This window comes from Danio rerio, chromosome 7, assembly GCF_052040795.2.
Source record: "Danio rerio strain M-AB ecotype USA chromosome 7, GRCz13ab, whole genome shotgun sequence".
Taxonomy (NCBI): domain Eukaryota; kingdom Metazoa; phylum Chordata; class Actinopteri; order Cypriniformes; family Danionidae; genus Danio; species Danio rerio.
This window is the reverse complement of record NC_141027.1, coordinates 34,976,908-35,094,895: the sequence shown is the minus strand read 5'-3', so window position 1 is coordinate 35,094,895 and position 117,988 is coordinate 34,976,908. Positions and strand designations below refer to the sequence as shown.

The 117,988-nt window shown below is 36.5% G+C and overlaps 1 protein-coding gene and 2 long non-coding RNA genes across 5 annotated transcripts; 1 reads left to right on the top strand and 2 right to left on the bottom strand.

The window, feature by feature from the left end:
• Positions 1-822: 822 nt before the first annotated feature.
• On the bottom strand, positions 823-2,337 carry LOC147836037 (uncharacterized). The gene is made up of 2 exons (XR_015495870.1): positions 2,288-2,337; positions 823-1,594 (listed from the first exon to the last, which is right to left on the bottom strand). It is a non-coding gene; the product is annotated as an uncharacterized LOC147836037 (long non-coding RNA).
• Positions 2,338-17,224: 14,887 nt separating this feature from the next.
• Positions 17,225-117,214, top strand: nfatc3a (nuclear factor of activated T cells 3a). Of its 3 annotated transcripts, none has more exons than XM_087261460.1 (10): positions 17,225-17,622; positions 44,238-45,414; positions 53,848-54,010; positions 76,277-76,476; positions 78,615-78,787; positions 78,893-79,033; positions 90,063-90,118; positions 90,380-90,506; positions 93,902-94,918; positions 116,091-117,214. In XM_087261460.1, the coding sequence occupies exons 1-10, from the start codon at positions 17,532-17,534 to the stop codon at positions 116,168-116,170; spliced, it is 3,225 nt and encodes a 1,074-aa protein (XP_087117586.1). In that variant the 5' UTR covers positions 17,225-17,531; the 3' UTR covers positions 116,171-117,214. The 3 variants fall into 3 exon arrangements, 2 of the variants coding, with proteins under 2 accessions (XP_087117586.1, XP_087117587.1); XM_087261461.1 differs by lacking the exon at positions 17,225-17,622 and adding an exon at positions 23,309-23,442; XR_015495863.1 differs by lacking the exons at positions 90,063-90,118; positions 90,380-90,506; positions 93,902-94,918; positions 116,091-117,214 and adding an exon at positions 82,261-83,665 and having other exon boundaries at positions 78,893-81,788.
• LOC147836035 (uncharacterized) lies at positions 101,555-103,479 on the bottom strand. The gene is made up of 3 exons (XR_015495872.1): positions 103,117-103,479; positions 102,974-103,065; positions 101,555-101,963 (listed from the first exon to the last, which is right to left on the bottom strand). It is a non-coding gene; the product is annotated as an uncharacterized LOC147836035 (long non-coding RNA).
• Positions 117,215-117,988: the final 774 nt, after the last annotated feature.

Below are 117,988 nucleotides of genomic sequence, written 5' to 3'. Positions count from 1 at the left end.
CAGGGTTCAATGCAAATTAAAACAGGCTCGCATCTTTACTGCTGTTGCACAGGGGGGCTAACTGTTGCATTTCAGTAAATGTATAGCTGATGCTTTATAGAAAAATCTAGTAATTTGGTCTTCAATCAATAAAAACTGCTGCTGTAGTTTACTCTGTTCTTAGTGTTCAAGTATACACTAGTATGTTAAAGTTCAGCTTCTTCCCTCTTTGTTCCCTGTAGTTAAAGGGTAAATACAGTATTTGTTCCCTCCTTGTTCCCTGTACTTACAGGGTAAATACCACATTTGAGGGTTGTAAATTAAAGTGAAGCTTTGTTCCTCTCTTGTTCCCTGTACTTACAGGGTAAATACCACATTTGAGGGTTGTAAATTAAAGTGAAGCTTTGTTCCTCCCTTGTTACCTCCTTGTTACCTGTACTTACAGGGTAAATACCACATTTGAGGGTTGTAAATTAAAGTGAAGCTTTGTTCCTCTCTTGTTCCCTGTACTTACAGGGTAAATACCACATTTGAGGGTTGTAAATTAAAGTGAAGCTTTGTTCCTCCCTTGTTCCCTCCTTGTTACCTGTACTTACAGGGTAAATACCACATTTGAGGGTTGTAAATTAAAGTGAAGCTTTGTTCCTCCCTTGTTCCCTCCTTGTTACCTGTACTTACAGGGTAAATACCACATTTGAGGGTTGTAAATTAAAGTGAAGCTTTGTTCCTCTCTTGTTACCTGTAGTTAAAGGGTAAATACAACATTTGTTCCCCCCTTGTTCCCTTTAGTTTACAATGTAAAATCTTGAAGGCAGTGAAATAAATATACAAACACACAATATATTTCTTCTTTACTTTGTAACCTTTATTTTAATAAATAAGCATTTTAAAAGACTTCATATTAATCAAACATTGTCTTGTCTATCATTGCCTATACTCATTCATTTTCTCTTCGGCTTTGTCCTTTTGTTAATCTGGGGTCGCCACAGTGGAATGAACCACCATCTTATCCAGCATATGTTTTACGCAGTGGATGCCCTTCCAGCTGCAACCCATCTCTGGGAAACATCCATACACACCCACTCACACGCATTCACTACGGACAATTTAGTCTACCAATTCACCTGTACCGCATGTCTTTGGACTGTGAGGGAAACCGGAGCACCCGGAGGAAACCCACGCGAACGCAGGGAGAACTCCATGCAGAAACCTTCTTGATGTGAGGAAACAGCACTACCTACTGTGCCACCGTGTTGCCACCCAGCTGCAACCCATCACTGGGAAACATCTATACATACTCATTCACACACATACACTACGGACAATTTTACCTTACCCAATGTCACCACATATTTTTGGACTTGTGGGAGCACCCGGAGGAAACCCACGCTAACATGGGGAGAACATGCAAACTCCACACAGAAATGCCAACTGACCCAGCCGAGGCTCGAACCAGCGACCTTCTTGCTGCCTATACTCAAACAGCAAAATAACACATTATTTCCTTCCCCCTTTTTTCTGGCATCTCTTGCTTGGCTTCCTCTTCTGCTCTTCTCATCTTCCACTGAGGACTCTGATGGTGAGTGGCTGATGAAATCCCATGGGTCTTGCTGCTCTGCATTTATATAAAATATATGAACAGACAGAAAGGCTTTTAGTAAGCTTTAGACATGTTTATTTTCCTGTTTAATGTGTGTGTAGTGGTTGTCCAACAATTTCACACACTAAACATTTACAGATACCATACAGACACTATACATTACTATCAAACAAAAGTACTATGATCAGATCATATGGGAGATTGTGATCATTTATAGTGATAATAATTAAAGCGCAGAGGGGAAAAGGCTTAAATAGTAGGCTACTGTGCTAAAGTCCTAGGCAAACCTTAATAGTAATTGGGTGGGGGGGGTATTGATATATCAAACTGGCATGCTACAGAATATATCAATTTACATTTCCAAACATTAATTTTGTCATTAACTTTGCTGTAATTAACGTATAAAGGGAGAAAATCGTCTGCACAGTCAGTATGACAACAGCCACAGAGATCTGACCTGCTCATCATCCAGTCTTTCTGGAATGACATGAACAAACTAAATCCAGAGGAACTTTGGCAACATTTCTAAGATGTGCAAAGTAAACGACAGTAAACATTGGTAAATATTCGCTGCTGGCCGTTTAGATTCGGCCATGAACTAACGTTAATGTTACGCTAAAAACAAATGAAACAAAATAAATATAATCTGGTTAATGCACAATTTCTAATCGTAACAATAGCCTTATTTACTGACAACGATTTACTCACATGTGTTACATGGTGACAAGACGGAGCAATTCCAAACGTCCCAAAAGTCTGAGCAAAACCTCGTGGCGTGCTGCTGCAGTTTGATTCGGATCTTTAGAGGCTTCTTGATTCACAACTCGTTTGAATCAACGAATCAGTAGGCGCGTACCTGAAGTGATACAATATCGCGAGATGGATTCAAATGCACACGGAGCTGTCTGTTGTTCTCGCGATGTTTTGATGTCACACTGATCGGTTTGTTGAAGACGAATCGATTCAACTCTCCGTCCTCCATTCCCAGAATTTCCTGTTCACGGCGGTACAAGGACGGCAGCGCGAGGTAAATAAAACAAGTATTTTTATGACGTTATGTACATAGAAGTGTTTGTTTAGGTTTTTGTTTATATCTGATGTTTGTACCTATTTTTAACAACTACACCCTTTTCACAACACTGTTATGACGCGTTTAACGATCATCAGGATCTAAAATCCTTGAATTTTTTATATGATTTTTTTATAAAATAACATTTATTTGTGTTTACGTATGCATTATATAATATGATTGCATGTGCGAGGTGTTTCAAACAGTGTCTATGGTCATGAGTAAATTAGAAGTTATTCTCTCTTCTTGCTGGCGTTATCAGTTTCACACTATTTTTTTATTTTTCTAATTGTCGAGACAACACCACCGTAAAGTTTTCATTTTATTTGAGCAAAGAAGATTGTAAAAAAAATGTGTTGTACTTTCCCATTCACTGTGCTGAAATGTAAAAAGGGTCCATAACAGTACATCAACCATATTATGTTATCTTTCACTTTATTTAGGACTAATGATGGGTTAAGACATGTACTTTAATCAAAAACTAACCTTAGGGGTAGTTAACCCAAACGTTACATTTACTTACCATTTAATGAGTAACACAGAATTTAAATATGTACACTGAACTGCAAATAATCTTTACTTCAAAGTCTATACTGCCTGCACATATATTTAAGCCTTTTCCCCTCTGCGCTTTAATTATTATCACTATAAATGATCACAATCTCCCATATGATCTGATCATAGTACTTTTGTTTGATAGTAATGTATAGTGTCTGTATGGTATCTGTAAATGTTTAGAGTGTAAAATTGTTGGACAACCACTACACACACATTAAACAGGAAAATAAACATGTCTATAGCTTACTAAAAGCCTTTCTGTCTGTTCATATATTTTATATAAATGCAGAGCAGCAAGACCCATGGGATTTCATCAGCCACTCACCATCAGAGTCCTCAGTGGAAGATGAGAAGAGCAGAAGAGGAAGCCAAGCAAGAGATGCCAGAAAAAAAGGGGGAAGGAAATAATGTGTTATTTTGCTGTTTGAGTATAGGCAGGCGCAGTGGGTAGCACAATCGCCTCACAGCAAGAAGGTCGCTGGTTCGAGCCTCGGCTGGGTCAGTTGACATTTCTGTGTGGAGTTTGCATGTTCTCCCCATGTTAGCGTGGGTTTCCTCCGGGTGCTCCCACAAGTCCAAAAATATGTGGTGACATTGGGTAAGGTAAAATTGTCCGTAGTGTATGTGTGTGAATGAGTATGTATGGATGTTTCCCAGTGATGGGTTGCAGCTGGGTGGCAACACGGTGGCACAGTAGGTAGTGCTGTTTCCTCACATCAAGAAGGTTTCTGCATGGAGTTCTCCCTGCGTTCGCGTGGGTTTCCTCCGGGTGCTCCGGTTTCCCTCACAGTCCAAAGACATGCGGTACAGGTGAATTGGGTAGACTAAATTGTCCGTAGTGAATGCGTGTGAGTGGGTGTGTATGGATGTTTCCCAGAGATGGGTTGCAGCTGGAAGGGCATCCACTGCGTAAAACATATGCTGGATAAGATGGTGGTTCATTCCACTGTGGCGACCCCAGATTAACAAAAGGACAAAGCCGAAGAGAAAATGAATGAGTATAGGCAATGATAGACAAGACAATGTTTGATTAATATGAAGTCTTTTAAAATGCTTATTTATTAAAATAAAGGTTACAAAGTAAAGAAGAAATATATTGTGTGTTTGTATATTTATTTCACTGCCTTCAAGATTTTACATTGTAAACTAAAGGGAACAAGGGGGGAACAAATGTTGTATTTACCCTTTAACTACAGGTAACAAGAGAGGAACAAAGCTTCACTTTAATTTACAACCCTCAAATGTGGTATTTACCCTGTAAGTACAGGGAACAAGGAGGTAACAAGGGAGGAACAAAGCTTCACTTTAATTTACAACCCTCAAATGTGGTATTTACCCTGTAAGTACAGGTAACAAGGAGGGAACAAGAGAGGAACAAAGCTTCACTTTAATTTACAACCCTCAAATGTGGTATTTACCCTGTAAGTACAGGGAACAAGAGAGGAACAAAGCTTCACTTTAATTTACAACCCTCAAATGTGGTATTTACCCTGTAAGTACAGGGAACAAGGAGGTAACAAGGGAGGAACAAAGCTTCACTTTAATTTACAACCCTCAAATGTGGTATTTACCCTGTAAGTACAGGGAACAAGGAGGGAACAAATACTGTATTTACCCTTTAACTACAGGGAACAAAGAGGGAAGAAGCTGAACTTTAACATACTAGTGTATACTTGAACACTAAGAACAGAGTAAACTACAGCAGCAGTTTTTATTGATTGAAGACCAAATTACTAGATTTTTCTATAAAGCATCAGCTATACATTTACTGAAATGCAACAGTTAGCCCCCCTGTGCAACAGCAGTAAAGATGCGAGCCTGTTTTAATTTGCATTGAACCCTGACGGTAGGCCTATGTCATGCAAAGTTATTTGTTGATAGTGAGTTATGGAGACATTGATGGCTTTGGTGAGATCGACGAGTAAACATAAGGTAAGTAGTGTATGGAAATATATTTTATATTGAATTGCAGATTTAAAATACATACAGTATACAATAAGGGTTCATAATTTCACAGGTTGTAAACCTTTTGTTCATTAAACACCCCATATAAAACCCAAGCACTGAATAAGAGTACTAATGTACTCACGCAGGTGCATATACAGTACATTTGCAGATAGCAATATGTTGTCACCATCCTTGCATAATTCTTTATATGTATACAATACTTGAAGAAATGTACATCGTAAACTTAATATACTTCTTTGCGTGATGGATATCTTATTGTTACTCCCCTTTTACGCAAACATTATGGTTTGTTCTTTTGCAATTTAAAGAAAAGTACACCGTTATTTCACTGTACTTACGCGGTACCTTTTATGCTAAATATCTGGTTGTTATCCCCTTATTACCCGAGCATTACAGTTTGTTCCCTTATACTTACGTAAACGTTATTTATACTTACACTATAGGTACAGAAAAGTACACCGTTATTTCACTGTACTTACGCGGTAATTTTCGTGATGAACATCTGGTTGTTACCCCCTTTTTACCCAAGCATTACGGTTTGTTCCCTCATACCTACACATACGTTCATTATACTTACACAGTACGTACAGAAAAGTACACTGTAATTTCACTGTACTTACGCGGTACTTTGCGGGTTGTAAAAGAAAGCGTTACCGAAGATCTTGCTGAGATGTTGCTTAGACTCACAAAGGCAGTTTTGGCGTGGCTAACATATCTCAGAAAGGGGGAACTCTGAGATTATGGGGTCCCAGAACTGGAGCTTTATTCACATTGCAGATGTTGTGACAAATTCTGACCCTCGCCAGATTAATACCCCCTTTTTTCTGCAAGGTTTAAGGTTAGATGTGGGAGAGAGGTTAGGATTAGGAGTGAGGTTTTGGATAAGGCAATCAGGTAGCATACATTTACATGGCCACCAATACTCCAATTTGACTACAATTAAGACAACTTTGATTAAAAGTCATTTTGATTACCTTAATCCGATTAAACTGATGGAATGCCTATTTTAGTCGCATTATTGAAGTGCAGTATAAACGTAAACATTTTGGTCCATATTAACATGATAGCATCATGCAGTTGCTGCAGATTTGTTGGCTGCACATTCATGATACATCAGAAAATGGGTACATTATGGTCATAAGGGATGGACATGGCCCAAAATGTTCCAATAAAATATGCCCTACACCATTACACCTACATCCCAAGCTTAAACCTTTGATATAAGGCAGGATGGATCTATGCATTCCTGTTGTTGATGCCAAATTCTGACCCTATACCATCTGAATGTTGCAGCAAAAATGGAAACTCATCAGATCAGGCCACGTTTTTTCCAATCATCAATTGTCCAATGTTGGTGAGCCTGTGCGAATTGTAGCCTCGGTTTCCGGTTCTTAGCTGAAAGGAGAGCACCCGGTGTGGTCTTCTGCTGCTGTAGTCCATCTGCCTCAAGGTTGTGTGTTCAGAGATGCTCTTCTGTCATACCTTGGTTGTAATGAGTGGTTAATTGAGTTACATTTGTCTTTCTATGAGCTTGAACTAGTCTGACTATTCTCCTCTGACATCGACAAGGCATTTGCGCCCACAGAAATACCCCTCACTGGATATTTTGTTTTTTTGGCAATTCTCTGTAAACCCTAGAGATGGTTGTGTGTGACAATCCCAGTAGATCAGCAGTTTCTGAAATACACTGAACATCCCATCTGGCATCAAAAATTTGCGTTAACAAGCAGTTGGACAGGTGTACCTAATAAAGTGGCCGGTGAGTGTATGTTATAGTGACTACTTGAGAGGGATATTTGTCTTTGTGCTTTGTTTTAATACATTTAAACGTGACATTCGTTCCACAATCATATCTAAGGGTAATTCTGTGTTTTGTCCCTCCAAATTATTTTCTTTCCAGATTATTCCCTAGTACAGTAATATTCAATATAATGTACATCTAGAATATAGGAAACCTTGTTTTTAGTGGTTTGTTTTAGAAAGTATTCATGATCTACTGAAAGTAATGTCATAATGTGTCCTTTTAATATTGAATAGATGGAACTGTAAAGATAATAATGGCATCTCATTTTTGAAAGTTTAATACAGATTTATACAGTTTAACATAAGTTATGTACTTAGTTCGTGCATTCAAGCATCATAGGGATAGCACAAGGGTGGATATAAACACAACTTCCTATGCTCATGAAGTAAGTTCAAGCTCACATGTATCCTAGTTTCTAGTATGTTATTTCATACACACCATTAATGGTAGAAAAAGTGCAAGTTTGAGTATGAGGTAAGATAGATGGCAAGTTATGTACTGCATAAATAATCTTGTCTCTTAGAATTACACATTTAATAATGATTTAACTACTAACTCTTTCCATTTATGTCTACATAAACTACTAAAATATATACATATTTAAAAACATCATGCAAATGTCTGTGAACATGTTTGTTTTATAAAAATGCGTGGAGAACAAATTAACATTTTAGTACAGGGGACTCAGTGTAACACATGTGCATGTATTACTGAATTAATTTGCCAGAAAACGAGGAGTCATTAATCAAGCAAATGAAGAAATGTGTCATTAATAGCAGGTAATATATTAATTTATTGAATGCATCGAGCCTATTTACAAGTAAAATACATACCAAAACCAACAAAATGTGTAGGATTTGCCATAGAGAAGAACCTAATGTAAGAATAAGCTCTAGCCACAGTGTGAAATGTCCAGCTGAAGCCTGGATTCAATCAAATCCAATGTAATCTAAAGGAATATAATAATCCATGTTTGTTTGTTCTGCGAGTAACATGTGACATAGTCATTAGTGCTTGTGCTGCACTGCTCTGAGAGAACATCAATCAGATGGCTGATCGATGCAACATTTGGGAGTGATGTCAGAGGATCAATACTAATCTCCCATGACACACACACACACAGATATACACACAGATATACACACTTGCACACTTACCCATTCTCTGCAGGCTCACAGTGTCACACAGGCTTGCAGAGACACTCACTTTCAGTTTGCTTCATCTGACCCCTGTCTTCTCAAAGGATTGCCAGCTCTTGTCTAATATAATGACAGCAGGAACACAGATCTCAGCAAAAGAGGACTATACAAAGAGCACATAACATCAACTGAAAGGAAAAACAAGCCTTAAGTCATGGTGCATTCAGAACAAACACTGAAACACAGAAATATTCAATAAGTTCCTGCCCTGACTGTCAGTGTTTATTGTGTTAATGTTCTTAACTCTATTTTGTGTTCTGTTCTTAGTCCAATTTCAGCCCTTGTAATACATTTCCTCCACTATCCTGTCTTGTTTGAATCCTCTATTTTTTATTTTTGATAATTTAATTTCTATTTTGGTTTATGATTGTAGATTAATAGTAGTCTTTGTTCTTTTGGTTTCTATTTTTATCTCTTTCCTTAATTTTTCCCAAGCCTATAGCTAATTTTATTTGGTACTAATATTTGTATTTGATTGATTTATTCTACATTATTTTAAGTAGTTAGTTTTAGTATTTTCCTTGGATAATAATCACTCTCTGTTTTCTGTATTATGTCTTTACTCATGACAAAAGCATGCTTGCTTGGTTGTTGACATCACTGGCCTGCCAGTTTGGTGTACATGCTGCTGCTAGATCCATCTAGTACTGTATATATCAAGCCCTGGCTCTGCCCACTGCTGCTCTGACTCCTGACTGGCCTTTGATTCTGGTGCTGTCTTGTCCTTGCCACTAGTTTCTCTGCATGTTACTGCCCCTACTGTTTGGACTGATGAAAGGTTTGCCTGTATTTTTCCCGTTAATATACAACATTACTGCAACTCGGCCCTCTTTTCTGCAAACCACTGAGACAAATAATATCCAATAATAATAATAATAATACTCAAACCTGAAATGATTCATACCCATGGCAAATTCTGACCTAAAGTTACCTTCATTCAACCAGCATTTGATTACATTCAAGTTTGTTTTTGACCAGATATAACACAGGCTTGATGCAGGCATATGAACTGTCACACTCTATAGAATAATCCATAGTTCAAAGTTCCAAATAGTCAAAGCTGTTCTAAAGCATACAGATTACCCAGAATCAATGTGAATGACTAATTTAATCAACTCAACATGTGATAAACAGAAGCTCTCTGCTGTCGGTTTGTGGACTGTCATGGCTAAGACAAAGGAGCTCAGTGAGGACCTGTGGCTGCGCTTTGTGACTGCTCACAAGTCAGGAAAGGGCTATATGACCTAGGCTAAATGTTTTGGAGTTCCAGTGGCTACAGTGCAAAGTATTGTTTAAAAACATAAGATGTTCTGCTCTTTGAAAAATCTCAGCGGATATGGTTTCAAGCCAAAAGTGACACATGTGCTGAGCAGGAGGATAGTGAGAGAGGAAAAAGAAGAATCCAAGGATCACCACTAAGGCTTTTCTGATTAATCTGGGCTCTGCTGGTGGCAACATCTCAAGGCAGACAGTCTCTCTGACACTACACACCGAGGGGTTACATGGGCTAGATCAAGAAGGACACTGCTTCTCCAGTAAAGGCACATAAAAACGGCTTGCCCTTTGCAAATGTTCATCATTCTGGACAAGATTACTGGTCTTCTGTTCTATGGTCAAATGAAAAAAAATGTTTAAAAGGGGTCTGGCTTCAGTCCAATGCTTTTTAATGTGCTCAACTAACCCTGCCCCAAACCCTAACCCTCACAGTGATGTCACTAGAACCATTGAGTGCATTATGTCTGACATTGCATCTCTAAGCGATGCAATCTTAGATTGCATCAAAAAGGCTACATCCAGATACTGTGGGATTGTTTGGCCACAATGATTTAGCCTTCATTTAGTGAAAAATGAGAAGCCTTCAACGCTAAGAATACCATCCACACTGTCAAACATGGTAATGGGGGGAGGGGGGATCAGTCGGTGTACCAGGGATTCACAGTAAAAGGCATAAAGGAGCTCCTTGAATAACGTGCAATACAGTACATCAAAATTCTCAACAACATCAGGCAGTCTACAGAGAAACTTGGCTTTGAACATTTCAACACAACAATAACCCAAAACACACAGCACAACGGTTAAGAAATGGTTAGCAGATAAAAACATTAACAACTTGCAGGGACCAGTCAGAGTCCTGACTTAAATCCAATTAAGAATCAGTTGAAAGAGCTAACAATCAGGGTGTTTTCAAGGAGACCCTCTAACCTGAAAGTGTTGGAGCTCATTGCTAAGATGAATGGGCAAAATACCAATGGAGACATGCTAAAAGCTGGTCAGCAATTATATGAAGCATTTGATTGCTGTAATAGCCAAATAAAGCCTTTTTTTGATTACTGAGAAGAGTGTGAATAATTTTAAACATGCCACTTTTTGTTCAAATGTAAATAAAAGATGAAAAATATTTTTCCCACAATGATGTTTAATAAGTTGGGGGGAAATCCTATATAATTTCCAGGAAAAAAATTATAAACATATTTTTATGGCCAATTGTCTATTTTAATATATATTTTACTGCTTTTAGCACAAGAAAATAAACGATAATAACATAAAATAACTAGAACAGAAAGAGTAAATTTCACAAAATGTCAAACCCCTCCAGGTAAAGTGATGAAATGAAGATGCATTAACAGAGGTCATGAGTTCATGTTAGTTACTTAAACTAAAGAGTTCATAAATGCATTATTTACCAAACATGTACGAACAAGTAATTAAGGGTGCCATTATTCACACATGAACTCATGTGACCCATGCTAATTAAATTTAGTTCTTGATTAGTGTATGCATTAACTTGTCATAAGTTCATAATAAAGTAACATTTCATTTACATATAAGTACATCATTATTCATGTAGTGTTATCAAATAATTCAAATCAACTGTAATACCAGTTTAACCACACAACAGCAGCTTAGCCTGGTTTGTATACATATTGGGTTGCATAAACTCATGATTCGGACTTCAGAACAGGGGGGGAGGGGGCAAGAAGATATGTGAACTCACAAAATTTTGAGTTGAAAATAAAAACTGTCAATTAATTTTTTTATTTTACCTATTCAGTGGTGAAAACAAGCTTCCAATGTACAATAGCTGAGAAAATAGTTTTCCGACATAGTTACAACATTTTTTTAGATGTATTTTGTCTGTATATTTGAACATGATGAAGGACCATGATTTAGATTTTTTTAAATGCTGTTGAGTCAACTGTTAAATTATCCCAAACACAGCCTTTGATCACATTCTGTTTAACAAACGTTATTAGCTTTGATTTTTTTAAAGAGACCAATCAACTGATTTAATAACTCACTGTGGCAGTTTAGTTGCAGAGTCCCATTACAAAATGTGGTTTGAGTGACTTCTTTTCTGAACCTTGGTCAAAAACCTCATTATCTGCCTAATTAGTTTTAACACAAGGTTTAATTGTTTTGGTAATGCATTAAAACTGGTGACCTTTAACGGTGACTAGAAATTTATATTAATCACAATTGCTAAAGCTGATCGTTGAAGTGCTGGCTTCATCTACTCCATTATGCCCAGTGTGTCAGTAAATTAAGCCTGTGGTTCTTTAATTACATTTCCAACATAGTATCAGAATGCTTGTTGTAGATTTCATGATTTACGTTGAAAAAAAACAAAAAAAACATGTATTGTTACAGCAAGAGATGTCCGTCCTGTATAGTAAGAGTACTCTGTTGTAATGTACCGTATCACTGACTTGTGCTCAAGTTTGTTTTTCCCTTGACTCATTACCCCCTCTGTTGGTAGAACTTGTGAACAACAGAAAATACGCTTTGTTTTTACTGTGGTTAAAGGGACAGTTCAACCAAAAACAAAAGTACCCAATGGTTTATTCTACCTCATGTGTTTTTTTATGAGATTCCTTCTTCTATCTCAACAACATCTTCTAATGTTGTACATTATTTGATTCAAGGCTTGTTTTATTTCTTGAATAAGTTATATAGCACATAAGTATATAAGTAGCATATAAGTAGCACGGTTATATAAGCAGCACGGTGGCTCAGTGGTTTGCACTTTTGTCTCACAGCAAGAAGGTCACTGGTTTGAGTACCAACTGAATCTTTTGTGTGGAGTTTGCATGTTCACGTGGGATTCCTTTGGGTGCTCTGGTTTCCCATCACAGCACAAAGACATGCGATATAGGTGAAATGGGTTAACTAAATTTGCGTGAGTGTGTGAAAAGTATGGGTGTTTCCCAGAACTAGGTTGCAGCTAGAAGGACATCCGCTGTTGTAAAACATGATGGATAAGTTGGCAGTTCGTTTCACTGTGGCGACCCCTGATGAAAAAAGGGACAAAGCCGAAAAAAAATTATGAATGCACCCCTGCAATCAAACTCAACAGCTGTTTGACCATTTCAAGTTGTGCAAGTAAGTGTATTTAGCAGTCAGGCCTTGATGCCTTTTCAGGTTAGCTCATGAAGTTCACGGTCAAAGCTAAAGACAATCAGCAGCTCAATCTGACGCCGCTCATAGTCTCCCTGTAGCATCCTTAATTACCTGTGCTAGGCCTGATGCATTTCAACCAGGACACACTGCAAAGACAACCTTGTTCTTTTTACAAGCTGAAGTGAAGTCAATGAGGATTCTGTTCATGTCGGAACACGAACATCGCTTCTGGACAGCGAGTGTGATCTGAATGTGCAATTAAATTTACACCATTAGAGATATTCTTAGAAGGATGGGACTCTAGCAGTGTTACAGTCAGCTCTAAATATTCAGAGCCTCAAAAAACGTGAATGCTGTTGTTGAGTCCAGATGACCACAGAACAAACCAACTCCTGTTAAGAATATAAAACAACTTATTATAGTCAGTCTACTGAAAAAGAATAGCACATGCTGACTGTGTTGCAGTCAAACAATTAATCATTAATCATTCATGGTTTCCAGGAGAGAGAACAGGATACTCACTATTGATGTTTTCTTATTCCTTTTATCAACAGAAATAGTCCAGCAGAGGGCAGCATGCATTAGTGGAAAATGAGAGAGAGAGAGAGAGAGAGAGAGAGAGAGAGAGAGAGAGAGAGAGAGAGAGAGAGAGAGAGAGAGAGAGAACATCGAAAGGACCGGCAGAGTTTGATAACAGCTATTAAAAATATATTTTCCTTTAAAAACCTGTTGCAGAGCAGCTTTGCCCATAATGTGTTCCCATGTGTCAAATACTTTATTTACTTTAACTGATATAGTTGTAATTTCTGTTTTACAACCGTAAAAATAAAATTAACCAGAATATAAAATACAGTTCTATAATCTAAGCAACACAAATACTCACAAACATACACTCATATTTATTTCATAAATTGGCCAATTCTGAAAGTTCTGTAAATGCATGACAATAACATTAAACAGAACAATAAAAGGAAACCAAATATTGTGTTTTTGTAATAATGAGAAAGGGAGAGAGAGAGAGAGAGAGAGAGTGCTCATGCACGTCGTCATTCTTTGAAGTCTGAATTCAACACTATGCTTTTGATCAATTCTGGGTGGCATATGATTTATTATTACTATTTTAACTAAACTATTGTGATCTTTGTTAACGATTAATCAGATACAACAAAATATGTCTACCTGGAATAGGAGATTATTAAACTAAACTTTTTTCAGAAAATTTAAATGTTTGTGTATATTTATTTTTACTTGGTCTATAAAAAAATCTGTATGTGCAAAATTATTAAAAAAAAAATATTTAGTTTACATTTTTGTAAGTGCTACTTGTTCTTACAGCAGGTTCACACTTGTTGACATTATTTATAAATTATATTTTCCACTGGAGAATTTGTGCACATAAATGAAACAAATCAGAATGTATATATATTTATATATATTATTTATTTATTTATTTTTTTTTCAGTCTTTTTGTTTATCCCATGAATATCACTTTGAAACAGTGCGTGTTACATCTAACAAACATTACCAAAACAACAATCCTCGAAAAGAAAACTAGTTTTGAACCGGATTTGTGTGAGAGTAAAAAAATCTTTCTTTCTTTTTAACAGTCTTTACGAGAACACAGTATCAAAAACCACATCGTCCCCCTCCTACACAATCCACGGATACCGTGTTCTCTATCTTCCTCCCACAAAGGTCATCAGCGACGAACAGAAACACAGGTATTCTGAATAGTAAACAATGAGTTTGGCAGGATCATTTCAACAATGTGAAAATGTGTTCGAGCCATTACCCTTTATAATACCATAATTTGATGCTTGTGCCTCTTTGTATGCATCTCAGATATTTGAACAATGAAATGATTCAGTCAGATGATTCATGATTACGCAGCATTATTCATTCTCTTATGTGATCATAAAACAATGATATTTGGTTCCTTTTATTGTTCTGTTTTCTGTATTGTCATGCATTGCAGGCAATTTATAAAGATGTGTGGGTATTGTTTATAAGTATTTTTGTTGCATAAAGAATTTAGCATATATATATATATATATATATATATATATATATATATATATATATATATATATATATATATATATATATATATATATATGTAATGCATAATCTGGTTAATTTATTTTTTTTATGTGCTACCTGAGACCAGGTTATGAGTAAAGTTGCTCTGCAAATGATTGCATAAGAAAAAAAAAACTGTTCATAGCTGTTATCAAACTCTGTCTTTGTTTAGAGTGTTCAGCGAGCTTTAGTGTGTTTAAAAGCATAGATTAGTTGACATCTAAGTAAATAAAGACCACAGGAAATGTGATTCTGGCGTTTTTACGCCCACGTTCGTTAAAAGAAAACATTGTTGTGAGGTGGTGTGAATTGCCTGAGTTGCTGATATAAAGTTGCATGATCCACATATATATTTTTTTACTTTTCTCTGGTATTGTCTGATATTGGGTTTTACTGTTAAACCCGTACCTCAGCATCTTGCTGACTAGTGAAGAAAGGAAACATATAAGTCATGAAGGAAATAAATGATCATAGAGGTGTATATTTATATCAGACAAGAAAACTGAGGATACGTAAAAAGATTTATATTTAGACTGTGGTGTCTTTTTCTCAAGAATGCTCTTCCTGAATGAACTTTAACAACATCACCAAGTCACTTTAGTGCAGGTTTTTTTTTCTTTCTTTTTTATGGCTGCCCATGTGTTATGGACCTCCATTCTATAATCTAAAAGCTTGCATAAACTGAATGACTGAATAAAGAAACAATTCTGCAAAGAAACAAATATTATCAATGGGACTAAATAAGAATATTATTTGAAAAACTATTTAGTTAAATAAGTTCATTTTATTATTGTAGTACTGAATTTTGTAATTAGCTATATATAATTTGATAAAGAATATTATTCATTTTATGTCAATTCATACTAAAGATGGTTTATTATTTAATTATTTTATACTGTGTTAGCATGCTTACATGTTTGTTAATTTAATCTAAAATTAACTTCAATATTATAAATATAAGGGGCGTCAAGGTGGCGCAGTGGGTAGTACAATCGCCTAACAGCAACTCACAGCAGGTCACTGGTCCGATCCTCGGCTGGGTCAGTTGACATTTCTATGTGGAGTTTGCATGTTCTCCCTGTGTTCACGTGGGTTTCCACCACAAGTTCAAAGACAAGCGGTATAAGTGAATTGGGTAAGCTAAATTGCCCATGATGTATGTGCGTAAATAAGTGTAATGGATGTTTCCCAGTGAAGGGTTACAGCTGGAAGGGCATCCACTGCGTAAAACATATGCTGGATGAGTTGGCGGTTCATTCTGCTGTGGCAACCCCAGATTAATAAAGGGACTAAGCCCAAAACAAAATGAATGAATGATTATAAATATATATTTATTACCCTATGTATATAGGTAACTATTCTGAGTGTTACCAAGTATCCTACACTCTCAGAATTAAAGGTTTGTGAGCTGTCTCTGGTGTGGTACCTTTTCAAAAGGTACAAACTTGTACCTAAAAGGTCCATATGAATACCTCAAAGGTACATATTAGTACCTAAAAAGTTTCCTCTTAAAATTTTAGGTACTAATAAATACTTTTAAGGTACCAATATGAACCCTTTAAGTACAAAAGTGTGCTTTTTGAAAATGACAGCTCGTATACCTTTATTTCTGAGAGTGTAGAGTCCCCCTGAACTGTTTATGGCCCCTAGGTGTCCCAAGATCATTGATTGACACCCCCTGCTTTAGAGCACTTCAATGATTCATCATAGGTTAATGAGCTAAACAAGCACTGCACATGGTTGAGTAATTTGATGAAGAAATATTATTATTAGTATTTTAACTCTGTTTCTTGTGCTATACTTCGTGGAACAACGATTATGTATTCAATTAGAGAGTGTGTTTTCATGCTAGAGAAATGTGCACAAAAATACATGTTTGGGTGAGTGTGATGACGAATTAAAGAAAGTTCAGTATGTTTACTTCAAAGCATTTAACCCTAACTAACCTCATGAGTAAATGGCCAGACACTCAAGCTTTCAGTGAGGCACACAATGTTGATGTACTATTATTTTATTTAACAGTTCATGCGGACTGCTACTGTCATTAAGCAAATAGATACACATTAATATTGTAATGCTAATAATGAAACATAATCTATAAAATTGATGAATGCAAAGCTGTTTATTTCTGTATTTATTAATCTACTTACCATATGGAACAAATGACCCCACAATGTAACGTGTAGTAATAAATAGATACAAAATAAGTTATTTTAATGATCCAATTTAAATTAGTTAAATTAGTTTACTTTAATATTTAAATAAATGTCCAATGCATAATTTATAGCATTATTAATAGCATAGTAAACTACACCGAAACACGTGCTTTCGAAAGCGCACGACTGATTCAACTGTAGTTCTGTCTTCACAGAAACTACAACACCCATAAACCCACTGCGCTTCTGTGTGTGTATGTGTGCATCTGTGTGTGTGTGCGCGCGCGCGAGTGACTGAGTGCGTGTGTGTGCGCGCGCGCGCGCTTGTGTTGTCTGCCGACTTGGCTGACGTCACCGCTGGAACTGCCCTGTCACGCGCTGTTAGTAAAAGTTGGGATAGGAGCTAGAGACGGAGAGCAGCAGCGAAATTACGGACGAACTCGATCAACGGTCGCGCTGACGCACAACCCTCACCCCCCCTTCACGCCACGGGCTAAAAAAAAAAAAAGTTCCGACCGTCGCTGCGAGTTCGCTGAATCCCTGCAGAAGGTCGAGCAGTTTGGATTATTCTGAGGGACAAGCAATAATATTTTCTGCTCGGACTTAGAGAAGTACAGCACGGAGGAAAAGTTTAAAAGTTTTGCCTTCATTATTAGTCAATGTAGTGAGTTTATTAAAGAGTCGGTGTACATAGACGGGTGAGCCCGAGCTGTCAAACCCGATGACTACTGCAAACTGCCCCGGGAATGAAGAGCTGGACTTCAGACTGATCTTCGGGGAGGACGGGCAGCAGCCGCCGCTAGGCCCCGCAGGTCAGTGCCTCTACTTCGGGATACTCTCGCACAGTCTGTCGGTATAGATTAACTCATGAATCTTTCATGGATCGCAAAGGCGAAACACGTTATTAAAAGCAGCAGCAGCGCGCGCCGCTGAAACCACCTCGCTCGCCGGCTTCTCTTCATACCAGCAGCTGCAGTTTTGTTTAGTTTTTGTGCGGTTGTAAATTCAGCCAATGAAAACGAGAAGGGGCAAGTTTAGGCGGCCGAGTCAACTAATGTCTAACCAAGAAGCACCTGGACACCCTGTCCTGAAGACGGTCATAGCGGCTCCAAACCTTGTTAGCTGCCTGCCTTGACAGCCTTTTTGAGCAACATTGGCGCCTTTAAGTGGTTTGAGACAGATCCACCATCAGTCTGACAGCTGCTGCACAGTCGAATGCTATAAAAGTTTCTGTTATCACTCGCCCCTGCCTTCAACTTGAGCACATGGAAAAAGTTTCAAACCAAAAGTTTCCACTAATACTAAACTCAACACTGTTTCGTTTCTCCATTTATTATTTGCGGCGGTACACAGACAGTAGTTACTGTAGCTCTGTCACTTTGCAAGTTACACAGATATAATATCAAATGTATGAATATTCAAATGAGGGAGGTCTTTTCTTAATAGTAGTTTTCACCTGCCCATTTTGGGGTAAATATTATCTAGTAAGAATAAATAGATTTGTTGTGTAGACGTTTATAATTAGTCTATTATTTTTAAAATATACATTACAATGCTATAATTAATTATTGTAAGCATTAAACCTCTCTGCAGAAGTGTTCTTGTCTATGCCATTTACCTCAGCTATGCTTAACTATTTAATTAACTGTTATTACAGCCACAATACAAGCTTTCTGCTGCATAGTAAACACCTGAATAACAACTTTCTTTGAGAGTGATAACTGTATTTTTAACAATACTGACTCATTAAACAGCTCTGCATGTGTACCCACACTAAATGACAGGAGGAGTTTGATGATTTCTAAACACATTTGCAACGTCTGCAGTGCAGATTATCTCCAGTTTGCTACCACCAGACATAGCCTGTGTGTGTGTGTGTTTGTGTAAATTGCCTAATGAAAAAACAGTGTGTGAGAAGCAGCAACCCTATCAGCGTCTGTCAGTGTGCTGGAGTGTGTCGTGAAGGAAAGAGATTTGGCTATAGTGAAAGCAGAATGCCTGTTTGTGGGTGGACCCCTGTGTGTTTTTGCTGAAGTTTTGCATGTTTTTTTTTTTTTTGAAAAAACATTGCATGATCTGTGAATTGCGTGTAGGGATTTCATGCATTACCTACCTAGGCAAAATAGGACTGATGGTTTTGTGTCATTTTAAAAGAATAATCGCTGTGCTTTGCTTATAATGTAAAATACAGCACTATTTAGTTTTGAGCCGTTTTTCAGTGTAATTAATAGATGAGGCTTTGGTACTTTATAAAATGCATGAAAGTTCACTGCTGATGTTGATAGGAAAAAATATATGAAAATTGACAGGGGAAAGTGAGAAATCTAACAAGTTGGGAGGATGTATTTGGACTGAATGTTGGAAATGAAGTGTCCAAGTGGTGTTTAGTCTGCATAATTTGGACACATAAATGCAAGTGTTATGAGAGAATTGTGAATAACAATTGGATATATAGTTTTATCTTATTATTTAAGCTATATGTAGTTCAACTTTATCTTAAATAATTATAGAGTATTAAGGGAAAAAAGAAAATAAACTGACATGTTATATGTAGAAAATATGTATTTTTTTACCGAGTTTTCTTATGACTCATTGTTTTGAAACATAAGACTATATGCAGAAAAAATGCATTGGTTAAATCTGAAAAATACTAACTCTTTTATGATGTTGTTTTAATTTAACAGACTTTCTGAAAGGTAAATAGAAGCAAATTAGTTGTTAAACAGGTTTTATCCTGAGTTTTGCGGCTGTCCGTTCATGCATGTCGAAAAGTCATCAGGATTTCAATGCGGCTGAAGGGCAGGGCTGTTGATACTATACACACTCATCAGTGTTTTCTGTGCCTCTGGCTGTTTTTAGACAAAAGATAACTGATCAGCTTTTGTCTTGTGTTTGTTAATAAAGCTGAGACCGTTTAATTTTGATTGGCACTGTCTTTTCAGAATGTCAAAATATCACAAGATCCTATTTAATTTGAATAACTCTGTGTTTGTTTGTATGTGTATTTATGTTACATTATTTTATTATCTCATTTAATGATCAAAAATGCAGCTTTTATCTATTTAAAAGGGAACTTTCATGACTTTATGTTGATTATTGTACACATTCGGAGCAGCTATTGGTTTAGTTCATACTAATTAAATGTTTATGAATTGTAGCATGCATGCACCTTTTCAAGAGTAATTACAGTAATTTTTCTAAAATGTTGTTCATAGAAAAAAATAAACTTTATTATGGTTAAAAAGTTCAAAAAATGATTCAAGTAAAAAAATACTAATAAGACTGATTCAACAGCAGTGTGAAAAGGTGTGTGTGCACGTCTCACACAGAATTATCAAAGCACGAGTCTGTAACACCTCATTTATTATTTGTTTGATTCTACACTGAGAAAAGTCAGTGTACAACATAATAAGCAACTAATTTGGATCTCATAGTACCTTAATTCTGATTATATCTGCAACCCTGTTACTGAGTAAGTTTTACTCACTCACTTTCAGATTATTTCCTTCTTTTTGAAAAAAGACATGACCATAATGCAAAAGTAAGTTGAAGATGTTTGGAAGGTGGCAAAATCCTCTTTACACTGAATTGTGTAAATGTGGATGGTAGTTTATGTTTTAATGATCCATGACACCAGTGAAATTCATAACTACACTCTATAAAGCTCTGTTAGGTTTCAGTGTTGTTTAGTCCAGAGTGAAATCTGACAGAAGGACTGTCTGCTCGTTTGGTTAATCTGTGAATATTTGCATTGTGTCTATCGTCACCTTAAATGACCCACCACAGATGAACGTGAGCACATGTGAGGCAGCTTTCAAATGTAACATTTTCTGTGCATTTTCTCTCACAGAGTGACAATAGTTTTGGGAGCAGAATATTAGAAACTGTAAACATGTACTTGAAAAAACACAATTTGTTATTTACCTAATTTATTTATTTGCATTTTTAATCAATAAAAAATTCTAAAAGATTTAACTTAAATGACCGTGTTTTTTCTGTCGCAGGTAATTTGTGTCAAATTAAAAAAATTTAACACCATTTTATTATTAGTGAATCTGTTGTTTGTAGATTATAATATTTCTGAAGATAACCCAGGATGTTTCTGAAAACAAAAAGTCATTTCTTTTTTCATGAAACAATAAAACCTTTTGTATATAATAATAAAAATAATAACAACAACAACAACAATAAAAACTACAGCTTTTACCAAAATATATGGTATTATCACAATATTAAGAAACTTTTTTATTGCTATAATAACAAAAGGAACAATTTTTAATGTATTTTTTTCATGTGTTATTGTTTATAAATGCTCAGAAGAACTTTCAAGCAAATTAAAACATGTTTAAAGGTGCAGTAGGTGATCTGCCAAAATGCTAATCAGAAAGCATAATATCTACGCCTCCTGATATCATGAACGCGCACCGTAAAAATGACTGTAGACAACCCACTAGATCATGTCATTCGCCAGTTAGATAACTTGATAGAACTTTATAATACTACAATTCTGAACAAAAAGCTGTACTGTACTGTACTAAGCTAAATTTGTCATAATATGCGATATTTCATGCAAGGATTGTTGGTCTCACTCTCCCACGTGCTTTGTCCTTAAGCGACAACTGTATACTTAGTGTTTGGCTGGCGGGGTGCAAGAATTATACTTATTACTAAGCCATACATGCATGCTATTTCAGACCGAATATTCAGAGTAGCATGGTAAACAATATCGGGAGCGCATCACAGGTTGTCATTGTTCAAAAATTAACAAATGTGAAAAATAAAACTAACTTCACCTCAGTAAAGCAGGCTAGGTGGAATAGCGCTATTTATTTATGTTTTGTTGTTAAACTAAATAAAATTCTACATTATTGATGCTGTATAAGGTCTCTTATGAAATTGAAAATAGTCACATCAAGCGTTTGCTGGATGATTTCAGTGGCTGAACAACACTTCTGTGCATATAACCCATTCGAAAAACAACAGGATCTACATGAGCTTTGCGTGAATAAAATAGTTTTAAAACAGAACATTACCTGTCCAACAGAAATACTTCAGCCATGGTGTCCTCCTTCCTCTGGCGTGCAAAAGTAGCTCCAATATTGATTCAGGATTCTAAAGTTTTTATCCAGCATTTGTTTTTACCAAATGGCAGATCTGCATGAACGGGTGCGCAGATATACAAATCTACTTTTGTTGACAAAGAGTTTGGGCAACTTATCAGAATTATGGGAATTGTCGGCACGACAATTTTTAACTGGATGGCCATTTTTTAATCTTATGCCTTACCCAGAATATAAAAATACAAATAAATACCTTTAGATCATTTACTTGAATCATTACTATTGGAATGTAAAGAGACTTTTAACCAGCACAACAAAAAATGTTTCTGAAGACAATCACCTACTGCACCTTTAAGGTTATTATGTTAGTCTAAAAAAAGTTTTCATTAACTTTTAGTTATTAGCTATGTTAAATAATGTGGTTACATTGTTTGAAAAGTGAGATCATTTAAACATTAACTTATAAACTTAATTACCATTACCTAAGATTAATGCATTTTTTAAAGATATTTTTCCTGCAGTTTCTGTCATCAATTGTAACTTTATTGTAAATTGTTAATGATCAGTTGGTCTATAAATAATCAGAACATTTTCAATTAATATCTCTGGCATACTGTAGGCCATATTAACATGTTATTTAAAGTTTAAAAATTAAAAGCCTTATAAATGGTTCTGTGATGAGCCACTGCAAATACAGCAAACTGAATAGTTTTAAAATAATCACTCCTAAAAACATTTAAATAATTAATAAATAATATATAAAGAGGTGCCCATGATAACAAAACCCTACATGCTCGTTATCTCATTATATTGTCTTGTTGTTGAATATCAGCACATGTTCCCACCAGAATAAAGGTTTTGTCTTTTGTTTGTAAGGCAGAGGTTGAGTGAGTGCAGTAAAAGTGGCCGCTATCATTGTAGAGGTGGCAGTAGTAGGGCCAGAAGGTGCTCTCTCAGGGCTGAGTAAAGTCAGATAGTGTGGAGCTGTCTGGCGTAGTGCCCGGGCACAGCATGTGGTCTTCAGATGGCAGTGGAATTCAAGGGGAGGGGCACGAGACTGAAAAAGGAAAGAGGGTTGAGTCTTTTTCTTTTCTTCACTTTCTCTGTCTCCCATTTCCATCAGTGATTGACGTAATGTGATGTAAATGTAATTTTATTTTTATTAAACTTTTTTCAAATGTGGTCATCTTTCGAGAGTCTGCAGGGTCTGAAAAACCAGGTCGACTGCGTGCATGACAGCACCAGTTTTGAGGTAGTTTTTGAGTGGGTTGCTGAAAAAGGCAGAGCGTGCAGGGTTTACTGTCTGTGCATGCATCTGCTCATCTGGCTGGCTGGCTGTCTAAGTCGTGGGAAAGACTGAAATTACATCGCTCTCTGGGTGGGTTATTTTAAGCCACAGCAAAAGTGGCAGAGGGCAGACTGCAGGTTTGCTAGTCTCGTCAGAGGAAAACTGCTCCCTCGGCTAGCAAGTGCCACTGGACTAATCGCCGCACATTTTCGGCCCCGCACCGCCTTGGGTTGTATGTCCAGAGCAGCAGAGAAGTGTTAAAATGCTGTGTGCTACTTCCCCAGGTGAGGCCACAGACTCAGGTGCAGTGTAGACGCTTGTTGAACAGGGAGAGAGTATAACGGGCGCTATAGCTCATCCAGCCAGCTTTATTTAGACATACAGCATGACTGCGAGTCACTAGTTAGACGTTATCAAGCCTACATATTTTGACAAAATGAAAGTGAAGGGGGGATTTAAATGAAAATTGTTGCTGCTGCCTTCAATGGCAAACATCACTGTTTGGTTTTTCAAACTTGAAGGAATGGTTCACCCAAAAATTTTAGAAATCACCTACCCTCCATGTTTCAAACTAGGCATGCGCTGGTATAAGATTCTGGTGGTATGATAACCTTGGATAAAAATATCACGGTTTCCCGGTATTGTTGTTACTGCTCTAAAGTATATTATTTTTTAATGTCTGGGTAAAAATCTAAAACTTTTCCCCCCTTTAAACACAATATCTTTTATTTTGAGAAACATTTAAGATATTTTGGAGCAGTAAACATGTCACGCTAAATAATAAAAATGAATTATGGATTTCTGCTGTCGTCATTAATTTCTAAAACACAGATTTTTTTTATAGTTTAAAAAGGCATCTTTGGTTATCTTTTCTGCAGGAGATACTGTTGTCCTAACTGCAAAGCAAAACAAAAAAAAGTAAAAGTAATCTTACATATACCATCTAATAAAGGCAAAAAAGCCAAAAATAAATCTTTTTTTTTAATTGTATAATTATATTATTGTGGTATGCGACAACAGTCTTGTATAGTTATGTTATATTAAAAGGAACTTCTGCCATAATTTTGAAATTTTTAATCATAATATTGTCAGTATTGTCACCAGCCAAATAATGTAATAATGTTAATAATTTTGTATAATTATGAAGGAAACTATTTAAGCATAACAACATTTAATAAGCCTCAGTAATTTTTTAAAAAGGCAAGGCAAGTTTATTTATATTGCACATTTCATACACCATGGTATTTTGTATAAAAAGTTAAAAAAGAAAATTTAGTTTTACAAATGTAACAGTGAAACATATTAAAGTAAATTCATTTGTGTTGAACTAAATTCTCAACCCAATTTAATGGAGCTATCCGGATATTTAATAAATGTAGAATTTTATAATATTAATGTTTTCATATGTCTAATACAACTCCAAACTTTTAAACAGTAATATATATAAATTATGCCGTTTTTAAAACCTTGACCTTTCCAAACCGCGATTTACCTTGAAAACTGTTATCGTCCCATGCCTATTTTAAACCAGTAAGAAAAAAAAGATTTTTCTTACTTCTGTTGAACAAAAGTCTTCTTTTGATGAATGTTGATAACTAGTCAAATGTTTTTCTACAATAGAAGTCAGTTGCAACTGGTTACCAACATTTTTAAAAATAGCTTTTTTTGTCTTCAATGGACCAAAGGGAACATTTTTAGACAGCTTGTGAACCCTGTTTTGTTTTTAGACGGTTTATTATAAATAAATAAAAAGTTACTGGAGCTTTTGGTGTCAATGCCATCAGCTTTAAGCATTCAAAAGTTTACTTTATTTATGTAACAAAGGATATATTTAAATATTTTTTATACCTGTATAAATATGTTGGAATGTGCCCAGGATTTTAAGCAGGCTAGTGTAGACACCTTTTAGCATCTGCAGCACCGTTTTTACATGCAACCTAAAGATGTAAATGATCTGTTTGCAGAAAGAGAAAGATTTTATTCTACAAGGAATAAAGAAGTCTTAAGTAGCTATTTCGGTCACACTTTATTTTGATGGTTAAATGTTGAATATAAGTCACATTGCATCTATATTCCAACTAATTCTCATTAGATTATAAGTAGACCGTTAGGGTTAGTGTAAGTTGACATGTACTTCCAAAGTTTCTCATAGTCAGTTAAATGTCTGTTGAAGGAGCAGTATCAACAGATAATAAGCAGACAATCTGCTAATACTCAAATGCACCATCAAAATAAAGTGTTACCGCTATTTCTTTACCAAACTGGTGTGTGTGTGTGAGAGAGAGACTTAATTATGAGAGAGAGACCATATTTATCTGCAAGTGAACCTCAACAGCCATACCTTTTCTGGGTTAAAGGGGTACTTCAACCACAACAGAAAGTTATTTTGCATAATATTGATAACCAAACAGTTTGTTGCCATTGACTTAAATACCTAAACAAAACAACAACAACAACAACAAAAACTGACATCTCAGAATATCTTTAAAAAATAAGTTAAACAATATGAGGATGAGTGAGTGATGATCGACTGTTTACCACGGACCAATCAGCCTTTATCAGTTTTGTTATATTTTTCACAGTCCAGCAAAAGTGATTTGGTTATAAAGCTTCCTCCTCTTTCTGTTGTCAGGCCTGTATTGCTAAAGCCACAGTCGGCTGCTGATCATTGTCCACGGTGGTTACATTCATGTGGTGCTGCTGTTCTTATTTTGGCGAGCTTCATGTTGATTTCTTGCCAGTAGGCAGTGTTGTAATACATGACAGTGAATCAGTGTTACATTCATTCAAGGCACTTGATACTAATGGTAATGGCCATCAACATTACAAGCTCATGTCCCACAAGTTGTTTCAAGAGCTTTGTTTGGCCCAGCTTAGCCATTAGCTTAGCTCCAGCAAAGAGGACCATGTGTACCAGCCAATCGCCTGACTCACTGGGTCTCCAAGAAGGTGTGTTTTCTTGCTGTGCGAGAGAGGGTCTAAAAAGTGGTGGGTGCAAGGGGCTTGTTTCCTGGGGTGAGGCACGAGCAGATATGCTTGGCATTTGTCTAGTTTAAATTTAGTGTAACTGAAACCACCAACATTCATTGGATGCTAATGCAAAGGGAATGTTGAGGTCTCAGAGATAGGCGTTTATAAGAGATAGTGAGATGACAGCATGTAGGGTAAGACGGAGATGCTGGCTGATTCATACAGAGACTTTTGGTAACATCCTTTTGTTTTTACGCCATGAATAATAAGGTGACTACTAAAAGTTCACAGAGTTACTTAAGTTTGACTTTTGTTCAGCAAGATATATTCAGTTGACCAAACGTGTCAGTAGGCTTTGACATTGTTACAGCAGGATTGTAAATGCTTGCATTCCTTTTAAAATTTCCTTTTAATACAGATTTCTATAAAATTGTTACCCGAAGTTTAGGTTTGTTGCCTCCTGTTTAGTTAAATTCATTAAAACGAGCTAAAGTAATACAGATTCTAAACAGTTACTCAACTTAATTTCATTTTCCATTTAGAATTGGGCTTATATTTTTGTTAAAACAACTAAGTTGTATGTATCTTTGCAAGATGCTTCATTAGAAAAGAAAAAATGTAGGGAATTATATGTTTTTTTATTAAAAAAATATTTTTATTGTTTAATTATGTTACATTAAAAGGAATTTCTGTCATAATTTTACATTTTATGGTTGTTTTTGTGCTGGTGGTTCGTAATATTGTCAGTATTGTCACCAGTAAAATAAAGTTCATTAAATATTGTGTATAGTTATGAAGGAAACCATTAGTTTAAGCAGAAGAACATTAAAAAAAAAAAAAGTTAAATAATAATATTTAGTTTGAAAAATGTAACAGTGACACATACTAAAGTAAATTAATTTGTCTAGAACAGGAGTGTCCAAACTCGGTCCTGGAGGGCCGATGTCCCGGAGAGTTTAGCTCCAACCCTAATGAAACACACCTGAAGCAGCTAATCAAACTCTTAGTGGATATACTGGAAACTTTCAGCAGGAAGTTTCCAGTATATGTTTAATATGTTTGACATATTTAAAAAAAAAAAAGTAAGAAAAAATTACCAACACTAAACTTTTAAACATATTCTGTATATTTTAAACATTTTTTCAAACATTCACCTAAATTGATTATTTCAATCTGAAAACATTTGTATCAAAATGTATCAAAACATATGTATGTAAATATAAAATTGCTATTATTGCAAATTTTAAATTATGAGCAGTTAATAGAATCTTTAATGCATTCCCTTTCTTAGTCAGCTAAGTGATTTCTTCCTGTTATTATTGTAGTATTGTTTGGAATTAGAAGTAGTAAAGAATGATCAAAAGTGAACTTGAAAGTGCAATAAATATCTCTTATCTGTTTTGGTTATATAAGGCGATATAATGAAGTTGTTTGCTTTTATGTACTAATCACTGAATTAACTTCTCAAAAAATGACTTTATTGACCTTCGGCAGTGTTTAACTGAAGGGCAGTTTTGATTTCAGACCTTGTGTTTGGCATATTATGTACAGTATATGGTTTTGTTAAAATAAAACCTAAAACCTCATTACCCCTAGTCAAACATCTGCCAAATAGATGTATTGAACTCACATTTGACGGAGCCCATCTCTGTAATAAAGCATTTATTTAGAATTTCACATTTGACAAATTTTGTAACGGCACAAATTTAGCAAAGGCCTGTTTCATTTTTCTGTCGGTTACACAACGATTTTCTTGAGCAAACTGCATCAAGATATGTCGCATTCAGTCTGAGGCAGCTCTCAAAACTTGAAGATTACAGGCATTCAGAAGAGAAATGGGTTTTTGTAAAGGAAATCTTTTTAATAAGTTCTCAAATATATCAAATGATTTAAAACGCATACTTTGATTTAAGCTTTATGGGATTCTGTTTGATCTTTCAGCCTGTCCTTCCTTTACACTTGTTTGTCGTGTTGTACCTAAGGTCCCTCGCTCTCCTCAGAGTCCCCGCTTCACTTCCTTCCCCTTCTTTTAGTCCCCAAGGCCCTGTTGCACAATTTACCCTCGGGCCGTTGTGTAATTAAAAGTGTGTCTGACAGCTGGATGGTTGTACATGTGTGTGCGTCTTAGTTGTGGCGAATCACAGATGAGGCTCTGAGAATATCAGTGGCTAAGATGATGAGCGTATTTTGATTCACCACAGCAATTATACTTTCAGTCATGTAAACGATGGCTTCCTCTGCTTCAAAGATGCAGTTTTGCCCAAAAACAGTTGAATTAAAAAATGCCAAGTTATATACAGTTAAAGTCAGAATTATTAGCTATCCTAAGTTATTAGCCCCCCTGTATATTTTCCCTAAATTCCTAAACATAATAGTTTAGATACCTAATTGATTTCTTTTATTTTTGCCCTGAATTAAGCTGAATACCAGTTTCTTGAAAAATATCTATTAAAATGTACTGTACATTTTACTAGATATTTTTCAACATACTGATATTCAGCTTAATTTGCAATTTAATGGCGCATAAAAGACATGCAAATAAAGCAGTGTTTTCATCCAATGAGTCAAAGAGAACAAAATCACTTCCTGATTAACTGGCGGCAAATATTAAAAGTAAAAAACGGACTTTGCAGCAGTAGGAGAAGCTACGTCAATGTTTTCTTTATTTAATAAATGACTTGCGCCTCAGAGGGCAATGCAGATATGCAATAACAGTTGGTGGTGTTTGAAGATGTGAGACCCATAGCACAGACGCTCTTGACTATTCTGGAAATAATTAATAATGTAATAACACTAATACCTAAATGGTTAAGGCGTTTTTGAATGACCAAAACAACATTTTAGGGTGTTGTAGGGTGCACACTTGGTTCAATTGCCTGGACTGAACACAAGTTTAATTGCCTGACACAACCCCTGGTTTGTGTTCAAATTGTGTCTTTTCCATTTGAACCCCGGTACGCTTGCATCATCAAGCTGCTGTTTTGTGTACAGCTATTGCTGTAGGTGACGGCCACGAAAGCAAATTGTCAAATTGGAGACGTCCACATATCACGGTCATTCTGCTTTTACTAAATGTTTGAATTTTTACTAAAACCAAAACACAGAGAGCCAGTTGCGTTTATCTGCCGCAAAAAAAACAAAAAAAAAAACATTCAAAATGTTAAGAACATCACATAAAGTCTGCAGAAGTCATTTTTGACAAGCCACCGCAATCTCAAGGCAATTCGTAACTTTTTAATTTAGTGGCTTATTCGTGTTAATTCGTACAATCTAATTCGTACAATTTAGGACAATTTGCTCATTAGCCAATGACGGTTGGAGTTAGTGGTAAGGTTGGGTGCCACGCCTCCTTTTTGAAATCGTACATTTTTGTATGACTGAACTCGTACGAATTAGCCACTAAACTGACAAACCACCTTTTTCAGGCAGACGCGAGTACAGTTCACGGGTGCGCACCTGAGTTCAGAATACTTGCATTTTCAAAATTTATTTGCATCTTGCTCTTTCCATCAATCGTTTTTATGTGCATGTCCAAAATGTGCATAAAAAATAGGCGGATAGAAACATGGCTATTGTATTACAGGGGTTTGTCATGTAGACAATCGAAAAAAATGTTGCTTAAGATGACTAATAATATTGACTTAAAATGTTTTTAAAAATTGTTAAAAAAATTAAAACTGCCTTTATTCCAGCTGAAATAAAACAAATAAGACTTTTTAAAAAGAAAAAAATATTCTAGGAAATGCTGTGAAATACTCATTGCTTTGTTAAACATCTTTTGGGAAATATTCGATTAAAAAAAAGTCACAGGAGGGCTAATCATTTTTACTTTAACTGTACAAATACATTTTCATTTCTTTATTTATTGATAGATTTTTTGTTTTTTTGCTGTAATAAAACCAATGGTTCCGCGACTAGGGTAGCATAATGATCCAGCAAGAGAAATATTCACAGACATGGTCCTATAATGATGCCAAGGTCACCCTTTTAGTGTCGCTCATCAAAAAGTTCTTCGGTTTCTGTCTGCTCTGTGGCTCACTTTGATCTCAGGTTCAGATACGGTACCTACTGGCAAAAAGTGCTGTTTGTGCTTGATTTATAAAGCGAGGCATGAGGTCTGTATTTACATTTCTGCCAATCATAAGCTACTTTGTAATGTAAACTGCAGTTGGTCAGGTGTAAGATGCGAAAGCAACTGTATTGCTCTGTCTATTTCAGCTGTGATTGACAAGGTTGCGGCTAAATGAACCTGAGGCGTTCCCTCTGCCGGCTGAGCTTTGTTTATCCTGTAATGTTATCACAGCATGGGATGGTTTAATTAGGGAGCTTTATTTAGAAAGCAAACATACGTTCATGTTGGCTTAGGCTGCCATCACCTAGCACAGCGGACATCCGCAGCTTGTTGGTGATGTAACTGGCTGCAGAAGCGGGCCCACAGCAGTGACTCCACGGCATTGGTGAAATAGCAGGCAGAAAGCTGTGAATAAGACCAGGAATAATTAAACACTTTGAAAACAAGGAATCTAATGTTTCTTTAGAGTGGATGATCTTGAAAAGTGCGCAAATGTTTTTTTTATATGAGAGTAGGTTTTCTTTTTGAAGACCAAACATTATTAAAGACAGAAAACGCTGCAGATTGAATTCAAATATTGCCTAATATCATAAGTGCGTTATGTTATTATGCCTGTTAGGGAGCCAGAAAAAGGCATTTGTTTTTCTCAGATGGCTTCTTTTTGAAGACATGCATAGATTCCATCATGAGACATGTCACAGCTTTTGTTCTAACTTAACTTGTTCTATCTTACTTTCCCTATAAGATAATCTGCATTGATGATCAGCATTTCACAATTTATTGCCCCCTTTTTATCTGTTTTTGGAAACCTAAAGCAATTTCTAAAAAAATTACTGTCCAGTCTTTAGATTATTTATGCAATGATGTTGAATGGTGGATGTTTTTAAAAACCATTCTATTCACTTTAAAACATTATGTAAGAATGATAATTATGAATTGTAAAAATATGATTTTTTCACATAATATGTGTGTGTGCTGTGTATATTTATTTTGTATATAAATATACACAAAGGCATGCACATATTTGAAAAAAGTGCTCAATTGTGTGTGTGTGTGTGTGTGTGTGTATATATATATATATGTGTGTGTGTGTGTGTGTGTGTGTGTGTGTGTATGTATGTATACACACACACACAATTTAGCACTTTTTTACAGTACAGTAAAAATGTAAAAATTGTGAAATGTTCAAAACTGTTTAAAAGTAGTTTATCATTTCATTTAATCATTTATTCCAGTAATTTAAGGATGAATTTTTAGCTTCATTATTATTATTATTATTATTAATATTATTATTTAATAATTTTCTTATTGTTGTTGTTGTTTTTGTTGTTATTTTTATCATTATAATTATTAATGGTAATCGTACCAAAAGCTATACTGACTAGTGTAATAATTTCATTTAAAACTACAATAAGAAAGCAGTTGATTAAAATTTTTATAAATATTTACTAAAATAAAAAAAAAAATACATTTAATAAATGCTGGCTTGATCAACAGAATAAGTTTCTTTAAAAAAAAGGGTTGAAAATGACCCATACTATTGTTCAGTAATGTAAATGATGCAAATGATATATCAGTTTAAATATACAGTATGTACCAAAAAATGTTTTGCATAGGTTTGTATTTTATGCTCAGCGCTAAAATTTTTTACTAAATAATAAGCAAAACAGAATTGTTTTATTTTTTCTGTATCTTCGTTGTTTTTAAGTCTTAGCAACTCATGTGTTTTGCAGTATGCAGAATGATTCATCAGTTCTGGGTCTGTTACAACTGAGCAATGTTTTCTTGTTTCTTGGAAGGATGACTAGTCATCTTTTTTCACTTCCTAAAGCAACAGTTTAGCTTGTTTAAAAAACTGTGCTACTGTAGAAATCATTTTGGAAAATAATGTATCTATTGTCAGCCGGATATGCCTAGTGGTTTGATGCAGCTGCACTCACAGCAACCAGAGTTTAATTCCTTGGCCGAACTCACTCCCACTTTTACTGTCCTATCAACAAAAACATGCACATATTTACCCCAAGAAATCATCTATTTATAGGCAAAATAACAACAAAAAGCAATGTAAAGCTGCAACAAACAGTTATTAATTATTCCACTGAATATTTTGAACAAACCAATAAAATAAATAAACAAATCTAATTATTCAATTCATGGCCACAATCAAACTGACTCAAAACAAAACGCACAGCCTATTTATGGAGCGTATTTAATTATCGTCTCCCCTTACTCTAAACAGTAAGCTAATGTTTTGTTCTTCTACTGCTACTCGATATAAAAATGCTTGTTGCTAAACTGTTTTGAAAGCAGCAAAGTATGCCTAATAAAAGAAAACTGCAAATCAACATTTGCTCCGTGTGCGAGGGAAATGACCACAGAAAGCCCAGCTGTCCTCTTTCAACTCAGTCCGATTGACTGAGCATTCAGCATCGACTAATGAGACACACATACTGTATGCGCACACACTCCTATGCACTCCCAGCTTAGACAAAGGCAGAAACACACAGCCACAAACATTCAGTCATGCACACACACACACACACACAAACACACACACACACACACACACACATAGACTCGCTGTGTTCCTCTTTGTGTTCTTAAGTAGCTGGCTACAGTTGTGCGCTACAGAGATGTTGGTGCTACAGGTGTGGGCTGCTCTGTGCGGCTTGCGTCAGAGACTCAGTGTTTAGAAGTGACGGCTCTGTGCCAACAGTTCTTAGAAACCGGCAGTGTTAGGAGGCAGCTTGTTTGGCCAAGCGGGAACTCTTATTTTCAGTCTTCATCTGTCAGTTTTGATTTATAGTGATTTTTTTTTTTTTTGTTGAACTGATTGTAATTTTTTTTTGGCCCGGATGTTTTGGAGAGACTGTTCAATGTTTGATCTGTTGAGGAAACATTACGTTTCTGTGAGTGTGTTCTACATAGGGAACTCCGGATTAGGTTACACTCAATACTATAGGCTCGATACGCACACAGAAGCACTCAGGTCAGGATGTTGTGTAAGCAATTTCAGGAATTGACCCTCTTTAAGGCAGGTGTATCGTATGGCCTGAAGTTCACGCAAGCTGCCTGTACAGTGGACAAAATGTAAATGATGTCCGATGTCACCGTGTATTTGGGTCAATGACAGGATGTCCCATTTTGGCTTTGACAATAGATTTGTAAATGTGTTATTTTTCATACATATAAAGTATAGTATATAGGTTGTAACTTGTATTTCTTTCTCGTTTGTGTACATAAAATGTTTCAATATTGATGATATTCTTTTAAAGGACTTGTTTCTGAATCTATGCCTTATTAGTTTACTTTGATTCCTCAGTTTATGATTCTTTGGAACTGCTATGGGAACTGGACCTAGGAGTTCTGTTTAATTCTGACGATAGGTCCAAGATCTGTGATGGTATTTTTCCAAAATGCACCTCAATTTCCGACATGAACAACATTTAAAATTTTTCCAAAGAATTTATTTTACACCTGTTTGTCTGCATAAAATGTAGCATCCAACCATTTTGGAGAAGGGTTCATTCTGCAATCCGGGAGATGATTGAAAAATGTTTCATTTTCTCCCCCTCACTTTTTTGCTGAATGACATTCCTGAAGACCTTTTTGACTTAGAGCTCAAACCTCTGTTTACAACTCTTACATTTCTGCCTATGAAATGTATATTATTAAAATGATCTACTTCTCAAATTCCAACTATTCCTATGTGGAGTTCTCAGTTGCAGTTTCCTTTAGAGAAACTAACTTATGACCACAAACGGGACAAATTTAGGAGACTTTGGGAACCTCTCCAATCGTTTCTATACAAACTCTGTATTTTTTATTTATTTAAATTTTTTTAAAGATAGTTCTGGCTTCTTTTGTTTTGATTATTATTATTTTTTGTTAAACAAACACATTTGTAGATTTTATTTAATTGGCAGTGCTTCAGGTTTGTTTGTTTGTTTGTTTGTTTGTCTGATTGTTTTACTATTTGAAAATACTTTACAAAAATATTGATATAATGTGATCAAGTGTAACTTAATATTTGTGAAAAAATTAAATTTCATACTCTAAGTTGTACCAAAGACTATAGAATACACAAGACGTGTCACTCGTACCTTTTTGAGTGGGGAAAAATTTAACTGTCAATATGGTGAATAAAGCCCCACCTACTAGTACAGGGGTCAATCATCGATCGCTATATGGTAAATAAAGCCCACCTTCTAGTACAGTAGCCAATCAGTGATCACTATAGACTGACAGTACTCCAGAGGAGGGGCTCAGACCAGACGTGAGTTTCTGCAGAATTTGTCTGATTTAGATGTTAAACCATTTAAATTGAAGCATTACTAATTAAACATTCTGACATATGTAAAAATATAAAGCTGTGTTACACACTTTTTTGCTGCTATTTCTTTTTTCTCTGAGCCATTTGCATGTTTGACATTCTCACAATGTCTTTAATATCAAATTTTGAGTTGTCAAATGATTTTCACAAAGCATCAGCAAAACAAATGACTTCGGAGAGAAGCTGGGGAAAGCAAAACATCACGTGCAAATACAGTAGGAAAATGATGTGGCGCAAGACTAGAAAATGCCAAAATGGAAGAAAAGAAGATGCTGTTTATTTAAGCTGGAGTCATTAAATGTTGTCACATCCTCAAGTGAGCATTTGTCTTACAGCAAGTTCTCAATAAACTGAAATGGGTACCTGAAATAAATAAGTGAGTGAGTCTTTGTAGTACATTGTACAAGTGCATTCCTCAGCCAATAAATTACTCAGATGTCATTGCTAAATCACACAGCACAGATGATTACAACCTGATGTTGATCCATCTACCGCAAGCATCCCTTAAATAATATTAAAGCATCTGCCTTCATCTTTCCTCTGTGGTGGTGGACAATTTCAAATAGTTGCATTGTAGGTTTCAGGTAGGTTAGGAGAACCATTCGGCTTTAGAGAACTCCATGTTTCATATTTGCTTACCTGAATTATTTATGTCTACATCATTATTACCAGTGTAATAAAGGGGTTGAGTACTTTTAATAAATTTACTTTCCTGTGATTGGTTCCCATCTCATATCTGTTCAGGGAATCATTTATTCATTCATTCAATTTCCTTTGGCTTGGTCCCATATTTAGTTGATCATAGGTGACCCCATGAAATTGAACTGCCTATTCCCGTACACGTATTATATAGTGGATGCCCTTCCAGCTGCAATCCAGTATTGGGAAGCACCCATAAACTCTCACATTCTCACACGCACACACTTATACACTGCAGTTTTGTTTACTTTAGGGCACTGTAAAATGCTATGAAGTAAAAGTAAAAAGTGGCTTAAAAATGAACTAAATAAACAATCTGTGCAAAATTACAAGTTGATTAAAAAAGGTTAAGTGAACTAAACAGTTCCTTTCATTTTTTTTTTAAGTAACTAATCGCTCTTGCATTTGTGTGCTGGCACAGTTTCTGTCACAGATTTCTCTGTGCCGCCTGATCCAATATTGACTTCTTTAAGCACCTCAACGTGCACACAAACACACAAACACACTGCACCAGGTAAGGACGGTGGATCTCACCTCTGGGTGACTTTACTGGTGAAAGCCTGTGTATTAGTAGTGTCACGGACTGGGCAAGACATTGAGTGCTTCTCAGCGCACTGCAGCGATTTCCCACTATTATTAGCTTAGGAACAGCAAAGCCTCTTAGGGCTCTTTATTTAACCAGATAGCCAGTCTGAAGTGAAGCTGAACCATGTCTGTTAGCAGCGAGACACTGGGTCTCCACTCCTCATAAGATTGCTTTTGCTTTTCTCATCATAGATTATTACTGAGGCAGGTTTTGTGACCCCACTCTGAGGAGGTTTGGAGCTGGATGAAAAGGTTTCTATGAAGGTCAATCAGCCGGCACATTGTTTAAGTGCTAAATTAGGGTTTGTTGTTGTAAGTAATCTCAAACCGTATTAGTCACGACTCACGATACTACACTTTTGCAGTTTCCCTCATTTCCTTTCAGCAGATGTTTTCTTGGTTGATCTGGGTCAGGTTTACTTTTATTGACATGTTCAACAGGCATAAGGTAGCAGAAACTAATTTTGTGTGTGTGTATGCTAATGCTGCACGATATTGGAAAAAAAACTGACATTGCTATATTTAACTTGTCTAAAATACTTGTATGATATTGAATATAATTTCAAAAGATGAAATTAAACAGGTCTTTTCAAATTCAACATTTTAGATATGATTTTGTAGGGGAGAGCATCCACAAAAAAAAGTTAAATAAATCACTCACAAACATTGATAAACACAAAAGAGCAATGATACTGTACAAATAAAATGGACAATGCTTTATGATTTTCAATTTAAAAAATTATGTTTAATGTAATTTTTTATATATTTTAAATAAAATTATTACTTTTAATAATCAAATGTAACATTGTCTTTATCATATACATACCAAATGTCCCCACAAGTAAAACAATGGCAGTACATTTTTACCTTGTCGATCGTCAGTCTGTATGTTTATGGAAAGTCCCAATAAAGATGTGTGTGAGTTTAAAAGGCAACAATCATTTCTCAAACCTTTTGAATACACATTACCTGAAAGAAATCGTTATTTTAGCATGCTGGATTAAAATTGACCAAAAGTGAAAGATATTTGTACTGAGGTCCTATTTTTGTTAAATAAATGCTGTTTTTTTTTTCATTTTTCTATTCAACAAGGAATTCTGTAACAAAAATGTTGTTCACACAATAATATTAAACTACAGAAGAGAACCCTTTTCAATGTACTGTAGATAATAATACAAAAAAAATAAAAACATTTCATGATCTCCAATCAGCATGATGTGTAATTGGTGTAATGGATTCTGATAAAACTTTGCCGTCCCATTAATTAGTTGCATTTTAAAACATAAAAATGGAAAGCGATTGTCAGAAATTGCATCATTATTTAGCAAAATTACAATTTTTTTGCTCTTTTTGATCAAATAAATACAGTCTTACCTTTTTTTCATACAAATTAGTGCTGAGCAAAGATTAATTGCGATTAATTGCCTTCAAAATAACATTTTGTTTTGACATATCTGTTTTATGTATTTATTATATATAAGTGATACACAAACTATTTAAAACTATTCTGTTACAGAAATATTTAAATGTATATATATTTTGTTTATAAATTTCTTTATAACTAAATATAAATATGTTCTCAATTATATATGCATAGATACAGTATATGTATTTTTATAAACGCCAGAAACACACATATTTTGTCAAAACAAAATCATTTGGATGCGATTAATCTTTTCTCAGCAGTAATAAAAATATATAAATACTTACCAACCACAAACCATAAAACATTTGTTTAGAACCATGTAAACATTTGTGAAAAATGAATGTCAATATTAAAAATTGCTTGACTGTTTTTATTATAGGCAGAGTGAAACAGCAGAACATGCTTCAGTGTGAGAATTAAGCACCGTGCCACTGAAGCCTCAGTGCTTTTTCTGCTTTTTCTGAGGGATGATGCAGATGTCACAGCACAAAATTTATCTCCATCATTTGAGCTGATGGCCAGTGGACGGTCACACTGCTTTCATCATCGCATTCGTTAGCTCTGCAAGGGAGTCTGGGAGGTCTTTTAGGGGAACAAGCTGTTCCTGGAGAGATAGTTTTGGTGCTCATCATTTCTTTTCTCTTAGTCTCTTCTCTGTTTCACATTATGTGCTATCATTATGTTTTTTTTTTTAAATATATATTTCTTTTTCCATTCATTTATTCAAGTTTTAACATTATTAGTGTTTTTTTTTATTTTATTTATTTTTTTGCTTTTTTTCTTCTCTCAGGAGCTTTTTTTCTTCTCTCATGATCGCCCATTGCAGGGTACATTTGTTTCCTGTCCAGAACATAGACTAACAAGAGCAGGAACTGGTGTCATCAGACTTTATATAGCTTTTTTTTTCAAATTCATGTTGAGCAATCTGAAAATTCAAAGGATGTGTCAATAGCATATTTACTGTGACAGATCCCTGTTAAAACTATCACTCCCCACTTAGGAACCTGACATTTTTATAAAACTGCTCTTCATTGTATTGTTTACCTTTCTTATCTTTACTGTGATAGCCAGTGATGTTTTTATGGCATATTGCAATGCTATACTATATATATTATATGTATATTAGTTTGTATTATGCTATGACTATTGTTTAATATAATATATAGTTTAAATTTAAAATAGTTTTTGTATTAGTTAAATTGCTTTGTTCACCCAAAACAAGCGAAAATTGTCATCATTTACTCACCCTCCACTTTTTCCAAAAAATATTTTCAAGAGTTTTGTTCTTCTGTTGAACACAGGGTTTGGAATCCACTTGAGGGTGAGTAAATGGTGAGTATATTTTCATTTTTGGGTGAACTATATGCATACTTATTAAGCTATTATACCTGTTAACACACCAGTGCTTCCATGCAGTTGTCCAATAAGCAAATAAGCATCACAGCAGATGGCTTTTGTAGGTTGGTCCTGATAATGATGATGAATTGATTACTTTTAAAAAATATACTGTATATTAAAATGATACAAATACATCTGACAAACAAATGATCACAAACCTTCTCCAACAATTATTGGGCATTACTTGATTTTAGTTTATGTTTTCAGTTTTTGCGTTAGACAATAATATTAGGAGTATGATTTGAGAACTAGGTAAATTCTTTCCCAGATTATCTCATCCTACCAAAACTACTGGAAGTGTCCAAACTGAGCCTTATGAAACACTCAACCTATTTATGACCCTGCTTTTCTGCTGTTCACAGCACCCTTCATCTGTCTCTATTAGTGTCTTTTTCTCCCTTATTTCATCTCTCCGTCATTGTATTTATTCATGGTACTATGCTAATGAACTGGCTGCCATTGTTTGCTGGATTAATCGAGACCTCTTCAGCCTCATAAATGAAATTCAGACGGAAATTCTGGGGTAAAAACAATCGCTTTGCTTTTGCTTTTTGATGATTTTTTTTTTTTTGGTCTGAAGAATAAGTGTTAGTGAAATTTTTAACCTCGATACAATACCTTAAAAATATTGATATTCGATACCATTTTCAAACTACAAATGTAAAAAAAAACACAACAGTATACATTACAAATTTTGGTCTCACTTTACAATAAGGTTCATTAGTTAATGTTAATTGATGCATTTACTAACATGAACAAACAATGAACAATACATTTACTACTGTATTTGTTCATGTTAGTTAACGTTATATTTAAAATATTTAAAAGTAAACCAAAATCAGTGGAGTCCTATATAATCATATCTTATTTATTAATTAAATTAGTAAATTGGAAATTAGTTTATTATTAACTCATAATAACAAAGATTTATAAATACTTTTTATTTCTATTGCATAATTCTCATTAATTGTAGATAATGTGGTCACTTATGCAATAAACATATATATATTTTTGCATTTATTTTACATCTATGCACATACAAGCTATGCTAAACACTTGCATTTCCCTGTTTACCATAATGCTGTTTGTGTGCGTTGACCTGCTCGCTGAAACATTCATTTTCCTTCAGCTTGGTTCGTTATTTATTAGGGGTCGCCAAAGTGGAATGAGCTGCTAACTATTCTGGCTAGTTGGCTACCACCAACTCTGTTTTACACAGCGGATGCCCTTCCAGCTGCAACCCAGTACTGGGAAACACCCATACACTCTGACATTCACACACATACACTAAAAACTATTTTATTTACCCAATTCACCTATACCACATGTCTTTGAACTGTGGGGTAAACCGGAGCCCTCAGAGGAAACCCATGCGAACATAGGGAGAACATGCAAACTCAACACAGAAATGTCAACTGGCCCAACCGGGATTCATACCAGGGATCTTTTTGCTGTAAGGTGACAGTGCTAACTACTGAGCCACCATGCCGCTTCACCGAAACATATTGAGAGTATGTTACTGAACTTTCAGTGTTTTAAACTACCATTTAGCACAACCATACTCAAGTCAATGTATGTTTTTACCTGTTTTTGGCATTTCGTTTGTTTGTTGTTTGTCTAAAACTCTGATTACCCTGAGGGAGATTACAAAACTCATATCAACACTTTACTTGGTTGTCTTGTTTAATGCATCATTGATCCTGTAATGTGAGCAGTTACCAATCTTTCAAAACTGGTCTACGTGTCAGTCTTTCAGGTGCTTTCGCTAAACCTGTTGCATCAACGCATTTAGTTAACAATGAACTGTAGCAACGCCTGCATTTTGGCCTCTCTGTGGCCCTAGGCTTTCCTTGTTAAGTTTTCCTTGACCAAATCTGGTCGTATAGGGGTTCTGCACTTGTCATTGGATGCCAGGGAGATGGGGCTGTGCAGGAAGTGACCTAACATGAGAAGAGAGAAAGAGTGAGAGAACAATGTCTGTATTACTAATCAAAAGAAAAATCATATTTTTAAATATTTCAGTATCAATAAACACTCACTGGACACTTTATTAGGCACACCTTACTAGTACCGGGTTGCAGGTCTTGACATTAACTTTTTTGTTAATCAGCCACTGTGGCTAGTAGTTTTCCAACATTGCTATCCACTTGCCATTTCACTTGCCACAATTTTATTGTTGGGAAATTATATTTTATACACATAAATATGACTTTGACATGCTAAAATTACCAGATTTAGATTTTGCGTTATCTCCACATGCCTCCTTATTTTACTTTTTGTGTGTCGTGTATGAGCTTGCTCAATAATCATGAGCTAATAGGTCATGGTTTCATAGTATTACAATTAGTTGATTATAATAATTTAACTAGTTTATTATTAAAATAGTCACGAAGCTCAAAATGAAGGATTTACCAAATTTATCTCTGACCACATCAAACATAAACAATTAGTTATTTCTTAGCAACAAATTTTAAATGTGTCAAAACAAGCTAAATATAGTACACTATACCTTTTATTTAACAAAACATATGCACAGTAATCTGTCCTGGCTAAAAGTCCCAGATCACCACCAGTTAGCCTAACTACACATAAATGAGAAGTTACTCTCCCATTAAAGCAATGTTATTGTAAAAAATGATAATTAAATCATCTTAACGCAAAAGAAAGCAGGTAAAAAAACATACCGTGTAATAATGAAAGGATGATCACACACACACGGTTAACATTAGACCCATAAATAATCTGTTCATAAAATAGTTAAAGCAACTAGTGCTGCTTACAAAAAGACAAATCTGGAATTCTTGAAAGCAGCAAGACTGTGGGTGAATGTTCATCACTTTTTGTCTAGTCTATTTAAAATAGAACCGATCACGTTAGTTATGTTTCTAGACACAGTTGCTTCACGCAAGGAAACAGGAGCGCGCGCGCGTTTTAAACAGCCACAGTCTCATTCGGTGATCACCTGCTTTCTATTGCTCGCGCAAACACAATTATTTTTTGTCAGTTGTGCTGCTTGTCAATTCTAAGATCGCCTTGGACCATCCTTATTGTCGAACCCTTCTTTTAAGAATTATTATCCAGGAAAATTATTTTGAACCAGCCAAAGCGGCTTGTGGGAGTGTCTGTCTTACCGCTGAAACTTACCCGCATTTGTTGGGTTGGCGGATGTTAATGTCAAGCCCTGCCGGGTTGGACCTCCTTTTGTCTTCAGAACTGCCTTAATCCTTCGTGGCATAGATTCAACAAGTTACTGGAAATATTCCTGAGATTTTGGTCCATATTGACATGATAGCATCACACAGTTTCTGCAGATTTGTGAGCTGCACATCCATAATGCGAATCTCCCATTCCACCACATCCCAAAGGTGCTCTATTGGATTGAGACTGGTGACTGTGGAGGCCATTTGAGTACAGTGTCATGTTCAAGAAACAGGTCTGAGATGATTCACGCTCAATTGGTACCAATGAGTCCAAAGTGTGCCAAGAATATATCCCCCACACCATTACACCACCATCAATCTGAACCATTGATACAAGGCTGGATGGATCCATGCTTTCATGTTGTTGATGCCAAATTCTTACCTTACCATCCGAATGTCGCAGCAGAAAGCGAGACTCATCAGACCAGGCCATGTTTTTCTGATCTTCTATTGTCCAATTTTGGTGAGCCTGTGCGAATTGTAGCCTCAGTTTCCTGCTCTTAACTGACAGGAGTGGTACCCGGTCTGATTAAACATTTGCTTTAACAAACAGTTGGACAGGTGTACCTAATAAAGTGGTCGGTGAGTATGTATATCGAAACATTAATATTTTTGACCGCACTATGAAAAAAATTGTTACAGGATCTTTGAAGTCCATCACAGCAGTGTGCGTCAGATTCCCCAATGCCCAATGCTCCGTTTCCCTTCAGGTCAGAGTTCACCACTGGATTGACATGTCGAGTCTTGTGCGACACACAAGTTTGTCCCCTTTTCTGTCTGTCTGGCTCTGTCATCACAAATAGGCACGTCTTATGACAGAGGGGAGTGCGGAGCATCTATAAATAAATCGATCAGATGGAGAGCGAGGGGTAAAAATAGAGAAACGAGAAATGGGGTAGAGAAGCATAATTTAATGAGAATCCGAAAGAAGAAATGGTACCAAGCGAGCCAGCAAATAGACAGTGCTGTAAGTCAGAGAAAGGTCAGGATCTATTTACATAACCTTATGCTTTCATTCAGAATGGTTAAGCAGTGGAGAATCAAGAATATGTTGAATAAAACTCAATCGTGTTTAATTGTGAAAACATCATCTTGTTTGGTATTCAGCTTGTAGAAAGCCATCTGACTGAGTGCTGTTCGCTGCTGTCTGGCCCTGTCAGGCTCCTCTGCCCAGTCACTGGGAGCTCATCAATAACCTTTAATAGACCACAGGCACAAAATGCTCTGTGGGTGTGTGTCTGTACAGTATTAGTACATAATAGCCATCTCTGTGTGCGTGTGTGTGTGTGTGTTTGAGCTGGCGTTATTAATAGGGTCGGTCTCTATGTGGTGACAGGCTAAAGCATGCGCCTATGTGCAAATTTGTTTCCCGTGCGTTTTTTTGTGCACGTCCTGAGATGGATGACATGTGCACGGGTTATTCCTCTCTGGATTTGAGCCCATCTGTCGCCCCACCCTAAACATTTTCCCCATTGACTAACCCACCGGCGCTCTGTCTCATTATGTTGGCTTTGAAATAGATCTGGCTCTATGGATCTTGCCGTCTCACTCTCTATCTGTGCTTCTCACCTCTGCGTCCCCTCGCGCCGATGCTGAGATATCAGTACTGTTTGTTCTATAATGCCCGTATTGTTAACCTGTTGCCAGTGTTGTAGCGTCTGCAGATTCCCCAGTGGCTTGTTTGCAGCTATAGCCCAAGTCTTTCCTTTTCAAGGCTATCAGAACAGCAGTCCAATAAAGGAAAGGGAGAGAGAGGAGAGAAAATAGCCTGTTCTCTTTCATCTCGCTTATCAGCAGACAGAGACGGAGACCTTGAAGTGCCTCAATAGGCAGTAATTATTTATGTGTATTAGTTATACAAGCTATTACACTCAACCTCGGTAAACGTCATGCAGTTTCTATAAGGGACTTATTTAATACACATCCTGTCTGTGTTTGTATTGAACAGCTAAATGGGAGTGTTGGTTTTTGTGGCTGTGTGTTCCTAGAAATGTAGGATTTGTTTCTCCAGAGTGTTCATGCTTTGCAAGAGCACACACACATGGTGAAAATGTAATAAATGTTTGAATTTCGTCCATATTTAACAATATCACATAATTTTTTCTCTAAAAAAAATATTTGAAGCAATGCTTGTATTATGAAATAACCTCATTTGAAGAGAACACCAAATCAAAATCCCATCTTTGGCTAATACCATGCATACACTAAAAATAAAATTGATCTAAATATCAATAATGTAATGGCAGAGCTGTACTTTGTTTTGTTATGTTAGTGTTTACATTATGAAGAAAGATTGAACTGGCTAGTGGCTACACTTTGCTGATGTTTGTTTTTTTATCCTTTGTTTCCTGTCTCTTTCACATGTTCTGATTTTTTATTTCTCATTATCATTGTAGATTTGGAAACGGATGACAACACATCATTTTACATCCTCAACGTGGGCCAACCCCCTTCACTGGTGAACCAATCGCATGGTATCCAGCGTCATGGAGGCCCGCCCCCGTCTCAGTTCATCAGCTCCTCCCCTTCACTGCAGGCCCTCCACAAAATCTACGAGCCCAGCTATGAGCCTCAGGACTCTAAATACACACCCACAGGAGTGGGCGGAGGAGGGAACGGGCCACCAAAAGCCTTTGAATGTCCCAGCATCCAGATCACCTCCATCTCTCCAAGCTGCCAGCAGGAGATGGAGGCCAGCGAGGATGAGATGCGATCGAAGGGTCCGGATGGAGATTACCATGACAGACCTCTGTCTCGGGACCATCTGTACCTCCCACTAGATCACTCTTATCGAGATTCGTCCCTGAGCCCGAGCCCATGTAGCAGCCTTTCCTCTCGTAGCTGGTTTTCAGATGCCTCGTCCTGTGAATCCATCTCTCATGTGTATGATGACGTGGATTCAGAACTGAATGAAGCAGCAGCACGTTTCACCCTGGGCTCACCGCTCACCTCACCCGGCTGCTCTCCACAAACTGGCACACAGGAGGAAGTTTGGCAGCAGCAGCACCATCATCATCACCCAGCCTTCGCTCACTCCCTTTCTCATTCGCACGGTCATTCTTTGTCACCTCGTCAGTCGCCCTGCCACTCGCCCCGCACCAGCGTCACCGATGAGAACTGGCTGAGCCCTCGCTCCCCTTCACGGCCCTCTTCTCGCCCAACATCGCCCTGTGGGAAGAGACGCCACTCCAGTGCTGATATTTGCTACCTGGGCTCTTTATCACCCCATCACTCCCCAACAGCCACTCCAGGCCCTTCACCCAGGGGCAGCGTGACTGAGGACACGTGGATAGGTAGCCCGTCCATGGGCGTATCTCCTTTCCAATGTTGCCCCTCTGAAGCTGACATCCCCTCCAAAACAAGGAAGACGTCCCAGGACTGTACAGCAGCAATTCAGCCTGGGAAAGGTGACCTGAGCATGGATGATTCTGGGAATGGGTCTCCTTTGCTTGACTCGCCTGCTGAGGACTCCATGCATGGATTAAAGAAAGATGGTTCTGGAGAGCAGTTTCTTTCTGTCCCATCTCACTTCACATGGAACAAACCCAAACCAGGACACACTCCTATTTTCAGGTAAGCCCCTGCTCTGATTTGAAGAAACACAAGAGTAAAGGTTATTGAGTTTGAGTTAAGCTCTTCTTTTGTTACAGTTGCTCATGTTTGTAGAGCACAGGGCTTCCTATAGGTTTGATGTATACTTTCCTTGGTTGCCGAATTGAAACACCATTTAACCACATCACATAAAAAGTTATCTATATGTGACAAACAAAACCTAATTAAATTTAAACAATATGTTTATTTATTATGTAATAAAATAAAATCAACAAATTAATAAAATAATTAGCAAATGAAAAATAAATGACAGAAAAGGGAATAAAAACAGACAATATCTCTAAAAGTTATAATAATTATAAGATTAAAACATGCCGAATATTTTAGGCAAACCAACTGATTGACTAATGGTGTACATATATTTTGCAGCCAGATTAGACAAGTCATTTTATTTGGTGCGGTTGATGGCTAAGGGGTGTCGTGGACAAGCGGGGTGAGGGTATTGCTGATGATAGTGAAGAGGGTTGGGGAGTCGCTGAAGAAAGTGAAAGTAGACAGTGGATAGGGCAGGGGGGCGGTTGCCGAGATGGATCGGTAAAATGAGCTGCCGGATCAGATTTCAAAAGTTCCAGATCCGGCGTGTTCCGGCACAAATTAAGCCCTGGGTCTCGCACACACAGAATGAAATGGGTAAACGAGAATTTCCACTACTTTATCGTTTGCAGATGTTTGATTATATTGAGCGGATACAAAAAAGTATAAAAGAATGTTGATAATTGTAAAAAAAAAATAATAATAAAATTGTGAAGCTAAATATACTTGGGAGGCCGTTAATATACCTGGGCGGCCCGCCCAATTAAAGTCTATGTTTGGGAAACACTGGAACAGCGACTCTTAATCCTGGCCCTCGCAACCTCTAGAACTGCTTGTTTTGCATGTCTCTTGTTTAACCTGCCTGATTTAGATGACAAACTTACACAAACACTGCAAAAAATGTTTCTCTTACTTAGATTGTTTGTCTTGTTTCTAGTCCAATTTAGGGATGCTCTGTTTAGGATTTCTGCAGCCGATACTGAGTAACGATTTTTTTGTCATGGTGATCGACTGATACCGAATAACTATTCTGATGCTTCAAGCTTTGTAATGCCTTGAGCACATTTTCCCTCTAAATATGAACCTTACGGGAAGATCTCGCCTTACCTAAGAGAATAAATTAAAATATCTGCATATAATTCCTTAAACACATCCCTTATGACTATTTAGACGTGAACATGTTGGCCAGAAACAGCTTTACAGAAAACAATTCTTTTTTTTTTGTTTAGGCAATGTATAATATACACGAGTGCTTGTGTGTCTTCCTCTGCTTGTAAACTCAGAAACAAACACCTGCGATCGGGTCATGAGATCGGTCATATTGGCGAGTACCGATGAAGACATGAAATGTTATTATCGACCGATACCAATTTTCAGCCGATCGATTGGAGCATCCCTGGTCTAAATATTTAAACATTCTTAATTCAATAAACTTTTCAGGACAAGCAAAAATATGGTCTCGTTTTAAGAAACAATATGTCAAAATAGAGTGAGTTTTTCCTTAAAACAAGCTAAATAATCTGCTAGTAGGGTAAGCAAGTTAATCTTGTTATTCGTTTTGACATTAGATTAATTTGTTTACCCCACTGGCAGATTATTTTGCTTGTTTTGGATATTTGGACTAGAAACAAGACAAATAAGTAAGAAAAGCATTTTTTGCAGGGCAGAGAAATTCAAGAAGGCAATGCGTTGAGATTGACGTTCCCCAGATTGTGTTTACTTCTCTCTACTCCCTTCACATGGGAATTTGGCTGATCTTGAATTTTTTTCTTTCATTTTTTTGTGCTGTTACAGTAGTGTTTAGGATTATTTAACCATATTAATGTGATTGGCATCATGTCTACCACACCTTACTTTGCTTTCAAACAGAAATCATGGAAATATGTCCTATGATGTCCACTTCGCAGGGCACTTAAGATCAAAATGGAACAACCTCTGAAGCAGTAAGAGAAACATACAAAATATGCATAGCAGGGGGCCACAAAACCAGAATTGAGAACCGCTGGTGTAGAAAATAGCTTCCTTCCAAAGACCTAGTGAACTTGCTACTTCATTGTCAGTAGCCTTCTAAGGCAGCATCCTTACTGACAGAGAATCTCATGTAACTGATTTGGCAGGGACTTTTTTGATGGTCACTCACCACATAAATAGTGCTCAAAGCATAAGAGGCTAGGCATTCCAACTGGCATGAACAAGTGTTGAAATCCTGGCCAATATCACTAAATATATACATATATATATTTTGCAAATGAAAAGTCTATACTTTTAATACAATTTTATACTTTTTTGTCTTTTGCTCTGAATTGGTTATAATTATGATAAGGTTTGGTAATGATCATGTTTTTACAATATAATTATTCATCCTTTAAACAGGACATTAATATATAATGAATTCTACAGTATTGTGTGAATGTATGGGAGCATTCCTTGTTAATAATGTTTAGTAAATAAAACTTAAAGAGTTTTTTTAATTTAAAAGTAAATTGTGCTTAATTTGTTTTCAGAGAAACAGACAAGTTTTTTTATTTGTTGCATCCAAAGGTATGGAGCTAGATTAGACTCATTAATTTATGCAACAACAGCCAAATTCACATTAATGAAACCAAATTCTAATTTTCCACAGGAACCTGTTGAAATTGGTGAAGCAATGGTCAGAATGGTCTATGTATTGCAAAAAATACTTTTCTTACTTTTTTGTCTTGTTTTCTAGTCCAAATATCTAACAATTCTTAAATCAAGAAGCAAAAAATCTTCCAATGGGTTAAGCAAAATAACCTTGTTTTTTTGTTTTGACACATGATTTTTTTGTAGATGTGTGAACTTATACTGCTCTTGCGGTTCGGTTTAGTTACGATTATCATGCCATCAATTCGGTTCAATACAATATCAGTGCATCACGGTGCATTGATGATGCTTTCCATACACAGCTTTAAATTTTACATCACAGCACAATTCTTGTATTCAAATGTCAGATATATGTACTATTTGTAATTCTGCTCAAAGAAAACACTCTTGTTGGTGCCAATGGCGTAGTGGAAAGTGCAAACTCTCTTCTGGAATGTTAAAAACAAAACTCAAGTACATGCACAGAACAACATGAGCATTTAAAGCAAATAATCAAACGTAAATATTAATTTTTGAGCATTGTCAAGCAAGTTGTTAAACGCCTATGATTATTCAGAAAGGGCTGAAATTTGCTTAATGCATTGGCACTGCTCAGTGATGAGTAAAACTGATGTTAAACGGACATGGTGATTACACCTGATCCCTGATAGACATGGTGGAGAAAACCCGCTCTGCAGACATGCTCATGTCTAGACCCACAAGTATTGCTGTAACAGACAAGAGGACTGGAACGTCATGTCAGCAGGTCAGAGGGGCCACAGTGAGAGAGAGTTTACTTTAATTTTCTCCATAAATAGGGGCTTCTGCTGTAAGCTCAGAGTCAGTGAAAGACTGTCCAGCAAACACATGCAGTGAGTTTCTGCATTGTAATTATTCGCAGTCTCCTCCCTCGCCATAGTATTCTACCACGACACAGCGCATAGAAGATAATTGACTTCAGTATGTGATAACCAGTTTTGATCTATTACTAAACCAATAACAAATTGTCCGCCTCTGCATCGCAGTGCACTGAAGAAACAATTCATTTTGACACCCCTAATTTTTTGCTTACACCATTGGCAGGTTATTTTGCTTGTTTTAAGAGAAAAACTCACTTAATTTTGGCATATTATTTCTTAAAAGAAGACATTATGTTTTGCTTGTCCAAAATTGCTTCTTAATTTAAGAATATTTAGAAATTGGGACTAGAAGCAAAACACAAAATCAGTAAGAAAAGTATTTTTTGCAGTGTGTATACAAAGTTGCTCTGTTCTATTCATTTTATTCATCGTTTTCTATTACCTCAAATCAATTGAATTCATGCTAACTTGCTCAGAGGTAATATGCAATTAGCATGTAGCATAAGGCAGTTGAGTGAGCTGATGAGCAGAAAGAGTTATAATGTATCTGCTAACCGTATAAGATAGTGTGCGTGTGTGTGCCCATATTAGTCAGATGAAGACGGCCTACAGTATGTGTGTGCTCTGGCCTCTGTCACCATAAATCAGTAGAGCGTGTGGCTGTTGGTCGCAAACGTTTCCCTACCCACAATGATTCTTTTATCGACCACACCATCACAACACTCTTTTTAACTTCGTCAGCTCCCTTCATTAATAATCCACAAAATATAGTAAACACACTTGATTCCACCAGCAGTTACATAGTCCATGAAAAAAGCAAACAACCTGCTCTCACTCCTCAAAAACATGTCAAGAAGGTTCCAGCAAAGCAACACGTAGGAACAGTGTTGACTAACATCTTTATGAGCGTACCTTCATACAACAGAGACATGATACCTGATCCCTGATATATGAGCCTACTGCTCCTTGCCATAGGACCTGTACGTGTTTGTGTGTGTGTGTGTGTGTGTGTGTGCTGACTTCACTATCAATCAGCAGCAATAGAAAAATCTAGAAGCTTGTCTGGTTTAACAGATGAGTGCAAAATAAGGGTCTAGTTTTGACAGCCATCTTAAGTTAACACTTTCAGACTAACACACACATTCACCTGCCTGTTCTTACGTCTGGCTAATCTATCAAGTGTAGGTGATATTTTCATTTTAGTTTTTGCCTGTTACATTTTTTTCAATACGTTGATGTGTAATTAGCTGTCCTTGCTTGTAAAAGATAACACTGCTTCCAAATAAAGTCTCTTTAAGGCAAGTCATATTACTCTGCGGCCATCTTTGAAACTCCTCTGAATGGGGAAACACAGTCTGAATGGGGAAACATCAAATTCTGCAAGACTACTTGCAAGCTTATGATTACATTTCATGTTATGAATAACCAATAAAATTATCTGTCTAACTGTCTATTTAGTTTCATTTCTCACAAAATCTGCAGAAACTCACGTCTGGTCCAAGCCCCTTTTCTGGAGAATTGTCATTCTATAGTGATTGCTGATTGGCTCCTGTACTAGAATTCAAGGCTTCATTCACCATATTGACAGTTACACAAAAGTAAACGAGTGACATGTCTTCTATTTTCTGTAGTAGAGCTTAGAATGACCAAGAGGTGACACGCAATATAACTTTTTTTTTTCAACAGCAGCGCCCAGCAACAGCCCCAGATTCTGCCATTTTGGAGTTGCAGAATCTAGTCGGCTGTCCATTGGATCTTATTGCTGCCGCGATTGCAAGCAGCTGCTTTGTTTTTTATTTATTTATTTTAAAAGCTGAGATACAACCTGAAAGACGACAATGCAACACTTACTGTGACAATCATCAGCACTTTTAATAGTTTTTTTACAGACTTATAATATGTTGTAGTTCTATTGGAGTTTTTATTCCAAAATGGCCCCCGCACCATCTAGTGGCTGTTTCCCAAATTGCATTAGAGTTTCGCCTCTTGGCGATTCTATGCTCTTTGTATAGTCTTTGTTCCAGATTTCCAACATTTTGAAAGTAAACAAACTGCATTTTGTCACATGCAAAATAAAAACAGCTTACATTAATATTTTTGTCATTATATTATGCCGTATAAACACCATAGAACATTGATTTAGGGGATTTATTCTACTTTTACAATTTTGAAAGTAGTCTTATACTCAGAAAGTCAGTATTTTAAGGGATGCACTGGAATTAAAACTGTAGACCGAAAAAAAATTATGGATGCACTTTGGCTGAAAATAAATAATATATTTTTAAAGACTTTTTCAAATTTAACCTGTATGGCTTTAATTATACTGAATTCAAAAAACACGAGCCAATAAAAAACACATTTTGTTAGGAGTTTTATTATTTCAATGGATCCACAGCTCAAATCAGATCCGAATTTTCTACACTGAAATGAACGAAACTCCACGCAGCTCCCGGATTAATCTCCATTGGAAATGAATGACTTCCGGTCTGTCACTAGTCATTTGTCGTGTGCAGTGGAAAGGGGGCTTAACACTAATACTGAAACGGTTAAGGCATTTTTGTAATGACCAAAACAACAGTTCAAATGTTTTATCTCTTATAACAAAATCACAGGATCCTTTTTTAATGTGTATGCAGAAATTTGTTCGGTAAAAGTGTTTCCATCGTAGTTCATGCCCATCTTTTCCTATTAAATAAAAAGTTTATCCTACTCATCTAGGCACGTACGTTTTTATACGCACATTCAAAATGTGCAAACAGTAGGTAGATTCAAATATAGCTAATAAACGCACCATGAGGCGTCTTTTCACCAGTGTTGCCATGACAGCACTGTATCACTAATTCAAGCAGCAGGAATAATTACTAAATATAAATGTCTTGTCAATCCATTATTTAAATTTTTTTCTCTTTTGGACAAAACCAAAAAAGTACTCTACTGTATATACAGGTAAAGTCAGAATTATTAGCCCCCTTCAAATTTATTTCAAATTTTTAAATATTTTCCAAATGATGTTTAACAGAGCAAGGAGTTTTTTACATTATGTCTGATAATATTTTTTTCTTCTGGAAAAAGTCTTATTTTTTTATTTTGGCTAGAATAAAAGCAGTTTTTATTTATTTTTAAACACCATTTTAGGGACAAAATTATTAGCTCTTTTAATGCATTTTACCATTAAGATTTGTTTATTTTGACCATTGGAGTCACTCTGACTAGTATTTGATCAGTAGTTGTCAATGCAGAATAAAATTGAAATGGTTTAAATTGCAGATTTACAAACTCTGTGTGTGTGTGTGTGTGTGTGTGTGTGTGTGTGTGTGTGTGTGTGTGTGTGTGTGTGTGTGTGTGTGTGTGTGTGTGTGTGTGTGTGTGTGTGTGTGTGTGTGTGTGTGTTTATTTGTTATTTCTCTGTGTAGTCATAATAAAGTATATGAAATATAATTATGAAAAAAAAATTTTTTGTATATGCAAGAGTGTGAATGACAGGTGTTTTCTCCAAGTGAAGCTGTTTTGATGTCCACAGGCCACTAGGCCACTGTCATTAGGCCACTACCATCACACACATTCAGCCTTCTCATGTTTCCCCTGTCGATCCATCTCACGTTACCATGACAGCAGGGCATGTATGTCACCTTACAGGAGAGCAGTGATCAGTTAAGAGGATGTGGTAGAGAGAGCTAAACTGCGACAAAATAAAAAACAGTCCTTATTTTTCCATAGCATTTCCACATTCTTAATGGATATGGTATGGATACTTCACCCTAAAATGTTTTGAAATTTTCTCCCATTAATATCAATCCAATCTTGTTTTACTTTGTTTTTGTTTTGTTTTCTTCTCTCAGATGTCTCAAATGTATTGTTTTATAATGCTTTAGCTGTCAGCATACAGTATGTGTTCTGAAGCAAGTCAAACAGAGGTCTAGAATGGCATTAGGGTTAGTAAATGATAATAATAATAAAAAAAAAACATTCTGTCTAAAATGTCTTTTAAAAGACTTTGCACTGGACTTTTATGTTTTGATTGATTTTATTTGATAATCTGAACAAAAAATATACAAACAAGTCCAGTTAGACTAATTGATACATATTTTAAAAACTGTCAAAAAAAATACACAAAACAGCCACAGGCTTATTTTCATTGTGGTCCGCGATATTCTTAAGAAATGAATGAGCAAATCATAAATGAAGTGCAAACATCATCAGCTCAGCAACTCGGCACAACAAAATCCTCAACTTCAACTGTAAAACAACCACTTTTTAATTTCCCTTCTAAAAACACTCAATTTAAATCGCTTTAAAAATCGTGGGCAAAACATTCCAAGCAGCAGAGCTAGTACACAAAAAAGAATTTCTACCTGATTCACTCTTAAATCCACATGGATAAATATCCCTCCTACGCGCTCTTGTAGAATGACAGTGTACCTCACTAACTAAAACATAATAATTAAGAAAATATTTTGGGACCATTTTAATTTAAATCCTAAACACCATCCCTGATTTTTTTAATGCTTTTCTCAACTTTATTCTTTTCATCAAAGTAATGTAATACAATTCACATTTTAATAGAGGTAAAAAGATTTTATTTTAATTTAGTTTAGTTGAACTTTGAGCTGCGGATGACAATATCACAAGATGTCTGTTGGTTTTCTCTCATTACTTTGGTGTGATGTTATGTACATGCTACCTGTGCAAGCCAGTTGTTCTGGCTCCAAATTACGTTGTCTTATGTTTCACAGCAAAATGTTTCAAATATATGCATGCATCCTGAAGTGTTGCATACTTACTCACTGACAAGTATGTCTGGTTTTATATGTTGCTTTCATTTTTGTGGTCAACCTACGACCTGTACACTTTGCATTGTCTAACTAAACTCCTCGTACTGCTCTTGGTTTGTTCACAGAGCATCGAATCTGCCTCCCCTGGACTGGCCGTTGCCAAATCAGTATGGGCAGTATGAGCTAAAGATCGAGGTTCAACCTAAAGCACATCACAGAGCTCATTACGAGACCGAAGGCAGCCGAGGGGCCATCAAAGCCACGTCCGGGGGACACCCTATCATCAAGGTGAGTCTCCATGACGCCACTTTCTCTGGCTTCCTGTTTCCTGGCCAAATACAGTTGTTTTGCCACCAACTGTATGAGGGCTAAACTTGGTTTTGGATTGTCGAAACGAAGCCTCGTGGCCTTGATTTCTTAGTGCTCATTACGCTGGCCACAAAAGTGGGAACAGAGCACGATGCCATCCGTTCCCTCACAGGAAGCACAACTTGAGAGGCGAGACCACACAGAAAGCGTCTGCTGTGTGGCCTAGTAACCTCATTGCTGGTCATAAAATTCCTTTTACTGGATAGCAGCTAGTGAGCAAGTGTCTTTGTGTCATTTAGATAGAACAGCCATCTGACTTAATTTCCCTTTGCCTGCTTCTGTGCTACTTGTGCTAACGGTTCACCGGAGGGATCATGGGAGCGTGCTTCAGTACAGGTGATTGCATCATTTATGTAAAATGAAGCCCAATTAGTATCTCGCTGTATCATGTGGTAGTCCTGATCGGATAGGTAAACTTACCTGGCAATCTCCTGAGACTAGCTCTCCTAGAGAGAAGAAGAGAGAGAGAGAGAGCTTGTTGGTAAATATTTTATGGACTTGGAGGCAGTGGCCTCTTTTGTGGCATTCATAATGACGTACACACACACACACACACACACAACTCAGAAACTGAGATCATTGAATGTGTGAGGAAGGGAAGAAGGCCTTTACTCTGAATCATAACCTCTGGCTTTGAATGGTCCATTAAACAACCACAAATACAGGCCCGCATTTCTGCCACATCACACCTCAGTCTTGTGTCTTGGGGGCCTTTAATTGGCTGTCATTGCTTGTTTATGACCTTCGTTAGGTTACCTGCATGATCATCTTTCATTATCAGACCTCTCATCTCTTTTATACTGCAGGACTGCCTTTACTGTGTCCTTTGTTAGAGTTCTTCTCGGTTTGCTGGTGCCATTTTTACATTTCTTTGGGCTTTTTTTGGACAGTGCTGTGTTGAATTCATGGATGTCAAATGCAAAAACATCAAAACAAGTTTGTTTAATTGATAGTGATCCATCAATTATTATTTTCCATGGCTGGTTCAGTTTTTTTTTTGGGGTTTTTTTGCTAGAAATTTGGCCATTTTGATACTGATTTCCTATTTCTTTTCCTTGAAACTGGAAAAAGTTAGTATGTGAGCCAAATGTTTATTTGATTCGTCACAGACGAAATCTGCAGTGATTTCAGATTAGATCTCAAATAACTGCAACTGCACTTTAATCATGATCTACACAAAGGAGCAACATACATTAGTTTGTTAAGTGTATATGCATTAAATTGTATCATTTCAAAATAAGAAGTGAAAAATCAAAACAATCTGATTTTGTGAAAACATGCAACATTTGGGCTGCATGATTCTGCATAAGATGAGAATGAGATTTTATTTGCTTAAAATCAAGATCATGATTTTCTCATGATTCTGTAGATGTAAAATAAATTAATAAATTAATATGAGTAGGCTGTTATTATTGTTATTTCTCAAACGTATGATAAAACAACACTAATAATATTTGGCCTACAGTATGTGTAGGTCCACTGTTAAAATGCTCAGATTTGTATAGACTTGGAATGGTGGACTTGAACTAACTTTAAATTTGTCCTGGTCATTAATTCACAGTAAAGTGATTGCATCAGAATATAACTAGTCATAATTCTAATGTTGAATTATTATGTTTGAGACATGTGACGTTGCTTGTCATTTGTCATTGACAACATTATTAGACCATTTTTTTCACTGGTAAAATAAGACATAAAATAAATAATTTTCAGATTCCTTCTTGCATTATATTCATCGTAACAGTATATAGGCTAGAGTAGTTATACTGACACTATAAAACATTTATTTTCATGCACTCTGAGTTCACTACGAAAGAAAAACATTTCAAATTCTATGTTGCTGAGCAATGTATATAAAACAATGTGAAGACTTGTGCGCTCGCCTTTACGCTTCTCTCTTGACCTTGAAAATATAATTGGCTGAATCATAGAAAAGCTTAATTAGGATTGTGTGTAGGGTCAAATCGAGATTGCAATCTTTTTTCGATTAATCGTACAGCCCCATGCAACAAACAATACACAAACCTAAAACAGTAGACATGCTTGTTAAAAATGTAAGCTCATTCTCTTCCAGTGAGTAGAACTGCAGGAGTAACATTTTCATGGTTAAGGCAGTTAGCAAAACAGCTTCTTTCGCTGTGTTTAACATGCATAATACATAGATAAACTGAAAAGAAAATTTATGTTTAAATTAAGTTTAAATGTTTAAACTTTTATTATGACTGAATATATCACTCATAAATGTCTTAATAAATCACCACACAACAATATTTAGGATCTACCTACAATATTTCATACATCATTACAAAATGTGTGAGTTTTTCAAACAGCCTACTAACTTGAGCTGACTATACACATAAAATGAGATGAACAGATGCATGATTGTATTGAATGAAATTCATGTACATAAAGTTAGCTGTTTACTTTTACTTTAGCTTTAGACTTTGATATATAAACCTAAAGTGATCACTTGAATGAGCTGAAATGAAACCCGACCAAACACACAAATATGATCCTAAAATTCCATAATGAAGATAGTTAAAAAAAATAATTATTTTATAAAAATAATATATTAATCAAATATAAATAAAAAGACCTTTTTGAAGTACTTTCTTAATTATATAATTTAATGCATTATTTGGCAATATTTATATTGTATTTGACAATAATTTGATCAGTTTTCAAACGTGGCTGTTAAGATCTAAACAACTAAAACCTTAAGATTATTATGAAAGGCTTTATGATTAAATAAACAATTAATTCAAATTTTAATTCTTCTGTAAGCATTAGATTTAAAAAAATAATAATTCAATGTTTTTTGACATTTTGGCACATTTGTGGTGCAGACGTGAAACACATTATGAAGATCAGATAAGGACATCAGACAATCATGGGAAGCTTTACTTTGTAGTTTTTTCATTTTTTATTTATTTTAGTAGTGTTGTTCTTAATAATTATCGTTTGATACTTGTTTATACCTGTAAAAGTTGGAAATTACTTATTTTAATGACACTTTAAGTTATTGAAAGATGTTCAAGCGACAGATGTTTCAACATATGAGCATCATATACTAATGATTTACTTTTTAATCAGTCTGATTTCACAAAATTAATTACTAGCAATTAGCTTGCAGGTGTTTGTTTCAGCATTTTAAGACTAAAAAAGTGTATATTTGATATTCAGCCTGGAAAAAAAATTTACAAACAAAAGTTGAATTACAAACAATTCAGTTCTAACTTCAGTTCTAATGACTTTTATTGTATGCTGGGATTTATTTCCCAACCTTTCATGCTTAAACATCAACCACCTGTATATACATGATAAACTGTGATGTGCGAGTGAGCGTGCCTTTCTGACTATTTCGGAGTATTAATGACTAACTCTATAACATCAAAACCTCACTTCCCCTCACACTATGGCTGAGGATGCATAATTAGCTTGCATTAATGAAGTCTCTCAGTGGTAGATACACACACTGGTCCTACCACATGGAAGGGCAATGCTAGACAGAAACATCTTAGTATCTTCTGGAAATACTTCAATAAATTCAAGCCACTGGTATCTATACAGATATGCATCTGTAAACTCCGTAACCTCTCTGAAAACTGCTGCAGACATTTGATCTGAATGGCAGCAGGGAGATCAGCTGACCAGCCTATGCATCTGCTTGCGTTTGTGTTTTTGTGTGCTCACTAAAAAGTGCTGTGTCATTGTTTTTCTTTTTCCATTTTTTTAAATCATGGGTTAAAACAATTGCTATAGTTATTCAGAATTAAACTGTTGTATTCCTAATTATAGTATTTATTCATTTATTTATTTATTTATTTATTTTGTCAAAGGGATAGTTCACACAAAAATGATGGTTACAGGTTTCCAGCAGCAAAGTCTAGATGGGATACAGCTGAGGATATTCACATCAATGTAGCCAAGTTTTTGTGACACTATACATCAATAATTTTAATTTTACATTACTTTGAGGGTTGGGTTTACAGTTGGCATTAATAAAGTACAATTTAATGAGAAATTTTATGAATAATATGAATAATACTAAAATATGTATAATTACTGTTTTCATGTTACTGTGATGGTTGGGTTCAGGGTGAGGTTAAACGTTAACAAAATACAATGAACGGGTAATTTCCGCAGCTCTATCCCTTCTAGCAACAACCATTTTTAGCATTCAGTATAACTACTTTTGGGTTAACAGAACAAGAAAATTCTCAAAATAGTTTAAAATAATTTGAGGGCGAGTAAATGATGGCAGAATTCATTTTTTACTGTTAGATATCCTGTTAAGGTATTCTGTTGGTTTAATTAGTGCATTCTTTCATAACCTGGCACATATTAGTATATTTTGTTAAGGTTGCTATTTGTTTGTATAAGTGAAAACAGCAGTCTGTCTGAGACTGGCTGAATGATGAGGCAGTCTTGGCCTGCCTGATAATGAGCTCTGAAGTAGTTCTCTTGTGGTGAGAAAGCTTAACAACCCAACAGATCAATGAATCTGGGTTTATCATGGTGTATATTGAGATATTTTCTACCTTTCTTAAAAATATCTGTGTTAATTTTGCTAAAGCATCTCAGAAGAAATCCTAGGTTAATCATGAGCAAAAAAGGAAGTGAAATGTGGAAGTACAACTGTCCAAAACATAAAAATTTCAGGAAATGCCTTGATTGTTTAGAATTCAATAATAATATAACTACTGCTCAAGAAGCTTCATAATTGCTGCCTATATTGTATTGCTTCTGGGCTCAATTTCATTTTAACTCATTAACATTAGCTTACTTGATAAATATTCAATTGCTTCCAGCGACACAGTGGCTTAGTGGTTAGCACAATTGTCTCACAGCAAGAAGGTCGCTGGTTCAAGTCCTGGCTGGGTCAGTTGACATTTCTATGTGGAGTTTGCATGTTCTCCCCGTGTTGGCATGAGTTTTCTCTCGGTGCTCCAATTTCCCCCAAAATCCGAAGACATGCGCTATAGGTGAATTGAATAAACTAAATTGCCCGTAGTGTATGTGTGTTTGAAGGAGTGTGCCTGGATTTTTCCCACTAATGGGTTGCAGCTGGGAGGTCATCCGCTGTGTAAAACATATACTGGATAAGTTGGTGGTTCATTCCACTGTGGTGACCCCAGATAAATAAAGGGACTAAGCCGAAGGAAAATTGTTTAATGAATAAATTGCCTCATTATGCTAATTTAACCTTCGCTTTTTTGTCTTTTACATGATGTTTACATCCATTCAAAGTTGATCAACACTTATTTTCATTTTGTTTCTTAATTATATACATTTCACATCAATTTTCTCAAACATTTAAAAAAAAAGCCACACTCTGGATGAAATCTTATAATTGAGAAAGCATTACTTGTGTGCGAATTACAGGGGTTTTTACAGGGGATTGATCTTGTTAATTAACGCTTGATCCCCTGAAGCACATCAGAACAAGATGTATGGGGGTTGTTAGCCCTTTGATGCTGAGAAATAGTTCACTCTGATTGGTATTTTAAATCATAATACTATTAATTAAAATAATAGATAATATAAATAAACATTTGACCACCCCTATAACGGTTCATACCATTGTTAATGCATAATTGTGCCAATCGGTCTATGCAAAAAAAAAATCATTCTGAAACCTGCAGATCTAGAGCACCGATGGACATCGTATGTGTGAGTGCACAAGACATTTTTCATGTAAAAGAGCTTTGTTTGTATCAACATATAGCTTAAAGTCAAATCAGATGTATATTTTGTACTTTGACCTATACAGTAACATCTGGAATAGCTAATCTGAGCATATACTGGAGGTCAGAATACGGTAAATATCCCTCAAAACACTGAAAACTTAAATAGGTTTTATTCCTAGACTAGATGTGATTAAAAAGTAAATATATAAATGACTGAATTATGTATTGCACAAAGTATGTATAGCATTACCGGAAAAAAAAAACCCTGCTAATTGTCAATGTATATTTTGCACCCTGATTGCAGGGCATTTTAAAGAATTAGACTTTAGCACTTAATAATCTAGTTTAATGTAAATTCTCCAGTAGAATCATTAGTTCATGATGCCTTGACTAAAGTCAACAAATGAAACATTACTTTTTACATGTTGTTAGCATTTTATTTTCTCACTTGGTTTTGGTTCATTTTATTTTATATGCTCTTTGATTTGGTTTCGACACCCCCTGCTTCAATTTGGGAAAATGTGCACATGGAAAACGTCCCATACCTTCAGATATTTCAGCGAGCAACTGTTAACGGTAATGTTTCCCATGATGCTTTCTGGGGCCTGCGCTGCTGGAGTCTTAGGCTGCTACTGTGGAGTATCTGTTGTTGTGACGTCAGCAGGTGACACCGCAGACTCCATCTGTCTCGAGAGTAAGCTTCTCTGCGGTGACTGGATCTTAGAGACGGTGAACAGACTCACTGAGCCATATTGCCTTCAGCAGAGCTTACTATGCCAATTAGCCAGGAGGACAGACCCGTGCACCTGTATGCCAGGTGTGAACCAGCACAGGCACTGCATTTGTGTTTTCATGTATGCATCAGGCTGCTTGACTGAAGGAAAAGCTGGAATTATGTACAAAATAAAAAGATGACAAATTAATTATTATATAAAGAGCAATTATTGTGATCTATGATATGAAATGTGTAAATAAACTTGAAATTAGCTTAAAAATATGGATTTTAAAAAGATAGTTCATCCAAAATTAAAAATGTAATCACCATCAAGTGGTTTCAAACCAGTTTCTGTCTGCCGTTGAACACAAAAGTAGATATTTTGAAAGTGAAAACCTGTAACTATCAACTTCCATAGTTGGAAAACAAATCCTGTGAATCCAGTGGTTATAGGTTGACAGCAGTTTTCAGAGTATCTGTTTAAAAGAAACTCAAATGTTTGAAACAAGTAAAGGGTGACTTGACAGAATTTTCAAATCAAGGGTGAACTTTCCTTTGAAATTGTTAAATTAAAAAGGCACACCTCTGTGAATTTGACCTTCTCACTTGCTGTGGTTACAGAGCATTTGTTGAATAATGCACTAAAAATAAGGTTACTATATTAAAACCAAGCTAACAAACTGACAGATAAGTTTGAACTACACAAAATATGTCAGTAATTGAATTGAAGTAGTTGTTGTTATTAATTAATAAATGTTCCACACCATATGAACAAATTAAAAAAGTTAAATTAGACTGCCATAAGACAAAATACAGTGATAAAGTCATAAAAAAATGAAAACATTTTTTCTGAACTAAATTAAAATGTAATTCTGAAAAAAACCTTTCATGAAAACTAAATGAAATAAATAACCTGTAATTATCTAATTGTATATTAAATAACATTAAAAACATAAAACAAAATGACTCAAAAACTGAAATGAAATTAAAATAATTTAAAGCTCATTTAAAGCATTAACACATACTTTAAGATTCTTTTTCATTCCTGTTTACATAATCATTATCATTCTAATAAATTCATTATTTAAACTCTAATATTTTGTCTTATTGATGCTCACACAGAGTTATGTACTCTGAATTTGAATTTACTCTGAACATATTTTCAAAATTACCTTACTTCAACAAACTGAATAGATGCATTGTCCAATGCTAATCTGCTCAACTGAAGTGGAGAACAGATACCATGAGGGGTTATCTGTGCATAATAACTTTATAAATATAATATAGCTGATATTATAATTCTGCCCAACAAAGGTGACTGACAAAGATGTACTGTATGTTGCATTTTGTGGGTTAAATGAAAACACATGCGGGAACTAATATCAACTTTTTATAAACAGATGATAGAGAGGAGAGAGTGTGTCCATTTGATGTCTCATTACAAACACATACATTTTACAATATTCATGTTAAAGTAGCAAAATATACAGTTAAACAGACTTTATGAATATTTGGAGGACACTAAATATTTTTATAATCCATTTAAACAAAACAGTTTACTGAACCGATATATTTATTAAAATAGTATTTTAGTCACCAAACATTTTGGAAGTTATCGTTAGTTATTTTGTCAGATGAGCTCCTGATTTGGCTTCAGTACTGACTAATCTAATGTATATGCACAAATATAAGAATGAATAGCTTCCTAATAATATGAAATATGAGTTTAAAATATATGTTTGTGAGGGGTATACTTAAACATGCTTAGCACTGTATGTTAGGTACAGTATATAAAGAGTTTTATTCTATGCAGCTTTAGAGTAGAGTTTGATGTATCTATGGGGTTTTTATGCTTTGATTTATCATGGTCAAATAGACAAGAAGAAATGACAGAAGATGACAAAAAGAGCATCAGACGTTTATTATGCTTTTTTTTTCATCTTCAAAGCAGACTTGAGATTTCAGACAGCAAGGTAAAAATCTTGTCTGGCTAGCGTGCTTAAACACATCCTACATGTTTAAGAATTAGGTCAGTAGGTGGTCTTTTATGGCTCCTTGAACAAGTTTAACCACAAGAGTGTCTACACTAAAAAAGTGAATTTGTAGACAAACACAAAGTTTCAGACGTTGTTTACACCTGTATTTAATGCGATCAGATTGACAAAACTGACTGCATCCCAATGGCAGGTGTTAACAGGGCTTTGTTAACAGATTCTTTGTTTTCTGTTGCTGCGCTCAGTCCCATATGTAACCTGCTTGGTCCTAATCCATCATATCTGCCCTGTGCACAATGGTGTGCAGGTACAAACAATTAGACGTTATGTGTATGGTAGACCTTACACAGGTCATAAGGTTAAAAGAAGCTTGTGAAATTTGCATTACAGCATCATGAGCCATCTAACGTTACATCCAGAACACTTTACCACTTCAGTTCTTGTGTGAGAAATCAGAAACCCGATTTGTGGTGAAGCAGAGAAACCTTGGTGAGTGTGTCTATCAGTGATGTGTAAGTCAAGCTGCCATAACAGCAGGCTGTGAATTACAGCGTACAGTAGCCAGACAAACACCAGCAAAACAAAGTGACAGTGTTTACTGCTAGTGTTTGGACTGGGCTAATTCACAGTTCAGAGATCTACGAGGAATGCGGTGTAATACCCTACAAACCTTCGCGCCCGACTTACTCTCTCTAGGTTCACCAAAATCAGCTCACCTGTTGCTAGGAGACACAGAACTTCTGAGCCCATCTGTTATAGACTTTCCCAAATGTAAGTGTGTGTGAGAGAGCGAGATCACAATTGAACTCTCTAAACACAAAGGGCAGCGGAGTTTACATTTGCCGTAGGATCTGTTCACATGTTTTATTCTCAGCGAAAGTCACTTGTACCTTTCACCCAAGGCTTTTATGTGGATAAAAAAGTTTGGTGGAATCAACAAACATGGTGGAAAGCAGGTTTATGAAAAATAAATTACCCTGCCTTTTTAAAAGCAAGAGGGAAACAACTGTACTGTCATCATCTACCAGCTATCACAGAGAAGGACAGCCTAATGGCAGTTGTGCTAAAAGGTTAAAAGCAGAAATGCAAAGACTGTATTTTTGTCAAGATGATGCTTTTGAGTTTGGATTATGCCATTATAAGCATGCTCATTTTAGAAAATTACACACGTCATACTGTACCTGACAGGCTGAAGAGGCTCTAACCTTGCCCTTATAAGCCTGTAGGGGATGATCAGCCGGTCAAGCACTATGCTGGGAACTTTCCTCCATTCTGGTTAGCAGGCTAATTTCTGTGGTGAGGTTTTGCACTTTAGGTAATTCACTCTGGCTCATTCTATATGCATAATGCTGTGATGGTAAAACATTGCCGCAGTCACGTTTAACATGTTTCTGAGAAAATAAAACATGCCATTCTGGACCAGTTGCCCCACAAGTTAACCAGTAAAGCATCGATTTGCCGCCATTTTGTGCCTTAAAGGGTCATGAAACACCAAAACACATTTTTTTGAGATGTTGACAGTCATATATGTGTTCCACGCTGCTAAAAACACTATTAGGACACATATATATTTCTCCCATTCACCATATGGTATCAAACATTCCATTAAAACAACACTCTTCCAGCAGTTCCTTGCATCTAATATCTCGTTTGTCACGGGGGCATGCATGAAATGTTCCTGAATGAAAGTGAAAGTGGCAAACTGCATTTAAAGTCGACAAATTAATAATTTGACAAATAATTCCTTTACTGATGTCCCTGTAAACACAGTCGCTGTCTTTCTCCCCTGTGTCTATATGTTGTTTTGCCAGCACGAGCCCAAACTGAAACTTCCATTTTTATGCAAACCCTTCCCTCTTTCTGCTGGAATTAAAGAAACAACATACATTTAACAAAATAAAAACAAAGAATAAAAATGCTTAAAAATGTCTTAAAATGTGTTAAAACAGAAAAAATAAAGAGAATAAAAACAAAATAAAGACATAATAGCACAGGCAAAGACGTAGCACAGTGCTTGCTCAGTAAAGGCAGAGCTAAACAGCCTAATGTTGGAGCACATCTGATCATTTCTGGAAGCTGATTCCAGCAGCGAGGCGCAGTAGCTGAAGGCGGATTCACCCTGCTTTGACTGAACTCTTAGATTTTCTAATTTGCTTGATCCTAATAATCTGAGTGATCTGTTAGGTTTGCAAGACACTGTGCTGTTCAATAACTTACATCTTGAATAAAAGCATGATATCATAGTGCCTCTTATGGATATTCATTCATTAATTTATTCATTTTCTTTTTGTCTGAGTCCCTTTATCAATCAGGGGTCGCCACAGATGAATGAACCGCTAACTTATCCAGTATATGTTTTACAGTGCATGCTCTTCCAGCTGCAACCTAACACTGGGAAACACCCATACACTCTTGCATTCACACAAATACTGTACACTACGGTCTTATTCAATTCACCTATAGCGCATGTCTTTGGACTGTGGATGAAACCGGAGCACCTGGAGGAAACCCACAAGAACAAGGGGAGAACATGCTAACTTACTAACACACAGAAATGTCAACTGACCCAGCGAGGGGTCGAACCAGCAACCTTCTTTACTGTGAGGCAATTAAGCTACCCATTGTGCCACAGTGATACCCACTTATTGATATATCATCTGAAAAGTTTAGTAAAATGTACCCTGAGCAATCATATGTCAAGTTTTACAGAAATTAAATCGTTTTCATTGAGTTCAGATTTTTTTGAATCATTGATTTAAACATTCTATGGAAATCAAATTCATGTAAACGTCAGGTACAGTCATGTTTTTTATTTATTTATTTTATTTCATTTTAATGTTTATAAAAAACATAATGATGTTTATAGTAATGTTTTTTAGAGGTTTCCTCTGGGTACTCCGATTCCCCCCACAGTCCAAATGCAGTATAGGTGAATTGAATAAACTAAATAGGATGCAGTGTATAAGTGTGTGCATTAATGTGGGAATATATGGGTGTTTCCCAGTGCTGGGTTGCAGCTGGAAGGGCATCCGCTGTGTAAAGCATATGCTGTATAAGTTGCCGATTCATTCCGCTGTGGCAACCTTTGATGAATAAAGAGACTAAGCAAAAGGAAAATGAATCTTTGAATTTTCCCAAGACAAGTACACTTGTTTCTTGTTCAAACTACTTATTCAAGATAAGCTGAAACAACACAATTCTTGGGTGTTTTTTTAGATAACTTAATTGTTTTATGTACTATCCACTTAAATTGGTTAATATAATCGATTTGTGTTGTGACTACTTGGTTGCATTATGTGGAACCCTGCATTTTTTACAGTGTACAAATGTGTTACTGGATAGTCAGGAGTCAAGTTTTGTGTGATATCTGTACACAAGTGTATTACGTTTACACCTTACATTACACAGGTGCATTATAATTTACTTGCTTACTGCTTAATTCTTACTTTCTTTACAAACAAAAAAAACTCCAAATCTTGGCTAAAATCTATGGTAAACCAGAAAGCTTTAAATCGAAATATTCCTTCACTGAATCCTTTCACAGATGTATTAGCGTTTGTGTTTTGTGCGGCACGGCTTAGTATCCGATAACATCATTGTGAAAAACGAAATGGCTGACCCTGGTGACCCTCAGACCTCACGGTGGGTGATTTTTCTGTGCTGATCAGAGATATTTGTGCCCTATGTTAAAGTTTAGCTTTCAGATTGTTTTTCTGGGGAGTAGCCCTGTTGCCTGTATACCCTCATGAGTGCGCTGGTGTGTGTGTGTGGCTTTTGTTGTACAGTAGCCTAAGGCTGTATCTGATGTGGACTGAAAAGTGAAGAGTAGGACAAAGCACAGTGATAACAGAGGGGGTTAAAGAGGTAAACACAACAGTAAATGCTGTACTCACTACTTGTGTGTTTAGGTTTTGATGTGTTTGTGTGGGAGTCTTGGCGCAGGTGTGTGTGTGTGTGTGTGTGTGTGTGTGTGTGTGTGTGTGTGTGTGTGTGTGTGTGTGTGTGTGTGTGTGTGTGTGTGTGAGAGAGAGAGAAAGGTATGTGTGTTGACCTTATTTAAACAACTGGTTGCCCAGCCTCCTGAGTGCGCTGTGTGTGTTTGTGTGTGTGTGTGTGTGTGTGTGTGTGTGTGTGTGTGTGTGTGTGTGTGTGTGTGTGTGTGTGTGTGTGTGTGTGTGTGTACACCTCTATTTATCCCTTTCTCTCACACACACACTCAAGCACACACACACACACACACACACACACACACACACACACACAGGCATATGTTGTGTAAATACTGCATTGGTGAACAGACCTCTCACTGTGTCCAATAAGCACAGAGTATGTCAGCACAAGTCCATGCTTCGGGGCCAGAGGCCAGTGTGTGTGTGCGCAATTGTTTTTTGTGTGACCTTGAGTCTCCTCCCCACCCCCTCGGGCTTGGGTTTATACACACACACACACACACGAGCACACACATACACACACATTCATACTCATGCATGCACACACACGCACCGGCTGGCCCTCACCATAGCAACCACAAAGCAATACAGGGAAACAACTTGCCAGCATTGGGTAGGAAGCAGAGAGAGAGAGATAGATGGAGAGATGGAGAAAGAAGGAGTGGAGACAGATTGAAGAGGAATAGGGGACGGAGACTTGAATCTCGAAGGCAAATTGTAGGTGTATAGGGCGTGTGAAGGTAGTTTAGACACGATGAAACATGTAGCCTAAATCCGACTGTGGAAAACGTACTACTTGACATCAAAACATGCTCACTGCCGCACATGATTTGTTGTATGTTATGCTCTTTTCAGACCACCCGATTCCCTGTTTCTTTCAGCCCAGCACTGCAATGAGAAGCAGTTGGAATGAGACGTCTTTATTTAGTCCTCGATATGAAAGGCAACCCAGGGAGGCTATTTTTGCTCCTGCTAGCTTTATTCCAGCTATGGGACATGTGACTCTTCTTAATGTCAGCAGTTTAATATAACCAGTGTCAGGGAAGGGAGGTTACAGGAGTGCAGTGGTAGTCGTCTTGTGAATTTTCACACAAGCGCACTGGATTTGTTCAGGACTGCTTGCCGACGTGATGAGAGGATGAATGAAAGGATGTTTCCTGTGGCTGCTTGTGTCTGGAGAAATGCCACATCACCTCTGCGACTCATTCAAGAGTCCTGCTTTTTAAGCTTGTTTGTTGTTGTTTCTTCCAGGTTTTTTTTCCTCGCAGCATGCGGTGACTCAATAAGCTGTTTTTTAGGATTAAAAGAAATGGGAATGAGCATGAGTGTAGTCACTCTACTAAGTGTTGTCTACAAAACACTAATTATTTCCATTTCCTCGAAGAGGGAGAAATAAATGCTCAAAACCAGTTTGATTCTTTAAGCACATGTAGATCCCAAAGGTTTTGTCTCTAAAGGTGTAGTTACACTTGGCATAATTGTCCCCTCTCATGTTCGACCAGCACTTACATTACATTTTTTGCCTTCTGAGCCTAAGCATGCTTGCATCTTCGTTGATGCAACTGTTCAGTAGGCATGGGATGATAACCGCTTTCAAGGTACACCTTGGTTTGCAAAAGTCAAGGTTTTTGCTATACCTTTTTTGCTATACCGTTCTTACAGTATATGTAAGATTTTTTTGTTTTGTCTCTTAGGACAACAGTATCTCCAGCAGAAAAGATATCCAAATATGCCGTTTTAAATTGTAAAAAAAAATAAATAAATCTGTGTCTTTGAAACTAATGAAGAGAGCAGAAGTCAATGATTCATTTGAATTATTTATCCTGCTGCAAAATATTTTAAAGGTTTCTCATAATAAAGTATATTGTGTTTAAAAGGGGAAAAAGTTGAAAAAGAAAAAGTTTTACCTAGACATTTAAAAAGAGCATATATTAAGCCCTGCTCACACTGAGATTTAATCCACGTTTTTGTCATCTGAGACAAATTTGGGAAATCCTAAATTATTCCTGAAATCCTAGGCTAAATATGTGATCTTTGATCATTGGTTTGACATGTTCACAGACAGCCGCTTAATACCTGTTGCGATCAGATTTTTCCTCCGATAAAGTTCTGCCAGTGTCAGAAGATTTCAGACACTTTCCTGCAGTGTGACAACAGCTGTGATGAGCATCAATCCAAGAACCAATATGAGCTCAGAATCTGATGACGCAATCCATGCAACAATTTAAATGACCACGGGGAAAGGTCAAAACATTTTTTTTCTTCCTGGTTTTATTATTGAGACATGCCACGTGCAAAATTGGCACTTCAGATTGTTTACGTTTGCTGTGAGAAATCATTTCAGAATGCAGGATAGTGAAAGTTTCACAGGTGGATGATGTCAAACTCCAGGGACATTTTCTTTCGTGTTTGGCACTTCTTTATTGTCGTTTAGTCTCAATTAATGACCGCTGAGATCTTACAGTGTGACATGGGAGCCGTTTTTTTTGTGCAGTCTGACATGCTACAATCATTCAGTATTATAAAAAGTTGCACAGTGTAAGCCGGCCTTAAGAGCAGTAATCACAATACTGTGAAACCGTGATATTTTTATCTAAGGTTATCATGCTGTCAGAATTGTATACTGGCCCATGCCTACTGTTCAGTTTAACTGAAGAGAAGCGCTCTCACTCAGTACAGTGGAGATTGCTTTAGTTATATCATTTTGTATTATTTTAAGTCGTTTGATATGCAGTTCAGTTCGCCACCCCTGGCACGGTTGGAAGAGGTGTGCCAAAGCGCAGAGTTTTGTCAATTAACCTTTGTCGCAGTACACTTGTAGTGTGAGTGCAAAGCGCACATGAGCCCGAATATGCAATGTCACTGTTAAGGGTCTGGTTCATACTTTTCAAAGAACATGAACTGTCATAGTTTATTGAAGACGCAAACCACTCACTGCACGTCAGCTGAACCTTCAGCAATCCTAATATGTGTAACATGATGAATTTATATAACAAACAAGGAAATGGCGGTGGTCAAACATTCCAGGGCAAGGTTCGGATAGCCTAGTGTGAGTACATCCTAAGAATCCTATAACCAAAAACAAAATACTACAGCTGAGTACCAGATCAACATATTAGAATGAACAGTTGAGGATCATGTGATACTGAAAATGACTGATTCTGAAAATTCAACTTTGAATTAATTCAATTTTAATATATACATTTAAATAAAAACATATATTTTAAACTTTTTTTTAAAATCACTTTAATTAGTTTTAGCCATGGTGAGAAAAACAGACTTTGTTATATTGAAACACTCCAGAAACACATTTAAACACAGCACAGACGAAACTGAAAAAGAAGGTCAGCTACTATTATTCTGGCCTAATGAAGGGAAAATCTCCTAAATGACAATTCCAGAATTAGGAAGAAAGAGTGTAGAGGTTGTGCTCAATTCAGAAACAGACACTGATCCGCTGGCCTTCTGTAACTCCACAAAGATGTGGCGCCTTGTATCTGCTCTAAATGTCTTGAAACTGAAGCCGTGGCAGTGCTGTGAAACTTAGCTGAGGCTGCAGCATGTTCATGGAATTTCCAAAAGTCATAAATGTACATGGCCTGATGTATCATCTTGTAAAGTGATTTTACATTCTACTGCACCATACAGACCATTAGGGCTTTGGGATACTTCTGTTTTACTGCATTCCATATCAAAAGAATCAATCTGGGAACCTTAAAGTTAATGATGTGAAATCAAAACTGTCACAGTTTAATCATACATGTTCCAGGTCATATTTTGCATGATTTATCAGTGCACTTTATTTAAAAGCAAAATGTTTTGATAAGTCATCAAAACATAATCACTGGCTTCATTTTGTTATAGAGCGTCCAATGTAGTATATTGAATACTTTGTTTTTCTTGGGAATACATCATCATTTAGAAATAAAATTGTGCATGTGGCTTTATGTTGATTTAAAGAGCCCCTATTTTGCATTATAAATTGTCATAATTTAGCTTTGGGGGTCTCCCACAACAGGCAGATATGCATGCAAGGGGAATCATTCATTCATTTTATAATATGCATTTATTTTACCTAATTATCCCTACGACTCCAATATGATTCATTCAGCGATTCATATGTTCCCAAACCCTTTCTTAGCGCAAAGCTAATTTGCGCTGATTGGACCGATGACCCAGTCTGTTTTGATAGGTCGACTGTGTTCTGCACGAGACAGATAGAAGTGCCCAACACGGCTATGAAGTAGCAGCCAAAGAGTATGTGAGAGCCCAATGCAGGAATGCAATAAAGCAATGCAGTTAGAGCAGCATATTTCCACTCTCAAGTAACTAAAGACCATAATATTGGCTTTTTAAATCATAACGTTAGTAAAACAATAGAGGAAAGGTTTAATTATATTGACTGATTTGCTTCAATTTGGATGAAGAAGTAGTATTTATTTCCCAGAGATGGGTTGCAGCTGGAAGGGCATCCGCTGCATAAAACATATGCTGGATAAGTTGGCGGTTCATTCCGCTGTGGCAACCCCAGATTAATAAAGGGACTAAGCCGAAAATAAAATAAATGAATGAAGTAGTATTTACATCTACAGTGAATCAACTTATTTAAAAGTGCAAAACCATATATGATTTTAATATTTGGGGTGAGTAAAATGATGGAAATAATAATAAGATTAAAATTGTAATTATATTTCATGTTTATGCCAGTTTTAATCTTATTTCACTTGTGATTGGATTGACAAAAAAAACTGCATGTGAGCAATAAAAACTTCTTAAACGCTTAAAAACAATACAGACCCAAACTTTTGAAGAGCAGTGTAAGTTGAGAAAGTGTAAACTTGTTTTTGTTTGAACCTGACAGCCCATTTCACACAAACACACACACAGCACATGATTGTTTTGTTTTTCTTGCACACACGCACGATGAAGTTGAATTGTCCAGTAAGGTTTGGAGCCATTACCGGATGGATATAGAATCTCACCATTTAAATAACTCTTACAAGCTGGTGGTGTTGGCAGGATAATGGTTCATTTCATTTGAGCTCTTCACCCATTCCAGGTCTTTACGAATAAACATACCCTCTGCTCCTGAATCCCCCAGTGCCCCACTGTTCTGACAAAAACTACAGTATATTCAGTCCTGACCCCTTTGCTGTCTGCTGAGGACTGTTCACCTCAACAGGTTTACAGCAGAAACACAAGCTCTGGAGGAAGAAAAATTAAAGGCAAAGCTTTCATGAAGAGTGGATCATAGTGCCCTATTTAATCTAGTGTCTGATGTTCCAGTGTGTATGTAAAGATTCAGCACAAAATACCACACATATACTTTTTTTAGAACTCTGTCAGTTAGAAACTGCCCGTTTAGGCTTTGATCCAAGTCATGTCACTTTAAATTCAAATGAGATTGTGTTTTTTCTTATTGAGGGCGGAGCTACAAGTGCTTATGTATCAGCACAGCAGCAGATTTAAAACACGACTAACCCTCAAATGTATGATGTCTCTTAAGGCCTACTCACACTTTGCTATCTGAACCGTTCTCAGGCCCATTTCCCGGATTGTTTGAGAAGTGTGAGTGCGCTGAATCAAGCGCACGGTTCAACTGGCCCGGTTGGAAGAGGTGTGCCTGAGCACGGTTTACTTGGGCTTTGGCGTGGTACGCTTGTGTGTGAGTGCAAAATATGCCAAAGCCCGAAAATGAAAACGAGAAATGACTAAGGGACCATTTCATATGGATTAATTAATCATTCTTACTGTTCAGTGAGCGCAAACTGTCGCAGTTTATTAAAGACTCAAACCCCTCACTGCATGACAGCTGCGCACTGTTGTAAAAAAATAAATGAGTGAAAAAGAAGAGGAGAAGAACCCAGTCCAGGAGACTCGAAACAAGCAGAATTCCTTTATTGAGACGTGTTGGTTAATCTGCAGTCAAACAGCGTCTTTTAGATGTCCATGTGTCTGCAAGAGCCTACTAGAGGTCCGCAGTCTGCAAGTTCTTTCACAAGTCTCTCACAAGTCTCACACAAGTCTGATTTGAGAAAAAGATTTCATGGCTATATTGTGTTCTTAGGAGGAGGGGATATGGCTAAACAAAGCATGCAAATTAAGAGTTGTGGTCGGCAGGGTAAACTGCTCTTTCAGGCCTTGATCCCATCATGTTCTGGAGACAGAAACCGCCTGACCATTTGATCGAAAAGAGAAAACAATAGACACCCCATGCTGTGAAACTGATAATTGCATCACTTTGGCTTAGCCTGTAGTCAGCAAGGCAAAGGTTAAATGACCCTCCTAGCTGGCATGTCAATGAAATAATATAATTAAAAAACAGAGAATATAACTTTTCAGTTATACGTAGATTATTGTTCATTTGGAATTAGATGATATAAATTTATATTTCCACAGTACCTTCAGCAAACCACCTAATTCCTGCAGCATGAGTACTTTATTTTTGTTTATGAGTGTCAAAAGTTGCTGCATCTGCTCGGCAAAATATTTGACTGCGTGTCACTGCAAATCAAACGACATAAATGATATAACTAAAGAAATGTCCACTGTGCTGAGCGAGAGCGCTTCTTACTGAACAGCACAGCATCAATGACGTAATCAGAATCAGAAAGAGTTTTATTGCCAGGTATGTTTGCACATACGAGGAATTTGTTTTTGTGACAGCTTCTACAGTGCAACAGAATTACAGAGACAGGACAATAAATAGATAATAAATATATAAAAAAGCAGTAAGAAGTGAATGCAAAATAGACAAGTGTATGGATTATATTACTATATACAATGTTATATGTGCAGCTGTTATGTACAAATTGGCATGTAAATTGTGTTGTTAAAAAAGTGTATATGTGTATAAAAGTGTATGGCAAGTAGTGATGTTTGTTCCACAATTATTATTATCAAGTGTTCATGTGATGGATTGCCTGAGGGAAGAAACTGTTTCTGTGTCGGGCTGTTCTGGTGCGCAGTGCTCTGTAAACGTGCACAGGCCCGATTGTAATGTGAGTGCGGGCCGTCAGGGGAGACGGGAGGGGGATAAGCGTGCTTTCGCCCTGTTCAACACAACTGTACATAGTGTGAGTACGCCCTTACTTGCTGGCGTTTTCTTTAGCATTAATAGTGGACGGCTGCTTCTCACTCAGGGCTGTTTATCCTAATGAGGGAGACATTGTCACTAATGAGTGGGGCTTTCCCCTTCTGATAACATGTACAAAGGGAGAATCTCAGTCAGAGTATTTCTACAAGCTGTTCTTATAAAGTGTGATTATAATAAATATGAATTCATAAAGTTTTACCATTAGAGGCTGGATATATTCACACACGTTTACTGCACAACTGTGTTTAAACCCTTTATAAAAGTGAATTTTGCATAATAGGTTCCTTTTAGCTGTTTTTAAATTTCTTTTACTTATGAAATTTTCTAATTTAGAAATGTAGATTCTATTCAGAAATATAGTAACTTTACTATAAGAGTCAGATGGTTTACATTAGTATGTTCATTATGGACAACCAATTTCTAAGCAATTTATGGATAACTAACCTGAGTTAATGCTCTTATAAATATGTTTTATGCAAAACGTATGTCCTCAGCTGTTGTCATAACCGAAGGTGATTAGGTTGTGCATGAATGTACATTTTCCACTTATTACAAGGCTGCTTCACACACAAGTAATGATTGGATGCAAAATTTTAAAAACATCAAATTTCTGTCAAGAGATTAGCTGTAACATAGTGGCAAATTCAAAGTAGATGAAGATTTAAAATAGTTTGGCAGTCACATAATTTATTACACTACGTTTTAGAACATCAACAATTATAGGGACATTGATTTAGGATGAAAATGTATTAACATGTGCTAGTCTATAATATATTACAGTATACAAAACAATCCTGGCAAGACAAATCAACACTATTATTGGCCTGCTGATACTAACGTCCTCTAAGCAGACTCATTTTAAAATAATTCTCAACTATTAAAGAGATGCCAGCAGATAAGTTTGTATAAAACAAAAAACAGCAGGTCTGTGATATGTACAGTAAATGGCCTAAATAATCGATTGTCCAGAAAATATTGATTTGTGTTTATTAGCTCACCTAATGCTTAGCTTCTCTGAAGATTTTAAGTACTTATTTATGGCACAACTGACCAATCAGATTCAAGTTTTCCAGAAAGCAAGATTAATGAATGATTCATGTTTTGGAAACTTTGTATAGAAACATTGTTACTGTAAATATTTTTAAACAAAGCATGTCCTTTTGGTTTAATCATTTCTTAGTCACACGTGCCTCCAAGTGTAATAAAACCATGCCGTCCCGGGAACTACCTGAACCATATCCCAGCACCATTCAAGTCTTCCTTTCTTCCCTGATTCTTTGTTCCCCACCGTCTATTTCTTTTTCCTCTTTGCTCAAATATCTGGCTCTGTTCTCGAGACCCGCCACTTTATGCATGTTTTTCTCATTATTGTGTTGCTGTGCTTGGCTTGGACCTTCCGTTACCTGTGAGTGGGTAATCGCTCTCTTTTTCTTCCTTCCTTCCTTCTTTTTCACTTTAATTCCCAGTTTCTCTCTCATTGGTCAGTGTTTGCCAAACGTAACATTTCAACAGTAGAGAGATTGTTAGGAGCCTGTGTGCTGAAACTATTTAACACCCACCCACACATGCACGTCAGTAGAAACGCTGCCCTTCGTTTGTGAACTCCTCACCTGTCTGGGAAGTGTATTGGCAGGTCAAACATGTGTACTGACTCCTGGACGAGGCATTGCACAGCACCACTGGCTCCCGGTGTCTGACTGAGGTTTTCATCAGACACCCTGCTGTGCGCCACTGGGAAGGAAAACACTTTGTTCTTAAAGGAACTTTAGTGACCTTACAGAGGGATGCATCGCATCTAATTATTCATGTTTTAATGGGTTTTTCACTTCCTTATTTCCGTTTTCAGTTGTTGAAAGTCTTGTTTATACTATTTTAGCAGCAGAACTAGATTTTCGTTCAGGTTTTTTTTTTTTCTCACCTATCCACCCGCTCATTTCGTTTTTCCTTCAGTTCATTTGCTGTTTTTGTTTCCCTCAACTTCTGCCTTGAAAATGTGTTATTATGTTCCTGTCTGGGTTTTAATTACTGGCTGAAGTTGTGTTTTAGATTTGTTTTGGAAAAAATGGACTAAGGTCTAATATTTATGCCAGTGGGTGAAGATTTGGGAAGTACTTGCACATATGCTGGGTCTTTTAGATGGAAACACACTTGGTAAAATGAGAGTAAAATTAAATGGAGAATTTGGTAATTTGACGTGATGCATGTTCAGTGCTTCCGAATGAACAGAGATAGTTAAAGATCTCTAGCTTTGACTACACAGTAGTCAAAAATTTGAAGTGAATAAAACCTTTGATCAAAGTTGTCCTAAAACTATTCAACAACACCTATTCTTGTCCAAGGACAATTTTGAAAAGCATTGTTTTTTTTTTCTTTCTGTCTCTCTGTTCTCAAAACAAAAACATCAAACATTTAATTGGCTTTTGGATTATTGAATATAATAAGCTCTGTAATAAAACTTCAAGGTAAATCCTATGGTAGGTGTTTGTGTAGTCGTAGAATAAAATGAAACAAATGGGTAATTTGTAACTTTCGTTTTGTGGTTCATTGCTGCAGTTGTACACTTTTGGCTTTCTGTCTAATTTAAAAAGGAATGTATTCTGTTTTGAATTATTCCCTTTTTTGCTGATCATAGCAGTTGATTATATCATAGTTAAAAACATGCTCAGCAACAATTAACCTTTTAGTTATCTTCCCAGACATAAAAACGAATCATGAATCATCTCTCCGCTTTTTTTAACAGCTTCTTGGCTACAACGAGAAGCCAGTGAACTTGCAGATGTTCATCGGGACAGCGGATGACCGTTATTTAAGGCCACATGCTTTCTACCAGGTCCACCGCATCACAGGAAAAACCGTGGCTACGGCAAGCCAGGAAATTATCATCACCAGCACGAAGGTTCTCGAGATTCCTCTCCTTCCTGAAAACAATATGTCTGCCAGGTACCTGCCAACAGCTTTTCACTTCTACGTCAGTCTTGATTCTTTCACACAGACACACATTCACATTTGTTTTTCTAACATGATGGGGACTTTCCATTTGACGTCTTTTATTTTTATTCTGGCTTTAAAAATAGCTTGATCTAAATTATTCACAAACTTACTTATCCCTACCTTATGGTCACAGAATACGTTTTGCATTATTAGAAATAAATTATGTATTGCATAATGATAACATTACAGTCCTTGTGCGGATTATTGGCTGCTTTCCTCAATGCCTTTTGTGATTTTAGCTATACATTCACCGGCCACTTTATTAGATACACCTGTCCAACTGCTCGTTAACGCAAATTTCTAATCATCCAGTCACATGAAAGCAACTCAAGGCGTTTAGGCAAGTAGACAAGGTTAAGATCTGCTGCAGTTCAAACGGAGCATCAAAATGGGGAAGAAAGGTGATTTAGGTGACTATGAACCTATCATGGTCATTGGTGCCAGATGGGCTGGTCTAATTATTACAGAAACTGCTGATCTGCTGGGATTTTCACGCACAACCCCCTCTAGGGTTTACAGAGAATAGTCAGAAAAAGAGAAAATATCCAGTGTATATATTGGAACTGGTATAAACATCCAGTTCTGTGGGCGCAAATCCCTTGTTGATGCCAGAGGTCAGAGGACGCCAGACTGGTTCCAGCTGATAGAAAGGCAACAGTAACTCAAATAACCACACGCTACAACCAAGGTATGCAGAAGAGCCTCTCTGAATGCACAACATGTCCAATCTTGAGGTGGATGGGCTACAGGAGCAAAAGACAACACCGGGTGCCACTCCTGTCAGCTAAGAACAGGAAACCGAGGCTACAATTCACACAGGCTCACTAAAATTAGATAATAGAAGATTGGAAAACGTTGTCTGGTCTGAGTCTCGATTTCTGCTGCAACATTTGGATGGAATTTGGCATCAATTACATAAAAGCATGGATCCATCCTACCTTATATCAACGGTTCAGGCTGATGGTGGTGGTTGTGTAATTGTGTGGGGGATATTTTCTTGGCAGACTTTGGGCCCATTAGTAGCAATTGAGCATCGAGCCAATGCCACAGCCTACCTGAGTATTGTTGCTGGCCATGCCCATCCCTTTATGACCACAGTGTACCCATCTTCTGATGGTTATTTCCAGCCGGATAATGCGCCATGTCATAAAGCACGAATCATCTCAGACTGGTTTTTTTTAACATAACAATGAGATCAATTTAATCAAATGGCCTCCACAGTCACCAGATATCAATCCAATCGAGCACCTTTGGGATGTGGTGGAATTGGAAGTTTTACACCATGGATATGCATTCATTAAATCTGCAGCAACTGTGTGATTCTATCATGTCAATATGGACCAAAATCTCTAAGGAATATTTCCAGTACCCTGTTGAATCTATGCCACAAACGATTAGGGCCGTTCTGAAGGCTAAAGTGTATCCAACCGGGTACTAGTAATGTGTATCTAAAAGAGTGTGTATCTTCATTATGTAGTGAAACACACAAACTCTAAAACTATTTTCAAGATGACCTATGATAATATTCACTATGCCTTATCTTTAAATGTATTACTGCATTTGGAGTAAAGCATTAATTGACATTAGAACATCACCTTATTTTATATGTTTGTGAAACATTTCAGATTTTAACATATTGTCAGTAAAATGTATTCATTTATTTCTGTGATGACAACGGTTTTTTAGCATTATTAAATCAGTCTTGAGGGTCTTAAGGAATGTTTCTAAAATGCTAATTTGATGGCCAAGAAACATTTCTTATTGTTGATGTTAAAAAAAAAGTTGAAATAGAGCTGAAATAGAATCAGTCATTGCTACTGTAGCAATTTAATGCATTCTTTCTAAATAACAGTATGATTTAATTGAATGGATTTACTAATGTGTTCCTTGTGTATTAAGGTCAGCTTAATGCACAGCTCAAATACAAATACACATCTTTATTTGTTAATGATCATTTGGATTAACTCCAAGAAAAAAAAAGAAATCTAAAAAGTAACTTGGATGGACTTGAGGAGAGGATTTTGGAAATGTTAAGAATACTCCTTCCTAATGTTTCTCCTTCCTGATGTTTCTGCTGTGTTTGTCAGTATTGATTGTGCTGGAATCCTGAAGTTGAGGAACTCTGACATCGAGCTGAGGAAAGGAGAGACTGATATTGGACGGAAAAACACTCGGGTGCGCGTGGTGTTCCGGGTTCACATCCCACAACCCAATGGAAAAGTGGTCTCACTGCAGTCCTCATCAGTTCCAGTGGAGTGCTGTAGGTCTTATACACGACACATGGAATAAGAACAAATACAGTTAAAAATATGCACTGTCATCTGAAAGTTTGATTTAAATATCACTTGTATTTGTGAATAAATAGCTCAGCGCTCAGCACAGGAGTTACCTCAAGTGGAGAAGGCCAGTATCAGCAGCTGCCCAGTGAGTGGAAGAGAGGAAATGCTCATCACTGGCTCCAACTTCTTCCCCGAGTCAAAGGTCATTTTTCTGGAGAAAGGTCCAGGTAAGAATCTTTCTAGCATAGGGGTTCCATTGCTGTATTAGATGAGATTTTTGCAACTTTTTCCCCTTTTCTCTTTGAAGTTTTGTTTGTCATATGGCTTTCGTAGACTAACGATGTTCCATACACAATGAGGTTCCGTTAAGATTACCTTTTAACGACAATCTCTGAATAAATACTTACAGGTCGCAGACAATCTATATATCTGTGTAATCTTTATTTCTCACTTTTTCACCCGCAAGCACAACAGAGATCCTCCTACCATATGTTTCAGAGAAAATTCAGCAAGTTTGGTACGTCTTGCTAATACGCTTAAAAATAAACAGTGGACAAGCTAAAGGGGCAACGACAATATGCATTTGCATTTAATTTCTGCATCACACAGTATTACAGTCATTAAGAAATGAAAATTATGTCATCACAAATTGTTGAATAAATGATCCTTTGTTTAGTTAATGCTTTGAAATTATTTTCACAATATTTAAACGTCAGTTGTGGGTGATGACAGCACAGTGCAACTTCCTGCCAGAAAAAGCCTGAGAGATGGGCTGCAAACACTGTTTGTATAATCTTTGTGCAGTGATGATGTTTATATTCATTAAAGGTCCGTCAAGTTAACGTTAATTTGCATTAATTTAATGTTTTAATATTTTAAATGATCATGGTGTAATAAAATAAACATGATTTAAAAAAATAAAATGATTGTAAAGTTATTTCATTTTAAACTTTCAGATAAAGTTGTTAAACGTAAGATTAACTTCAAGGTAAACACAGTGTTAGTATATTCTGACATTGTTTTTTAATAAGACTTAAAGTAATGTCCATTTTGTTGGTGAACTGAAGTTATGCGCTCTTTACAGAATATTATTTTAATCATCTACGGAACACCGTTAACACCTATCATCTTTCGTACACATGCATAGGCAGTATTTTTCCCCAAAAAAATGCATTTAACACCATGTAATTAAAACATTTGCAAAATGCAGACTAACTTTTCATCAGTGTTGAATGATGTGTTTGTATGACACATTTCTCACAAGCTGCTAGTTTAGCATTGCTTTAAAGCTTTTTCTTTTCTTTTTGCCTTATATTTAAATTTATTGCCTTTTCTGCCTTGAACACCATTTAATTGAAATAATTTGTTGTGAGGTGAGGGAACTACATTTGTTTATGATGTTTGTCTGCAGCTTGTAGGCATTTATCTATTTTACAATATATCTGAATGAAATTATATATCTTGACTTAACTCTTCTTTGTGATTTTGACTTGTAATCAGGTACACTTTTTAGTATGATAGTGTCAGTTTCATATCTCCCCAGCAGTCTCTTCTCACATATTTTTTCTTCACTTTATTAATAATTTAAAGCCAAATCAATATTTAACATTTATTTATTTATGAATTTGGTAAGCAGCTGTGTACTAAACTGGATAATGTCCAGTCAGCAGGTCATTGTATTAAAATTAACCCCTTTTAGGGTGATATTGGATCCCTCCACTTGCATTTGGCTAGTACTAATTCCTTTTAGCAGGTTGCTGCAAGCAAAGTTGAGAATGCACTCTAAATGTAATCATCATTCACCCTGAGCAAATACTGCCTTCTCACCTGTCTTAGCCTCAAGGGTCACAGTTCTAAGTGCACTAATCTCTCTCCTAGTGAAGCTAAACCAGCTTTAAAAACAACATGATCAGGTGGTTTATAGTTAAAAGTGCGAAAACTGGAGCGATGGGTAAAATGTGAGGGAGTATGGTTTCTCACTTCTTATTTGAGTATGGAATTTGATTTTCGCTCGTCAAACCAAAGTGATTTATCTCCGCTTTATCAGCATCTTGACCTCCCACGATTTCCCTTCTCCTGTGGGGACACAATGTGTTTATATGCGCGTATGCGTGTGTGTGTATATGAGTGCAATTCAGCATGAACACACCTACACACACACACACACACACACACACACACACAAACACCACTGCACTCACTCTGGATATGCATATAGACATCTACACAAATGCACTCTATGCACACCTACAAACACACTACACTAAGCTTATAATAACATGCACACACATACGAGAGCATTGTGCACACAAATACACACCCTTGTTGCCTTATGTGTATTTATACTTGCCAATTTCTCTGCCCTTACGATCTCTATGCAGACACACACACACATACACACACACACACACACACACACACACACACACACACACACACACACACACACACACACAGAGGCTAGATTTATAGTTGGCCGTATATTGTTGTTTCACTGATGTTCTGCAGCTCACCTGTAGTCCTCAGCATCTGCTGTAAGGATGACTCAGAGGTCGGCTCTTTGCTGATTGCTCACTGGACATTTTCCTTACCTAAAATGAAATAATTATTCTTTATCACACTGAAGCCTGTTTATATGATGCCTTTTAAACACATTATTGTATTGTGGTCCTTAATATCACACATTATATTATTTCAAGTACAACAAAAGCTGTACACTGTAAAATCCCTTAAAATAACTGAAAAATGTAACATTTATTCTTCTTAAACAGGCTGTAACAGAGAATGCTGGCAACCAGAAATCTGCTGCAATACAGTCAGATTTTCAGAACAATAAACTTTCAGGGTGGCGTCACGGTGGTGCAGTAGGTAGCATGGTCGTCTCACAGCATAAAGGTCGCTGGTTCGAGTCTCAGCTGTGGAGTTTGCGTGATCTCCTCGTGTTTGCGTGGTTTTCCTCCAGGTGCTCCGGTTTCTCCCACAGTCCAATAGGTGAATTGAATGAGCTAGATTGACCATAGTGTATGTGTGTGAATGCGGGAGTGTATGGGTGTTTCCCAGTATTAGCCGACCCCTGATTAATAAAGGGACTAAGCTGAAAAGAAAATCAACAAATTAATAAACTTTCAGGAATAATTGAATATTTGAATAATCAGGAATATTGTGGCATAATTAGTTAACTAATTTCATTGAACTTATTTAAATTCTTTCGTTTTGGCCGATGCATTAAAATGCTTTATTGTATATTTTTACACCTCTAAGGAGAGTAATATCAATTGTTAGGTTGCCATTTGTACAGGGCAACGCAGTGTTGCAGTAGGTAGTGCTGTCGCCTTACAGCAAGAAGGTCGCTGGTTCAAGCCTCGGCTGGGTCAGTTGATGTTTCTGTGTGGAGTTTGCATGTTCTCCCTGCGTTCTCCTGGGTTTCCTCCGGGTGCTCCGGTTTTTCCCACAGTCCAAAAACATGTGGTACAGGTGAATTGATTAGGCTAAATTATCCATAGTGTATGTGTGTGAATGAGTGTGTGGGGATGTTACCCAGAGATGGGTTGCGGCTGGAAAGGCATCGGCTGGATAAGTAGGCAGTTCATTCGGCTGTGGCGACCCCTGATTAATAAAGGGACTAAGCAGAAAACGAATGAATGAATGAGTGAATGCCATTATTACACATTACCCTGATTCAGAATCAACTTCTCAGTCAGGGTAAATTAACTTTAATTAACATCTCCATGTTATGGAATATGTTATTCCCTTTATTATTAATTTATGAATTTATTCATATGGATTAAATAATCACTTCATAGCAAGAAGGTTGCTAGTTTGAGTCCTAGCTGGAAAAGAAGATCTTTTTTAGGGAGTTTGCATGTTCTCCTTGTGTCTGTGTGGGTTTCCCCCAGGTGCTCCAGTTTCGCCAAAGTAAAAGGCATGCAGTATAGGTAAAATTGTAAACTAAATTGGCTGTAGTGTGTGAACTGAAGATTGTGTGAGTGTTTTCCAGCACTGAGGATTGTACTCTTAGCTATGGGTTGTGGCTGGAAGAGCATCCGCCTGTAAAACAATATGCCAGTTGTTGGTTAATTCCGCTGTGATGACCCTTGATAAAACAGGGAATAAACTGAAGCTAAGTTGGTTTCATTGGGTAAGACAGTAATTATAGACCCTTTTCACAAAGACTGTTATCTCTTGTTTAACCGTCATCAGCATCTAAAATATTTAAAAGTTTTTTAATATTTAGATTTTTTTTTTTTTAAGTAGGAACATTTATATGTATTTATGTACAATTTATATCACCTTTCCATCAAATTGCAAAACACAAATTACCACTTATGCATGGCGTTTTCCTTTTTTTAAAAAGTCTCTATTTTAATTTCAATTCCATCTTTATTTGTATAGCACTTTTACAATGTAAATTGTGTCAAAGCAGCTTAACATAGAGGATTATAGTAAATTGAAACTGTGTCAATCCAGTTTTCAGTGTTGAAGTTCAGTTTAGTTCTGTTCAGTGTAGTTTAATTTTCAATGCTGAAAGTCCAAACACTGAAGAGCAAATCCATCGATGCGCAGCTACACAAGTCCCGAACCATGCAGGCCAGTGTCGACAGCGGCGAGGAATAAGGAAAAAAAAAACATTAAGAAAACCAGACTCGTTGGTTCCAGTAGCCTAGTGGTACTGCGCGCTGACATATAGCACCAGTGTGCTCGTGGCGACCCAGGTTCGATTCCCGTCTCGAGGTTCTTTGCCGATCCTTTCCCTCTCTCTACTCCCAGTGCTTTCCTGTCTGAATTCTCTACTGTCCTATCAAAATAAAGGTGAAAAACCCCTAAAAAAAAAAAAAAAAAAAAAAAAAAAAAGAACCAGACTCAGTTAAGCACGTCCATTTCTCCACTGGCCAAACTTCTTGTACAGAGCTGCAGTCTAGGCGCCGGATGCTGGAAAAAAAGCTGGACGTACATCATGGAGAAGCTGCAGGTGGGAGAGGTCACCGGCTGGTGTACAGGCTGGCCCTTCAGGAACAATGCAAAGACTCGTCTGTTACTGGGGTCTTACCGGATTCAGTCTCATGCTCTCTACTCCTCCATGACCACCACAGCAGCTGCACAGGATATGGCCTGATCCAGGATTATGGAAACCTCTGGAATAATAAAAACCGACTAACTTAAACGCAGATGCTGTTCAAATTATAATGTGTTCAGGGAAGTGTTCCCACCTCCGATTGCCCTAAATAATGTAGACTATCAATCCCTTAGAGCAGGGGTCATTAATCCCGGTCCTGGAGGGCCGGTGTCCCTACAGGGTTTAGCTCCAACTTGCCTCAACACACCTGCCTGGATGTTTTAAGTATACCTAGTAAGACCTTGATTAGCTAGTTCAAGTGTGTTTAATTAGGGTTGGAGCTAAAATCTGCAGGACACCGGCCCTCCAGGAACAAGTTTGATGACCCCTGCCTTAGAGGATTTGGATTTCAAAAGCATTTGTGTTTTATGTGTATGCTAATGCAGTGAGAGGTGTCTTTAATGTAGTTTTAAGCTGACAGATAACACTATCATGGCATTTTTATTTTTTATTTTCATAAAATAGGATTGTTAAAAAATTATTTGTTTTACTCTCCCATTCACAGCACCCTATCCTTAATTCAATTCAGTTTAATTCACCTTTTTTTTGTATAGACCTTTTACAAAGTGGATTGTGTCAAAGCAGCTTCATATAAAAGATCATAGTAAATTGAAACAGTGTCAGTCCAGTTTTCAGTGTTTAAGTTCAGTTTAGTGTAGCTCAGTTCAGTGTGGTTTAGTAATCACTAATGAGAGTCCAAACACTGAAGAGCAAATTTACCCATCAATGATGACTTCAGCTACTGAGAAACACAAAAATGTGAAAATGGTTCATTCTTGTTGTTTGTTACGTTTACAACTGTTTGTTTTTTGAATGAGTGAAATGGAGTGTGAACAACCTCTAGAAATTATTGGCTTGCTTAAGTTGATTAGTAAATTAGTCATTTAAAATACCCACTTCTAGTCACTTTTGAATGTATATGTAGTTTGGAATATTACTAGTTATATCTACTACAGATCACTACAGGTCTGCTGTTGTAGGTTGCTTTTTTTTCTCTCCAGTTCAACACTGCCATGTTGCTGTCAGACTGAAGCCTTAGCTTTCAGATGCTTTCTGGAGGCTTTATTAGACTGACTTTTTGGGGTTAGACTGTGTCAAGAACCCGAACAGCGCTCTGTCTGTATGGGTTTTTTTTTTGTTGTTGTTGTTGATCCTTTGAGTCTCACTGTGAGCTGAAATAGACCTTTTACACACTGAACAGAGCCCTCAGAGACACTCTGGCATCTCCAGCAGACAGCCTTTTTTATAAATATTTTTTTTCACTCTTGCTTTCTTACTCTTAATACATAATGTTGGAAATCATTTTTTTTCTTGACACTTTCCAGTATTACTTGTATGCTCTTGTTGAAATGCTTCGATAAGGAATGCTTCTCTTTCTTTGGTTCGTTTTCTCTCTTTCTGCTGCTCATTTTTTCCGTCGCTCAAGGACACACAGTTTGTAGGTAATGAAACACAAGTTAAGACCAGCCTCAGATGAAGAAAATGAATGAAAGGCATTCTGGGAATACGAGTCTTGGCCTGCCTTCAGTGTACATCTGATTGTGTGTGTGTTTGTGTGTGTGTATTTAGTTTGAGACAATGAGACACTGACTCACTCAACAGGAGTTTACATGTGAACACACAGGGCTGTTCTAATACATCAAACTGACTCAGAGAGAGAGAGAGAGAGAGAGAGAGAGAGAGAGAGAGACACCCTTTGGAACTTACCTTTCCTCTAATTGGCTCCCTGTGAAGCGGCAAACCCTCAAGGCAACCTGTGTGGTGGTAACCCATGCTTTTGTTGCACTGTATAAAAATGGAAAGTACTGAGATGCTAGAACAAGCTGGGTGGAAATTTGGCGCTCACATCTGGCCTTGAGTAGCTCAGGGGGAGAGTTCATTTCTTTTGGTGCAGGAGCTCATTAAACAGTGTCTGCGTGATTTATGAGAGTTGTGTTTGATTGAAATTAAATGTGTTGTTAAAAGTGCACCCAGTAATATGATGCTGCTCTTTACACTGGGACTGTGAATGTCTAAAATAGTCTTGTCATATTTGAGAGCTGTTTCAAAATGCCAAGTGAAACGCTAGTGTGGACGTGGATTGTTTTCATTCTAAAATGATACTTTAAAGACTAAAATGTATTAGTCCCATTCACACACATACCATGGCCATTTTTAGTTTATTCAATTCTCCTCTAGCTCATGCCTTTGGACTGTGGGGGAAACAGGAGAACCTGGAGGAAACTCGCACGAACACAGGGAGGACATGCAAACTCCACACAAAAATGCCAACTGGTCCAGCTGAGACTCGAACAAGCGACCTTTTTGCTGTGAGGCAACAGTGCTGACCACCGAGTCTCTGTGACGCCATATATATATATATATACAATTTATATATTTATTGTTACTTTTTTTTATTGTTCATTTTTTATTTGTAGAACTTTTTAAAGAGGAAGTTTAAGTACGTAAGTGCACCCTTAAATGAACTGAGTGAACTGGATACTTTTTCAAAGACTGTGATGCTGCTTTAATAGTAATTCAGTCCATTAAGAGATTCTTCAGATTCAGAAAGTTGGCTAAGACCTCTGGCAAAGGGTTGATTGAGTCTGCAATATACAAAATCATACAAATTCACATCGGGTAAGGAGAGTCTTTTTGTGGACTGGCACAGAGCCGTGCTTCTGAAGGGCTACAACAGCAAGGGACAAACAAGGACACATGAGAGGAGGGGGAATGATCATTTTAGGTCTAATTCTGACAGATTGTATCTAATCTAATTGAATGATTGTTGGATATACAGTAATTAGATGGGGAGTGCCTATTAACTCATGTGGTGGTTCTAAGATTTGATGACTGCTTTCATTTGCTGAATGGATTTAAATGTAGTGAAGTAGACATATGATGTAGGTTTTTAGCACCTGAACAAACAGAACTGGAAATTAGAGGTTAAGTTGTGCTCATATTCAGGAAAATTAGAATTCACACTTCAGTGAAAGTTCTGTCATCTTTGATCTACCCTCGTGTAGTTGAAACTGAACACTGCATGGATGGATGGATGGATGGATGAATTAGGGGTGTGAAAAAGTTATTTTGGAAAGATGGCAGTGTTATGCTTTTTTTACACTACAACTGTTTTCTTTAGCAATGTTTGTTGTATTTAATGCCTGTGGTGACAGTTCAAAAATTAAATAAAAGTTTGTTTGTTTTTTTCAAATGAATTTACAACTGAATAAGTATTACAGATATTTTAGCTCTCTAACTTAAGTGGACCTTTTTGCAGTTATTTGCCACATTTTTTATTTAATTATGAGGTTTAAATACTGCATTTAGTGATGAGCAATATTTTTAACTGGATTAGCTTGTCAGATAGTCATCATAACCACGCTTTTTGATGTACTAAAATGTTTCCTAAAGATTTAGAATAAAGAAATGTGAAGAAATTTATCACATCATATATCATTAGAAAAGGATCAAATCAAAATGTGAATGAAATGTTTTAAATTAAAAACTGTATTGTCATTTATTTGGCAAAAAACAAACTGAGCAAAAAAAAGTAAAAAAAAAAAAAAAAACTTGTAAAAAGTACATTCTTAATTTAAAAAAAAAAAGTTATTTCAAGAATAAGGTCCAAGATTTAGAAAAATCATTGCTTGTAAAATCCCTTGTCTCTATCTAACAACAATACAGTAGTGAAAGTTGACCTCACTTACTATGGATTCCACTTGATCTCAAAACATTTTATGGGTTATTTTCACAATTTATGATGGCTTAGTAGACAAAATAGGACAAATGAGGATGTATTGGACAAATTCTGGACCTTTGTCAGTGGGTGGGGGTGGGTCTTTTGAACACCTTAAGCAAAAGATCAACTAGGCAGATATAATGTCATAGATTTCTGTTAGATTTTAGAGCTTAACAAACGTTTCACATCTTAATTTGGTCACACTTTGCTTTGATGGTCCGTTTGTTAAATTTAAGTTACATTGCATCTACTTGCCAACTAATTCTCATTAGATTATAAGTAGACTGTTAGGTTGGGGTTAGGGTAAGTGTAAGTGTAAGTTGACATGTACATGCAAAGTTTCTTATTGTCAGTTAAATGTCTGTGGAAGAAGCAGTATCAACAGATATTAAGCAGACAGTCTACCAATACTCAAATGGACCTCCAAAATAAAGTGTTACCCTTAATTTTAACATTACTATATATTTAATTTCCAGAGATATTAGGATTTCATTATTGCTTCATGAGTAAAATGTTTATTTATACACATTGTAGCAGTCAGAACATGTTTGGAGAGTTTGCATACAGCTGTTAATTTTCTACTTTTCTTTATCTATTTGAAATTATAATTTATAAAATATAAATTTTGTCTAAAGGCACAATAAACTGCTCCTTAAGGTTTAATTGATCAGAATTTCACATGAAAGACTTTTTATAAAGGTTAATCATCAAAGATGAATTCATTTGTTATGCTCCTAGTGAAAAAATATGAATGTCAAATATGAAAAATTAAGTAGAATTAATGGTCTACAATAAAAAAAAATCTTGACTCGGGAAAGCTAACAAAAACATTTTTGTTTTTCTAATTAATGATTCAAGAAATTATAAATGAGGAGTTACATGATCCATCTGTTTGAGCTGATACAAATTTACGCCTACCAGCAGGGCATTTAATTCCACATAATGACACATAAAAGCTTTGTATGATTTTGCCAGAAGTTTATTTTTCCTGGGTTTGTTTATCATAGTAGTAATAACAGAGCGCCAGTGTTTCTGGGCTTAAGAAGCATATGCGCTTGTCACCGAGTTTTTGAGTCTGGTTCCTGTTCGAACCTGCTCTCATGTGGTGGGGCCCTCTCCGGTGTCCAGTGAATGTCAACATGTGCTGCTGTACTACTACCGCTGAAGTTACAGGCGTCCAAGGTCATTCTCATATTAGCAAAATGCCTTTTGACACAGAGGGAGTACATACTCTGCACAGTAACCTCGTGTAAACGGACGTCTCTGGAGTGCAATGCACCAGGCGATTATAAAACTGCCCAAAGCCATATTTGCAGTTTGATAACTCTTCTTAAACACTGCCCTTCACGTTACCCCCTTCTTACTGTATATATGTGCATGCATACCCACTCATTACCAAACATCACTCATTTTCGACATTCTTAGGATTGTACTGCCGTTTGACTCTTGTTAGCCTCATGTCGAGCACAAACTTCAAAGCTGCACATGTGTCTAAAAGTGTAAATCAAACCGTGTGTCGTGCTGTTTGTGCGCTTTATGTAATTTATGATCCATAAAGTGGCAATTTTCCCTTCCAGGATCAGTCTTAACTAGTCAGCTCTAGTCCCTCGGCTTTCATTTTCTGTCTTCAAGACGTCCATGCAGATGATTAGCGTCATTTTAAAGGAAAAACCTAAGATGACAACGTGTTTCCGAGAGATCCTGCACAAGCAGCAAGTATAGCAATCAGGCAGCGAATACAGTTATTCCACACATCTAGCCATGAATTAGCAATAAATAAAAACCTTCCACAGATCTTTCTAAGGCACTAATGGCTTTATAAATGACCTCATTACTTTTTGGGGCCCGAGTGTCTTCTCTGTTTCTGTCACAAAGGGCAAGCACTGAGACTGATTTTATTTTCATTAAAGAGGCTCTGGGATTGTCCATAATGAAGAATTCATTCTGCTCCGGCATTTCTAGCCCTCTTTCTTGGGAGTATTTAATATGACATTTGTTTTCGTAGTCAGGTCAGTGTTGTACACAGGCTGCACATAGAGCTGACATTTTGATCTATTCGAGCAATTGAGCCTCTTTCTCTTTGTGGAAAAAGGCTTATCGTTCACAAGCAATCTCAATTTATCATTTTATTATTCTCAAGGCAAGGCACGATTTGTCAAACTTCTCTCTGGATTCGCTGCAGGAACACCTGTAGAAACATGCTGCAGAGCAGCTCCCCGTTACTGATTGACGATTTGTAATGTGAATCTCTAAAGCTTCAGCAGACCGATGATGGCAATGAGGAGGAGGTCAGGTTACCTTAATTTGAGGGGCAAATATTGCCACGCAGGGTTCAGTTCAGGTCATTTTGAATGCTACGTAGATGTCCCAATGTGTTGTTCCAGTGTATGCAGCTAATGCTTTTCTTTTTTCTATCCTTCAGATGGACGACCGCAGTGGGAGGTGGAAGCAAAGATCATTAGAGAGAAGAGTCAAGGAGTAAGAAAACTTTTTTTTTTTTTAACACATCTCAGATAATATTTTCCAACTAAAACAGAGAATACAGGAGTGTGTCGACATTCAGATTTTTTCCTTCTTCTGTGAAAATTCCCCTTTTGAGTCCTCTGAGAGTTTAATACATGATAGATTTGAGGCCGTTGTGGTATGTTTTGACTATATTTGAACTTTTGTATTCTTCAGTGAACTGCATTGAGAGATTTTGATGATTAATAATGTCTTGTTTCTTGTCTCCATCTGTAGTCAAGCATTGCGGTGGAGGTGCCTCCGTACCACAGTAAGACGGTCACTTCAGCAGTGCAGGTGCAGTTTTACGTGTGCAATGGAAAGCGGAAAAGAAGCCAGTCGCAACGCTTCACCTATCTGCCAGGTATGTATACATAAGTACATTCCACATTATAACAATCTCTCGCTAAATGTAATGTCTGCTCAGAAAGAAGTTAATATTTTAAATATTTTTTTCACTTTTAAGTGAGCAAGTCGTGTGTTTTTTTGTGTTTTTATGATCCATATAAATGTAAAATGTACATGACTGTTTAATAGTTGGTTCTGTGTAATATTCATGAATGTTTTAAGACGTATGAAAGCACCAATTCAATACTTGCATATTATTGAAAAAGTGGTTAGCACTGGTGCCTCACAGCAAGAAGGATGCTGGTTCGAGTCCCAGCTGGGTCAGTTGGCGTTCCTTTGTGGAGTTTCCCCACAGTCCAAAGACATGCGCTATAGGTGAATTGGATGCACTGAAATGGCCGTAGTGTATGAGTGTGTTTGTGAATGCCAGAGTGTATGGGTGTTTTCCAGTACTGGGTTCCAGCTGGAAAGGCATCCACTGTGTAAAACTTATGCTGGATAAGTTGGCGGTCCATTTTACTGTGGCAACCTCTGAAATTAACCTTTGACTAAGCCGAAGGGAAATGAATGAATGAATTATTGCAATTAAAAATAGGTGTTTTTGATTTTATTATTTTGTACTTTGTGTATTATTTTGTCTTTATTACTAAAAAGTTTAAAAGAACCTCATTTATTTGTTGTAGAATCCAGTGTAACATATCCTTGCTGAATAAATTACTTACTTTAAAAATAAATTTGTATATTTCCTGACCCCAAATAAAATGTAATTGAAAAACAAAAGTATTTCATTGATCCTTAATTCCTAAAAAGAAACTAAGATTTAAGTCAATTTCATGACAAATTGTTTTCTTGCTAACTTCCCTTAACAGTAACAACAATGGCACACATGTGGGTTTTCATAACAGAGTCACCCGTTTGATCAAGCCGGCGTTCCTCTGCACTGTGCACCAGTGTGGTTAGGGATGAGGTTGTTCCAGTAACAGTTAAGCACCTGGTAACAGCTCGTGTAAAACACCATGAAGAGTTAGTTCACCCAAAAATGAAAATTAGCCCATGATTTACTCACCCTCAAAGTATCCCATGAGTGTATATGACTTTCTTCTTTCTGCTGAATCCAATAGTTAAAAAAAAATAATAATCTCCTGACTCTTTCAAGCTCTACAGTGTTAATGGGCAGGTTACTACATTCTGCCAGATGACATGGAATACTTGTTTAGCACATGCACCTTTGAGATAAATGTGTGATTCAGTGCTTAACAGTGTATGATTTACTCATACATCCTACATCATCCAGCGAAAAGCAGTCGCAGAAGATGCAAAGAACTGTTTATAAAGTTTTAAATATAGATATTTTTCTTACAAAAAAGCATCAGTTCGGTACATTTGACCTTTTTTCGTCCTCCAGAACCATTCTTCTATTATAGAGGGGTCTGCTTTATTGGACTTGATTTGCACTGTTGAAGCCATAGCAGCTTAAATGATCTAGGAGTTTGTTTGTTTTTAAATATCCAATATAAAAATATCCAAAATAAAATCTCCTGTTGAATTTGACTGAAAGCAGAAAGTCATAAATTCTTAGTATATCTTAAGGTTGAGGACTATTTGTAATTTTTGGGTGAACTAACCCTTTAAAGAAAGCATCAGCATAATTCAAATGCAACTAGATGCATGTAAATCTGGGAACTGCTTCAGCGTCTTTCTTACTATAATTGAATGCTTTGACTATGTTTCCGTCTCCTGTTGGCTTCATCTATCACGATTGTCATATTCTGCAGAATTGCCTTACATTTTTCATCAAGCCTGTTGAATCATGAGCTTGATGATTCAGGTGGCAATGATAATGATGTTTTGTTGACATGCATTACGTTATTAATGCTGCTTTTGAAATAGACGTTCATAAATCTGATGAAACGGCCCAGGGAGCAGTAAAAGTTGGCGTCTAATTACTGCTTAGTTTCTAATGAAGTGTAGTTGTCTGCGGTTGTCATCAGATTAAACTGGTTTGGTATTAATTTCTCAAAGTGAGTCAAACCGAAAACAGCGTTGGCGTCATTAAATCACACGTGAGCAACTTTTTTTTCTGTGTGTCTTTCTACAAGTTGCATGCAAGACAAAAACAGAAGGAGAGTGAGAGAAAGCGTGATAGGCCCAGCCTCCCGCCCACCCTTTTCGCTCCACAAAGCACCCACTCAAATTAGGGTTTCCTGTTTTCCACACTAACCCGTCGAGGCCTCAGCCAATCAGACGACAGCACAAGCAGCTAATATTCTGAACAGGCCACGGCGACTGTGGTTGCTATGGCATCAGCCTGCTGAGAAAGTGGCATGGCAGGGGGAAGGGTTGAGGTGCTGCGCTGTTAGAGCAGAGCCAGACTCTTAACAGGGGTAATGAATAAGACGTCTGATACGATGAGCAGAGTACTTAATCCAGATTTAATCTAAATACAGTGTGAACGCTGTTGAGCCTGCAAGGAAGTCATTTGTAATACACCTAATTGAATGTCTAAAGCTTCTTTGTTGGTCACACACAAATCCACCAGCGGTGGTTTAAAACACAAAATGATAAGGAACGCTGCATTTATCAGCTGAAACTCTTCAAGTGCATTGTAGGTACACAGTGAGTAACACCATGCTCAAATGCATTCACACTCTCCCACACGCGCTTGTCGCTTGCTCTTTATATCAGTAAACTATAGTTTTACCCCAGTAATGGCCTTTCAGCAGCTTATGGGCTGTGAACTGGATTTTGGTTCCCATTTGGAGCTATGCTGGAGGGCAGACAGCATTCTTTACTTCCCAAATTCAGCACTGGTTTACATGGCATTCAAGCAGGCAACATATGCTCTCTCAGAGTCCACAGCAAGTAAAAATATCCCCCACTCATGCGGGCCAGGGAATTGGCAGATCGGGAAATGGGTTACTGAACACTATGTGCTGATATTTCTCATTGTATGTGCATTGAGGAGAAGTTTGGAGGAAATATTAGCTCAAAATAAAACGTGATTATTATTATTATTATTATTATTATTATTATTATTATTGTTATTACTATTATTATTATTTATAGTTCTGGATGATATGTTAGTCATGTAGTATAGCTGTCAGTTCTGTTGGAGATAGGAAACAGGACAGCAGTTTATTAGTTCTGTAAAACTTTAGAGGAAATTGCCAAACAACTAAATAATGTATATACCAAATGCATCCGTATACCACCCCACTTAATGCCATAGTGAAACCCTACTATTATTACAAAAAAACTATAAATAAAATGCTCGATAAAGTATGAATAAAATTCACTATTTTACTGTTTAGGCTACTTCAGTGACATTTCATACAATTGAGATTTCCGATGTTAAGATTTAACATTTTTTTCTTCCTTTCTTTCTTTCTGTCCCTCTCTCCACTCTCCCAGTCCTGGTCAAGCAAGAACATAGGGATGATCTGGACTCCCCTGCCGTGCCGCCCATGTCAATGCCTCTGGTCCATGCTGCCAGTTTGGTCTGCGCTCAGCCGCTGTCCTCCCCAGAGCACTCCCACCCACCAGACGGCCTTCTGTCCAGCTCCCCACGTGGCCTGGCTGCAGGCCTGCACCCTCTCCAGGCCCCCTGCGCCCCAATGGGCTCCCCAACTCTTCCCCACCTGCCCCACCTTCAGGCTCGTGGGCTGAATGCACCTCCCGAATGCCAGATGCCCTTCCACCCAGGCCCTGCTGCCACTGCCAGGCCATCTTACCCCCCCATACAGCACAACATGCCCTTCAATGGCCAGCAGAGTCTTCCTATGACTGCAGGCTCCCCACAGGCCTACGAGCGGATGCCCTTCCAGGCTGATCCAGCTGGGTGTCACACCCTGGGTGTGGGGATGGTTTATGGCCCGGCTTCTTCAACACCCCCCTCTGGAGTGCCGCCGGGTCCTGGCTCAAGCCCCAGCCATGTAGCTTGTACAGGTAGTAACCAGGTCATGGCCCATTCTGCCCCACACCTTCACTCTTTAGGCTATCACCACCCCACTCCAGGCCAGATACCATCGCCCACTCACACCCTGGGACAGCCGCCCCCACAGCTCCAACGTCCACTGGTTTACCATCCAGCCGGGCAGCGTTCTGCCTCCTGCCCCACGCCGTCCAGTGCTCCAGCTCATATGGTGCCATCTCCCCACTCTGGGCCCTCATCCCCTCAGCTCCATTCGCTCCCATACCACTCGCCCACCTCCCCTTCTCCTACATCCAACAGCCCCCTGGGGCCCATGGCACTCTCTGGACAGCCTTCGCCTCAGGCTAGCAGCCCTGTCTTAGCTGGGTTGTCTCCTTCAGGTCCTTTGGCACACCCCCTGGCCCAGCAAGGAGAGAGGCTGAACATCAAGCAGGAGCCAGAGGACAGAGAGCCCACCTTCCGCACCATTGGCCTTCAGGACATAACACTTGATGATGGTGAGTCTTTTTACTTTATTAAACAATGTATTTTCATTCTTATGACACTTGCTAGGGTTTGAATGATTTGACTCCTTGCTTGATTATTTCCCCATTTAGCTTTACCTTCTTCAAGTCTAGCACTGTGTAGAAATTAACAACAATTCAAGTGTAGTGTTAAGTCTTGAGATGGCAATACTGATGTAATCCACCTTTACACTCTTGTTTTTAAGTCTCAAATTATAAGAGTTTGCAACTGTTTACTATGGTAAGTGTACAATTACTAGAATCAAATATTAAATAGATACGCAAATAGGAAATATGCAATTGGCATGCATTTGACAGTGCAGAGACTATCAACTGGGGCACTCCAAGTTGCAGAGCACCCGGAGGAAACCCACGCACACACTGTGAGAACATGCAAACTCCACACAGAAATGCCAACTGACCCAGCTGGGGCTTGAACCAGCGACCTTCTTGCTGTGAGGCGATTGTGCTACCCACTGAGCTACCGTGCTGCTCCCAACAACACACTAGGATTTTTTTTTCTCTATTGGTTACAATTTCCATAGTATAGTCAGTGAAATAATTGTTTTCACTTTTAAATCATTATCTGTGGATTTTATAGAAGTAGAAGTACTTGAAGAAGTTTAATCTGTGTACTGGTGTGCAATTATGTGTATGAATTTGCATAGTGGTATGCATAACAAAAACTAGTAGAGCCAGTACATTAGAATGTAATAAATAAACAAGCAAAAGTCTCACTAACAGAAATGAATTTGCATGCACAAGTTGCCTGGGGTGTTATAGTGGCTGACAGGTTCCAGATCTTAAGAGTGTCATGGCACAGGGCGGATTCATTACACCCATAATCCTTCTTAGCAGAACTATGAGACCTAATGTCAGTGCTGTGGGGGAGGGAAACGGCTGTTTGGAGTACCATAATACCTCATTACTCTTCACCGTTTCTGCAGTTTAGAGAATATATACTGTTCACAGTATAAACATAATTAGCATAGTACCAACTTTTCTACCTAAACTAAACATTTTAATGAAATATGCGCAGTTTTGTATAGTGCATAGAATAATCAATCTATTAAAGCAGATGCAATAGTTTTACTGTACGCTGCCATTTTTTATATAAGTCAAAGTCTCATATTCTTAACAAGGCTGAATTTTATTGATCAAAAACATAATAGGCATTACTGTGTGGAGTGTGCATGTTATTCACCTGTACGTGTGGGTTTCCTCCGGGTGTTCGGTTTTCCCCAAAGTCCAAAGACATGCAGGTGTTTTGGGTAAGCAAAATTGGCCGTAGTGCCTAGAGTCTGAATGAGTGTGTATGTATGTTTCCCAGTACTGGGTTGCAGCCAATAACTGTAAAAAAATATGGACAACGCAACAGCACCTTTTTCCTTTGAACGCTTTGATTGCAAAATACCTCATGATGGGCACAAACTGTCCCAAAAAAAAACTGCTAAAATTGGAGCCTGGGCATGCGCAAGACTAAGCCAAAGGAAATTGAATGAATGAAGGACTGAAAAACATAAAAATAAATACAGCAAAAATACTATTAATCACAAAACAGTATTATTGTTAAATAACATTGCAGTTCAAAACGTTTTCTATTTTAGTAAAAAATTAGATTTATTTATGTGATGGCACAGCAGAAACTTCTGCAGTTATTACTATAGTAATAGACTCTAGTCTTCAGTGTCACATGAGATTTTAATATGCGTTGTCAGTATTCAAGAAGCATTTCTTTGGTGCTCAAGAAACATTCATAGGAATCTTTCAAACAGATGTGCAACTAAATATTTGTAAACCATGATAACTTCAGAATTCATAATTGAAAAGAAAAACAGCATTCATTTGAAATGTTGAACTTGGTAACATTATTAATTATTTACAGTCGTTACTTTAAAGTTTAATCAGTTTAATGCGTATTTGCTGAATTAAAATATCCAGTTCTGTAATCTTTCTGACCCTATTGAATGACAGTGTTTATAAGCACTGTTATTTGTGACAGAAGTCAGTCAGAATTACGTGTTCATCATCATGAAGTCATAAGGAAAAAATATTTTATTTTTAAAGTATTTTGTTTTCAGTGTGTACTGTCCAGCATAAAGGAAGGAGTATGCTAGTATTAGTTTCCAGACATAGCCAGAGCTGGAGAGCTTGTTTCTCAACTTCTGTGTTTATGTGGATATTTTTGCTGATGGTGTGTTTATACGAAAAGCGCAGACAACAGACCACAATAGATTTTCTTATTCACAACTCAGCAATTTACCACTGAAAATTCATACGCCATGTGGGCTGTATTAGAGTGAGCCTGGTGCATCTATCATACTAGATTATTTTTTTCATATGGATGACTGATGAGACTGTTCAGGCTAATGCTGTAGTTTATCAGCACAGATTCCAGCAATGCCGTTATGTTTGTAAAAATGATGATTCCTGGACCAAATCTGATGACGGGGAGACACTTCTGCTTTCTGGCATTCTTCAGTTACATATTCAAATGTGTAGTCAGACAGAGTTAATGAACAGCTTGAGTCACTCAAATTAGCTCTGTGTGAGTAGTGAAGTGTGAGTCCAGAAGGGTCCTGCAATCAAAGATACCCTCAATTTATGCAACGCACACACACAGACACACAAATCTAACACACTTGGCCAGTCCCTTACTTGTTCCCAGATGTGTGTAGGCCAATTGACAATTTCAAAACACACTTTCACACAAGACGAATACTGTAGGTGCACCCTCAGTATTTTAGAGTTGGCATACTTAGCCACACAACCCTGTACTCACTGCCCATGTGTTGCTCAAATTCAGCATTAGACATCCTCATGCATTCAACGTTAGATGGGATTGAGTTTTGAAAGTGAAGTTTTGAACTGGTTTCACCAGGGACAGTTTCCTCCCCAAAGCACACACTATAAATAGGGTCTGTGTCATTCTGACTGAAGCTCTTGAGCACTGTGAGTTGTTAAGGAGGTCAGAAATGAACTGCAAATAGATCAAAACACTGCTCCAGTCACTAACATAAACCTCCTTTAATGTCAACATGCTGCTATCACTGCTATTGCAGTGTGCAGCATGTTTTTGAAAGCGTTACCTACTAGGGCTGCACGATATTGAAAACATCTGATATTGCGGTATAACATTTTTCTGCGATAAATATTGTGATATGATTACAGACTTAGAATAGCTCTATTTGATAGCTTTCTGGAAAGTCTAACAGTATTCATGTAGATAAATTGAATAAACAATGCAAAAAAAAGTGCTTCTCTTACTTTTTGTCTTTTTTCTAGTCCAAATATCAAAAAAATCAAATAATTTTGTTTAGTTTTCACCGTCAGAAGAAATAAGTGAAAATGAAAGTTTTTTTTTTTTGCTTTATTTAAGGAAATGATCTGCCAGTGAGGTTAGAAAAAACTAGTTTTCGCTTTGAAATGTAGATATTTGGACTAGGGTTGGGCGATGTCGACCAATTTGGCATCGTACGATGTCTAATGTGAAACATGGCAATGGACGATGGCATCGTCAATTAATTCATCAATATATTTATCAATTAATTCATTCATAACGAATTAATCGTTTGTAGCCTACCGTTTCAACTACCAGACCCACATGGTCTTTGTTTTACAAATAACCAAATCATAAATAAATAAAGTTACACACAAATTACCACCTGTCAAACACTTTTTCCGCGGGACCTGGCATGAATAGGCAGAGTGATCTGTGTCGTTATAATAACGCAAACCACAAACTTGATTAGTAAAAATTGTGCACAATCAACAGGAAACAACCAACAGTATCTGAGGTTTTCGCTAAAATTAGTAGGTACAAGCGTGAAAGCGAAAGATTGAAATGGTGCACTGACGCTGTGAAACGTTACCTGATAGATTCAAAAGACCGAAGAGGGCTGTTCATAAATGCTAGGTGAAACGCGGGGTGGGGGCGGGGGCGGGGGCGGAGGATCAGATGATCGCCATGCCAGCCCAGCATTGAGATGTCTATTAACCACCAGCCATGGACGAAGCAATCTTCTATCGACCTAACTCTAATTTAGACTAGAAACAAGAAAAAAAAAATTCGCATAAATTATATAAATTCCATATAAATACAGTGATAAAAACACTTTTGTGGCTCCTGTTCAACTAAATTTCAGATGGACATTGCATATCATTGCAATCTGACTATTGCAAATGTGCACAGTGTGATATTGATGCTGAAACGAAATGTGCAGCCCTATTTCCCACTCTCTAAAAAACATTTGTAAATGAGCAGTTTTCATATTTTATGATTCATTTTTTTATTTTTCTTCCTTTATTTATGCTTTTGAATTTAATTTTGGGACCTTGATCTTACCCCCAACAACTTTTAACCTTGAAAAAGTTGGAAAAAGTGACTTTTATTAACATTTTATAATTTATTAATAAGATATTTATATTTATTACTGCCAGTGCATTTTTGTGTTGTTTTACAGACTTATTACTCTCTATATTATTTCTTAAACATTATATTATTTCAAACTTTTGAACTGCAAAGTTGAATTTTCAACTGCAAAAGTCGACAGAGCAGAGAAAAAGGTCTCATAATGCAATTCACAACCATAAACAAACGGAAAACACTTGTGAACTTGTTATTTGACAGATATTTTCACACTGTAGGCATTAAGGATGAATACAGTGACATTTCACCAACACAATTTAGAAAGTAACAGTTGTTAATTTGTACATAATTATTTACTATATTCCATAAAGTAGGGATGAGGAACATTTGCATTTTGCAGATGTTTTGTGTACAAAAACAAATTAATAAATAAATCAATTCATCAATCTGTGGCCGTTAGGACCAGAGGTGCTGTTGTAAACACTGGTGACTGTTGGCTGGTATTGTACATGGGCTGCATTCATAATTTGATATTTCATTCGCCTGATTTAGATGACTTTTTGGCATCAATACCATATAATGATATTAAAGGGATAGTTCACGCACAAATTAAAATTGACTCACTATTTAACTCTGGTTCAAGTAGTTTCAAACCTTTGAGTTTGTTACATCTGTTGAATCCTAGTTTATTTTCATCGCTTATTTTCTTTATTGTCTTTGTGTTCAGCAGAAGAAAGAAACACATAAAGGTTTGAAACCAGTAAAGGGTGCGTAAATTATCACATAATTCATTTTGGGTTGAACTATCCCTTTAAAATGCATCATATTTCTTAATGATAACAATGTGTATTGCATCTAAATATAAACACTACATAGAGCTACTCAACAACAGCAAGAACTTTTTTCATGCTCTTTTTCCTCTCTTGATGAGAGTCATGATTCACTCTTCAACTGTAAGCTCTCTGCAGCTGGCTGAAAGTTTCACTACATTTAAATGTAAGTTGATGTATCAGTCAGACTCTGCAGTTCTTAATCACACTTTCCTGGCACTTTTATGGCCCCAGATACTTCAGTTCCATTTGATGAATCACTTTTCAGCAGAATTCAGTGGTTGTCACAGTGCATCCAGGGACAGGTGACAATTCAGTGTAAATGCAGATGATGGTTTGGTGCAAAAACCCAGCATTTGTCTACAAATCTCACACAGGTTTTCGTTTCTAAAGCCGTTTTGATACTGGTTAAACTGGTTTTATTACTGCCAACTAGCAGCTCATGGTAGGCGGGAATCCCACTTGATATTCCGGTCTTGTTGTTTTTATTCCAGGTCAGGATGAAGCTGGTGCTGCTACTGGGCGGATTAAAGTTTATTTATATATAAAGCTCATATTTAAGATCTGTTTGGGGTTTTTCACGGACAAATAAAAAATGCTCCATACGGAGATGTGTGTGTGTGTGTTTGTGTGTGCATATGAACAGATGGCACAGGTGATGTCAAAGACTTTGCAGGTGGTGTTGGGGAGGGACTACAGACAGACTGACAGATGGATGACAGAAAACAGGGAACTGATACAAGCGCGCGCACACTCTCCAACAGAAAGGTCAGAGAAGGACTAGAGCTTGGAAGATGTAAATCAAAGGTTAAAAGTGTGTTGTAATTTGAGTTGTCCACTTGTACCGTCACATTTATCCCTCAACATGATATCCGTGATTAAATGTAGTCTGCTTATGCGCTGAGTGAGCCGTATGTGTCTGTGTTGTGTGTGTTAGACGAGCATAAGGAGTTTGGCTGCCGTCTCTTGCCTGATGAGTTTGGACTGGGTCCCTCATGCTGAGCAGAAGGAGCAGTGTGTGTCTCGGTGCTTTTCTAGAGTCTCTCATCTTCATCTCGTCTCTTCTCTTATCTCTTTTTCATGTCAATTGTGTTTAATTAACGTCCAGCCGTAGTGGTCTGTGTTAGAGGCGTGTGTGCATGTGCTCCTTTGTTCTCGTGGATGTCTGTGCTCAGCTGCCGCCCCGGCGTGAGTGCACTGATCTGGGTTAATAATAGGCAAAGGCCTGCTGTCTTCGGGTCCCGTATTCCTGTCATACTGTACACACACACACAAACATGGTTTCTCACTTTGCATCCAAGAGCTTACAGTATGTGGCGGTGTCAGTCAAATCGCTAAAGAAACCACCACATTTATGAAGTCTTAAAATGATAGTTCCCCCAAAAGTGAAAATGTACTTATCGTTTAGTCACCCTCATATGGTTTTGAAGCTTTAAAAGTTTTTTTTTTTTTTTTTTTTTTTTTTTAACAAAAGAAGATTTTTTGAAGAAAGCTAGTGATTATTAACTTTCATGAAATAACAAACACTATGGAAGTCGATGGTTTCTGATTTTCTTTAAAATATCTTTGTTTGTGTTTAGCAAAAATGAAACTCAGACAGGTTTGAAATAAGTGAATAAAGAGTAAATTATGACAGATTTTTTTTAATTTTGGATGAACTATCCCTTTAAAGTCATTAAATTAACTATGGTACTAGCGATTTGGGAACTGAAAAACAGGAATCATTGTATTACTTTATAAGAAGATTGAAAGGGTGGTGATTCAATAACATGAAATCATTCATTGTCTTTTCGGCTTAGTCTCTTTATTAATCTGGGGTTGCCACTGGAATAAATTGCAACTAATCCAGCATATATCCAGCTGCACCCTTCCAGCTGCAACCCAGTATTGGGAAACACTCATACACTCTCATTCACACACATAAACTACGGACAATTTAGCTTATTCAATTCACTTGTACCACATGCCTGTAGACTGTGGGAAACCGGAGCACCGGAGGAAACCCACACGATAGTGGCGAGAGCATGCAAACTCCGCACAGAAATGCCAACTGACCCAGCCAAGGCTTGAACCAGCAACCAGCGATTGTGCTACCCACTGGGCCACCATGACCCCCAACAGGAATCATTGTATTGCTTAATATGATGATTGAAAGGGTGGAGATTTAATAAAATGAAATCAATAGTTTAAGTTAGGGCTGCACAACATATTGTTTCAGCATCGCTATCGATATGTACGAATCTACAATAGATGTATCGTAAGATGTCAAGAGATTTCAAATTAATTTAAACCATTTGGACACATTTATTCATTATAAAGTTTTCAATTTTGGTTTATGTAATCATACAATGAAGACACTTATTTTAAATTTGATTATTGAATTTCTATATTTCAATACTGTTAGATGTTTCCCAATGCTGGGTTGCACCCTGAAGGCCATCCGCTGCGTAAAACATATGCTGGAATAGTCGAATTAATCGGTTCATTCCACTGTGGCGACCTCTGAAATAGAGACTAAATCAAAGGGGAATGAATGAATGATTACTGTTAGACTCCACTGAAGTGAGTTGTGTTGTTATAGTGCTGTTTAATTTTATTTTTGTTTTATTGTTTTCGTCTGTGTTTAAAATATTATTTTGTGTATTTTTGTATAATTTTGTAGATTTTATGCTGATGCACCCCCAACAAAATCATTACAATTAACGTTGATGTGATTTTTTTTTTTTCCAAAAAGTCATCTTGTGTAATTATACACATATCACAATGTGTTCATTCATTCATTCATTCATTTTCTTTTCAACTTAGTCCCTTTATTAATCTGGGGTCGCCACAGCAGAATGAACCGCCAACTTATCCAGCATATGTTTTACACAGCATACACCCATATACTTTCATTCACACACATACACTACGGAAAATTTGGCTTATTTAATTCACATGTACTGCATGTCTTTAAACTATAGGGGAAACCGGAGCACCCGGAGGAAACCCACGTGAATGTTGGGAGAACATGCAAACTCCACACAGAAATGCCAACTGACCTAGCCAAGGCTCGAACCAGTGACCTTCTTGCTGTGAGGCGAGAGCGCTACCCACTGCACCACCATACTGCCATATTGCAAAATGTATAACAGAAAAACAAAATATCGCAATGTAATTTTTTTTCCAATATTGTGCAACCCTAATCAAAATTGTTGGACGTTCTGTGGCTTGTGGTTTCATTTTTCAAACGATTTTAGTTTTGTCCAAACTTGTTTAAATTGATTAATTACAGTAATTTGACAATTAAATAGGATTATAGCTCCTGCAGCATGGTTGTTCACAGACGCACTTTGACTGACATTACTGTACCACTTAAAAAAAAAAAAAAAAAAATATATATATATATATATATATATATATATATATATATATATATATTCAATATGTTATTGAAATATGATTTATTTCAGAAGTTACAGTAAAAAAAATTATAAAACTATTTTTTATAAGACTGGTTTATCAATAATGTCTGTTTTTTTTGCTCTGCTCCTTGTATATCCTCATAAATGTGCTGCCCTCATCCTTCTCTTTATGTCCATTTCCCCCTTTCCATTTGTGGGTACGGAAAGTTCATCATGCAGCTTATTCCAGGTCTGTGGTCTTTAGCCAGTGGTAAATGACTGTGTCAAATTAATAACACAACTCCTCTCATTGCTCAGGGAAAAAGAGAGTGTGGAAGGGGAAAAAACAGATCCCTGGGCTCAACGTTGCCTGTTAAACACAATCAGAGAACTCTTCTGGAACTAGTGGAAACCTGGTTTTGTCTCATCTTTCCGTACAATTACAGTCTCAGGAACATAATTTTGAGGTTTAGGCGAAGGCGGAAAAGCAGCGTTGTGGTCTGTTCAGTTTGCATTGCTGTGGTGTTTGGCTGCAGATGAGGTGCTGTGCAAAGATCTTTGGGAAGTGATGTGACTTGTGCACTCTGTGACCAGGATACTTTAACCCACACTTTTTTATTTTCTGGCATGTCATTTTTCTCTTAAACTATGTAATATTCAGTTTCATGCATTTATTCTGGTCTGTATTACTCTTGTTAAAAAGGCAAAATTCATTCAAAAACAAAATTCCTCATTTTTAAATCTTCAATTTATATTTTGAGGAGTGTTGGTAAGCAAATGCCCATTCTCTTTATCTGAGGCATTTCTTTGTCTGAAAATAAAACGGAACTGGCTCCTTTAAATTCATTGTTTTTTGTTCACTTTTAATATTGTTGGTTCTAGTTTGATTAATTGAGTCTTCATTTCATTAAATGTAAACATTTATTTATTATTATAAATAAATAAGCTTTCATTTGATGTATAGTTTGATAGTATTGAACACTATTTGGCCGAGATGCAACTATTTGAATATCTGTAATCTAAAGGTTAAAAAAAGGCTAAATACTGACAAAGTTATCCAGATTAGGTTATCCGCAATGCACATAACTAATAAAAAAAAGGTTTTAATATCGACAATAAGAAAAAATGACAAAATATCGTCTTAGAACAGGATCTTAGCTTAATAATCGAATGATTTTTAGCATTAAAAGAAAAATGGATCGTTTTGACCTGTACAGTGTATGGTTTTGTGGTCCAGGGTCACAAATGTACTGCATAACTGAGTTTTGAGTGGCACTATTTGAATTGTACATTTGTTGGCTTGGCATGCAAACTTTGTTTTGCTCCTTTTATATTGATTGCTCCGAGATCTTTTATGCTTTGAGTTATCAAAAGAAAATGTGTATATGTATGTTGGAGGGAGGCCAGTATAATTACGGTAAGGACTGCTACACGGGCTGCTTGCACATTGTGGTTTGATCTTATCATTGTAGTTAAGACATGCTTCTGTCTAACTTCAAGAGCATTTTGTGTTATTGAACTCAGGGAAATCTAGTATTATTATTGTACAGAAAGTTACTTTTAAATATATATTATTATATTTTTCAGTAAAGTCCATGGGGTAGGCGCGCAGTTGAAACGTTAAAGCCGGTACAGTTTTTATGACACTTCCACTGCCGCATTTTTTGGTGATGCCCAATGTAACCTATGGCTACATTGTACTGATCTTTAAAGTAAGTGACTAAACATGTTAAAGAGGTGGCTGAAGCGTCTGGTCAAAAAATGTGGATGAATCACTGACTGAATTCTTAAATGGGGAATCCACAATATGATTCACAGAGCAAACTGACTGATCTCTTGTGCTTTCTCAGACACTTTTGTTCTTTTTCTTCTCTATAGTCTTTTAGTCTTTTTAGTTGTTTAAAACTGATGATTGTTAAAACTGTGATTTTCAGAGTAGTGTTATGTATGTCATTGCTAAAGGGTTCAGAGCATTATAAATAGAAAAGGTTAAAAAAAAAAAACATAAACATGGTCTAGATTTCCCATTTCATGCTCTGTAGTTGTGAGCAACAGATCAGTTCGTTTAGACATATGACTTTTTTTTTTCCTGAATGGAAATGGGTGTTTTCTATCAGTTGCTCTGACTGATGAGGTCAGTCTTGCCTAGTATGATACTTTCCATCATAACAGAAAACGCTCACTGCTTTGGAAATAGAAAAAAAGAGAAAAAAAAACAGGATCTCACCTACGTTGGAATTTTTTCATTTATTTTTTTCACGATGGAGTGCCTTTTTGGATAGATTTATATTAGTGAACATGTTTATATATATATATATATATATATTGCACCTATCCTCCTTTCTCAGCAAGAAGTTTTATAATTCTTTAAAATATGCTAATATTTAGTATAATTTAGTGTGTGTGTGTATGTGTGTGTGTGTGTGTGTGTGTGTGTGTGTGTGTGTGTGTGTGTGTGTGTGTGTGTGTGTGTATTATTCATATTTATTAGCCCTCCCCTTTCTTTTTTAATTATTTCCCAAATTATTTTTAACAGAGCAAGGAAATTTTCACAGTAAGTCTGATAATAGTTTTTATTCTAAAGAAAGTTTTATTTGTTTTATTTCGGCTAAAATAAAAACTGTTTTAGTTTTTTAAAACATTTTAAGGTAAAAATTAATAGCTCCTTTATGCTATATTTTTTTCGATGGTCTACTGAAAAAAACATAGTTATATAATAACTTGCCTAATTACCCTAACCTGCCTAGTTAACCTAATTAACCTAGTTAAGACTTTAAATGTCACTTTAAGCTGTATAGAAGTGTCTTGAAAAGTATCTATTTTTTGTCATCATGGCATAGATAAAATAAATCAGTTATTAGAAAATGAGTTATTAAAATTAATATGTTTAGAAATGTGTTGAAAAAAATATCTCCATTGGGGGAAAAATAAACAGGGGGAGCTAATAGTTCAGGGGGGCTAATAATTCTAACATCAACTATGTATACTTATAATATGTGTGTGTATGTATATATATATATTTTTTTTTTAATATATATATATTTATATACATACATACATACATACATACATACATACATACATACATACATACATGCATACATACATACATATATATATATATATATTTTAACTTCTTTATTTTAATTTAATGTTTTTGCGTATGAGTGTGATATAAAATTTTACCTATATTTTAATGTATTTATTTTCACAAATGTTATTTGAAACGTTTAAGAATACCATAGTTTAATTTGACACTAAACTACTGGCAATATTTAATTTATATGTAATTATTTCAACATCTGCAATTATGCATCTTTATTAATAAGTAGGTTCAAGTGTAATGTGATTTCTTATTTAATAAACATAAAATAGTCATAGGTTTTCCAGTGAGTGACAGCCCGTCTGAACTGTTACCTGTCGGCCAGTGCTGTGGTTTGTCCAGTGATTCACAGTTTAGGGACGGCACCATCAAACAATATCCTTTGCCCCATCTCAGAGTTTTGCTGTCTGTCAGCGCTCAAACTCAGACCCTGTATATTGTATGTTAATAAGGGATGGCCCCTTACATTCATCCACAGAGGATCCCCCGTTTAAAGACTCAACCCTGAGAGAGTCGAGCGTTATGTGAAAGAGATTGAGATGAATCATGCTTTCTTACATGTGGGGAAAGGCAATGTTGAAGCCTCTCTAGTCAGTTGTTGCCATATTGCGTTATATTGCACAGTAACTTCCCGTATTTGACTGAGTCAGATGCATCGCTAATATCAAGTGGCAGTCTCAGTTTAGACACTCTCCGACTGAATATACTGTTGAGATTTTTGTGCTCTGTGCTGGGTTAAATCATTTACAGTTAGCGACTGTGGGGTGAATCGAACAACTTGAGTTTTCACGGACTGAGCCCAGACTTTTGGCCACACATCCTGAGGTGAATTACTTTCATACTGATCCAAATGCTGAACAATGAGAGTATGCATTGAAACTGCAGTGTGTGTATGTGTGCGTGTGAATGAAAATGAGAAACTACAGTGCGCTTTTGTCACACAAAAATGGAAAAAGTGAGAAAAGAAAGCTTTTGGTCCTGGAGGAGACAGGAAAATAACGTTTTAAAATAAGAAAGTCCTCATCAAAGTAGAGTAAATAACGTGGCAGACGGCATATTAGTCGTTTCTTCAAAATCGGCACGGGTAAAATCTGCCAATACCACAGGCACACCACAGACACTGATTAAATAGCTGTCTTTATGTATTGACCAACTGTGTGCTGTGCTAAAAATACTGCTGTACATTTTTCTTTCATTTGCTGTTTGCTTGTTTTTCTCTCCGCCAGATGTTTATGTGTGCATGTGCAATGCTCTGTGGCAATAACTCAATTAAACCATATTTGACCCTTTTTTTTAACAATTATTTTTTATTTAAGTATTGAAGTTGTTTTTGACATCTGTTTAGTGGAAAAGCTTGTGCTTCAAAAATCGTAGACATGTAGATGTATTTAAATGCTTCCATGTATCAATGTACACACACTTTTTTAATTACATAGCCTAGTCAGATTTGTTGATGACTGCTGAATTTATTAACACTGACACTGTTATTGAAATGAATCAACACAAAGCTGGTTGAGCTGTTTACAGCTTATAAACTGAACTTTGTTTGATTATGAATTAGTGCTGCAAAGTATATCGTTTCAGCATCGATATTGCAGTGTGATCATTAGCAGTAGACACGTCGCGAGTATTAGTCTGAATTAATATTTATCATTTTAGAAGTGTTTTTGAGGCCTGTGACTATGTGAGGGTTTTAAAAGCTTTTGGGCCTAATAAATTGTACAGTTTTTAAATTTGAAAAATTAATAATGAGAAATTCTATTAATTGATTGTTTATAAAATGTAGACTATGCAGTATTATTTTACATTTGATTATTCAATTACTGTATACCTGAATACTATTAAGACTTTTCAGAAAACGATAAAACGCTGTTTAAATAATTAGTATCTTTTTTATGTTGAATGTTTCTACGCTTGTAGATTGTTTCTTTGGGTGCTTCATACCTAGACTTTTGTTTCGGAACCTGGCGCGTTTTCCCAGTTAGCTCGGTTCGTTTGGCATTTGTGAATCCAGCAATCACACTCTGATCCGTGCTAAAACAATAGGTCTAAGATCGCCTGAATGAGGTGGTCTCGGCTCGATTGAAACAAACTCGGGAGCGCATCGATTGCAGTGAGAAAGCAAAACAATTAGAACTAGGCTAAATCACAGTGTATTATGGATATGTAATAGGCAGATATGGCTGTATGAAGAGAGGATTATGAGTAGGGCAGAATGTCATTCCTACCGGTAAATGTGCGTTTCATGTCAAATACGAAAGTGAAAGTATGCTCACTAATTTCGAGAGCTGTTTATGGGTTAGGAAAATTGAAGTCTTGGTTTATCTATTATGTCTCTCCATAATGTAAAGCCTGTAATGCATAACTCTAGCCGAGGGCTATGTATGAGAAAGTCTTACCTCTGATTTATATTTGGTGACGAAGTCTGTTGGTGTCAACATTCAAAATTAAAGCGCAGCTTTTGGCTTAAAATGTCTTATTGCTGATCGTCATGAATTAAAGGATGCATGACAGCTTAGTAGGAATCTGAAAAATAAACCATGAAACTCTGACCAATATGAGGAGAGTTTACTTGCACGTGACTTGTTTTAGCTCTTTTGGTCCCTTTAGAAACTTTGCAGTGTGAAAGCGAACAGCACCAAGAACAAAGAGCAGTGTTATAACAATTTGAATACCTGTTTCGTAACAAACCAATTGATCAACAGGTGTGAAAGCACCCCTATATTTTATGCATATGCACTCCCCTACAGAATCATCCCAATTTAAATGATAAATTCTTTCCAAATAGTTGTTCAACACATCTGGTGAAATTGCATTCATATCGCAATATATATCGCAGAATAAAAAAAATATTGCAATGTTAGATTTTTCCAATATCGTGCAGCCCTATTATCAATGAACTTTACAGTAATTGAACTAAACTGAATCAACACTGAATTGACTGTAACTGAGAAATGACACTGTTGTCCTGTTACAGCCGTCTTTCTGCAGAAGATAGATTTGCCCCATTTTTGAAAAACACATCATTACTTTTCCTGTTTATTACTGAGAAGCTGCTTTGAAACAACCTTCATGATATGAACCATGCCTAAAATATTGATTTAAATTCGTTTTTTTTTTTTTTTTTTCTGGAAAGTAAGAGTGGTTTTTGCTTGCTGAGATCAAATCACACCAGGTAAAATTTTGAACAAATTCATTAGTGGTTTTCAAAACTAATTTATTTATTTATTTATTTGCCTAAAAATACCTATTCATGTTTACCCAGTGTTAATCACCTCAGATGACACTTTGCAAATTGCGGTATAAAGTGTGCAGGAGGCGTCAGCGTTTACAATTACTCTGTATTTTGTTAGTTGTATCAGTCATCTACGGTGTGTGTGAACTTCTGCAGTGCAGGTTCATGTGTGTGTGTGTGTGTGTATGTGTGTGAGATTGTTGGACTGTTTGTGCGGCGTAAGCGGCAGAGTGGGTTTTAAAGCAGAACTCACAATCAGCCCAGAGCAGGTCTGCATGTGTGAAGAGTGTTCATGCAAGAGGAAGAGCCGCCTACGCCAACAGGATGATCTGTGACAGCGGCTGGGCATTTCAAACATCACACACACTCACACACGCGCGCGCAGAACATGCAACTTCTGCACACAAAACCATCACAAATAATAACATCACCCACATAAGAATTGTACCAAAGCAACTCTACACTTTGAACAGACTAAATAACAATACATGTGCACAAAGCGAGGAAAAATGTCAACTTGATGAACGTAAATAATTTTATAAAAGACCCTGTGCACAAGTAACAAAAGATAGAATCTTCAGCAACCACAAATTACTAAAATACTTGTGCAATTCCTAAATACATAAAGCATGACGCTCAAACTGAATGACATGAGTGCTATAGTTAGGTCTGGTGACATTTAGATGTTTTTAAACAGCCAAAAGCCGTGCGTAAAACATCACAAACGTCAGTTGTTTTACGTGCACAATGCGACTGCACAGTTGCTTTAAATATTGGCCATACAGAAGGCCTGTTATAGGCGACGCTCACATTATTTTGATTTACTGAACGGATCAGCACAGTCCTTTATATGGTCCTCTGACACTTTTTTTTAAAACACCCTCTGCCATATTTCACATCTGAACACACATATTCTTTCATTTACCTTTAATGTTATTTTTAGCGCCAAGTCCAGCTCTCTGGCTTTTGATGTCTTGTTAGGAAATGACTGTTTATGCCGTTATATACGTCTGCTGAAGCTTAGCTCTAATCCTGTGTAGGGAATTGAGCGGCATATTTGTTCACTCTGACTGAGCTCACCTTTTTTTAGTTGCGTCGGAAAATGTGGTGAAAGCTGGTCCATCCCAGTCAGTCATGGGCTGTCTGGATGAGGAATGCAGGGATTATTAAGCGCCTGCAGAGGCAGGTATACTCGTATGAATGATACCTGCGGCCCCTTCAACAGTCAAACCTGTTTCTCTGCTCCTCAGCTTTTCCCTCAGATTTGTCATCGCCTGTTATAGATGTGGGCTTTTTCACTCCGATGACAAGCCTGGAAATCGGGTGATTGAATGCTGTGGTGAGCGTTTCAAAAAGCTGCCATCTATCCTGAGGAACGATTCTTTTTTCCACAAAGCGAGGAGCCGTCTTTGCCCTAGTTCTTCTGTGTTGGTTTTTATAGGATGAACCTTTGCATTATGATTGTTGACTGATTTTGCATCAATTTTGTAGTGCTTGCCATAGCGTTCTACTATTCAGTAGAGCGTGGGGAGAATCAGACGCATTTTTACAGCATTAATCAGAAGACTGCAGAGATGACCTGTTGAAAAACTTTGGCTGCTTGCTGAAAGGCATAGTTCACCCAAATCTTTTACTCACCCTGCACTTGTTCCAAACCTGTTTGAGTTTCTTACGTCTGTTGAAAACAACAGAAGCAGTGTTGGGTGTAATTACTTACAAAGTAACTGGTTACTGCAATTAAATTAATTTTCTTTTTCTAAAAAAAAAAAATTAAAGGATGGGATTACTTTTCATTAAGGTCATTTAATTACAGTGTTTACTTATAATGTACTTCCTTTAAATACTGAACATCATTTCAACAGTTTAATTAAGCAAGTTTAAGTAATTTTTTTGTTATACAAATATATTTGGCAAGATAACAAAAAAAATTAACTAAAGAACATTTATCATGACATTTGCACATACTTCAAAAAATAATTCTTTATATACAGTTACAGTTTATAAATTACTTTAATATATATACAGTTAAAATCAGGATTATTAACCCCCCTTTGAATTTTTTTTCTTTTTTTAATATTTGCCAAATGATGTTTAAGAGAGACAGAGAGAGATTATGAAAATTTTATTGATAAAAATAATATTGATAAATATATTGAGTATGATATATAATTATTATATAGGGTAGCCTGGTGGCGCAGTGAGTAGCACAATCGCCTCACAGCAAGAAGGTCACCGGTTCGAGCCTTGGCTAGGTCAGTTGGCATTTTATGTTCTCCCCGTGATTGCGTTGGTTTCCTCCGGTGCTCCGGTTACCCCCACAAGTCCAAAGAGAAGTGGGACAGGTGACATGGATAAGCTAAATTGTCAGTAGTGTATGTGAGTGAATAAGTGTGTATGGATGTTTCCCAGTGATGGCTTGCAGCTGGAAAGACATCTGCTGCTTAAAACATAAGCTGGATAAGCTGGTGGTTCATTCTGCTGTGGTGACCCCAGATTAATAAAGGGACTAAGCTGAAAAAAAAATGAAGAAATGAGTTAATGAATGAATTATGATATAATTATAAATATATATTATAATGAATTTATTTCACATTATCTCTAACAAAGAATGTTAGAGCTGCACTTGCAATAAGACATTTGCTTTTATTAATTGTAACTGTTTTGGATTGATTCATGCAATGTTTACAATTAGTTACACGTGTTAATCTTTAAAAAAATCTGATTAAAAGGTTTTGTTTGGCTCAAATGTAAAGTATTAAAACAGTTTAATTCCCATTGTGTATGCATACACTGTAAAACATGCTGGGTTCCACACAATTTCTTCATGTTGTCCCAACACAAATAGATTAAGTTACATTTTTATTTTTAATTAACTTTACTAATTTTTACTAATTTAAGTTAATTGAACATAAAACAATTATGTTGAGCCCACAAAACACTTTAAGAGTTGCAATGTTTTAACTCATTTTAAATAAGTAGTGTAAACAAGCAGCAAAGTGAGTGTATAGAAGATTAAAAAAAAATGTAAATAGTACTAAGTCAAGTATTTCAATTACTTGGTAATTAAGTTACATTTTAGACAAAAGTATTTAGAAAAGTATTTTTAATTATGTAATTATTAATTCTTTACTTTTTTTAGTTATCTTACCCAACACTTAATTGGAGATATGCTGAAAACATTTCCATACTATTTATTTTTATATCCTACTATACATTTCAATGACTACTGTTTTTTTTTTTTTTTTTTTTTTTTGTCATTGAACCTTTTTTATTTTAAACTTATATACCCCACACAACATAAAATTCACAAAATAAAATCAACAATCAGGAAAATAATGCAAACAAATTATAATAAAAAAATATTAAGATAAATAATAAATGATACAACAGACAGCCAATGACTACTGGTTTCTAACATTCTGCATAATATCTTATATGTTTAGCTGGAAAAAAGAAATGTATAAGGCATTAGTTGAAATTGAGAAAATAGTGAGTTCATTTTTGGATGAACTATAGTCTCCTGGCCTGCTGAAGTAATTACCACACTTGCTGCACTGTCTTCTGGGATGTAGAACATGTGTTTTAACAATGGATCGATTTTATGCAGCCTCTTCATAGTGCTCTGAAAGCCCCAGCCGACAGGCTAAAGGAAATGTATTCAAAGACCATTAAACTCATAATGAACTGATGCAACTGCCTGCATCAAAGCCTGGTAGTTAAAGAAGTGTAGAGGATGGTTTTATAGTGGGGTTTGTGTCATCTTAGTAAGACTGCTTCTGTTAAAAAAAATAATGTCTCAGTTGAGGATGTCAGATTTGAGAATTCACAAACCAAAGTTGTTTTTCTTCTTCATACCTCCATCTGACTCTTATTTTTCTTAACCCTCGAGGATGTTGTCTGTCCTCGACTTTACACAGCTCAACACTGCCATTCAGTGGTCAGTTATAGGAATTGTTTTCAGATGATCAATATGAAAATTCCCTAGCATGTGCTACCACTCAAAACTCTGAAGTTTCATTAAACAAGGATGCATTAACTTGATCAAATGTGACATTTACGCAACTGTTTTTGTAATTTTATAAAACATCTTGCCACTAATGATGCATTTTTATCAAAGATTTAATTTAAAATGTGTTTTATTTTAGAAAGAAAATATTTCACCGTTTTGCTGCATTTGTTGTTTTTGAGATTAATAAATGCATTCTTGATGAACAGATAAAAATTCATAAACAATCAATTGTAATGTTTACAGAGTGCTTTATAATAAAAGATAATCTTCTTTTGAAATATGGCAAGCCATTTTGACATTTAATCAATAGCCTGTACTGGTATCTATTTTTATGTTACTAGTGCTTATTTTTTAGGTTCGACTATCTTTTCCATTTAGTACTACTACTAATTCATTAAATACTAGTGCTTATTTATTAGATACTAGTACCTGTTAAATAGATACTAGTACTTATTCATTACTAATTCTTATTTAATAGATTCTAGCTCTTCTTCATTAGATACCAGAACTTATTTTAATTGTGACTAGTAACTATTCTGTTGTTACTATTGACAAATTTAAAACATTTTCCATTGATTTCTATGGGATCTGTCATTGAGATTTCAACTATTCAGTTTTGACAAGTATGTATTCTATCTGGGACTAGTACATATTTTTATGTGCTAGTAGTTAACCATTAGGTGCTAGTACTTAGTAATTAGATACTAGTTCTTAAATAATAGATACTAGTACTTATGTATTAGATACTAGTACTCATTCATTAGATACTAATACATAATTAATACTAGTACTCAATCATTAGATACTAATACCTAATTAATAGATACTAATACTTACAGTTGAAGTCAGAATTATTAGCCCCACTTTTTAAATTATTCCCAAATGATTTTTAACAGAGCAAGGAAATTTTCACAGTATGCCTGATCTTTTTTTTTTTTTTTTCTGGATAAAGTCTTATTTGTTTTATTTCAGCTAGAATAAAAGCAATTTTTAATAAAAATAAAAACAATTTAAGGTCAAAATGAATAGCCCCTTTAAACAATTTTTTCGAAAGTCTACAGATCAAGGCATTGGTATACAATAATATGCCTAATTACCCTAACCTGCCTGGTTAACCTAATTAACCTAGTTAAGCCTTTAAATGTCACTTTAAGCTGTATAGAAGTGTCTTGAAAAATATCTAGTCAAATATTATTTACTGTCATCATGGCAAACATAAAATAAATCAGTAATTAGAAATGAGTTATTAAAACTATTGTTTAGAAATGTGTTGAAAAAAAAATATTCTCTCCGTTAAACAGAAATTGGGGAAAAAAATAAACAGAGGGGCTACTCATTCTGACTTCAACTGAAAGTATACTAGTATTCTGTACTAGCACTTATTCATTAGATATTAGTTTCTATTTAATAAATATAGTGCTTATGAAATAGATACTACAACTTATTTAAAAGATACTAGTACACATTTCTTAAACACTAGTAATTGTTTGAAATGTTGCTTGTAAAAAATGATGAGTAAACTTTTAATTGAACTCTACTTTCCATTTGGACTAGTCGTAACATAAGACGAGTAAAAAAAAAAACAGAACTGTAAAATAAGAATTGTTACTAGTAATAATAAAAGATACTAGTTTCTGATAAATTAAATACTACTAATGAATAACTACTAGTGTTTATTTAACAGTCACATGTATCTATTTAGGATTTCTATTAAACAGATACTAATTTCTAATGAATGAGTACTAGTATCTAATACAGTACACAAGTACTACTATCTATTTAATTGGTATCTAATGAATGAGTACTAGTATCTAACAAAAAGAACTAGTGTCTAATGAGTAAGCTATATTTTTTTAAAGCACTAGTATCTAAAGAATAAGCACAAGTTCTTAATGGAAAAGATACCATCTAAGAATCTTTTCTAGTACGGGTTATAGAATAAATATTAAAATCTCTTGCCAAACTCAACAATTGTTTTACTCCAAAAACATCATCTCTGTGGGATTTGTACACTGTAAACTGCAGAAATGATGTTGAGAATGAAACTTTACCATTACCGGAATGACAAGCAGTTTCTAACATATGAAAAGAAGAATCATTTTAAATGTAAATCAGTCATTTTTTCAGATTATTACAGTATCTACTGCAAAATTTATTTCAAACATTTTAATTGTGTCTCCAACCATATCAGTCTCTGTATTTCCCTTATCAATAATCTCCTTATGTGTGTGTTTCAGTGAATGAGATCATCGGCAGAGACATGTCTCAGGCCCCAGGGGCTCATGGAGGATCTCCATCAGCACACAGTCAATCCTAGCCCTCCAAACACCACAGTAAACTCTGACAATCCTCCCAGGACTGCTGCGCCGGCCTCCAGTTTCACCCTGAACACACCAATCATCCAAAAACCATCAATCCTGAAGCAGTCTGAGCAGCAGTGGCCGCTTCCTCCACAATCATGAACACAGCTCGGCCTGTAAATGAGTTGGGGTATAAACTATACGCATGCACACAAAATCAGGTGTACCGTCAACACACACATGCAGTGTGCTGTTCTCCTGGAAATAAACCAATAATTCAGGGCTCTCTGACAGGATGATGTATTATATGTAGCTTGTAGACTGACCCTATGCATTTGAGCGCCGACATGTATGCAGTCCACTCGAGGTGTGATGTGTGGCCACACGTCAGGCCTTCTTACCAGCGAAAAAACGCTGCATTCTGCCAGTGCTGCCCCCTAGAGGACTGGCGCTGAGTCTGTAGCGAGAAATATGCAACATTCCAGGTGTTTAGTGACCTTTCTGAGCTGTAGATAATCTTGTTTAATAATTGGCCCGTTTCCTCTTCAGGTTGAACAAATGCCTTATGTAGTAGCAGTGATTTTGAACAGGCTTTCTGCTGAGAACTTGTAGTCTTTTTACTTTTCAGTGAGGACGCCGCTGGTGTGTGTAAAATGTAGCCGAGCTTCATCTTGTGTTTTGGAGTGCTGTGAATGGTGTTGGTTCGATCTTACTGTCACAGTGCTGCGCTTTAAAAACAAAAAGTCAAGGGAATTGTTGAAGGAATTATGTTGTTTTGTACAGTTGCACGAGAAGATGAGCTCCTGACCGCAGACCATCTGAAGGTCTGGAGATAATAAAGCCCATATAGGATATATATAAATATGAGCAAATATGAAGAGTCCACTTGAAAATTCTCTCTTGGTGTCTGTTTATGAATTGTTGTTAACATTGTTTTATTCTGAAAGGAGGATTTCTTCAAAATCTAAAACCAAATCTAATTTAGACTTTCATTCATTCATTATCTACTTGGCCTAGTCACTTTATTAATCAGAGTTTGCCACAGCGGAATGAACCGCCAACTTATCCAGCACGATTTACGCAGGGGGCGCCCTTTCAGCTGCGACCCATCACTGGGAAACATCCATACACACTTAAGCTTACCCAATTCACCTATAGTGGATATATTTGGACTGTTGAAACCGGAGCACCCAGAGGAACCCCATGCTAATTTTGACTTCTTTTTTCCCTTTAAACACAAAGGTGCCATGGTTTTTTTGCCATGCTTATATTTGTTTTTAAACAAAACAATTACAAAGTTGTTTTTAGCGTCAGTAGAGTTCAGAAAAGTCTACGTTTGGTAGAATAACCATAATATTCATTCAAAATGAAACGATTTTTTTAGATCAGGGCTACCCACTTTTTCATTGAGAGTCATGGGCTGTGTCCAGTCAGGTCCATAAATATTGGGACATCCACACAATTCTTTTCACAATTCTCACTTGATCTGCAGACTGTCAGCTTTAATTTGAGGGTATTTACATTCAAATCAGATGAACGGTGTAGGAATTACAAGTTTGCATATGTGCCTCCCTCTCACTTGTACCCTCAGATTAGAGCACATTGGCTTGTGTTGGTGCAGAGAGGAAAATGTTAGAGCTGTGTCCCAGTGTTTATGGTCCTGACTGTATATAAAGAAAAACAAAACTATATTACATTAAGGATGCTATGGGTAATTTCCTTATTTATTTTATAATGACTTTAAATCATATTAGCTAGTGCAGTATAACTTTTCAAATGTTAACCTATTACAATAAAAGCATAAACAATCACATTTATAAAGCAACGGAGTTCAG

Excerpts from the sequence above, each read along its gene's own strand:
- nfatc3a (XM_087261460.1), top strand. The coding sequence starts at position 17,532 with ATGACTACTGCAAACTGCCCCGGGAATGAAGAGCTGGACTTCAGACTG. Across the intron at positions 54,011-76,276 it reads GGGGACACCCTATCATCAAG|CTTCTTGGCTACAACGAGAA; the intron begins GTGAGTCTCCAT and ends TTTTTTTAACAG. Across the intron at positions 78,788-78,892 it reads ATCAGTTCCAGTGGAGTGCT|CTCAGCGCTCAGCACAGGAG; the intron begins GTAGGTCTTATA and ends GTGAATAAATAG.